The 140,905-nt window shown below is 49.4% G+C and overlaps 3 protein-coding genes across 10 annotated transcripts in view; 2 read left to right on the forward strand and 1 right to left on the reverse strand.

Moving 5' to 3' along the window:
- Positions 1 to 8,658: 8,658 nt before the first annotated feature.
- Positions 8,659 to 38,584, forward strand: CASKIN2 (CASK interacting protein 2). Of its 3 annotated transcripts, XM_086473593.1 has the most exons (20): positions 8,659 to 8,752; positions 27,771 to 27,822; positions 29,854 to 29,951; positions 30,060 to 30,205; positions 30,352 to 30,447; positions 31,336 to 31,466; positions 31,695 to 31,803; positions 31,946 to 32,054; positions 32,346 to 32,440; positions 32,522 to 32,639; positions 32,897 to 33,070; positions 33,511 to 33,632; positions 34,058 to 34,139; positions 34,249 to 34,343; positions 34,569 to 34,679; positions 34,797 to 34,898; positions 35,144 to 35,282; positions 35,624 to 37,795; positions 37,910 to 38,228; positions 38,488 to 38,584. In XM_086473593.1, the coding sequence occupies exons 1-20, from the start codon at positions 8,659 to 8,661 to the stop codon at positions 38,582 to 38,584; spliced, it is 4,461 nt and encodes a 1,486-aa protein (XP_086329719.1). The 3 variants fall into 3 exon arrangements, with proteins under 3 accessions (XP_086329719.1, XP_086329717.1, XP_086329718.1); XM_086473591.1 differs by having other exon boundaries at positions 33,508 to 33,632; positions 35,624 to 38,228; XM_086473592.1 differs by having other exon boundaries at positions 35,624 to 38,228.
- A 5,373-nt stretch (positions 38,585 to 43,957) lies between these two features.
- On the reverse strand, positions 43,958 to 86,336 carry TMEM94 (transmembrane protein 94). Of its 4 annotated transcripts, XM_086473869.1 has the most exons (32): positions 86,291 to 86,336; positions 84,270 to 84,391; positions 73,715 to 73,834; positions 72,908 to 73,035; positions 72,168 to 72,304; positions 71,296 to 71,492; positions 70,353 to 70,504; positions 69,630 to 69,732; positions 69,230 to 69,316; positions 68,585 to 68,701; positions 64,742 to 64,798; positions 62,770 to 62,874; positions 61,989 to 62,153; positions 61,531 to 61,740; positions 61,047 to 61,362; positions 60,125 to 60,298; positions 56,813 to 56,915; positions 55,498 to 55,715; positions 54,077 to 54,258; positions 53,738 to 53,876; positions 52,994 to 53,109; positions 52,018 to 52,117; positions 50,432 to 50,540; positions 49,696 to 49,885; positions 49,050 to 49,127; positions 48,559 to 48,644; positions 47,920 to 48,001; positions 47,444 to 47,598; positions 47,032 to 47,126; positions 45,775 to 45,868; positions 45,353 to 45,523; positions 43,958 to 44,550 (listed from the first exon to the last, which is right to left on the reverse strand). In XM_086473869.1, exons 1-32 carry the CDS (start codon positions 86,334 to 86,336, stop codon positions 44,478 to 44,480), a joined length of 4,227 nt encoding a protein of 1,408 aa, XP_086329995.1. In that variant the 3' UTR covers positions 43,958 to 44,477. The 4 variants fall into 4 exon arrangements, with proteins under 4 accessions (XP_086329995.1, XP_086329998.1, XP_086329997.1 ...); XM_086473872.1 differs by lacking the exons at positions 84,270 to 84,391; positions 86,291 to 86,336 and adding an exon at positions 81,103 to 81,156 and having other exon boundaries at positions 61,579 to 61,740; XM_086473871.1 differs by lacking the exons at positions 84,270 to 84,391; positions 86,291 to 86,336 and adding an exon at positions 81,103 to 81,156 and having other exon boundaries at positions 54,077 to 54,255.
- Positions 86,337 to 109,769: 23,433 nt separating this feature from the next.
- GRB2 (growth factor receptor bound protein 2) overlaps positions 109,770 to 140,905 on the forward strand; it is a 48,411-nt gene continuing 17,275 nt past the window's right edge. For all 3 annotated transcript variants that reach the window (XM_086473430.1, XM_086473431.1, XM_086473432.1), the window contains exon 1: positions 109,770 to 109,909. In XM_086473430.1, coding sequence (XP_086329556.1) covers positions 109,832 to 109,909 — 78 coding nt within the window. In that variant the 5' untranslated portion in view covers positions 109,770 to 109,831. The remainder of the gene's footprint in view (positions 109,910 to 140,905) is intronic.

Genomic DNA, 140,905 nt, shown 5'->3' on the forward strand with positions numbered 1-140,905 from the left:
GCTGGGACAAAGGTTGGACTCGATGATCTTGAAGGCCTCTTCCCACCGAAACTGTTCAATGATTCTATGATTCTGCCTCCAGTTCCACAGCCCCCAGGTCTGCTTGTTACCCAGAGCATCAGGCAGCAGAAAACACTTGCGAGACCCTGGAGACTCTGGGAAAGGACTGTCCTGGATGAGCAGGAACAGGACCCACCATCAGATCCCAGCCCTGGTCGCAGCTCTGCAAAATCCCATGTAAAAGGCCTTTTTCTTCTGGTGTGAGATCAGTGCAGGGCAGAGAAGAGGGAGATCATGCCCCAGCTCCAAACTCTGCTCGGGGCTACCTTGGACATCTTGGACTCAAGCAGCAGTGTCTTGGAGGCAAAGCAAGGCTTTTGCAGATATCATGAGAAAAATGCTCTTTGTCTGCTTCAGACTGGCCTTGGAGGTACCAGACAGTGAAAATAACCCCAAGTCCTGGTCCTCCGAAAGGAGCTGCTCAGGCCTCGAGGAAGCAGAGGGAAATGCCCCATTCATGGACTGTGCTGTAGCACAAGTGTCACACCACATGGAGCAGGGTCCAGATTTCCATCTTAGCCATCCCACAGCACCTGCTTCTCCCTTAGAAATGAGCGGCTCGGGGTATTCCCGGTGGGGAGCCCCGAGCCCTGGTCTCTATTGAAGCAATGCCGGTGGCCTGCATTCTCCCTGCTGCGCAGCAGCTGGAGGTTACAATATTCACTGACAGCCAACAAGTTGTGGTTTTCTGATGATTAATGACACTTCCCTCCTCACGGGAGCTGTTCAGCCTCCATACTGCTGGATGATAATAGGGCCAGGGTGAAAACTGGGCGTTTCCAGAGAATAATGCCCAGCACAGGGACTGTGGTGCTTGGGATTGGGGGTTGGTCTATTCCCCCTGGGTTGATCCTGGAAGGGACCCAGTTTCTGCAGGTAAATGTGCCTGACCTCCATTTTCAGGATGGATGCAAGTGGATGGGCAGAACCCAAGAGGTTTGTTAACAGACATTCTCTTTTTTCCCCTCTGCCTTAAGTGCAAAGCCCAACTGACATCAAAGCAACGGAAAGTCTAATCCCATTTTGAATCAGTGCAAGCGCACGCAGCGAATGTTAAACAGGGAATCCAGCAGCAAAAAAAAAAGGAGGATTATCTTTAATTTCCTGAGCGAGAGACTAAGCAAGGGAGATGGAGAGAAAAGAAAGGCACAAGAGCAGAAAGAAGTGGCTGTCAGCACAGGGAGGCTCGTGGAGGAGGAAAGCGAGCGGACAGGGAGGATAGTGCAAGCAGCAGCACACGTGTGCCCGGAGAGGTGAGTCCGGTGGGAGCTGAGTGCTGGCACGTGGGAAGGCTGCTCCTGCCGGGAGCCCCATGCTGGCGCCTGCCTGAGTTCCCACGCGGATGCAGGGGAAGGAATTGTGCATAGGGTTTGCTGTGCCAGGGCAGAGACTGGTGCGGGCTGTAACCCCCAGCTCACACGTGTTCGAGCTGAGGCTGCGGAGCTGCTTTTTGAGGGAGCTCAGAGCTGGAATCCAGTGGAATGGTGTAACCGAGGGCTGGTTACCTGAGGTCGTACGTGTGCAGGGAACTTCTTTGCTGTAAAAGACTGTAGCTGAGCAGAGCTTCCTAAATCACCTCCAAAGCACTGTTACCTGCTGGAGAGCTGACTCAGGTGCAGTTTGTGTTGCTCTCTGCCACCAGCAGGAACTGCCAGCTCTGCTAAGGGCGGTCACTGCTGCTTTTCATACTACGGTTAATGTCCAGCTTTGTGGGGCACATGCACTTGGAGCTGTTGTGTCCCCAGGTTCTGGCCTGGGGCTGGGATGTGTCCTGGCACTGAAGACCACCTAGCAGTGGTGGTCAGCCAGAGGCTGGAGGCAGTGGTTCTGTGCATGTGGTGTGGGGGTAGGAGGTGTCTGAGGCCAAACCGGCCCAAATATTTCTCTGCCAGAGCCTGGTTGCTGGGAGCACAGCATCTTCATCCTCCTCCTCCTCATCGGCAGTGCATCTCCCTCTCGATCAAACCCCCCGATTTTTCTCTTCGGACTTCATCCAGTAGCAGCTGTTGCCAGGAGCGTTTATAAAAGGTGATGGAGTAAATGCAGACATAAGCACTTTGTGTGTCCAGATCCCCCGTCCTTCTCTAGCTTTGTTCTTGACATTGTGGGCAGCGAGGTGGAGTGCTGAGCCAGGTGGGAAATGCCTGTCCTGGATGTAACATGGGAGGGGACAAATGCCTGCACAGGGAGAGGGTCCCTGGGAAAGGGATGTGACTTTTGAGCACTGGGAATGAGACCAACACTTGCTGGGCTGCCTACAGCCAGGACCAAAGGGCAGCAGCGGGGTACCCGCTGCCTTTCAGTGCTCAGTGAGCCAGGAGCGGTGGGAATGAACGTCAGGAGCTGCAGGAAGGACACCTGGGGGTGGCTTTAAATCTGGGCGATCATCTGCTTTCTGCCATGGCCTGATTCAGTACAGGAGAGGCTCTTCATCCTCAGCCTGCACCTTCCTCCCTGCAGGACAGATACCGTGGTGTCCGTGTGGGGTGCCACAGCCTCTGCCGCGGTGGTGTTGCCCTTGTGGGTGTGCAGGTACCAGCCTCCAGCCCCGCTCTGACCTGAACTAGAAGCGTCCGGCCAGCGGTGTCTGCACACCCACCCGATCCTGCGGGAATCTGTCTATGGGAATCTGCCTATGGGAATCCTCCTCCGCCTGCACGGCTGCCTTCGCTCCCACGTTAGTCTGAGCCTCCCCCTGCGCAAGTGTGAGAGGCAGTCTTGGGGTTGCAGCAGCAAGTTTTTGGGCTGAGCTGGGCATGTTCCCTGCGGTTTTAAACAGCAGTGAAAGGAGGAGCTTGAGCCACAGCTGAGAGGGGAGAAGTATATTTCTATCCAGCTGGTTCATAGCATACTTAAAACATTTTGGATGTCTGGTACGGGCCTCTGCAGACCTCCTGAGGTGGCCGTGACTTTCCAAGTTTGGCTTTCATGGGTGAGATTAAGAAGTGGGAGACTTGCACTTTCCGATCTTGGAGCTGTGTCTGTCACAGCCTCACCTCTAGCCAGCACTGGCAGCAGAGCTGCGGTGGATGCTGCTGTGTGCGTTGCTCCTGCCAGTGGGGCTGCTTCCCTTCCTGGCAGCAAACGCACCCCTTTGAGTTTTTGTTACTCCAGCCTCAAAATAATCTCAGAGTAGAAAGGAGGGGTTTGCACAGCTGCTGGGGCTGCGAGATGAGCCAGGATGAGCTGTGGCCATCAATCAGCCATCCGAGACAGGGGTTGGGGAGAGCTGGTAAAGCATTGCGCAGTGACATTTTGAATCAAAACCACATCATCTGTGGGAGCAACTAATCTGCTTCTCCCCCTCAGCTCCTGACCCAAAAAAACTGCTTTGAAATGTTACATCGAATTCAAAAAACCCCACAAACTCCTTCCCCACACTTTACAAGGAGACGATCGTTGTAGCGGGGGCCTCTAGATGGCAACCTCGACCTGAAGAGCTGCAAGCAGGAGCAGGGGCCCCGCCGGACCCGAGGAGCCCGGCCCGGGTGGGAGACCCCAAGCCCCGCACTCAAAGTGGGGGACACGAATGGGTGCTGCCTTGGGCACCTTTCTGCAGGGGATGAGGACAGGGTCGGCCACCCAAGGGTGCCTGTACCCCGAAAACCCCGTAGACTGCAAATGTCTCACCCTGGTGCAGAGGTAGTGAAATGTCCAAGGGGTTTCTCTGCAGCAGGAACTGTCGATGCTCTTGGCCCCTGCTCTGCCGACACAAGGGGATAAAGGTCGTGGTGGGTCTGCTGGCTCTGCAAGGTGGACGTGGCTGGAGCTGCGGGCAGATCTTTGTCCTGGGATCACCCACCAGCCGTTGAACCTCCGAGAGTCGGTGGAAAGCTGAGATACGCAATAGGAACTGGGGGCCGCTGCCTGCTCATCCCTGCTCTGCTGCCTGCCTGCGGGCAGGGCCATAAAGAGGTGCTGGGCTTCGATGAGGAGTTGGGAGCGACAATACGTGGTTTAATGTTCAAAGGTTGCGCTAGAAATTGTGGATTTCTAATAAATCAGGGTAAACCCTCCAGTGGCTTGTGTGACAGTAGAGATTAAAGCTTAAATTACCCAGCTTTAACCACACGAGTGTAACCGAAGCAGCATAACCTTTGGGTGGGAATATCGGTGCAACATGCCCTTACGGCGGTGTAACGGTGTGCTGCCGGAGGTTGTTGGGGTGGAAAAGTCCTACCCCTGCTGAAACAGGATGCACATTTTGTACAAAGCAGGGCCCGGGCTTCTCTTCTGCAAAGTGGGTTTAGTCTGTGCTCAGGGAGCTGCGAAGCTTAATTAAGATCCTTAAAAGGACAAAAGGTGCTACATAAATTCAGAGGATTATTATAAATGTCACTGCGCTTTACAAGCTCTGGCAAAACTCAGAAGAGGAATAACAAGACCTTTCACTTCACAGCCCTTCCTAGCAGGGCTACTTGCAGTTTCATGCTTCAACATAGCAGCCGTAAAATGTTGACATTTATAATTAGATGTGCATAATAATCTCTTTATTCCCGAACTGAAAAGATAGGGTGTGTCTTGAAACGTCAGTTCCTCCTCCTTGCTGAGGATCCCCCTTACTGGGATTGCTTACAAAACCATCATTTAGTGAAATGTCTCAGAGCCTGGTTCGAAGAGGTACCGGATCATTGCAACTCCCCCAGGGAGCTGTGGGCTGGGCATTTAGTGAATAAAATCAAAGTCTCCGTGTGTTTTTAATCTGATTAGTTGACGATAATCCAGTAGTATCATGCAGCAAAAGCTGTCCAGCTTTATTAGGCAATCTCTTGTTTTAAAAGAACTGTGCTCGGGGGAGCACTCAGCTCTGGTGTTTCTGTTGAGGACTGGCAGAACCTGGTGATTTTTTTGGGTGGTTTTAGTGCTTTGTGAGAGTGGGATTAACTTGGGGCTTGGACAGCTGGGGATCGGTGGATTTTGGTCCCGTGGGTGCCAGCAGCAGCTTTGTAGAGCCCGTCTGCCAGGGGGGTTGGTGGTGGAGGGGGCAAAGGGCTGACCGGGTCTGTCCTGAGGCGGGGGTGGCGGACCTCCCACCGGGTCGGTCCCGGGTCGAGGGTGGGGGATTGCCCGCTGGGGCCGGTCGCGGAGCACCGGGACGATCCCGGATCGAGGGTGGCGGACCTCCTGCTGGGGCCGGTCCCGGAGCACCGGGTCGATCCCGGGTCGAGGATGGGGCACCTCCCACCGGGGCCGGTCCCGTACCATGTCCGTCCCGCCCCCGGGAGCCGGAGCGGGTCCCAGACCTCGCTTGCTCTCCAGCCGGGCCCCGTTCAAAGCGAGCCGCTTGCCCGGGAGCCCCAGGGGCAGCCCCCGGTCCGGTGCGGGGCGGGAGCGGTGCCGGTGCGGCGGCCCTGCCCCTGCCCAAATCTGCCGGCGCATCACGGTGAGTGACAGCAGCCCCGGCCCTGCCCAGCCCGCACAACCCGCCGGGCTTTTCCAATCAGGCCGGGCCGGGGAGGGATTTCCTGCCGGGACGGGGCCGGCCCGAGCGGGACTTTGCCGACCGCCGCGCCGCCCTGCGAGCCGGGCAGCCGGGACCGCGCCGCTGGCTCCGGTCCGCGCCCGGTACCGGTACCGCTCCGCACGGCTCGGCAACTTGCTGCTCAGCTCGGCTCGGTACTTCTCGGCGTGGCTCGGTCCGGAGCGGTCCCGCACGGCGCGGTTCGGCTCGGTTCGCCCCGGTGCGGCGGGGCTGGGAGTGCCGCCGGGTGAGTGGGGCCGCCGGGGCCGCCCGGCTCGGGCCGTTCGCAGGGAGCAGCGGAGCGACTCGGCTCGGGTGCGGGGGGGTGGCGGTGGTGGTGGTGCAAAAAAATCCCCCCCCCCCCCCCCCCCCCCCCGAATCTTTCCCCGAAGGAGGGAGCGGCCCAGCCCGGGTCCCAGGGGTCTCTCTCGGGAGACGAGACGGGTGCCCCCACCGCTGCCTGCCCGCCCGGCCTCGCCCCGGCGGCGGGGGGCGCGGGGCTTCCCGGGGGCCTCCCGGTGGAGGTGAGCTTCCCCCGCCCGCCCCTTCGGGACCCAGCCTTGGTGCCTACTGCTCTTTCGCATCTTTCCTTCTCTACTTACGTAATTGGTTCGGGTTTGTTTTTGTTTTTGTTTTGTTTTTCTCCTCTCCCTCCTTTTTCCTGGCACTGCCGTTGGCTGCGGGGATGTTTGGGATACTTTGGTTCTCCAGGTGGATTCCTGGGCTGGAGGCTCAGCTCTGCTCGGGTGGGAGGGATGTTTGCTGTTGCTTTTCCAGCTTTGTGCGTTTCTCGACTTTTACCTTCGCTGTTGCTTCTCTCTCAAGAGGCTGAAGAGGTGGAGATCGGTATTTGGAGCTCTCGGTACTTCTGAGTTACTCGCTGAGCCTCGTGTGTTCTGGGAGAGGTAGGCAGCACACGGGGCTGTTTTCTAAGTGAGGCCACGCAGACTTTTTAAATAAATGAGTAAATATTCTCAGCACCCTCACGCTTAACTTTTTGCTCATGCTTTTGAAGAGCAGCGTGAATTTGGATGCAGTGCAGAGGGTTAAACGAAATAGTTTTGAAGACAGTGCAACGCAGGAGGTTTCGGGAGGGGGGTTGTTTGTGGCAAGAGGTTAGTCTGAGTCAAGTGGCTGAAACTTTGTTGTGACGTGGATAAGCTGGTGTGGGTGCCCCAGGACACGGGGAGGTGACACCTCAGTGCCTGGTACCAAGCCCCCAAGTAGCCCCAGTGCCAAGGGGCTCATCAGCTGAACAAGCCGTGGGCCTCAGGGGAGTGACGATGGCGGGGAGGAGAACCTCCTAGACCGGTGTGGGAATCTCAGCATCCCCTCGTCCCAGAAGCTAAGCCAGCACCGGAGCATCGCCTTCCTGGCTGCCCTGAATGCCACTGCACCCTGGGGAGGGCTGGAGCACAGGGAGCCCATGGGGGGTCCGTGCTCACGGGCAGCTGCAGCTTCCAGCTTTACCGTGGGTGGGCTGAGCGATGCTGTGCCATGGGCCGCCCCTTCTGTTTTTGCCACCCCCTGCCCCGACCCAAGCAGGATCTCGTTTTCCCGCCGTTGCCTTCTCTCCCCTGTGGTTTCAATCCTCAAAACAGTGACCTCGATTGCTCGGAAGAAGCAACACCCGCTATTATATAAATGTCTGAGGGCGAGCGCTCTGGGAAGGGAGATGGCGGCGTGCCTGAGCTGTGGCTGGAGGAACTGGAGCTGGTTCCGACCCAGCCTGGGTCAGGACAGGGGAGTTGCGGGATGATCTGGCAACGGCCTTGCAGCTGGCACGGCGCTTGCTCCCTGCCCTCCTGCACGCACGCTCCTCCCTGGGTGTCAGAGCAGCTTACCAGATGCATGGCCCTGAACCAGGAGGGATTTTTGTGCCACCCAGTTTGAGGAGCATGGGCTGGGAGGTGTGAACCGCTCTGCCTCGGGATTCCGTGCCCTCTTCAGGGTACCCCAGCTGGCTAGGAAGTGGGCTTGATCCGTTTCTGAGCGTGGTTGTGCTGCTGGATTATACCCAGCTTCTCACTTGGGCCAGAGAGCGCTCATGTACTGGTTAAAGAGTGTCTTGAGTCTCAGGGCACTGAGCTTCACGGGTAGTTCGGGGGGTGAGGGTTTATCTCTGCACAGGAGGGGAAGGACGCTGGGCAGACTGACCCACAGGCTGCAGAGGACTTTGGCTGAACCTCCCTAGCTCCATCCCTTGGGTGCTGCCACCAGGAGAGGAGAAGGGGAGATGCCATTGTGCCCTGAGCCCCGTGTGCTGCCTTTAGGGCAGGGGACGGCGTGTTTGGCCCTGCGGGGACGGGGAAGGAGCTGTGCCCCTGACCTCCTTGGCTGCCCCTCAGGAGGTTTCCTCTGCAGGTTCTTCCCTCTCTGTTTAACGTGAGGATGAGCCAGGTCCCACCAGGACTAAATATAGTCAAAGTATTCGTTCTTCGGCGCGGATACAAAAGCTGTCGCGACGGAGACGGGAGGTAAATGGCCTTTGAGGGCTGACTCTGCTCTTCCCCTCTGCAGGTCCCGGGCTGCCGTGTCGGGGCTCGGCTGTGCGTGGGGCTCCCCAGCGTGGCTGCAGCACCGTCGCCAAGAGGAATGCTGAAACGAAGGGGCTAATGAGCACCAGAGAGGGAGGATCTATAACTTCCAGATGGCGACAAGCCCGTAATCCCTTTGGGAAGAATCGGGGACTCGTCAGCGTAGCAGAGCCTGGTGAGGGGAGCAAAGCACAACACCTCCAGCTCCAGGAGTGCTGCAAGAGGCCGAGGGCATCCCGATGCTGACTGTGCCGGCCACCCTGCCCCAAGCAGCCTGGCTTTGTCTCGTGGAGCCCTGGTGCTGCCAGGAGCCCATCCCCGAACGCTGAACTATTTCTTGTTTTAATTGATCGCATGTTCTCCAACCAAACCCCATCCGGGTCCTGTTCCTCCCGACGTGGAAAAGGACTTCTGCCCTCAACAGAAAGATTTCTTCCTTCTGTTTTTTATGTCCCGTGGGATTGTAAAGCATCTTTCTTGCTGGATTTCATCTCCCATCAAAGTGTGTTTTGAGGAATTAGGGGCTTATTCCCATGGCTTTATAAACCGGGATCCGAGGGTCTCTGCCTTCCGTGCTGCCACTGCTCCCACCTGTCTGCGATGGGGCGAGAGCAGGAGCTGATCCAGGCCGTGAAGAATGGGGACATACCTGGTGTGCAGAAACTGGTGGCCAAGATCAAGGCATCCAAGAGCAGTGAGTACCCAGGCGCAGAGCTGTGGGCTCCCTCTCCCCTGCCAGGCACCGCTGCCTGTCCTGGGGTGCGAGTCCCGGCAGCGGGCTCGGTGCCATCCAAACCAGGGTGCAAGCGCTGGCTCTGAACCCTGGCACACAAGTTATGCCATGGCCAGAGGCGGGAGTGCAAGCGCAGCCTGTGCGGATGAATGACCGGGCTGTAAGCAATCCTCCCAGCAGGGCTGGGGTTCCCCTTGGGATCAGGGCCAGGGGCCACTGAGCGGGGATGGGCAGAGGGAAGCGGCAGTGGTGGGGAGGAAGCGAAGCCACTTACGGGGGGGATGTTGCCACAAAGGGTCTTTAGCAATGAATGCTCGCTCTCGGTGTATTTATCTTGTGAAAAATTATCGTCCCAGCCAGTCGACTGGAACCAATCGTCAAGCTTTGAATTTCAGTCTGGTAATGTTTAACCCTTCAGCAGGGCTGTTTTCTTGTATGTGCTTTCGGAAAGGTTAGCAGCAAGCATGGCTCGGAACGAATGTCGGGTTCGCAGGGGTCCTCAAAGGCACCGAGGTCCTGCAGGCACCGCACGGCATCTGGAGGAGATGGGGAGGGTGGAAAGGTGGAGGAGCAGATCACGGCCAGTACCACGGTGCCCTTGTAGAGAGCTGAACTCCTGGTCACTTCTTGTGACCTACCGAGAGAAGGAAACTGGGAAAAGTAAATAAAAGGGCTCTCGGCGTGGTGTACAGCCAGGGGAAGGTGCAGGCGCCTGCCTGGGCTGTGTGAGCCGCTCTGGGCTGGGGGGTGTGGGACCCCCTGCCAGGGCTGCTCATCGTGGGGAGTCTTGTGGGTGTGTGCAGGAAAGCTGGAGGGGGGAAAAAAATGTCCTGGGGAGGGAGAGGGGAAACTTGGCCAGGAGAAGAAGCTTTAGGGCTTCTTAGGAGCGGCTCAGGGTGGAGAGGCTAGTACTGAGAAACGTGAGTTAGGCTGAGGGTTATAAACGTGAGAAGATCATCAGTTCCCCTGGGTCAGCTACTGGAAGGCTTTGATTTGGGCCAAAACTTTGCAAATCCTGACTGCTGGGCCTGCAGGAGAGCTGGGGACCATCTCGTCCCCAGAACAGGGGGTGCCTGGCGCCCCCTCCTTGGGTGATGGGACTGGGTGCCATTGCCGCTGCTTGCAGCTCAGGGACTGCACCTGTGCGGGTCCCTGAGCTGGAGGGAGGGAGGTTTGCCGGCGCAGGCGGGTTGAAGGACACCCCCAAGGCAATGAATAACATGAGCGTCCTGCAGGCTGACGCAGCCCTGTTCCCCCAAGCTGGTGTTCCATGGCTGGGTGGTGTGGGCAGACTGGGGTGCCTGTGGTTCTCCTCCTCCTGTGCACCCGGAGGGGTGAAGTTACACTTGTTTCCTCTGCTCCCCTCCAGTGACTCTCTCCCAGTTAAGCCCCGTCTGCGTCTTCTCTCTGGCGTCTTCTCCTCCCTCCAGCTGTGGGGCACCCACGTGAATGTGTTTAACTCCCCCGCTGCAGCAGCGTCAGCAGCTCCCACTGCTTATTTTCATTTTATTCCTCTATAACAAGGAGGTGCAAAAAGCCCAGACGCCTGTAAGGCCACTGCTGCAAGCCCTTGGTGGGGCTCCCATGCTGGTGGGGGCTTGTCTGGTCCCAGGGGCTCGTTCCCGGCGTGGAGGGCATCACCGCTCCCCATCCCATATGGTTCCTCTCCCTCCTCTCACCGATGCTGTGTGAGCTGAGCTTTTGCTGTATTTGCCGCTCATTAAAGCGCCTTTTCCATATGACAGGCTGAGATGCTGATCTTTTTTTTTTTTTTTTTTTCAAAAATCCCTCTAAGAGTCCTTCTCCTGTCTCTGTGGATTGGGAGCTCGGTCGCTGTGATCAGCCCTCTGGGGCTTCCTGTGCCTAAAAAAGTCACTGCACGTAAGCAAAAATCAAGCGCCAGTCCCAGCAGCGGGAACTTCAGGGACACGTCGTTTAATATTCACCGTGCGCAGCCCTCCTCCCCGCGCAAGCGCTGCCGTACAAGTGGGTCACAGCACCTATTATTATAAGGCGGTGGGGCGGGCAGGGAGAAAGTTTTGGGGGCAGGAGTAGGAGGGGAAGGGCAGGTGAGGGCAGGCGTCCTGCCTGCGGGAAAGGGATGTCGGGACGATGCCCTGGTCACTTCTGCAGCCAGGGAGGGGTTCTCCTCTGGGAGAGCCGCGCTGCTCCTGCCGAGCCGGCCACGCTTTGCTGAGGTTCCCTGGCGCAGCGATAGAAACGTCCTGCTTTTTAATTTCCTTCTCTCTCTCCCCTCCCCTCTGCGTCGGAGCGCTGCAGAGTTTAATTGAAATTGTTAAACGACCCGTCACGGCTTTGGCCTTTCTCCCTGGCGATCAATCACGTCCCTGGGCCGGCCGCGCTCGCCAACAATGCGCCAGTTGGCCGGGCCAGGGCGGCTGCTGCAGCACCAAAGGGCTGGGGCTCCCTGGGGAGCTGAGAGGCAGAGCCCCCCTGGTCCTTCCCCCCCCCCCCCCCCCCCCTCCCCTTCCCCGGCCAGGGCTCTTGTCCCTGGGAAGGGGTGATGGTTCCTGGAGCTGGAGAGTGCCCCACAAGGTCTGGGTGCCCCCATCCCTGGACATGCAGGGCTAAGGGGCAGGGGATGGGGTGATGCTGGGGGGGGGGGGGGGGTGTGTGCAATGCCCCTGTGATTGCTGGGGTCTGGAGGAGCCGTGGAAGGCGAGGGGACCTGGAGTGACTGTTTGCCTTCCTTGAGGGAGTGGTGAAGGTTTTTGTTTGAACGTGTGCGAAGTGCAAAGAAAGGGCGGCAGCTGAGCAAACTGGTGTTAAACTCTCAAGGACAGGGAGCAAAGCACTGCTGGGCTTCAACCTCTGCCTCGGGGAGGTTCGGCAGCCTTCGAAACTTGCCCCATTTCACCCATTTCTATTTCCATTGTTGGGGCTTTCCAGATCCTGGATATATCAAGGACAGGAGTGGGCACCTGGGACTCGGCTGGGTCTGGGCTGTGACCTAGCATGATGTTAAATGCTAGCGAAGCTTGCAGGGGGTCTTGGCTTTATCCCCACCCCTGGGTTTGTGCCCCTCATTGCTGTGTCCCAGCAGCACGAAGCACAGCAAGGTTTTCCCAAGAGGGGTGCCGGCCCTCAGGCTCTGGTGTCACCAGTCCAGCTGGGCAGGAGAAGGACTGCTGCTCCGCGTGCTGTGAGACTGCAGCAGGCAGATGTGGGATAACTCGCTCCCTCCCTCCACCTTAAATTTCCTCCTAATCCCTAGTAGCTGTATCAGCTTAAGCTCCGAAGCGTGAGGTTTAATATCTATCCTGTGATTTGTTAGGCTTTGCCACCGGTGTTCTGCATCCTAGTCCTCTGCAGAAACACCCGCCCTCCCTTTGCATCCTGCTGGGCTTTTTCCTTCTCTCAGCAGTAGCTGGTCCGTAGTTGTTTGGGGAGGAAGTTGCTCCTTTTTGCATTTTGGGCGTTATTTTGCAATGGTGTTGGATGCGCGTTTTTGCCAGCTGGCAAGCATAGCATGCTGTGCCTCCTCACCGAGAAGGACTGTCTTCTCTTTGCTGCTGCTCCTGAGGGAGGTTTGTCCCAAGCCCTGGGTGTTCTTGCTTCCCTGCGTGGTCTGGCTGCGGGGAAGAGCCAGGACTGGCCTTGGGCGAGATCCTTATCGTTTCGGGCTCTGTTACACCCGATGGCTTTCCCGGCTGGCAGTGGTGCAGGGATGTCTGGGCACCCTGCCCGCTCCAGTCCTACCCCAGGCGGTACAGGCGGCTGGACCTGGCTCTGCCACCGAGCCCCAGTGTGGCTCTGGCCACGTCCCTTGAAGCCAAAGTTTCGAGGACGAGCTCCCAAGCGTCCTCGGCTGTGTCCTCGCCTCCTCTCCCCACGCGCTGTAGGTCTGACGGGCTGGACCGGCTCCGCAGCCGCACGCCGCCTTGGAAAGGCCGTGGGCACGCCTGCGGAGAGACGCCGAGAAACTCTGCCGAAACGGGCAAAACTCCCTCTTCCGTCGAGACCGAGCCGGGAGCGGGGCGAGGCACTGTGCCCAGGGGAGCCCGGCTGGCGGCAGCCCCGTGCCGGGGACCCCACCGCCCCGCAGCCTGCCGAAACCTGCTTTTGAACCAGCCCGTGGTGGGTGGGAGGGGAAGAAAAGAGACTTCAAAGGCTCCGGCAAACGCGGCGGCTCCGGTGAACGTGGTGGCTGCGGGGATGGATGGTGGCGGGGCTGCAGCTCCACAGCATGGGGGGGGTCCATCCTTCCTTCCTCCTCCTCCCACAGCCCCCAGTCTCCCCAGGAAGGGGGTCTCCTCCAGTAGCCTGGTATTTGCTTGGTGGGTTTTCCCATCCAAGGGTTTAGCCCCGTTTTTTCCGCCTCTGTCCCCAGGAAGGAAGAGCCCCACACGGGCAGTGGCGGCAAAAGGAGTGAACGGGCGGTTGCTTTTCAAAGCGGGCCTCTAACGGGTGTTGTGTTTGGAAAGGGGCCCGGCTGCTGCCGGTGCGCCCGGAGCCAGGGGAAGCGTCGCTGTGCCGAGCATGGGAGATAAGGCCCAGGCAAACAGCGTCGCATGGGGAGATGGAGGAGGCCGTGCTGGGCATTGCCCGGCCCGACGGGCACGGCCTTCTCGGGGCACCCAACCCTGCGCCCATCTGCGCCCCATCTCCTATGTTCATAGGTCCACATCTCCCTCTGTCCCTGATCTGTCTCTCTGTCCCTAGCCTTTGAAAACCCGTTGGCAGGGCGGCCTGTGGCCGCTTGCTGTCAGCCTGGGCCACCTGCAGCTGTCTCTTTCCCTGCCTGGGTAAAAGAGTGGGGGCAAAAAAGGAGTGAATTCTGGGGAACGGGATGAGTGTGGGGTCTGTCAGTGCTTGCTGGTCTCTTAGGGGCGTGTAGAGGTCCCTTGGGGCTGTGGACAGAGCCAGGGTGGCAGCCATCCCTGGTGTTGCAGGCAGGAGGCTGAGGTTTGGGGCAGGAGGGGGATTTCCATTTTTCAGGCGCTTCCCAGTGACTCAGCCCAGAATAGGGGGCTCAGCTCCCCCTTCCCAAGGGCTGCAGAGGCTGTTTTGGCTGCCTGACCCAGAAACCTGGGACGATTTGGATGATGACAGCTCAAAGGCAGGCAGGGAGGGCAGCCCCGAGCCACGGGATGGTGTGTGCCTGGCTGGTGGCGGGACACAGATGCCGTAACAGGGACGGTGCTCCCCAGGGCTGCACTCAGGCAGGGGAGGAGGGGACGTGGCAAGGACATCACCGCTGTGGGTGTCCTGTCCTCCGATGGGGGCTGGGGCCATGCTGGAGGCATGGGGCTGGTTGCAGGCAGGAGGGAGCTGGTGGATAAAGACTTTCCAAGTGGCAACGACCTGTGCGAAAAGTCAGTCGGCCCCACGGCTTTGGGGATATGCTGTGTGCACGCCGACGGCACTCCCCGGCTTTCCACCATGTGGGAGAGGAACTGCTGGTAGGTGAAAACATTATCGTGCTCTTCCTCCTCCTCATTCCCCCGCAGGGCTGCTGGGTCCGAAGATCTGGGCTGTGACCTAGAAAGGGATTGCAGCATTGTCCCTGTTTAGGACAAATGGGTCCCCCTGGACCATCACCAGCATCGCTCCTACCACCTCTCCATCAGAATCCTGATGCCACAAGGTTTCCCTGGGGAGATGGAGAGTGAATTATTGGATCCCAGTGGTGATGGAAAGCATCCCCCGCAGAAGATGGGTTTCCAGCCGGCTGGCTGGAAACCGTCTTCTATGCGGCATTGCCCCAGCAAGAGTTAAAAGAGGGGCTGGATGCTGTGCGTGTGTGTGTGCATGCACGCGCCCTGCTTTGTTTTTAAAAGCGCCTCGGCTGGCCTGGCTTCCCGCCAGACCCGGGGCCCGCCGCTGGCAAAAACTCCGGCAAAGGAGTACGAAAGGGGCAGAAACTAAATAACAATAAACCACCTTTTTCTGGCTGCTCTAGCAGTCGAGGGGGTGGGGAGGAGCTGAGGGCACTCCAGCTCCCCCATATCCCATCCTGGCTTCCCCCAAAAATTGTGCCTGGGCTGGAGAGGGAGGGACTTGCGTGAACCTTGGGGCTGCAATATCATCCGAGCCTCGCTGAGGTGTCCCGGTGAGTCATGGACCTGTCTGGAGATGCCTGAACTGCTTAGAAATGGCTCTGCCAGGATGATCTTTACTCTCCCAGGGAAGGGCTGGACACTCTGGCCCATCCCTCGCTCCTGCAGGATGCCCGGGGCTGCGGCGGCCTGTGCCTGGGGTGGGTGTGCACGCAGACACCCCGAGCCGTTTGCGACCCCGGGGAGAAAGGCCGGAGCTGCAGCTGAGCAGAGCTTCGATGGCGAGATAAGGGAGCAGGGAGAACCTGCGCGCGCGGCAGGTATGCGGCTCCCGCAGCATCCCAGGCCTGGTGTAACACGTCCGGCTGCGCTTCCACCAAGCCCTGCCAGCGCCGGCACGCCGCTCCCCCGCCGGGCCCCAGCCAAGGCTGCGCGGAGAGCACGTGGCCCCCGGCACTGCCACCGTGCCTGGACCCCCGCCCCGGCCTCCCCCCGGGTGCCACCTCAGGAGCCAGAGCCTGTATCGGCCGATCCCGGTGGGCGGCTGTGCCACGAGGGGTGAAAACTCCTGGGGTTTCGTAACACCGCCCTCGGCCACGGGCACAGCCGGTTGTGTAAGGCGCCCTGTCTGCTTGCGAAGGGAGTCGGCGAGCGTGGCGTGGGCATCAGGTGCCTGGCACGGAGGTGCCACCGGTGGCGGGGCTAGCTCGGGCTCGCCTACCTGCTTTGCAGGTGCCTCTTGCCCCCTTGGAGCATCAGTCCCAGGGTCTGGCTGGCTCTCGGCCCTCGCTCCTGCTCCTTGAGCAGCTCACCTTGGGGCATCATCTTGTTTCTTTGCCAGGATGGGCCCGGCTAAGCCTGAAGGGGGTTTTCCGGGTGCAAACAGCAGTAGAGACACTGTGGATTGTGAGCCCCATGGACCTTCCCCTCCCCTAGGTGTCCTCCCTCCCTGGGCAGGACACGCAACTTGCAGCCTTTGGCTCCTTGGGGACCTCCCCGGATGTGTCCCCACCACAGCGAGGCCACGTGAGCACCGCTCGCCTTATTGGCCTCCAAAAAGGGCCAGAGTCCTCCCCCGGTGGCTAATCATTGCCTACACGGGGGATGCAGGTGCACAGCAAGCCCAGCCATCAGCCCTGGGGCTGGCACAGCCACGGCAGTCGGGATTGCTCTGGTTGGCCTGGAGCACCTCGGGTTTGGTGTTGTTGGGCTGACATGGATGGGAAGGGCTGCATGAGCCCTCCTGGCTTCCCTCAGTGAGCACCTGCTAATCCTGCTGGGTTAAAAAGAAGGGAAACGCTCCTCTTTGCAGGGGAAGAGGCTCCTGCATGGATAGAGGAGCTGCCTCTGACCCTGCTCTGTGTCCCCAAACCCCAAGAGCTGCTCAAGCCTTGGGGGAGCTTTCAGCTTCTTCCTCGGCAGTGCTGGGGCACAGGCAGCTCCCTGTCTCAGAGCATCTGTCCCACTCGTTATATTTAGCAGCACGTGCTGGGCTGCACATGGATGTCCCGGAGCTGCTTCTTCATTCCCTCCACCCCAAACCTGGTGTGGATGTGGCAAGGTCCAGCTCTGAGCTCCCAAAGTCATGGCTACGCTCTGTCCCACTTGCAGCCCGCTCCGAACGCCTGCAGCTTTGCAGGGCTGAATTCACACCAGGTGCTGGTGTCACCCATGAGTTCTTGTCCTGGATAAACATCTCCCAGGAGCGGTGCAGGTGGGTGCCTCTGCTCAGCCCCACCTGGGGACAACCCAGGCACCGGGACGGAGTCTGGCATGTGGCCATCAGCCCCCTGAACCCCCCAACATGGCTGGCCACGTGCTTGCAAAGTCAGCGCCTGGTCGACCGGGAAGGGATGTGCAGCTTCCAGGGCTGGTTGGCTCTCCCAGCGCTTTCCCAGGGGGGTTGGCCCAGCTCAGGAAGCCGTTTGCCAGCAGAGCCTGGGGATGAGGCAACCTGCTGTGATTCCCCGGCTGGGGTGGGGGGCACGGTGCAAGAAGGATGTGCTTTTTCCTACGAAAAGGAGCTGAGGGAGGTGGGGGGGACGCTTTTTCCCCCTATGCACCCCCCTCGTTCTCCTCGCCACCCCTTTGGGATGTTGCGAGGCGGCAGGCGGGGGTTTCTGTGCTCGACTCCCACGTCCTGCCTTCGCCGCCAACTCGGGCTTGCCGGGGCCATTCCCGACACGCACCCGCCGCTCTGGGAAGGCGTAAACAGATCGGGTTGCCGGCAGGGGTCCAGGGAGCGGGCAGGCCTTGGCTTGCGTCCCACCACCGCTCGGTCGGGCCGGGGTGTGGGGAGCACTGAGGCAGGGGGACGGGATGGAGGGGACTGACCTGGCGGTGGGGTCCCCGCAGGCGGCTGGGTCCCTGCGGGAAGCCAGGCATGACTTTGGTTTGATGAGGGGCCGGGGATGCTGCCCCTGCCTCGTCTTTACCTCTGGTGCTCAGGTGGGCCGTCGGTTCAGGGGTTCTGAGGTGTTGACGTGCTGCCCCGCGACCCCCTTCCCTGTGCCCGCATGGGAAGCTGCTGACCAGAGCTCAGCCCATGGACCAGGATTCGTCCGATCCACAACCCCCCCCCCCCTTATCCATTGCAGTTGTATTCTGATGCCTTTGACCTTGCTGTAAATCAGCCCTTGTCCCTCCTGCGGTACGTGGGGGGATGAGGCTGCTCCGTGTCGCCTTTGTCCCCAGCTGGTCCCCAAGCAGCTGCCGGTCGGCTCCGGCACCCAGGCTGGGCGACGGGAGGAACCCGCTGCCCTCCCTGCCGGCTCCAGAGCAGCTGGGCCAAAGGGAGGGGGACAGGAACGCGGTGCCCGGAATAACTTGGCAGCCACCGAGGCCCCTGTGGGGACGACGAGACAGGCGTGGGGTCCTGGTTCCTGCTTCCACCATGGGGACAGGGAGGTGCTTCTCCTGAGACGTACAGTGTCACCGGCTGTGTGATTGCTGCTTCCACCTGGGGACCCGCGGGGTGGTGCAGGGCACCGTGATGATACAGCTGTTGTGTCCCTCTCCTGTCCCCTGCAGATGGGGTCCCGCTGCAGACTGGGGTCCTGGGGGAACCCTTCACTGCCACACCTGGGTGAAAACATCCCGTTCTAGCCAAGGCACGAGAAAAGTGCCTCTGGCCAGACGCTCTGATGGATTTTGGTGATGGCTTCTCCCACTTTGCAGCATTGCCTGGCAAGCCAGAAACCTGGACGGGCAGCCAGAGGGTCTGACCTGGCTGGCAAAGAGCCCTTGCACTGCGCACAGGCAAAGCCGCGCTGCCCTCCCCAGCCTTGGCAGGGAAAGGCGAGAGCAGCGGCAGGCTCGTCTCCCTTGGGCTCATCCCTCTCCCCTTCCCTCTGGCAGCAGCACGGAGCGGCCGGGCGGTTCCCACTTGCTTTGGTAGGTGACGTTGCACAGGGGATGGGAACAGCGAGGAGAGATGGGTGCCCTCTGCACCCTTCCACCTCCAGAGGGGGGATTTGGAGAGGGATCCCTGCCATCCCTCATGGCTTGGGAGCACAGAGCTGCCTCTGCCAGGTGAGATCCTCTTGCTCTTTCCCAATGCAGACGCCACAAATGGCTGCAGCGCCATGGCATCTGCGGGAGCAGTCGCCTATCCAGCATCCCTTGGGACCAGCAGGAGCCGGAGGCTACATTTCAGCTCTGTCCGGGAGGGAAGGAAATGGTTTGCTCAAGCTACTCGGATCTGGGCTGCAATTCAGATGGAGCCGGACGGCCTGCGCACCGTTTGCTGGAAGGAAGCAAAGAGCCTCTCTTGTTTCGCTTTGGCAATAGCGGGTAGAGGCAGCAGCCCCCCAGGAGTGGAAATCCTTGGTTCATAGGGAGGAAAACCCGGTCCCCAGGCAGCGTCTGCCCCGTCCCTGCACAGATCGGGCTGTGTGTACCCGGGGGACCCCGCCAGCACATCCCTGAGTGGGGCTGGTGGCAGCGCCGGCTCGCAGGGTCAGAGTTGAGGAACGGCATCCGCAAGGTATTTTTAACCACGTATGACTCCAAACCCCGTCCGCGCAGCTGCCGGCAGCAGTCTGAGGTTAGTCCTCGGCTGCCGACAGTTGATCGCCCATGGGCTGGTGGCGGGTGGGGGAGGCTTTGGGGAAAATTTGGTTCCTAGTTGCTGGGGCCTCGGGAAGGCGTGCCGGCATTTGAACCGTCGACCTTCTGGGTGACCTCGAGCAAAAGGCTTCACCTCCCGGTGCCTCCCCTCGCATCCTGTGTGTGCCTTGCCTAGATTAGAGCGTCCAGGGTGGCGACAGCCGCTCCATCCGCCCCAGCAGCGTCTGCTCCGGGCACACGGCAGCTCCCCCGGGGCCAAAGGGGGAAGATGTCGCAGGATTTCCAGCCGCCGCGTCGTAGCGTGCTTCAAGTACCGGCTCCACCAGCCAGAGAGGCTCCCAGATGCCGGCTGCCACGTGTGGGTACCAAGCTGGCGGTGATGGGGACAGAGCGCTGTAGGGCCGTGGCAGCCCCATACCCCAGCCTCAGCCTTGCCCTGCTGCCCCTGGGAGCTGTGTGATTTGCTGCAGCCATCCAAGCTACAGCAGAGGGCTGGATCCTCGTTTCACTTCCTTGAGCTCACAGGGTTTTGGTGGCCGCTCTCAGCTGCTCTAGTTTTTATCTGGGGCTCATTGTTAGAACCATAAAATAAATAGCTACGTGCTCCTCTTGAGCGTCAGAACCCTCCAGGTGTAGGTGGGTTGCTGCGTCCCTGCCCGCCCTCCCTAATTAACTGTTGCTCAGCAAATCCAGACTCACTGACCTGCCCTAATCCTTCCGTGCAAGGCAAACCCTTCAGCTGCTGGCTCCTGCCGCTCGCCTCTCATGTCCCCCCCAAGCCTTTCGTGTCCCCCGTGAGCCCGTATCATGTTCACAGCCCTTGGGTTGCGATGGAAGGTGGGAGCCCGGGAAGCGGCATCCCCCCGCGCAGGGCTGCCGAGGTTGTTTTGCTCGCTGGCAGGTCCCTCTGTGCCCGCACTCGCGCTGCTCTCGCCGTCCCCCCGCATCCTGCTTCCCCTCTTTCTTCCTCCCATTGACTGTCTGCCGGTTGGATTATTTTTCCCCAGATGCTGCCGTCTGCAATTTTCCCAGGTTGAATCTGCCTGAGTTTGTTCTAATCTCTCTTAAGTCCCTTTTGTGTTATTTCTGCCCCGGTCGATCTGTGGAGCGTCCTCCACAGATTATATTAATGCACTATTTGCTTGGTATCACATTAATGAGAACGCTGAGGGTGTCTGTGGGTGCAGCCTCTTTGCCTGGGTACCTGGGGGGGCACTGGAGCCCCACAGCCCTTTCCCTGGCTCCCAAGGGAACCAGTTGGAACCAGTATGGAACCAGTTGAAGAGCAGCTAAGGTGTGTTGTTGATACTGGTCCCCATGTCCTGCAGCCCATGGGTGGATCTTGGCCCCGCGGCGTGCCCGGTGATGCACTGCGGGCGCGCTTGGCTGCCGGCCCCCGCCGCTATCGCCCCATCTCTTCCCGCTCGGGAGGCGTCCTGTCCTTTCGGAAGGATGGGGGAAATGGAAAAGGCTCCACCTCTTCCCTGGGCAAATACAGCTCCACTGAGTTCATATCCTGGAGAGCGGAATAGCCAGGTCCCAGCAGGGACGGTGACTTCACCTCCCGGTAACGCGTTTCCCCGGCCAGCTGGGAAAGGAGCCCTTGTATCTCTGAAGGAGCCGCCCGGCTTCCCCCACCCGAAGCCTTTCCCAGCTGTTTCCATCCTGGCTGGGGCTGGGGGATGCGATTTCAGCTCTGTGGGGAAGGGGTGTTACTGGTCCCACTTGCCAGGGGAGCCAGGCTGGGGTGCATCGCTTTGGGGTAGGCAACCGGTGCAAATCCCCAAATTATTGCAGGGAAGGGGAGCAAGTGCTGTTCATCCCACCACACAGCTGAGATCCTTCTGGGGGCCTGAAATTCAAAGCAGGAGCACATTTGGCTTTTGCAAGGGTGAATCCAGCCCCAAAGGATTCCTGTGATGCTGTTTCCCCCCTTCCCTTGGTGTTTGCTCCCTCCATCCCTGCTGTGGCTACCAAACCTTGGGGGCAAGAGGTGAGAGCTGCACCTTCTTCCCAGCTGTGTGGTTGGGGACAGGGTTTCCGACTCTGCTTTTCCTTTCATTGTTCTGGGAACCTTTGCTTTGAACAAGCTGCCTGTTTTTTCCTGCTTCATTTGTGGGGGGAAGCAGCGCGGGGAAATTGGGGGTCTGACTGGGGGTCCTGGGACAGCTTGGCTGGGGCTGAGCAATCGATGTCTGTGCTGTGTGGGGGTGCTGCCCCTGCTCCCTCCTGCCGACCTCTTCAAAAAACTTAGTTGTTGGATTTTCCTGGAGAGGAAGGCTCCTAGCCTTTCCCAAAGAAGGAAAAAGGCTCCCAGTTGACTCCATGGTTCTGCTGCCATGTCCCAAACCCTCCCTTTCGCCTGTCGTGGGTCCCCAGCCCAGGGAGGAAGGGTCTCTCAAACTCCTCTGCCTTTGCCATCGCCTGCCTTCACCGTCACCCGCCATCATATCTGAATGCGTTGCAGGACGGGAGGGCTTAGAGAAGGAGAAAGGACAGATAAGGAGAGATGCAGAGCTGCCAGCGGAGACTCAGACACGTCATCGGCACAGGCAGTTTGGTGGCGGGGACAGCTCGGGCTCTGCGTGGCTGTAAGCCCTAAGATTGGGGGCTCAAGCCAGGGGTAAATGGTGGAGGCTGTTGAGGCGAGAGACAAGCAGCCTGTGTTTTGGTGTGGGGATGCTCACAGCACAGGGATGCTGTGTCCAGCCCTCGGGATGCTGTGAGGAGCTGCCGGGAGTTCAGCTCCCGGCAGGTTGCTGCACCTGCTGGGCTTGTTCCAGCTGGACCCAGGCTGCCGAAAGCAGGAGTGGGGCTGGAGTGTGACAGCCGTTGAGCAGCCTGTGCGGCGGCAAAGCAGGCAGGGCCCTCGCCAGGTCTGGTGTGTCTCCCACCTGGGTTTGGTGGGTTTCTCCAAAGGGTGAAGACACCCATTTTTCTCAAGGAGTTGCCAGACACTGGTGTAGGAAAAGATAAGGGGTTCCCTGCCGTGTCGCGCTCTGCCGTTGCTGCCATTTGCTCTGTGTTGACGGAAATCTGCCTCCCTGCCTGCAGCCTCCCCGTCCCTGCCAGTTAACCCAGTGGCTTTGTCACAGTCGGACCCACCCCGCAGTGCCTGGCTTGGTGGAGGACCTGTTTGTCAGCGTTGGTGGGGAGCCCATTCGCAGGGATGCTGCAAAGCCTCAAACCCCGGCACGGGCCGTTTGTGGGCGGGAAAGCACCCGTGGCATTTGGACACTCGTGGCATTTGGATGCAGGGATGGGTGCTTGGCCGGGTCTCCCAGGTGGCAGTGCCCTGGCAGCCAAATTCACCCACCGTAACCACAATGGGAAGTAGGGGGGCCTCTGCCTGCCTGGGGAGCTGGACACAGTGCTGGGCTCGGTGTTTTGGGGTGAGGGCTGGTGGCTGCAGCAGGCAGCCGGGGTCAGGAGCCCTTGGCTCTCACCCAGCCTCTGTCCCAAGCTTGCTGGGCAACTTTGGTTGAGTTTCTTAACGTGTCTGTGGCTGAGCTCCTTCCCTATCGAAGTGGGCAAATCTCTTCTGAACCTATTGGGAAACTGCACCTGAAGCAGCCGGTTTGCCAGGAGGCTGCGCCGGGAGGAGTCAGGTGTGGGTGGCTGCAGCAGACGTGCCTGTGGTTGGAGAGGTGACAGGGACGGGTGATGCTTGCAGAAGAGGGATGGACATCACCTCTTTGGGTCTTCATTTTGGGTGAGACATCAAGTCTCTCCTGAGCCCGGGTATGAACCCACTGCATGCCGAGGCCGGGCCACCCCAGGCCGTCGGTGCAGGTCAAGGCCAGGCAGGGCAGGTCGGGTGAAGCTGCCACCTCCTGCCACCTCCAGCCCCAGGAGGTTGCCACAGCCACCGGAGACAGCTGGTGCTCTGCGGGATCGCAGCTGATTAGCTCCTCCAGCTGGCTTGTTTGCTTTGTGGTGACAGTCCCCAGGTAGATTTTATTTTCCAAGAGGGTATGTGCGTATATTTGGTGTCCAGAACACACAGTCCTTCTCCCACCGCCCGAGGCAGCAGGATGGTGTTCCTGCAGTGCCCAGACAGAGCATCCCTGCATGCAGGGTACTTGTGGCTGGCAATGTAGGGATGCTTGTGGCTGGATGTTCAGGGATCCTCGTGGTGCAGTGATGCTCAGGCTGGATGTTGAGGGATGCTCATGATACAGGGATGCTCAGACCTGCAGTGCGGGAAGGCTCATGGCATGGGGATACTTGCAGCCAGCGGTGTGGGGATGCAGTTTCCCAGGGGAAGGGATGAGGGTCTGTGACACAGGACCAGCAGAAAGGTGTATTTTTTCAAGGTGTCTCTGGCAAGGAGGTGGGTCTCCCCCCGTGGCAGATCTGTCTGTCCTGCACAAAGGCTTGCAGTGGAGGAGCTCTGCTGGGGCCACGCTGGGTGGACAGAATTGAGGGGGTCCCAGCAAAAGCACTGCTTTCTAGAGCCTGACTGGAGAGCCAGGGCAGGAGTCTCCAAGGGGCACTTTGGGGGGAACACAGGATATCTGGGCATTTCCTTCGCCAGCTAAACTCAGGTGAGCCTCTGTCGCTCCTTCCCAGCAGGTGGTGAGCGGTTCAGTGCTTCGGCGGGATCATGTCTGTCTCCGAGACCTCAGGACGAAGCCCCAGGGATGTCCCCGTGGGGACAAGGTCTCTGGTGAAGGGCACAGGGTGACGCAGGGTGCCCTGCGTGTTGGCACAGGGAGGCCAGGCCGGGTGAGGGCACGCCTGGCTCCATGCAGCCGGCACAGCCGGTGCCGGGCAAGCACCCCGGGGGGGTAAATACAGGTTTGTGCTGGGATGGCTGCCAGCAGCGCGGGTGAGGTGCCCGCCCTGGCCGTCTGCTCCCCGGGTTCCCCCTGCACCCCACGGGGAGCTCAGCCCAGCTTGGTATCCCCACTGTGGGGGTGCAGGCCAGCCCTGTGGGGAAACTGAGGCACAAGGCGCAGCACAACAGAGGAGGCTGCTTTGGTCAGGGGAGCTGGTTGGAAACGTGCCGTGCGGGGCTGCACCATCTTGGCCCCTGCTGCCAGCGAGGATCCAAAAGGCCGAGGGCCGGCACTTTCCCCCTGGCCAGGGCTGGAGCCAGAGCGTGCCACGGACGCGGGTCTCGGCCCCATCTGGCGAGCAGGCGGCCGTGCTGCCTTTGCCGCGGCCGGCGGAGCGCGCGGGCCCTACATTTGTAAGCAATTTGCCGGAGCGCTCCGGAGGTGCTTCCCGCCTGCCGCTTGGCAGCCAGACGCCGCACAGAAGCTCACTGGCTCCCTCGAGGCCTCGCTCAGCCCCAGCCCTGCGCTGCCGAGCCTCGTCCTGCCCGGGCAGGCACCGGCAAACGTGCCGGAGTCGGGGGCAAAGTGGGGTGTAGGCCCGGTGGGACCCCTTGGAGGGATCATGTTGGGGTGCGGGGCCAAACAGGGGGAACCCATGACCGGAGTTAACCCTTGGGTTGTGCCAAGCCAGGTTTTCCCCTGGATATATATCCTTCAGGGCTTGTTGTATTTCAGCGCTGGCTCCATGTTTTTCTGGGTTCTTCTTCCCGGGATGTGAGTGTGCTCCTGGTGGGGAGCCGGGGTCGCGGATCAGGCGTGCAGTTGCTCCCACCCCTGTGCAAATGCAAAGGAGGTGATGATGTGGCTGGGAAGGGTCTGACCACCCCATCCCAGTGCCGTGGCTGGACCTCTGTGGTCTCCTGGCTGGAGCTGCCCCTCCAAACCAGCTGGTCTGGGAGGGCTGTGGGGTTGGTACGGGGTTGCCAAGCCCCAAAACATCTGGGTGGGAAATGCCAGGGAGCCTGGAGCTGCCAGGGCACCAAGAGGGAGAGAAGGAGCTGAAGAAATGGGGAGAGAAACAGGGGAATTGGTCAAAAGGAGTGCACAGATGGAATGAGGAAGAAGGATGCAGGGAAGTATTCCGTCATCTGCCTTCCTGTCACCACATCCCCAGGAGCATGACAGGGGCTCATGGCACCCCCTTGGCACCCTCATGCTGCCCCGCTGCTTCACCCTGTCCCGGTGCTGGCTCCCCGCTGAGGCAGGGCTACCTTTGGTGTTGCTTTGCTGGCCCTGTGTGCCGTATGATGCAGAGGTGTGCAGCAGGATAGTGCTGGCAAAGGGTCCCAGCTGCCGGGCTGCGCTGTTTTCCCCCTCCATCCCTCTACTCGTCTTCTCTTTGCTCATGCCATTACGCCCGTGGTGCCAGGACTCCTGGTCCCTTTCCTACCTGCACTTTGCCTTCCAGCCTGGCTGCAAACCCTCCAGCTCTCTAAGCAGCGATTTACCCAGCTACAGATCGGGGACGAACTCTCTCTTCCTGCCCAAGGTGGATACAAGCATTATTGCATTCACATTCGGGAAGAGCCCCAAAGGAGATGCTGCTCCCGACTCTGCTCTTTGGGACCTGCTGCTTTCCCAGCCGCCCACGCTATGTCTGCGTGGTCCTGCACCGTGTCCTGACCTTGCTGGGCTGCGGAGCAGGGAACTAATTTGAGGAATGTTGCTCTGGGAGAGGAGCAAAGACACAGGCATTTGGCCATGCAGATGCTGACAGCTGCCTCCTGGGGCCGGGGAGCGGGCAGGGACACCCACCGTGTCCTGGGACACCCACTGCATCCCAGCCCTGCTTACTGGACCCCATGGGCCAGCCCGGTCCCCTTGTAGGAGCGGGTCAGGGATGGGATTTTGGGATGAGCTCTCCCTCTTCAAATAGTGGGCACTGCTCAACTCCAGGACCGGCCTCCTCGGGCTGCGGGATGTTTCTGCCTCTTTCGGATGTGCTTGTGCTCAATGGGCATCTCCATCTAGCCCTGCTGCCACCTGGCTCGCGTGGTTCAGGCTCTGCCCCTCCTGCTATGGGTAAGGACTCCTCCTCCTCCTCCTTTTCTTCCTCCTCCTTCTCCTCCTCCTCCCCACCCTTTCTCAGCAGCAAAACCCCGTGGCCATTTCCAGCTGCAGCTGATGGGAGCCAACTCGCATTGGCCTTCGGTTCCCACCACACAGAGCATCCTTTAAAAAGACCTATTTATAAACCCCAGTTAAGAGGCAGGAGGGCTGGGGGAGCATGAGGTGATGGCTTCATGGGCATTGCCTACGGCTTAGTGGAATCCTTTGTTTATTTTTAATTTTATCTCAATTGCGTCCTTTGGAAATCCCCCAGCAGCAAAAGCTTCCAAGTCCTTCCTGCTCCCTGCTTGCAGGATCCATCCCAAGACTTTTGGAGGGGCAGGATGAGGCCTTTGCTGACCACAGCCGGCACCGTTCCCGGCTCTGCCGTGTGCCCCAAGTACGAGCCTGAAAGTGGCACCGTGGGGCTTGGTGGTTGTGGTCGCTCTATGGCTTGGATCAGAAGTGGCCAATTTATATGTGAAATATTATTCTTTCCTAGCTGGTGGGGCCGAGGGAAGCAGCTTGTCCTTGACGGAGACCCCAGACCCTGGACTGTCGGGCAATAAGGGGCTGGGAGGGAAAAGTGAGAGCTCTGCCGAGCGATGGCTTTGGGAGCCAGTTCCTTCGGGAAGGGCTTTTGGGTTGGCAGAGCTGCTTGCTGCTGCTCTGAAGATGAACAGCCTCTGGAAGAGGTAATTAGGGTGATCCCGTCCTGATCCCCTCAGCTGTGGTGAGAGTCACGAGTCCTTCCCCAGCAGCCACTCCAAGCCCATTTTGCATTAATTAGGCTGTTTACAAAACACTGTAAATTACAGTAATGAACACACCGTTCCTTGGTTTCCTTTAATTATCCATTTGCATGATGAATGAGCCGGCCCCTCTTCAGCTCTCCTTTCCGGCAGAGGCGCCGTGCAGCAGAGTATGGCTTTGTATGGGGTCTGCCATGCGGGGTGGGCAGAGACCCTGGGAGAGGAGGAAAAGAGAAGGCAATGGAGGAGGAGGAGGGGGGAGAAGTAGAAGGAGGAGAGGGAGCTGCAGCCCTGGAGGTCTGCCTGGCTGTGAGGAAGGGGGCTCCTTCCCCAGGACCCCACGTCTCAGTGGGGTTTGAGCAGCTGGTTTACCCCAGGCTCCGAGCCCGGCTCTCGGACTTTGATTTTCTGTAGAAAACAGCACAGAAACCTTTCAAAGCATTTAATCCTCGCCGGCTCAGCAACGGGGCTGCCTGGAAAGGCAGAGGAGGAGCGGCGGCATTTCTTGCCCCCTGCATACCTTCCCCTTTCTTTTGCTTTTGACTTGGCAGATGAATTCCAGAGATGTTAATCCGCTCTCAACCCCTCGGTGAAGAATAAAATGTCCTCTCTGTGTGGGAGGAAGGAATTCATTCAAATTAATAGCGGGAAGGAGTGGGGAGCTGGGGTGCGTGTGAGGCTGTCCCGAGGGTGGGGTGAGCATCCTCTGCTGCTCAGTGGTCCCCAAAGGGGAGGGAGGGACGGGCGGGGGGACGGGCATATCCAAAGTGGCACAGTCCTCGCATTCACAGCAGGAGGCTTCAGCCTCTGCCCCAGCCATAAAAATGCCAACCATGTGGTCTGTGGGCCAGGCCTCAGCGGCAGTGGCAGCCACAGAGAGCGAGTGGGGGGCAAAATGGCCCGGCTCAGCAGTTTTGGGGTGTTGCTGCCTATAAAGGGGAGGGAAGCACCGTCTCACCGAGCCGGGGTGACAGGAGCTGCGGGGTCTGACCCATCCCGGCGGCAGGCAGAGATGGGGCAGGAGGGACAAAGGGAAGAAAGGGTCTGAGCTTGAGCTGGGTGAGCACACTGAGGGTTCGTGGAGGTGAACGTGGAGGGAGAGGAGAGGCCGCCGGGATGGGCCAGGTGCTGTTCTGCGCGCTGAGAGGTTGGTGTAGCTGCAGGACAGGGCTCGTGCAGGGTCCTGGGGGCCATGCGGGACAGCTCAGGCTCTGCCTCCTGCCCTGACCTTCTCCTCTTCTCTCTGCAGAGCTCCTGGGATCTGCCAAGCGCCTGAACGTGAACTACCAGGATGCGGATGGGTGAGTGCTCCCCTGGCAGGGTGCTGGGTGCTGCCACCAGCATGGGTGGGCTTGATGTCCCCCATATCCAGTTGGTTCTGCAGCTCTGGGTATCGTAAAGCTTTCGAGGGTAGCTCCTGAGCCCCGGGGAGCACAGCAGCATCCCGAAGCCAGGGCAGACCCTGCAGAGGCAGACCCAATGCCTGCCTGGATCCGAGCTGAGGGCTGTGCTCAATCCAGTCTGCCAAATCCTTCATGAAGCTCTTCTACGTCCCCCCGCTGTAGGGCTGGGGATGAAAAGGGATCACAGCCTGTCCAGCCAGTGCCGTGTGTCCTGAGTGCTGGTTGAAGCACGGAGGAGCACCCGGCTGGCCCCAGCGCCTGCACGTGCTTGTGCCTGTGTTTAATATCCCAAGAGCAAGAACACTTCTGTTGAGGGGCGGGGGGGAGGCTTAGAGAAAGAAAAGGTGAGGTTGCTAAGTGACCACAGCATATTTGTGTAGCTCATCACTTCCAAAATCCAAGCACTTAATAAGCTGGGTACTGAGAGTTAAAGAAACCACAAAGGCCCATAAAATAAATAAGCGTGTTATTCTTATTGAATTAGCTCTGACCTGTGAGTTATTAGCATTGTTTTATGTATTGTTGTTGTACCTAATTTCTACATGTTTTCTTTTCGAGGACTCTGTAGGAGGAGGTGTCTGTGATGAGTCCTAACAGGCCAGCGGGGGGTTGAAAATGTGCAGGATGGCTCTGTCTTAAAATAATACTGTGCAGATGGAGCTTAATAGAAAAAAAATTTAATAATAGAAGCAACGATCTGATTCTGATAAGGCACATAGCTTGTGCTTGGGCAGCTCCAGGAGGGCTGCTGATGGGAACGAGGGTAAACGGCCCGTTCCCTGTCAGAGGGCCGCATGGGGGGTATCCACAGCGCAGGCAGCACGTGGAGTTTCGCTGGGGCACGGGAAGGGGACGGCGGGGATGTGAGACCCGTGCACGGGGACGGCAGCGTGCACCCTCCTGGGAGAGCCGTGCCGCTGGCGGTGTCCTCGGCAGCGCCTCGCTCGTGACTTGGAGAAGATGGGGCGGGTGAGCATGGGCTTGTGCAGCCGCCTCCGGGGCAGAGCTGGCCCCGCAGGGATCCCCGCAGGGTTGGCTGGGGGAGACTTTGTATCCCCCACGTTCTTGCTTTGGGGTAGAGGTTTTGGTGTGGGCTCAGGGACATGGTGGCTGCACTGAAGGAGGGAGCAGCCCTCTCTGCTGGGGTTAGCATCCTCCTGCAACACCTGGACACTCTGCACGGGGATTTGGGGGTGCTGTGGGACCACAGATTGGAAGGAGAGCCGTGCTGGCCAAGCTGCATCCCCAGCACGGGGCTGGGACACTGCCGAGCCCATTGGAGCCCCGGGCCAGCACCGTCTGGAGCCCCCCATGCCCATTGGAGCGGCACACGGGCTAATCCCCGGCAGCACGGGGACCCCTCGCTCGGCTGTGGCCCTTCACGTGACAGCACGGGGGGAGCGCCAGGCAGACAGGCCCTTTCACAGGGCTGAGACACAGGGCTCTTTCATTACCGGCGGCCTCCCACGCCGTGCCGTGGGCTCCCAGCGTCCCTGCTGGCATGGGGAGGGGGCGGCTGGCAGAGGGGCCAGGAGTAGCCGCTGGGCCAGTGGGTTTGCAGGATGCCGTGAGCAGCGCAGCTTTTGGGCTGCCTGGCTGCACCGTGCGGAGGGGAGATGCATCCCTCGCCATCCTGCCCGCCTGCCCTGCACCGGGCAAGGGGGTGAGGGACCCCTCTCGCTGGGGTCTCAGGGGGTACACAGGGTCCCTGCATCTCTCGTTGAGCCCTGAGGCATGGACAACATGTAGGGATTTATCTCTGCTTTGCTATGGGGAAACTGAGGCACTGGGAGCAGGGAATCAGGAGGGTTGTAGCCATGAACAGCCGGTGACCGTCCTGGCCCTCGGCCCGTGTCCCCATGCAGGTGGGGGCTGTAGGGACAGCGCGGCGGGCACGGGGGCTGAGCTGAGCCCTACCTTGTGTCGCAGGTTCTCGGCGCTGCACCACGCAGCCCTGGGCGGCAGCCTGGACCTCATCTCGCTTCTGCTGGAGGCACAAGCCACCGTCGACATCAAGGACAGCAACGGTAAGGGGCGACAACCTGGCATGGCCCCGTGCCTCCGGCAGCCAGGTCAGCCCTCCGAGCGAGGCCGGAGGCCGTGTCCAGCCCTGCTGAGCCCCGTTCCCCCCGCAGGGATGCGCCCCCTGCACTACGCGGCCTGGCAGGGGCGCGTGGAGCCGGTGCGGGTGCTGCTGCGCGCCGCCGCCTCCGTCAACATGGCCTCGCTGGACGGGCAGATCCCGCTGCACCTCTCGGCGCAGTACGGCCACTACGAGGTGGTAAGTGAGGGCCCAGCGCCACCCACGCAGCCACGCCGTGTCTCTCTGGGGGTGTGCGGGTGGGGGCGAACCCCGTCATGCCGGGCAGGAGGGAGGCAAGGGCGCGGGATGGTGCTGAGCCCCTGTACCACGTTGCTCGCCCGCAGTCGGAGATGCTGCTGCAGCACCAGTCCAACCCCTGCCTCATCAACAAGGCGAAGAAAACCCCCCTGGACCTGGCCTGTGAGTTTGGGCGGCTGAAGGTGAGTGCTGCGGGGCTCTGCCCTGCGCCGGGCGCTTCTCCGGGGGTGGCTCTGGAGCTGGGCGGCTCCTCCGGGAGCAAAGCACCGGGTCCGGCTGTGAGCGCTCTCCCTCCACCATGAGCCTCGGAGCCCAGCAGGCAGCGCCTGCCTCCTCCTGCGGCCGGGCAAGGCCAGATCCTGAACCTGGGAGCTGCAGGTTTTGCTCCTGACCTCACAGCAGGGCAGCGTCAGGCTGGGAGGGAAGCCAAGAGTCCTCACTCCCAGTTCCCCGCAGCCTCCCCCTGTCCACCCCAGCTTTGCTCCTGTTTAAGCACAGATAGGCTGAGCTGGCTAATCCCCACAAGCCCTGTGTGTCCGGCCCCGCTTGGCGGCTCGAGGTCCCTGGCACGGCTCATGGGGACGGGGCCACGCCATACTCTGGGAGACCCCAGTCCAGCCAGCACTGCACCGCCAGGCTGGGCTGGAGCACGGCCAGCCAGACCGTGCCGTGCCCCACCGGGGAGGGGACCAGGGGGATATTTCCATTTTTGGAGTGTCTATAATGTCTGCAGCTATAAACAGGGCAATAAAAATAACTCCTCTGTGCCTCTGGGCTGCCCTGAGACACGGAGAGTCGCTCTGGGCTTGGAGAGACTGGAGCTTTTTAGGGCTTGGTCTGAAAAGCCCGATTACAGGAAGACTATTTCTGGCTGTTGTGACCTTTTACGGCCCCTCGCGACAGCGTGGCCCTGCCAAGCACTAGCCGGCTCCGGCCGAGCCCTGGAGCTGCAGATGGAGGGGAGCGGCAGGATGAGGAGCAGAGGACCGGCCCTGAGGGCAAGCCTCTTGCTGAGAGGGTGCAGGGGGGGGTTACCTGCACCCCACTGCTCACCCCTGTGCCCCGTACAGGTGGCCCAGCTGCTGCTGAACAGCCATCTGTGCGTCGCCCTCCTGGAGGGACAGTCCAAGGACGCCACCGACCCCAACTACACCACCCCGCTGCACCTGGCAGCCAAGAACGGGCACAAGGAGATCATCAGGTAACGGGTAACCCCCTGCCAGCCCAGGGCACTGTCCTATCCTGGAATAATCCATCATGGCTTCAGTCCTACTTCCTCCCAAACTCACCTCCCTGCTGTGGGATTCGGTCCCTTGTCCCCAAAGCCTCAGCTGTGCAAGGGTTTGTCCCTTTCCCATCGCAAAGCCGCCAGTCACCTGGCCCTGATGTCTGCGTCCTGCCGTTCATGCCTTTCCCTCCTTCCTACCAGGCAGCTGCTGAAGGCTGGGATCGAGATCAACAAGCAGACGAAGACAGGCACAGCCCTGCACGAGGCTGCGCTCTACGGCAAGACGGAGGTGGTGCGGTTGCTGCTGGAGGTGAGCATGGTGGGGACAGGGCTGCCTGCGGGGACAAGCCCCTGGGGGTCAGCCGTCACCCCCTTCCCCACGCTCCTTCCATCCCCCGCGGGTCTGGCGGCAGCTACGGGTTCTGGCCTTGACCACATCCCCTCCCGGGCAGGGCGGTGTCGATGTGAACATCAGGAACACCTACAACCAGACAGCGCTGGACATCGTGAACCAGTTCACCACCTCGCACGCCAGCAAGGACATCAAGCAGCTACTGAGAGGTGAGGTGGGGCCGGCGCACGGCCGGGTGCTGCCTGGCACTGAGAGGGGCTTCGTCCCCCAGGGACCTGCCTCAGGCTCCTGAACAGCCTAAACCAGCCTGGCTGTGAGCGTCAGCACCCCCGTCCTCTGTGTGGGCAACGTCCAGGAGGCGAGTCCTTCCCTTCCTGCAGTATTAAAGGTTTTTTCTCCTCTCTCCTTGCTCTTGTTTTCTCCCTCTGCCTTCCCTGAACCGCTCTCTTTCCTCCCTGCGCTCTGGCACCTTCCTTCTTCCCTCTGTCCCTTGTCTTCAGAGGCATCAGGAATCCTGAAGGTCCGAGCTTTGAAGGATTTTTGGAACCTCCACGACCCAACTGCTCTCAATGTCCGGGCAGGAGACGTCATCACGGTGAGGCTGCTCCCCGCTCCTCGTTCCCTTGCCCTGCCATGGCCCCAGGTACCAACCCTGTCCCTCTCGTTCCCACGGCAGGTCCTGGAGCAGCATCCGGACGGGCGATGGAAGGGGCATATCCACGATGCTCAGAAAGGCACCGATCGGGTCGGGTACTTCCCCCCCTCTATCGCCGAAGTCATCAGCAAACGAACAGGTCAGTGGCCATCCTGGTCGTGCTGGGGACAGTGTCCTGTGTGAAACCATCCCGGCCTTCCCAGCACCTCCTGTAGGACAGGTCCCCGCAGCCCTGGCTAGCTAGAGAGGAAGAGAAGGACTTGGGTGGGCACAGGGGGTTGTGCCATCGGTGGGGTGGCGATTTGAGGGTTGAGGCTCAGCTATCCCCGCCCCCCGCCCCGCCCCCGCTGCCTCCCACACGAGCTCTGACCACGCGTGTTTTGTCTTTGAATGCAGGCATGGTTGTCCCCCGCGTGGCACCCACCCACCAGCGCCAGGGTCCCCCTGGGGCGCTCCCGGCCCCCCCAGGCGGGCTGCAGCACCTCCCCGACGACCAGGCAGCCCCGAGCGTCCCAGCAGCCTATGGCCACCTCACCCTAACCCGGACGGCCCCGGGCCCTGACAGCTCAGGTCAGGGGTGCAGCTGGGGAGGGAGAGGGACTGGGGACCTTCCCCTGTTCCCAGCCCTGCCTGTGCAGGGGGACACAGGGGGAGACTCTCCTCCTGCCTCCCGTTGGGGAAACAGCCAGACGAGAGGGAGCAGGCGCAGGGAAAGGGACTTTAGGGGAGCCCGTAGAGCAGCCCCTTCCTTCCTCGTGTCCTCGGCCAGGCTGCGTCCCCACGTCCCCTTCGTGCATCCCTTGTCAGCCGAGGTCACCCTGTCTGTTTTGTGTGTGCTGGGAGGCGGGAGGGACCGATGTATCGTCTGTGGCCAGAGGGATCTCGTGGGAGGCTGGTTTTTACTGGCATCACTGTGTTGGCACATGGGTCCCTGCTGGGGACCTCCGTGCCCTGTGTCAGCCCTGATCCCGGGGCGCTGCTGATGACCTCCCCCGCCTTGCCCCGAGCAGCAGGAGACAGAAACAGCGTGGGCAGCGAGGGCAGCATCGGCAGCATCCGCAGTGCCGGCAGCGGCCAGAGCACCGAGGGCACCAACGGGCAGAGCACCAGCATCCTCATCGAGAACGCCAGGGTAGGCACCAGCCCTCGCTTCCTCCGTGCTGTTCCCCCAGGCTGGAGATGGAGCCCCAGCACCTTCCCTGTCACCCCCTGCACCTCCTAGCAAAGGAGGGGCTGCAGAGGCTGAGCACCCTCCACCAAACACCTATTTGCTGCCAGGACTCAGCAGGGAGATGCTCCTGGGGGGTCCCCAGTTGGCCCCCATAGCACAGCTGGCCTCTCTGAGTGGAGCTGGAGGCCGTGGTTGGTACCACACAGCATCTCCAGCGTGTCCTGTGTCATCTGGGAGGAGAAGAAGGGCCTTGGTCCAAATCCTGCCCAGATCTCTCGCTAGGGGCCAGCCCTTCACTGGGTGAAGCTGTGCCCAGCAGCCCAGCACAGGGACCCCGACTCTGCTCCTGGGGGTGTGACAGGGGTTGTCTCACTCCTCTCCCCCAGCCACTGCCCTCCGCCAGTGATGACCTCCAGCAACACCTTTTGGGATCGGAGCCACGCAATGGGCAGCTGACCTCCATGGCAGGTGAGGGATGTCTCAAATCCACGGGGCGCTGGGGACAGCCGTCCCCCCAGCCCTAGGGGCTGCTCGCTGCTCAGGTGCCCCCATGACAGTTCTCTCTCCCCTCTGCTAGGGCCACAGAGCCACCAGACCCCAGGCACCGGCCCCCCTGGAGACAGGGTCTTCTCCCACCAGTTCTTGCGGCCTGAGCAGCTCCTCGAGGGGAAGGTAACTGGGCTAACTGGGGACCTGGTGTGCTGAGTGAGAGGGCCACATTTGGGGCTCTCAGCCCAGCTCTCACTGCACTGGGGACACAGGAGACTGGGTCTTGAGGACACTGGGGACAGATAGGTCTTGCCCAAGGAGATCCCGTCATCTTGCCTGGAGCAGCCAGGTTCTTCCAGCCCCTGCAGCCACCGTCACAGGCTGCTCTTTGCTCCGTCCTTTCCCCAGGACGCAGAAGCCATTTACAACTGGCTGAGTGAGTTCCAGCTGGAGTCGTACACTGCCAACTTCCTCAACGCCGGCTACGACGTCCCCACTATCAGCCGCATGACCCCGGAGGTAAGGGAGGTCCTTCCCCACCCCAGCCAGCACCCCCCCAAGCTGCCAGCAGTGGGTACCCACTGCCCCACGCTCCCTGTGCCATTGCTGACCACAGCCCCACTCTGCTCGCGTTAGGATCTCACAGCCATCGGCGTGACCAAGCCAGGCCACAGGAAAAAGATCTCCACTGAGATCGGGCAGCTCAGCATCGCCGAGTGGCTGCCCAACTACATCCCGGTAAGTCCCTGGCACCAGGGCTTTGGTCCAGCACCTTCTTTTCTCCAGGTCTTTTCTCAGAGCTGTCTTACCCCAGAACAGCACAGGAGTGGGGTCTGTAAGTAAATATATGCTCCAATGGCCTGTGTTCCAGGCAGTCAGAGAGACCCCAAAAATGCAGTCTCCTGGCTAGGGGCAGGGAGGGGGTGGATGAAGATGTTTCCTGTGCCTCGATGCTCATGGCAGTGTCTCCGTGCTCTTTGCAGGCTGACCTGATGGACTGGCTTAGTGCCATCGGGTTGCCCCAGTACCACAAAAAGCTGGTGAACAATGGCTACGACTCCATCACCATCGTGACGGACCTGACGTGGGAGGATCTGCAAGAGATTGGCATCAACAAGCTGGGTGAGTCCCTGCCGCCATGCTGGGGTGGCCCAAGGCAGCCAAGTTTCCCACCCAGGTCCCCCCACCCAGTTCTCGCTCAGGCTGGGAGGTGCAGGCATGTCCTGAGCACTCGGAAAGGGCAGTTCATGGCTGTCCCTAAGGACTCCCCTTGTCAGGCTGGAGCTGGGCTGAGCCAGGTGGACACCAGCCATAGATTGTCTCCTCCAATAGGCAGGGTTTGGATGACCTGGAGGCCTTTGCCCCGGTTGGTGAAATGACCATGACTCTTCTTGGCCGGGAAACAAAGTCCTTGGGGGCGGGAGCCAACCTAACACCCCTTTCCTACTGCAACCTTCCCACAGGCCACCAGAAGAAGATCATGTTGGCCGTCAAGAAGCTCAGAGACCTCCGCAAAAGCCTCAACCAAGCAGAAGCAACTCTGACAAGACGCAAAGTCCCTGGTGCCCTGGACATTGTCACCATCGAGTCGCTGGAGAATGGAGAGTGCCAGTCCCCACACACCCCCAAAATGACGACCTTCCAGGACAGCGAGCTCAGCTACGAGCTCCAGACGGCCATGTCCAACAGCTGCCATGAGACACTTGGCATCAAGAGCAGCCAGGGGATGTCGCGGAGCCAGGAGAGCATTGGGGTGCGGTCCCGGGGCTCGGGGCACTCGCAGGACAACGTGCTGTCCCGGCACCTCTCCAGCCCCTCGCAGGAGAGCCTGGGCAGCGGGGAGAGCAGCAGCAGCAGCGGGCAGTCCTGTGCACCACCCCGCAGCAAGGAGGGCCTGGCCAGCCTGCCGGGACGGCCCAGTCCTGAGCCCTACGGGAAACTCATCTCCCCCGAGGGGCTGAATGGCTATGCCAACGGCGGCGGGGGCAGCCCTCTCAAGGAGAGGAACCTGCCTGAAGGCACAGATCAGTACGCCCGGCCAGTGGCTCAGAAAGGTGCTGGGACACCAGCGGTCACCCCCTGTACTCCTCCCCAGACCCCCAGCAAGGCAACGGCCCCCTACGTCTTCATGTACCCACATGTCTCCTTGAAATCCCCGACGGTCCCTTCTCTCCTGGGAGCGGAGCAGCCCAAGACCCTGGTGCACCCGTATCCCTCCATCTCCTCCGAACAGAAGAGCAGCCTGCAGACGTCAGCCCAAAAAGCCTTCTCCTACCTGCACAGCCAGTGTGGCCCCGCAGAGCCGCCCACCGTGCCGCCCACGGCTGGGGTGGCCCCGGGCGCTTGGCAGGCTGGGGAGCAGCACAACGGGGGCGAAGGCTTCAAGTACAAGAAGCGTTCGCACAGCCTGAACCGCTACGCGCTGTCGGATGGGGAGCATGAGGAAGAGGAGGGGGCACCCACTAGCACCCTGGGCTCCTATGCCACCCTGACGCGGCGGCCGGGCCGCAGCCAGATGCCACGGGCCTGTCTGCAGGCGGATGCCAAGGTGACCCGCAGCCAGTCCTTCGCCATCCGGGCCAAGCGCAAGGGTCCTCCGCCGCCGCCTCCCAAGCGCCTCAGCTCTGTCTCCAGCGCCCTCGCTGCCGAGGCAGATGGCGAGCAGCCCCCCGACCCCGAGCGGCAGCCCGCAGCCCCCCAGGATGTGGCTGATGCAGGTGCCAGCGCCGGTGACGCCGGCCGTGGCAGGACAGTGAAGAGTCTGGCAGCTGCGCTGGAGGGGACACCGGGGGTGAGTCCACCCAAGCCCCTCCTGGCGCCAAAACCACTGCACGTGGCTCAGGACTGTCTCCCCGGGGCAGATGTGGACCATGAGTCCTACAATGGCGGTGACACCAGCAGCGCCACGCTTTCCGATGCCAGCAGGGACCCCTTTGAGAGCAGCAAGCCACGGAGACGGACATTCAGCGAGCCCAGCGCTCCCATGACGGAGGTGGCTGCACAGGGCGGGCAGGAGGACGCCTGCTCAGACACGGAGGAGGAGGCCAAGCCGGGGGTCTCCTCCTCATCCTCCCAGAACAGCTCCAGTGAGTGCATCCCCTTCGCAGAAGAAGGCAACTTAACCATCAAACAGCGGCCAAAGCCCACCGGGCACCCCAAGGCTGATGTGGCCGTGCCGGACACAGAGCCCAGTTCCCAGCCAGCAGAGCCCCCCTGCTCTGCTGGGAAGGAGCCGGCAGCGCCCGCTGTCACCAAGGAGCCGCCCGTGCTGGAGTTCAACCTCACCGAGTCGGACACGGTGAAGCGCCGGCCCCGCTTCAGGGAGCGGGAGCCGCTGCAGGCAGTGCTGAAGGCGTTCAGCATGGCGGGGCAGGCTGAGGCGGGGGCCAGCCCTGCGCCCCAGTATGCCCAGGCCCAAGCAGTGAGCATCGCCGGCCCTGCCGTGCCGGCACCGGTGCCACGGGCTGGGCTGGCCGGGGATGCCTTTGATGACGACAGTGTGGAGTTCAGGATTGCTGAGATAGAGAAAAGCATCTTGTCATTGGAAAAGGGGATCAAGAAGGCTCCGAGCCCCACCAAAGCCCTCAGCCCCGCGGAGCTGCTCGGCACCACCGTGGTGAGGACGCCCACTCCAGGTACGTGGGCTTATGGGGGTGTCTCCAAAGCGGTGGTGAAGCTCCCTCCTGGGTTAGCACGGGAGGTGAGGAGGACGTGTGCCACCACGTGCCATGAGTCCCCTTCCTTTGCAGACGTCCCGGCCAAGCACACCTCCGTGGCATCCACCAAGCTAGTCTTCTCCGGGCCCAAGACCATCTACCAGCAGGTCCTGCAGCCCTCCCGCCACACCGTCGCTCCCTGGGCGGCCACCGAGGCTGTGCCAGACGTGATCGGGTCCCTGGCCGGTCCCGGCTCGCTGACGCTGGAGGCGGGCAGCAAGGTTTCGGCAAAGCCTTTGGCAGCTGCCCCGGGGGCCGCCCAGGCCCAGCAGCGGCTGGAGCAGACCAACTCCACCCTGGCTGCCGCGCTGCAGGCGGCCGAGAAGAAGATCACGGTGGAGGAGGGGGAGAGGTGAGACAGCACTGGGGGCGAGGGAAACGCTGAGACTGGGCCCTCGGGGTGCAATTGGGAAGGCCCCAGCGAGGGCAGGTGAAGGGCTGTGCACGGGGACGTGCCTGCGCCACACCAGGTCACGCACACTCGAGCCCGGGTGCGTGCTGAGTTCTGGCTGCCGCCGGGAGGGTCGGGTCCAGCCTGGCCAACCCTACCCTACCCCATGAGCACCTCAAGCTTTCCGGCAGCGTTTTGACTCTCTCCCTTTCCTCCCCAGCCACGCCGGGGCCATGCACTCCACCAAGAACATCCTGGAAGACATCAGCAACATGTTCGACGACCTGGCTGACCAGCTAGACGCGATGCTGGACTAAGGCTTGCTCCCTCCTTCCCCTCCCTTCGTCCGCCAGTGCCCCTCGTGATGGGGGGGGGGGGGGGGGGAGAGCGGATCTGGCACCGAGCCGTGCCTCCAGGTCTCTTCAGCCACCTCCCTCCCTGCACTTTGCACTGCGGCTGGGAACACAGCTGCCCCTCCTCGCTCACCCCTGGCGCCGTATCACACGTGCCAGCGCGGCCGCGGGCTGGTTTCTCAGGGGGTCAGGCATTTCCCACCAGACTGGCAGCAGGAGGAGAGCCCAGAGGAGCTGCACACGCGGTCCTGGAGGCCACGGCGAAGCCCTCGCTCCCTTGCACAGAGCCAAGGAGCCTCCACAAGGGACCTTTCTCTTTCCCCGCTGCATTGCCGAGTCCTGCCTCTTATTATTTATCCCCTGCCAACAATGTGTCAAAGGAGAGACCTCCCCGGGCAGCCGCCACCGAGCTGGCTATTTACTGAGCAGATCCCAGCCCCGGCAAGGCCTGACAGCAGCTAAAAGAAGACAGGGCTTGTCACGGTTTGGCAGCTTGCGGAGCGAGAAGGAACCTTTCTGCTTTATTCGTTGCTTTTCCAAACGCATCAGCGTCAGGCAGCGTGTAATCCAAGTGGACCGAAATCCCTCTGGTGGGACCCACAAACCCCGAGATGGGGCTGGCAGAGCCTGCGAAGCAGCGGATGCTCTGCCACGGCCCTGCCGGACGTGGGGCTCTACCTGCCCCTTTCCCAGAGCGGTGAGGATGGTGATGGCAGCGCCGAAGGCCTGTGCGTTCGTGCCAGACTGGCGGGATCGTGCTGCTAAAAGGAGGCTGCCCTCTGCCGACACGGTGCCTACGCGAACCGCCACCCTGGTGCTTCCAGGGTGAGGTAGCAGTGTGGCGCTTTTTTTTGCCCCCTTTTTTTTCCCCCCCCTCCTCCCCTGTCCCTTTTTTGGGGAGAAAACGGCCCCTTTTCCCACTCCCCCTCCCTGCAGGGAGCTGTTGGCACAAGCTCCGCTGGGAGCGTTGTGAAACAGTAGCAGGACTCTGCGAGACGCTGCCTTGCCGCACCGAAGCCCCGCGGGAGAGGTGACCCCGCGTGCCCTGGGCGAGCTCCGCTCGGCAGCAGCTCCCGCGCGTCCAGGCTGGCTGCGGTCGCAGCCCCGTGGCTGCAGCAGGGGAGCAGCAGCGAGAGCTCGTGGCATCCAAGCGGTAGGAGCGGCTGCATCGCTTGAAGACAGATTTCTCTAGCAGGATCTGTTTAGTAGTGCATGTCTAAATATGTCCAAGAGCCCCGAACTTGGCTTGCGCTCGGCATGCCAAGCAAATGAAAGCATCAGAGCACCAGAAGGGATCCGAAGATTGTACTGAAGTGCCATTTGCTACAAAAAATCCAAACAAAGGGAAAAAAAAAAACAAAAAACAAACCCACATATCCCTGCTTTTTAAAAAAAATCATCAATGCAAAACCGAACTGGAAAGGGAGGAAGTTGCTGGAGAGGCTGTTGCTTCCCAATCCTTTTGGGAGTTACGACCGAAGGGGGCTGTTGGCAGCCCCTCGTCGCCTCGCACGGAAAGCGGAGCAGCCCCTGCGAGCAGAGCCCGCCTGGCCGTTCCCCAGGGCCTCCGCTCACGAGCGGCAGTCGTGCCGCGGGCCGGGCAGGGCCAGCCTGGCTTCTGGGCTGGAAAGCAAAGACGATAAAACCCAGAAAAACAAAAAAGGATCATATCGTTGGCTGGGACTCGAGGTCCGTTTGAGGCGGTTAACAGACTTTTCTCCTGGCTAGTTGGTTGCTCTGATTTATGTATCACATCGAGTGTATTTAACGGACCGTGTCTGACAGGCAAGTGCTACGTCATGGACCCGATTGCTTTTAAATAGCTACAACCAGTGGCACTTTATAGAAAGGTTTGCAGAAACCTTTTAAAACTGATTTTTACTCGTCACAAGTCAACCTGGGACAAGCCCAGCTATTTTTTTTTCCAATGTTGATAAACTGTAAATGTTTTTTAAAGGCCAATGTATATATTTTAAATGTGATTTATTATATATATTTACTAACCAGAACTGCAAGTCTTGTACTCTAGGGTCAGGGATACGAGGACACTGGCGTGGAGCTGTCGCTGTCTGAGCCACCTGAGGGCAGCACCACGCTGCTCTCATTGTCAATAAGGGAATTAAACATTTGATTTTGCAGAAGAATGCCTATTTTTTAAGCTCTAGATCTCTATTTTGAAGCTACTGTATGGTGTGTAAGTTAATGTACACTGCAACTGGGACTAACTGACCCCAGCTGCACCTGCTCCGTGCAGCAAGACAGTGAGGGGAAAAAATAGCCCGTGTAATCACCAGACTGACAACAGATTTTAAACCATCTGCTCTGTTTGTGTTAATCATGTGTTTTGTTTTCCACTAACATCCATTAAGAGTAAATTCTATTAAACAGTGGGGCATATTTTACCCTTTTGATAGTTTTGCCTACTTGTGTCCTTCGTGTCGAATCACACAAGCTTGTCTCCTACTCTGAAGTTCATCGAGGATCAGCATTATCCTGCGCCTTCAGTGCTTAAGATCTGGGTTTCCTCAGATAATCTCCCTGGTAAGAGTCCTGCTGTCGCCTCCAGTGAAGTTAATGTTCAGTTTGAGTCTTATCACCATGGCAGTAACGTGGTGAGAGCGCTGGGGACCAACACCACCTCCCAGGGCCCCGCTGCCCAGCTTTGGGCACGTCTGAAGCCTCAGCTCCCCCTGCCCGCCAGGCAAAGCGCTCCCCCGTCCTCCCTGGCGAGCGGAGAGCGGCCACAGCGACACCAGGTCCTGCTTTGCTCAGAACAAGAAGCCAAGGCCGCCTCGTCTCACCACACTGCTTTTCTCCAGGGCTCACAGTGCCTGTTCCAGCTCGCCCCGACCCTTCAGCCAGAGGGCTTCAAACCGCGCCACCAGCCACGACCAAAGCGGTGCCTGGGATCCAGGAGACCATGAGGTAAGCGGACGGTTATTCCGTAGGAAGAGGCATTCAGAGCTGGACAGATACACCCAAAGCTGAGCAGAAAGTGGGGAAAAGTGCCAGGATCAGGTCCCAGGAGCATCAAGCTCTCGGGCTGTGTCCCTGCGACAGGTGAGCCAGGTAACTCAGGCCCTGTGACATGAGCAGCCACACGCAGGTTTGCCTCCTCGCTTTGCTGGGTGAAAACTCCCTCCCACTCTCACTGGGTGTGTTATATCCAAGACAAGCATTTATTGCCGTTCGTACACTGGATGCGTGTGGGTCCGGGTTTGTTTTAGTTCCTTTTTTTTTATACAATTTACAAGTTTTAATACAAATCAAGTATTTTTACATACATCCCAAAAAAATTAATATAAAATATACACCATTTAAAAACATCTGGATGTAGGAAATTTCTTTCCGAAGCCCTGCACCCTGACCCTCGGATGCCTCAATGGCCAAGGGAAGGGTGGCATTGGTGAGACCATCCAAAAGGCTCCATGGGTACGCCTCGGCTCCCTCCAAGTCTAGCAGGGGAAGGAGGGTGCAGGAAAATAAACATTTGTGATCACCCGGAGAAGGAAACCTTGGAGGTGCCTCCTCTAGAGGAAGGTGTGGCCAGCAGGAAGCCCCGGTATCTGCTGCCTTTTATCACCTACCCCAGTTAGTGGCACAGGGCAAGAGCTAAGGTCTGGGAGGGGGGAAGGCTGCTCTGCAGGAACAGCAGGGAGCAGTTTGGTGCTGCCCCTGACTCCAGGTCAGCTCGGCCCCAGAGGAGACCGCGCCCCACCCTAGCCAACCCTGGCATCAGAAAGAAAAGCTGATTTCTCAGGTGCCAGGGGTAACACGTGGAGCTGGCATTTAGTGAATTAAGTGAGGCTTAGAACGCTGGAGCTTGTTCTCCCTGAGCCAGGCAGCTCTCCAGGCCCGAGAGGGGTGCAGGGCGAGTCCAGCCCAGCTGGCAAAGGTGAGCAGACCCACTCTGCAGGCAGGAGCGGCCCGTACTGCTGCGTTGCAGGAGAGCAGCCCTACATTTCCCCAGCGAGCTGCTGGCTCCCTGTCCCATGTAACCCTGCCAGCAGCCTGGACTCTAGACATCCACTCTCCAGCCGTAGAACAAGGTCCAAGCCTCTGAAGACCCCCAGCTGCTCCCCGTCCTCCAGCATCCCCCATCTGTCCCCAGAGCTCAGAGGCTGGCTGTACCCCTGCTCTGCGCTCCTGTCAGGCCCACAGCAGGGAGGAGGGTATTGCTTAGAGACATGCAGTAGTGTGCACGCTCTCTGGTTATGCTGAAAGGGAAGGAAGACAAGGTGGAGTGGCAGGGCAGAGCTTGGGGGTTCCCAGCCAGCCCCCCGCCTGCCAGCGAAGGACCAGCAGCCACTTGTTGGTCTCGGGTACCAAGAGGGAAGTAACAGCCGTGTATTGTAGTGTTAATATTGGGAGCAAGACCAGTGCCAGGATCTACCAGCTTTAGCCAGCTTTTAGAACTAGGGAGGGAAGCAACATCTCCATGAGCTGCAAATATTCCGGTAGCCAAGCCCGTGCGCTCCTGTGTGGCCCTCGACTGTCAGCCCCAAACGGCACCAGTGTTCCCAGTACAGCTGGGGTCTGTTCAGAGCTCAAGAGCATGTGTGCCGCATCGGGGCAAATCACAGTTTGCAGCAGCCCTCAGGGGAAGGTTTCCCCAAGTCAAACGAAGACCAGACCTCCAGGAAAACAGGGAACAGATGTGAGGGCAGCAGCATGGAGGGGAAACTTCCAACCACTAGCACAGAAAGACACGACGAGGGGGGTTTCCCTGTACCTTGGAGAGCAAGTACTGGATGCAGCACAATCCCAGGACTGGGAAAGGAGCCGTCCACCAGCTCCACGTTAGTCACAAGTGCAAGATGCAGATATGCTCCCTGGAAGGATGTCCCCCTCCCTCCACGGCAGGATAGGAAGGTCTCGGGTTTTATCTCTAGCTATGGCCCTCTCAAGCAGACATTTTACTGAAGCAGAAAAGCAATTTGCATCACAAAAATGAGGACAGTTATAAACCTCTCTGGGGGTTGTTAAAGCAGATAAGAGCCGGTTCAACAGGGCTGGAGGAAGCTGAGCCTTGCTGACTCCCTGCAAGCAGGCAGAGCTGCCCTCCTGACTCCCCCTGCACCAGATCACTAGGGTCAAATGCAGACAGCTTTTCTTAAAGCCCTGTCTTATCCCTCTCCTCTTGAAGCACTCAACAGCCGGCATGTGGCTACAGCATCAACGCTAGAGGGCAGGCCTGGCACAGCCTGGCCATCGCGGGGGCTTTCCCAGCACCCTGCCACAGACCCTTCCCAGCGTCCCCTTGGGAATGTGAGCTCCAGTCCTCACCTGGCACCCAGCGCTCCTAGAGCTGCAAGAGAGATGTCTCCTTTGCTCCAGGAGCCAGGGGCAGGGAGGTGGGTGAGGGCATGCACAGGCACGCGTGCACACATCATCCAGGAGAGCAGGCAGAGATGGAAAACCAAAATGGGTTCCAATAGCGACCTCTTGCTTCAGTAGCCCTGTGTCTCCCCTGCTGGCCCTAGATTCTCCTGCCAGTTCCAGGAAACCCATCTGCTCACACAGAGGGAAGGAGTCACTTCATTTCAGCATCACCATGATACTAACAAAAACCTCTAGTAATAAATAAATAAAGGAAGAGCGGCCTGAACAGCCACCAGAGCTTGCAGGCTCCCTTGAGAGTACCCTAGCAGGCTGGGGAGGGGCTGCATACCTGCTGGGGGATCCTGATAGCAGTACCCTGCCTGGGGCCCCCTGGAAGGTGCTGATGTCGTTTTGCAAGGAGGCTGTCCGGTTTGCATGTGCGAGGGAAAGCTCCCTGAGCCTTTGGTGCAGCCACTCTCCCAGTGCAGGATGCAGCTGTGTGGCCCTGGCTCCAGGGAACTTGAGCTGGGAGTATTTAAAATGGCGAATTCATCCCCAGCTTTGTTTCAAACTGCAACTTCTGCCTCTTTTGGTAACGGACCCGGACCCTGGAGAGGGCAGAAGAAAGAAGAGAGTCAATGTGTGGTTAGGGGTGAAAGGCAAGCAAGGCTGTCCTACTGCAATTCCTGAGCTGCACAGCCCCAAGAAGCAAGGAAGCCCCTGGCCTGGGCCCTGTGGTACCTGGGAAGGGAATCTAATCCAGAGAGCAACCCATGGTCTCAGTCCTACCCCCCATCTCCAGGGCCACCACAGAGAAAGGTCCCGAAATCCTTCCCAGGGACAATGACAGTGGCTCTGGCCATCAGGGTTCCCTGTAATCCCCGCTGCTTTTCCTCACCAACCCATTTCCTGAATCAATGCTCGTTAGCGTTAACTCCCAGCTCTGGCTGCTCCCTGTGCTCCAGTCGCTTTGCCTGCTTCTAATTCTTGGCTTCAGCCACTTCCCGTGAAAACGAGTCCCACAGTCCAGGCACTGTGTGAAGACGTATTTCCTCTGCTGTGATTCAATGCCTCTCTGTCCTCATGGGACGAGATGGAGAGAACAGCCCTCTCCCATTCCATACTGGTATTTGATAGAGCTTGGCTGTCTCCCTCTCATTGGTTTGAGATAAGGAAATTTTGGTCTCCCTTCCTGATCCCAATCACTGCCACTGCCCTTCCATGACCCTCTTTCCTCCTAGAGAGGTGGGACATGAGCTTGCACACAATAGCCAGGTAATTTACACAATGCAATCATCTTTTCCTTTTTATTCCCCACCCTGTTCCCTCTGCTTCGTTTTTCTGCAGCTCAAGGGCAGGCTGGAGTGAGGCTCCAGCTCCTTCTCCCCATCTCCCCTACTACCCCCATACCTGATTTCATGCAGCTTGACAATCTCATTGATGATAACCACAAGGACCAAGGAAAGAAAACCCAGGAGCCATGAGACCGGGGAGATGGAAACGTGGTTAAAGGTCAATGAAGAATTGAGGTTTTTCCAGAGTTTCAGGTCCAGCACAGTCTGTGCCACTTGCCCCAGCAATCTAAGATCAGAAACAGACACAGCAAATTGTCAGCAGAGCTAACAATCTTCCCTGGATCTGCAGATCAGTGTTCGGGCCCACAGTTAACGTTCCCGAGTTCCCCACAAAGACCCTTCCCCAATTCAGCAGTGGAGAACAAGTGTCATGTACTATCATTTTCCTCAGCACCAGCAAACTGGTGCTGGAGCAGGTCTAGAGCCCTCCTTCCTCCAGCGTTCTGGAATGCCTCATCAGGGCCTGGGGATACTCACACAACAGCCACAGTGAGCGTCCACCACCGGTTGGAGAGGGGGCTCTTCTTCCACAACGGCTTGGTGCGATGGACGTGGGTGATGGATATGAACACTGTGGGGGCAGATGGAAGAGGGGGTTATGTAGCATCGCACTCAGACACACCACTTTACAATACACACCAACAGCTACTGCTCCAAAGGGATATGGGGTTCATGTCCCTGAAACCAACCTTTCATTCAAGCTCCTTTCAGACCAGACTCCCCACAGCAATCCCAAGTCCCCAAATACGTGGGGCAGGGGGGGGAGTGCAGCAGTAGTACTGCACAGGATTACTTGCTGTGGGGATGGCAAGGTTGGTTTGCAGCCTGGTATGCCAAAACAGATCAGGCAAAGGACCAGAATTAGGGAGCGGGGAGGGGGTGTGCCCTTGTCTCTGAGTCACTGCAGGCCTGCACCAGTGGAAAGCTCCAGCCCAGAGAAAAATATTTAGCCAGAGACCCAGAGCCGTTCTGTACAGGACAGAGCATTTGTTCAGCTTTTGCGTGGGCTCTTCAAAACAGCATTTCCCACCTGCCAGGCAGAGCATCCCTGCCTGGGGATAAAACAGTAACGCACGCTATCTGTCCCCAAAGCAGGGCTGGCTCTGAAATCTGGAAGCATTTCTGTTGGCCCAGACACCCTGCACACCTCAACATGCAACGCACCAAGGCCCAGCACCACAGGACATGGTGGGAAGGAAGCAGAGACCCTTTAAGGGTGGCAGAGAGCAGCTGGACCTACTTTGCCAGGCAACCATGTGCAGGCAATGAGGGTCAGCCAGACGCTGGCTTCCCGCCCCTCCGGAGGGTTTAAAAAAGGTTCGAGCTCCCAGGTAGCCATAGCTGCACCAGCAGTGTTTGGGGGAAGGAAGTGGGGTGCTTTGCAAAATGGCAGTGGGCATAGAAGGGCTTTTGAGGCAGGGAATGTTTTTGGAGAGCTGCAGGATGCTGCTAACTGAATTGCAAGAAGGCAAAGAGGGATGCCGCTCTTCTGGCAAGACTGGAAAGGAATCACTGCTTCATCAGGCTGGTAGGAAGCAAAATCAGCTCTGAAGATGCTGCCTTTAACCTGTTAGGGCAGTGTTTAGTAAGATAACGGGTCTGTGCTGAGAGGCCACTGCAGTGTCTGCTTCTACTAGGGAGTTTGTGCTCTGGCATAGGGGGCAAAGAAAGAGGCAAAAGAGGCAAGTTTTCCCCCAGAATGGGGAATGGGGGTGCCTGGGAACAGGGACTTACCTGTGTGTAAAACGATCAGGCCAGCTGAGAGCTTCTGGGCTACAAGAAGAGCATTGGAAAATGTCCCAAACCAGTCAGGAGCACCATCAGCATTGCTAGTAAGTGAGAGGAAAGAAGTCAATAGTTGGGATTTACTGTCTGACCTGCTCCCACCAGGACTATGTCCTTGTCTTATAGCTCAGAGAATTAAGTGTGAGCTTGGAGTCAGGCTTTCCTAGTACCAGGAGGCAACACTGAGCAAAGATGCAATTGTCAAGGCTACAAGGAGAGCACCCAGCCCTCTGTATAGCCATTATAGCTGGATCATACAAGAGTCTGAAGCTTGTTAGAACAGAATCAGTTCTACCTGGGCAAGGCAAGAGCAACAGGCCCTGCAGGGTGAGCGGGGTGTGTGCCAGGCTCGGTTCCTCACCTGTGCAGCATGATGGAGGAGCAGGCGGTGAGATTGAGGCTGGTAGTGTTCACCTCTTTGCAGGACTCGTGCAGTGTAAACCCGAAGCAGATGATGCAGGAGCAGATGGTCAGGCTGAATTTCAGCAAGAAGCAGAAGAGGAAGTAGTGCTGAGTCTGTGAAGGAGGGAGAGGCAGGAGGATGACACGGGCATGTCACCGGCCCAACCTCCCCCACGTGAACCATCAGGGAATCAGTGGCTGCAAAAGACAAGCTGTAGTACAGGTGAGATGCTGCACTGTGGATCTGCCCTGTGGGCATGCTGGCACTCAGGGATCCCCTTCCTGTCCGTGCCAGGCTTTTGGACAGCACGGCTCATGCCATGGATCAATTTACGAAGCGAGCTGGGAAGGCACAGGGTGTCTGCTATGCATCAACGCTGGGACAAAGTAGAAGAGAAAAATATGCGGACAACTTTAATCTGATGGGCCACCTACCTTCTTAGGAATGGAAGTCAAGTTTTTTCCTGTTGCCATGGTCATGATGGAGCTGTGGGGAGGCTTGCCCAGGAGGGAGATGCTGGAGAAAGGTAAGTTAGCCTCTCAGTAACAAGTTCAGGCACCAGAACTATTACTCTTTTTTTGTCTATGTCTAACATTTGAACCCAAATAACCTCCTCAGACTGCTTGGAGCATTGGCGCTCACCTGGCCACTGCCTTGAGCATATGCTTTAAAAGGTGTCATTTATGACAGGTGCAGACAGGGAGAGAGGTCACCTCCAAATGTGTGATGGGGGAAAACCCACCCATGCTACCTTGGCCTCTGCCTGACACCCTAGGCTCTCCATCACACTCCAGCCAGTGCAATAGTATTAGGATTAGAAGATGATTTTTGCAGGAAGTTCAAGCTGCAAGATAACAGCAGCTCCCAGAAAACAGGCAGGGCTAACACAGCAGTACACAAATGCCTCTATCTGTGTTTCCAAGCACCTTGTCAAAGCAGGAGCTTGGAAGAATCTTTGCAGCCTTCTTAGCATGCTGTGGGTGATGTCAGCTTTCTTTTAACACGGACCCAGTGAGGTGGGGGACTGGTCTGGGCAGGGAGGCAGGAAATTCCACCCTGTCTGACAGACTCACCTGAGCAGTGGGTAGCAGAAACAGGAGAGCCACACGATGTCTGTGGTACTGAGGATGGGGGGCAGCTGCACCAGGCAGGAGAGGAACTGGACAGGAACAATCCAGAGTGAAGAGTGTGAGCAGTGCTAGGACAGTCTTGTCACCCAAGATGCCACTGTCCTCCCTCAAAACACTGGGATGAGCTGGTAACTAGGGTGCCACTGCACAGCCCCTCCACATGTTCCAGGCTGCTGGGGCAGGTGCTGCAGGGGATGTTTTTCACCAGTGAAAAAGCCTTTTTAAAAGAAACTCCTGCAGGAGGGTCGGGGAGAAGGGGCAATGCAGGCTGAGATCACACAGTCTCCATCTGTAACTTCCCCAAATACACTGTGTAAACCTGACTGAAGGCCACCTTCCTCTCTTGCAAGGCTGCCCCACTGCAGTCACCCGTATCTGTGCTAGCACTCCTGTCCTCTGAGTTAAATGCTGTCCCCAGCCAGGCCAGGACTCACCTGAATGACAACCAAGGTCAGCTGGCACTGCAGCAGGAAGAGGAAACACTTGCGGATCCCATACGTTGCATGCCTGGCCTGGAAGGAAGCACAAGCCCTCAGAGCCCTCGCTGTGATGGGAGCAGTTATCAGCCAAGAGCAATTATTGGCAGGCAGGGGCAGAACATGTGGCCTGCAGGGGAAGTGGGAGGGGAGAGGATCTGGACATATTGTAAGCAAAAGGGCTTGCAAAAGGGCTATAGTCTCTTGCCTAGATGCAGAGGTTGGCGAAGAAAGGCAGAATTCAGGCAAGGGTAAGTTTGTTTAATCCCCGTCGCTTTTCTGGGGTAACGCTTCTCCCCAGCACTGCATTGTTGTCTGGCTAGGGATGCCTGCAAGCTTCTACTTTATCCAGTTGAGCAATATTCATGGTCTGGTGCCACAAGGCACCATTCCCAAACTATCCCCTATACCTTGGGCAGGTACGGCCAGGCAGGAAGAGGATCTCTTTTGTGCTTCCTGAACAAAGGACGGGAGACACGAGCAAAGCTCGTGCTGGCAGCTTGTTGTGGGCACCTCAGCAAGAGTGCTCACGAGCTCCTGGCTTTGCTCTTCATGAGCTGCAGGCAGATGGGCAAGTGCTAGAGAGGGGAAATGCCTGACTTACCTGCTCTATAAGCCTGATGATGCTGGTACTCTCTTCTTGGCGGAAGGACATGGAGCAAGGCAGGCTGTTGAGCTGCCCTGAGAGCTGCAGTGGGGTGAGCTCATCAGAGACATGAGTCATGGTGGTGCTGGTGGCATAGCCAAAAGTCTCCCAGGAGCAGCGAGATGGGTAGAGAGGGTCCAGTGCTATGCTGCAAGGACAGCACAGGGGCATTAGCAAAAGTCCTCATCCCAGAGGAGAAACTATGTCTCACTGCAGTCTTCAGCTTGTAAAGTCATGCTGCGCTGCGCCATGCCCCCTCTATCTACCTCGCTGGTAGAGAAGTCCTGAGCTGGGACATGAATTTAGGATTAATCTCCCCAGACTTTCAGTTATTCCCAGAAAAATAAGCCACAAACCCAAATACATTCATTAAAGTCAACAAATCAGCTGATCCACAGGGGCATTTCCACTCTTTCACCCAAAGAGAAGCACCTGTAATGCCAGTTGGTGCACAATAGTTCATCATGGAAGAGCAACATCTCCCTTTCGAAGATGGAGAGAAAGATCTCTGTGTCAAGGTAGCCAGCCCATCCAATACCACCCAAATCTCCCTTATGGAGACAAACACAGCTAATAACCGACAGAGCAACTGCGAGCTTCCCCCTGCACAACCCCCAGGCCTGGTACGGCCCATGGCTGGGCACTTGCTAAGCTCAAGGCAAAGGCAGCTGGAGGAGTCTGGATCCTGCCCCACCTGATATCGCTTTGCAGGAAGAGGCAGCTGTTCCGCAGGTTGGCAGAGCTTCCCAGACAGCAAGTCACCTCCCCGTACTCCTGCATGATCTTGATCATCTCGCACATGGCTGCGAAGGGACAGGAGGAGAAACACAGCGCGTCATCGCGCGATGCACACGCAGGAGCAGTGTTTCACACACCCTTTCCAGTCTGGATGACGAGCAGTTAGATCTTTTAAAATTACCCCAACTGATAGTCATTGGTCATGTACAGTGAGATCCAAAGTCAAAGTACACAATTAGATACCTAATTAATTGCAGTCCAAGGGCCTTGTACACCTGCCTCCTGCAGGAACTGAGCTGCAGTTCACGGAACTGTGGCCCAGAGATTTGCATCTCTAGCACATCTCTTTCAGACCACAGCTGTAGGTATAGCCTGGGTATATAACCCACATGGCTTCGGCATCAAATAGTCTTGTTAGAAAACGGCAGAAATTAAACAAACCTAAAATAAATGCACAATTTTAAATTCTGCTCAGCAGCACATCACTACTGTTCCAAGTCTAAAGGAACAGAGGGAATATAACAAACCACTCCAAAAGCCGTGCCATGCTTAGCCACTCTCAGAGCCAGCCCCTGTTCCTGCACTCCCACCACTACCTCTAGCCTTCATCAATTTTTTTATCAACACCTTCCCAGGGCCTCTAAATCAAAGCTGCTGTTTGATCTGATTTTTCTTCTGTAGCTCTGTGCACAGTGCTCTGAGTGTATGAATTTTCTAGAATGCTCCAGGCAAAAAAAAAAAAAAAACAAACCAAAACCCACCCTCTGCAAATTCCTGTGTAAACAACTTAGCTAAATGACTGGTGCACACAGATCTGCAGCACAGCGAGGGGTTAGATGAAGAGGGTAACTGCCACTGCTGTCAAAAAAAGAGAGGAAATCTACTGGGCACTGACTGCTTAGGCAGACTGGGCTGCAACTGGGTCTCGCTGGCACACTGTAAACTGTGCCCAGAGGCACCTAAAATGCCAAATCATAATGATGCTTAGCACTTTTACTGGAGACTGGACAGGTTATCAGCCTGCTGAGCACTCAGACCCTTTCTTAGATAAAATAGTATCTCTTGGAGAGATAAAAGGAATTTTGACCATTCTGGTCTCCGCAATCAAATCTCTGCAAAGCAGCAGAAGGTGTTAACAGCCACTTGCCAGAGGAAAATTCTTCTGGGAAATGATTTCCGAGTTACATAAGGCAGCGAGGGTTGTGAGCAGAGATCAAAGTCTCCCAGCACACTGATAATGCTTATTTAATAAAAGGCAGTATCATTTTGGATGTTTGCTTTTGTGTCTCTTAGGAATGCAAATTGGAAGGAGTGGTTCTTAGCCCAATTTTGTAGCTAGGGAACAGCTGCATTAAAATGAAGTTAACACCTGGCTTCCCACAGGGAGCAATAGAGCATCACTAATATCAAAATGCCCTTCTAGATTTCTAGACTGTACCCCCTTCCCTTCACCCATGTCCACACCCAGATGAGCCAGGGCAAGTGGATGGGGAAGGTATCCCTGGGCAGTAGTAGGACAGACCCAGGCTCTGTGCCACTTACTCTCTGGGGTGCAGTCTGTGAAGAGTGGCACCAGCAAAGGCACATTGTCTATGTTCTGCAGGTGAGGTCTCACCTGGTGGATCCCCCGTGGGAGTTTGGCCTGAAAAAGAGAAAGAAGAGACTAAGCAGGGGAGCACATGTGTGAGGGAGAGGCATTTCAGAGGGAACTGCTGAAATGAGAACTACGATTCCCAGAATTATTCAACTTCAAGATCAGATACAAACTGATGTCCCTGCAGACAGAAGCTGGCTTTCCCAAGCCCCTGTAAAAAGTCTTCTGCTAAAGTTCTACACTGCCATGCCAAGCTGTCTGTGCTTGCCCTCAGGGTTTGTAAGATCAGCATGAGAAACTTGTGCTCAAGGATTTCTAAAGACTTTTTACCTGTGTGGAGAATCTAGTCAGAGACTATGTGCTGTCTCCCAGCAATTAGATCTATTTCAATTGCAGCCACATCAACATATAGCAAGGGAAGGGCTCTCGCTTTCTAAAACCAGGCCTAATAATAACAATAATTTTAAATTTGTATCTATCTCTGATATTCCTGTAACCTCTGCTGAGCCTGTCTGGGTTCTCTGAGGCAGGAAGAGCTTGTCCTGCACTCTGGCTACTGGGCAGTGCCAGCCATGGCTCACAGCTGGAAGACAGGCAAGTTTCTTCTGTCTGCATGGAATGTGGGGATGTTCCCACTCCCTGCCCAGCACGTGGGAAGGGAACCCAGATGGACTGAGAGGTGACCCCTGTGTGGTCATCTCCATTCCCGAACTCCAAAGAAAAGACCTGTTCAGCAAAAGTGGTTAACTGAGAGAATCCCAAACTTCCCAGCCTGGGATATCAAGCTGGAAGAGAGCAGGGGAAATGAGGAGTCTCAAGGCAAACCAGTCAACCTGCTTCGAAGAGGAATGCCCTCTGGCAGTACTGAGGTGATACCGCTGACCATGACAACAGCACGAGGTGTGTAGGGAAATGGGGCCTCACCCTGTTACAGTCCTCCAGGAAGCTGGGGATATCGCTGTCTGTTGGCTGAAAGCTGATGAGATCTGAGTGCCCTTCCTCTTCCATCAGCAGAAGCCCCTCCACATCATCTCGAGAAACTGCAGCAGAGAGAAGCAGCATAAACAGTAAGCACAAACCTGCCTCTGCCACCCCTTTGCCACCCACGTGGTATATTCACGTGGCGCTGCAGAACCCAGGAAACGTGAGGCCTGATTTTTCTAGGTTAGCAACACTTAGATCCCACTCAGTCATCTAAAATGCAGTATTTTTAGATGACTAATCTGCTCAGAGGTAGATATGTGAGCCTAGTCTGTGCTCTTTTGAGACATGATAGTTTATCTGTTCTGCTCTCTTTCTTCTTCTAGGGGAAGAAGAGAGTAATGAAATCCCACCTGAAATAAGAAAAGAGAGTAATGCACAGGCAAGAGACCCTCAGTGGCTTGACCAGGGCCCCAGCAAGAACCAAAAGCACTAATAAGCAGTTGTAAAATCATGGCAGCTGGTGCACAGAAGGATGTTTGTTTCCAACAGCTGTGGCAGAAAAGCTATAAATGTAAGGCGCTCTCGCTCACACGCACACACACCTCAGGCCCATCCAGTTTCGTGCTCAAAGCTCTGAAGGATCGGGTATCTGATGAGGACACAGGAACCTACAAACGGCTTTAAAAGAACCATCCCGGAAAACCCTTTGTGGCATTCAAAGTGGCTTAGGTGCAGTTCTCTCACCCTGATGTAGGTCATCGTGCAGAGAGCCAGCATGGCTGGGGCTAGAGGGAGGGATCTCTGAGCCAGGCACATCACCATTAGGCGTTAAAGATATGTGGCAATTCCAGCCAGTCTCAAGACCCATCTTCTCGGCAAACACCTGTAGGTGAGCAGACAAAAGATTTTAGTGTCACTGTCCAGGCCAGAGTATTGCAGACCAATGCCATATTGGAGCGTAGGTACCTTCTGGACCCATTAGCTAGCTGAATCAGATTAACCTTAGATTGCACCGGAGCTAAAATCTCCAGCCAGACAACCAGGGGACATGCAAGTTCAGGGGGTTTGGCAAAGACAGCTTACCTTGCTTTTGAGCTCATCTTCCAGGGAGAAGTAGACAAAACGAATGCAGGCATTGACCAATCCATCAATGAGGCGGACAATGTCAAGGCGGGCCTGATACTGAGATGAGACCATTCCCATGAAGATCTGTCCGCTCAGAGCCTGGATACAGTCTTCCTTCTCCATCACTTCCCCAATCCCTTCTTCAGGCATGCAAACAACACGCAATCACATTGAGACACAAGGGGCCACATGTGTATCAGGCAAAGTACACACGGTGGGAGAGGCCACCAACACAGTAACACCCAAGGACACAGTACCGATACACAGCATCGTGCAGATACACACACAGCCAGGAGGAAAGATGAAGAGATACCCATTTGTCCCAGCGTACCCAATCACAGAAGTGGTTTCAGGACATCCCCACGCATGCGACCGAGAATACAAGTGTGAAACAGCGAGCGTGGAAAGGAAAAAGACAAAACAGAAGACAGGGATCAGTCACGAGGAACCGGGGCAGAAAGGTAAAGGACATATGCTGCATAATGTTCACATGTGCATTTTAAACACATCATACTGTGCTTAAACAACATGGCGAGTCTAGTTGAGGCAGAGTGGCATCAGACTAGGAGGGGCTGATGCAAAGGAACTGGACTGTGTTCCCTCCAGTGACACTGCAGACACTCCCAAAGAGCCTGCAAAGGCTCTTTGACAGGGTTCCTTCACCATCAACAGATCAGCCTGTGGTGAATGGGAGCTGGATGCAGCATGAGGAAGAAAATAATAAAACACTTCACACAGTTGCAAGCTTGCCACAGGGAGGGACTGAAGAGTGTTTTGAAAACACTCAGTCACAACTGTCTCCCAGCTGTTGGAAACCCCATTATTCACATTTTACAGAAAGGGAGACTAAGGCAGAAGGAGATTGAGACTGGTTTTCCAAAAGAGCCTCCTGGAGTTATGTATTGGTTTGTGCTTATCTCTCAGTTTCCATTGCTGTTCTGGAGGAGATGTACAGTTCATCCAGTGGGAATCAGTTCCTTCAGCACAGCAACAAAATCCATCAAGGGAGAATAATTGCATACCACCATACATTTAATTCCTTTGAAAAGCCCAACATATGTGATTTCCATAAAATTAGACAAACAGCAAATCAAGTATTGAAATACCCAGAAGCCTTGACTCTCAGTTGCCTGCCTTAAGAAACAGACTTCCCATAAGGAGAAGACTTTCTTTGCAAGCTTCAATAACTTAACTAGAAACATACCTACCAGCTGCTTCATCATTACTTCCTCTGGAAATCCATCTACTTCAGAAACCCTTAGTTCTCAATTTCCATCTGGTACTCTGAACAACAATGTTCTCACAGCTCTAGACTGATCAGAAAGCAAGCACCTGGCCCAGCAGCAGACCTTATCATAGGCAGCGCAGAAGACACGTACCATCTGAGCTCCAGCTATTCCTCCGACTGCTCTGTTTGATGGGGGTGGTCCCAGGCAGATCGCAGCAGGCGAAGATAGCACTCTGCCCAGGGACCTGCACTAGCTCTATGCACTTGCCGTTCAGCTGAGAGGACAAGGCACAATGCATTGGCTTGTATGCAAAGGCAGAACAGTATCCTGAGAGGCAGGCTCGCTGGTAGAAATCTAACACCTTCTTCCTACGTGGAAGAGACAAAAACCAGACAAAGTGAGCAGAAATGCGCCGCGTTTCTGACAATGCACGCTGTAGTTCAATGTAGAAATCACCAGCTGGGTATTTGGAAAAATGTATTCCGTGAGGAGTGGGCAGAGACTGAAAAAGCTTTTCCTTACTGTTTCTGCATTCTCTAAGCTGCAGGCACTACAGGGCAAAAACCCCACATATTCCAACAGGGGCAGTGGTGAACCTGTCTGTTTGCTCATCAGACAGACTGATGAGTATAAACACACTTATTAATAATAAGTGTGTTCGCAATACACATATCTATGGCAGAGCTAGTTCAGTAACAGACTTTTCTCCTATCCCCTTTCAGAGTTTGGGTCCTGGGAGCTGTACATGAAGTCTTCACTTAGTCAATATTGAGTCAATGCAATACTGTAAAGTTCCTTCTCTATGTTGAGCTCGCAAAGGTGACAAATTAGACTCTACACGGGATTCTTCATTGGCTTCTAAAATGTTAAATATTCCAAAAAGGACCAGTGGGAGTTTTCTTACACCTGATGACAAACAGACTTAGAAGAACAATGTGCTGCTAGCCAACGAAACTACACATTGCTGGTTTGCTCTGCCAGCCGCAACAGAAATTCAGCCTATAGATGAAAATGCAACAGACGCTGCCAGATATCGCAGCAGGACTAAAAGGGTGCGATGCATTGTGGTGGGCTGGTTTGCAGCTGTCAGCAGCAGGCAGAATTGATCACTTTGCACTTATCTTGAACAACAACAAAATCTCTGCCACCAGCATATGATTTGACTACAATTCACAGTCCTACTACAGTCAGAGTCCGCTTATTAGAGGCTAATATCTTAAAGGATACAGGAAGAAGTGGCTCAGTCTTACAGTCCAACAGGTCGCTTGTTGCTACCTAACCTCCTATGTGGCTATAACTATAGCCATTAATTATAAGCAGAGACAGCTCGTGTTCATAACCTACTTGAAGCTTCTATTAAACAGCTTAATAAGCATCAGTAAAGGGAATTTTAACAAAGAGTGACCAGGTTCCCTCTGCAATTTATCTGCAGCTCCTGAATGCGCCAAATGACAAAGCTGCCCACCTGTCAGAGCCAGAGAGGGGGTAGATATCGGTACCGTCCCAAAAGTCTGTGCAGGCCTCGAGGATGATGTCAGCTGTCCCATGAGAAAACATCTGCTCAGTGCCTGAGGTGTAGGAGAACAATGAGTCAGCATCACACACACAGGCTCCTAGGAAGGGGATATCAAACCAACTGCTCCCTTATTTGTTAAAAGTGAGTGTTCCCGCAAACTGCCTCGATGCACTCCAGATACCCCATTTCCTCTGTTGAAAGTCTCCAGTTTCCATCAAGAAATTATTCAAGACTGGATGACATATATTCAGCTGCTGTTTGTCTAACTGAGTTCAAACAAGGCTGTGATAAAATGGGAGCCACATAGTCAGTGCCTATTCTCCCCTTACACTGTGTAACAATCCTGCTCCTACAAAAGGCGGGATAATATCTTACTTCTGTATCCAACAGAGCAGAAGAAAAGATGTTCCTGTGTGCCTCTTATGAGAGTACAAGGTCCACTGATGAGCCTATGAGGATCAAAGTCTGCCTACGCTGGAAAATGCATTCAATTTTAGGCCGAGCGTGGATCTAAGAGTAAGAGCTATTCCTGAATACCTTCCATTCAAGCAGCAGAAGATAATTTAACAGTGTGACCCATTAGGTAGCAGCCTGTTTCACAAAGCATCCTGAAAACGTGTTAAATCAGGATGGGTCAAAAGTTCAACGTTACAGACTCTAAAAATGTAACTCATGTTGTGATCGGGGAAGAATTGAAAATCAATGAACACCACAGCTTGGCCTGGTTTTTTTCTTCCACTACTTTACTCTTTAATACAGACTTAAAATCTTTTATTCCCTCTTGTAGACACAGGTGTTAAGTGTTTCTCAAAGGTGTGTGATATGACTCGTCTGATGCAGGTCCCAGGCACAGGACACCAGCTGAAGGATGCAGGGCTGCCTCCCCCTCCACACTTCCTGCTCCCTTTCATTTGCACTGATACATTAACATTGCCTGCACGTAGACTTCTCTGTCTAGGTTCCCTCCTTCCAGCTGCTCTGTGACTTTGCCCCCAACAGCTTCAAAGCTGATCTAATGAAAAAAACATCACTGCCAAGAAAAATGAGCCCAAAGGCTTCTTGCAGGCATTGTTGCTGACTGCAAATGCTCGCATTAGCTGGCAAAATCAAGAGCCAAGAATAACCACTCGCACAAACCAGGCAGGGACCTTCAGGAACACCGGACGAATTTCCAAAACATAGCAGCTCTCTGCTTTCTGCTATAAATAGTCATCACACGCCAAGTTTATCAGCATAACAAACCTCCAAGACAAATAGGAGCTCTGTGTGAAAGAAGGAGCCTGTCTCAGGGACACAAAGGAGGGCTTGTGCAGGGCTCTGGTTAACTTTATTGTATAAACACCTAATCCTTCCCACCTTGCTCCTAGGGTCAGATAGTCTTTGCTAGGGAACAAGAGATGTTTATTGATTCATGCCAAAATCCATGCCCTGGACACAAAGCAAGAGCTTGCAGATGACCACACGCACAGACATACCAATGTTTATGCCTGACAGCAACTGCAATCCATTTCCCATTCAGTACCATCAGCATCCCCCACAATGGTCCTTCTAAGGGGTAAACGACAGTGACAGCACATACTATAAACTGGAAGGAGTTCATTCAGCTGTCATTGCCAGTAAAGTGAGCTCAGCCTCTTCCCTTCCTTAATGATGAACTTGAAGGCCAGGATTTCTCTGGCACAAGGGAGAAAACTAATGAATAGGACAGGGAGAATGACTAGCCATTCATGACTGCTGGGGCTCGTTAGGAAGAACCAAGCTGCTACAGCTGAGCCAGTGAGAGAGAGCAAAAGCAAGCGAAGAGTGCAGCTAGAGCAAAGGAAGGCAGAGATGGTATCAAGCCATTTTACTCCACTGAAGATGCTGGTGAGCCCCTCATTTCCATGTGGTTACTATGGATTTGGGATGAACACTGCCAGCTGGTGAGTCACATATTTTAATGGAATAGCAAGGGAACATACAGATAAGCTATCTTCTATTTCTGCTACCGCTTTAGAATTTATTATGTATCTCCCTTTGACTTCAGCATGTCATGGGAGTGGGTGGATTCAAAGATTTATTCACAACTAATGTATCAAGAGAGGTTAGTTACTATCAGCTGGTCTGACTCTTCTGCATAAACAGAGCCATTTGATTTTACTCAATATTACCTGCACAATCCATTATTTCTGGTTGTACATATTTTAGAAAGTTTCAAGGGACAATCATGTGAGAGGTGTTCCAATGGTTAACTAACCCCCCTGGCAAAATTCCTCTTAGAATTTACTCTAGACAGCATAATCCAGGTCACACACGTATTCGTCTGAGCTCCAGCCTCTAAACTAAATCGTTTAAAAATGAGGATAAGGAGTTGAAATGAGGCAACATTAAAGGTTTTTCCCTATGCTAAGAACCTCAGCATCAGAGCAATTCTTGCTCACAAAGGCAAGATAGCAGCGATCAGGACAAGTGAAAAAGCACCTCCTCACATTAAGATACAAATTTAAGAAGAACTGGGCAAGAGAAGACAGTTTACCCGGTAAATCTCTGGCCAGCATAATAATCATACTTCAGATTCAATACTGAACATATGTCAACTCCAGACAGCCAAGTTCAGTTAATTTAAAGTATTATGAAGAGACTAAGAGCTCTGACAGGCAAGCTGTTAAATCTTGCTGAGGTGCTTTAAGACCTCACGGTGCCCAGCTGCATGTCCTTTCATCCTAGCCCATTCCTATTAGAATAGGAAGGAGTGGAGAAGTCAGCATTGCTTCAGGTGTGGGATTCACAGCCACCCTGAGGTTGCACAGGATTTCTGTGATTTCTTATTAGTATGCAATATAATACATTAGACAACTCATGAGGACAATGATTTATGATTTGGGTTATCAGAAGGATGAGCATCACTAGCTAAACCCTGAGTAATATTCAACCCTGTGTAGAATCAGTTTCACTACCATAATGAAGTCTGTTCAAAACCCAATAAAACCCCCACCTCGCTGCCACTTGGTTCCAGAAAACAGGTTTGCTATGTGCTATCTAAGATAATTTTAAAATACTATTCATGATCCTGGAGTGAGCCAGAACTGGGAAGAATTTCCCCCCCCCATACTATGCCATAGCACTGAGCACTAAAGTTTGAGCGTATCTGTACTGGCCATGGGCAGAGCAAGGCTACCACCCCATAGGGAAACCAGACTATTCCAGTCTGACATCTTCTAGGCTCTCTGTGAAAAGATCCTCCCGTACCCCATCGATGCCCAAAGAAAGGGGCAGCCTTACTGGTAGTGGTGTCCTTCACAAAAAGGTTGATCATGTGGCTCAGGGGTGGTCTCCTCTTGGTGATCGATGAAAGCTTCCCCAGGATTGTTTCCTTAACCATCTCATCACTTGGCAAGCGGTACAAGGCCAAATAGTTCTCCTGCTTGAAAAGATCTTTAGCGCCTGGTGTGAAACCTGAAATGTGAACACAAGGAGCAGAAAAATTAGGTTCTAATCAAAGCAAAAGAAAGGTCCTCTCTCCTGCTTCTGTGCCACCCACTTTGCCTGTGCTCATTCTGACGTCTCTCCAGCAAGAGGTAGGTGAGCTGTGCTCACCGTGCATCTACACCAAGGTGGCTCAAGATCTATGATGGAAAACATTTAGAAGGACTAGATGTTATTTGTAATTACAGCTTTCATGCTTCTGGCTTATCGAAGGGAAGAACTGTGACACTGAAGTACAGGCACAGAACTGAGTTCAAAAACTTCCAGATTTTAATCCTAGTGTTGCCTCTAACCTCTCATCTCCCCTGTGCCTTGGTTTTCCCATCTACAAAACAAGCTGAGGTACCTAATCATTTATGTCCAAACTCTTGGTAAAGCATTACTGTAAAGACAGGGCAGCTATCTGTCCATTAGCAGGTATTCTCTGTCTCCTGATTAGATTGCCAGACTTGAGCCAGAAGAAAACCAAGCCTAGCCAGGGCTGGCTGGAAATACCCTTGATGACATTTGTTCCTTTGATAGCGTCTACAATGTCAGAACTTGCCAAAAGCAATCTCTTTAACTGACTCTTTTGGCAACCAAACAACAACAGTCAGCTCTGTAATTCCACCTTCTCAGCAACCAGGACTGGGGAATTATCTTTCTTGTGCTCTCTAAGGATTAAGTGTCTATTGACAGCTCTGATTTCTCCGTGTCTGCTCATCCAATTTCTCCTTACCTATTAGCCGGGCAAGCTCACAAAGGCCCCAGGGCACGTGGACAGGCAGCACGGCGTTGTGAGTTTCCTGGAGGGCAATGTTGCAGAGGTGGTCAGAGAAGCGGCACAGGCGCTCTGTCACACTGGCATTGCAGAGATTGAGCAGCACGTTCAGGCCCAGAGGTTTGAGGGAATTCAAGTGCATGTGCCAGTTAGAGTCATCAAACTGGATGCAGGAGGGGTTCTGCTGGTCTTGGGACAGGCTAAGCATCTCAAGGTGGTAGTCACACACAAAGTCTTCAGCCTCACAAGCCAACACCTCACTGTCACCAACAACCTGGTCCAACAGACAGGAAAATTCTAGTTAGCTACAATGAACACAGCTGAAGCGTAGAATCCCGCGGGGACTTCCCAGTTAAATTCCCAAAAGGGGAGACTCTATGGGTTTAAGTCTGTCTCATAGCTCCACAAAAGACTACTTGTGTGCCCCTTCAGTATGTCTTACCTGAGTATGTTCCTCCTCTCCACCCTCTGTGTCCTTGCTAAAACTCACATTGGACCCAGAGGGATGCTTGCTTCTGCTGTTTGGCTTTCGGTGGGCATGGGCATCGGGAGCCTTTGGAGGGTCACTAGACCAGTTGTTCCTCTCCTGCTCATTGGTCATGTGGACTGTGTCTGCCAGGGGGCCAGAGAGCAAAGCATCTCTTTCATGGGGCTGCAAGAGACCAACAAAATGAGCAGTGCTGATTTAGTGACTGAACATGAGCCACTACTGATTCACCTGCTGCTTCAGGACTCCTGTAGAAGAGGATCTCATCCTCACTGCTTCTTTACCTTTTAAGCAAAGAATTATGGCACAGCACTTCTCTACAAGCAAAGGGCCCCCTCTATAATACCATGTCGGGCGTGTCAGTCAAACTGACTAAAGCCAACATACCGCATTATGGATTACATGTCACTCACCTCGTCTTCCATCTCAGGATGGCAGAAGGACCGTGTAGAGAGCTCATCAGTCAGATCTTCATGGCTATCATGAGGTGGTTCCACCTTCCCACTGAAGAACAGAACAGTCTCTGGGCTGGGGTTTGGCCAGGAAAGAATCCCCTGCTTGTCTACACAGCAGAGCACCTAGGACATCCCACAACACCCCCAAGAAAGCAAAATCTCAGTGAAAATGTGTCTCAGTGTTCATCCATAGTTGTAAACAGCACAAGTTTAATAAACACATGGGACGATAAACAAGTCTCTCTTTTGCCAACCTTCTGTCTTAAGAAACTGCACCTAGTAACCCTCCAAGAAATCCAAGAATTCCTTGGTCTAGCAGGATTGATGGGTTGTTTAACACCAATTTTATCTCAGGATATTGCTAAACAAGGCATGAAGACCACGGGAAGGACACAACTATTCAATCTGTTCCACCAGCTAGTACTTTACGAGGACCCAAACCAGCTGGTTCTTGAACAGGAGTCAAGAGGGTTATGGAACCAGAACCAGAGCCAGAAAATACCAACATCCTGTTAGATGCCACAGAGTATCTGTAACCATTGTTTTAGCCTGTAAATATGCTGCCTGGACAAGACAAGACAGTTATAAACTCTTCTACAAAGACAGGAGCCTGACAGGTTTCTAATTCCAGCACAGTGAGCTGATTGCTAACAGCCTATGCTCAAGGAAGGACAACATGAACGATGCCAATGAAGCATCCACATAGGGCTCCTCCTTCTGACAACCCAGCAATACTCACAGTGACAGATCCCAGACTATGGAGCAAGCTGGAAGTGAAGCTCAGAGTTGGGGATTTGCCTTTCAAAACACAGAGGAAGTGGCTCCAGATACAGCGTATCATTTCCTGACGAGGGAAGCAGAGGACATCAGCCAATTAAACACTCGTTCAGTGAAAGATGAGGGGAGAGAAGGAAAGAAGGGAGTGTGACATTACCTGCTTTCAGGTTCAACACAGTGATACACTGTAAGATAAACATCGGACTCCGTGGGAACCTGTTAACTGATACGGTGCTGATGTTCTCAAGTGAAAGGCATTTCTTCCCCCTTGCAGAGGATGCTAACAGACAGTGTGACTGTTGAATTGAGAATTCTGAAACTACCTTTGTCTATCCAAAAAACCCAGGAAGGAATTCTGAAGTGATTTCATTTGGGGTGAATCAGTTGTTACCTCTTAGCATTTTTTCCTAAAGTAACTCTCATCCCCTCGGATTATAGAGTTTGAGGCCTTAAGCTTACGATCACCGTGCTGCAAACCGGGTAAATGGAGTCACTACGGTGAGGCGACTCGCCCAAGTCTGGCCAAGCTCTACTTACTGAGGCAGTGACAATGTTGGAAATAAAGCCAAGGTGCCCTGATTACTCCATCATTACAAATGAATTGTAATCAACGTGGTAATAAACTGAAAGAAGGGGATATTTTGCAAAATTAAAATGTCAAGTTGGCACGCGTCATCTTCCACAGGAAAATGTTTCAGAGGGAGTCTGCATGGCAGCAATCAATCCGAGCACCAGAGCTGTATGTTTTTCTCTGTGCAATTCTAAAGCCAGCAAAACCAGGTTTGTATTACAGTGCTATTTTCCTGCTTTTTAGCTGTTGTTCTGGAATGCTGTCACTGCAGAGCACTTCCTCTAAAGCTCCTTAGATCAAGTTCCTTAGATCCTAAGGGTTAGTACAGCCATAAGCTCAAATGCAAAACAATCATGAGCTATCACTGGGAAGGAAAAAACCTCTTACTTAAACCAGTTTCTCATGAGCAAAAATGTTACATAGGTACAAAAGGAAAGAAGCAGACCTTTCCAAGGAGGAAGGTCAGCTCAAATCACTCCCATGTAACACCTGAAAAACATCTCAGCTGAATGATGAACTAGCACAGAAAGGCAACAAAACATTCAGCCAAGGAAGCACGTGTGTCTGCATCCACGTGCATTCCTCTGCGTGGCTGGGAGCAAGGAGATACAAATTGATTCTGATAATATCTAGGGATTTTGAATCACTCCTGGAGTCCATCTGCCTCCTTATGGAAAGGGCAATCTTAATGCCAGATTAGACAGAAAAGTGTCTTTCCTCTACCCACCTGTTTAACCTGGATGATGCAATTTGTACAGTGGCCAGATGCAGTTCCTCCCCCAGAAAAACCTCTTCTGAATGTTTATTTGCCCTGGCTTTGGAAGCACTAGTAATGTGCTTAAGCTTGTTAAGGAGCCTATGAAACAGGATCAGACTTTTAAAAAGCCTGAACTTCCCATGGTTCCCTCTTCACATTCGGTCTTGGTGCTGACTGCCATTCCCTCTGTTCTTTAGGTTTGGCTTGAAGGAGGTTTTTCTGGTACAAGCAAAATACTTCCCTTCTTTCTGACACACACTATAAAAAGTTTATTTTACTCCTAGAACAGGAGGACTTGAAAGAGGTATTTTCTTCAGAACAGAAAAAGTTGATTTCAAACCATTTGCAATATTCAGAAAAGCACAACTGGACTCAGTACCAAAGTCACCTCAATCTCTGGTCAGCAGAGCAGCATTTACATGGGAAGGTGTAGGGGAAAGACATGCAACCTGCATGCATAGCTAATTAAAGCAGCAAATGAGTGACAACGGACAACTGACACAAGTAAAAAGGGTCTAGGAACAAGCAGGAGATCAGAGAGGAAGGGAAAGGATATCATGAAGTTCTGCAGTGAAGATGGAAGAAAACAATTCATAATAATAGTACCTGAGAAGATACCATCTCTGTGTAGCTGCTGAGAGTGTCCTCTGAAAACTTAGCAAGCTGCAGCAAGAGAAGAGACCAGTTACTATAATCGTGCTCAGAAATGTGTCGTGAGGAACATCCTTCCCTAAATATGATGCCTTCAGAGAGAAGAAAGCAGGAGTCCTGCTCCGTGGGAATCGCTATACCAAGGCAGACCAATAATTCATCAAAGCAATTAAGTCTATAATGGCCTATGTCTTTATCTACTTGTGAAGCACAGTCAAAGTGCCTGGTGCTGCACACCACCGAAGAACACACAGTCATTACCTAAATGTCTCAGGGAAAATAACAGCAATTAGACCCAGAGAAGGCTCTTTCTGGATGGTTATTTTTAGACAGAAAGAGCCAGGATTGACCGATCTGGTTTTAAGCTATACGGGTCAGTGAAAAGAAGGGAGCTAGAAGAGTGGTTGTAAAAGCAGGTGCCTGGAACACAATGGACACAGAGGAATGAGGTGATAGGAATGGGATGTGGGTAGGAAACGAAAAGAAATTATAGCAGGGCGACCACCATGGGGCTCTCGGATTTACACCGAGAAATTCACTAACTCAAAATGTGTGCATCCAGCACAAAGGAATTTGACAGTGGAGGTAATTTTAAAAAACAGTTTAAATTTAAGTATATTCATAAGCATTAGTGAATATGGCAATTACATTTGTATGTAAACAAAACAACACCCCAAATAATAATGCATGTATCTGGCAGTTTAAAAAGGATCAGTTTAACAAAGCTGAAAAAATCCAAGACAAATTTGTCAGAAATAACTTAAACTGAGAACTATGAAGGACAATTAGGAACTGTTTAACAATATTTTAATAAAATTTTAAAAAGCAACAATCCCATAGTAAAAATAAAAAAGTCCAGTTTTGGGTGGAAGTGAAAACAGAAGTAAAAATTAACATAAAAATAAGAAAAAGTATACCAATTAAAACCAGTCCACTGCTTGTTGAAGACAGTGAAACTGCAAATGATATTGCAGGCAAGGCAGACGTGTTAAATAAATATTGCTGTTCCTTATTCAGTGATATAATCATACCATATGATAACTATGAAATATTTTCCATTCTAACACTAGCTACTGAAAGTCAATATGTTTAAATTAGCAGGTCTGGACAACTTTGTTACTGCTGATTTTGCACAAGGCTTGACGCATGGATTAAGTCCCAGTGCAATGGAAGAAAGCTAACGCAGTGCCAATGCCTAAAAAGGGTACGGAGAACAAACCAAGTTACCGCAGGACCCCAGACAGACTTTGATTTCCGACAGAATAACAGAGCAGCTAATATGAGACCCAATTAAAAGAGAAGAAGTGGAATAATACAATCAGTGCCAAACACCACAAGTACACGAGTACTAAATCTCATCAGACTATTGTGATACCTTTTTTTGACAAAATTACAAATTTGACTGATAAAAGTAATGCTTTTGACACAGACCACTTGGTATTTGGACTTGATACAAAATGCTTTACTGGTTTTCTAACAAAAACTAGAGTAATACTGGAGAAATAGGGTCCATATTAAATATATTAGAAATAGACTATCTCCAAATGGAACAGAAGCTGAGGAATTATTTGCAATAGGATGTGTTACCAGCACAAGCAGGGACAAATTCTGAGTATTTTGTTAACAGCCTGAAAGAAAACTAAAAAAACATTACTGATAGAGACTGTAAACGATACAAAGTTTGGGGCAGGGTCCAACAATAAAAAGAACAGACCACTGTTACAGAACAATATGGATTGCTTGGTAAATCAGCAAAAACATGCATACCAACAGGCACAAAAGGAAGGCTGTGTACCTACAAGCAAAAATGCAGGTTGGACTCACAGGATGAGGACTCTATCTCAGAAAGCAGTAACTCTGTAGATTTTCAGCTGGACAAAGCCTAGCCGTTTAAAGCAGTGGCTAAAAGATCTAGTATCATCCTTTGTTGCACTAACAAGGGAACATAAAGAGTAGGAAGTCCAAATTGTTCTGAAATTTAGCACAAGTACACCTGTTACTGGAGTATTTTGTGGGTTTCAGAGTTTATAGTTCTACAGCGATCCTGAAGCACTGGAGAAAGCTAAGAGGAAAGCCAAGAGAAAGATTAGAGAGTTGGAAAATATGCTTATAGTGACTCAAGGTGCTTAAACTGTTTACTTAAGCAAAGAGATGGTAAAAGGGAATGTGAGTAGCTACAACAGACCGGAAAAGTGATTGACATGCTCTTAAATCTAGGAGACAAAAGATGTAAATGTTCCAAGGGCTGGAAATCACACACTAAAAAAATTCCCTCTAACGTAGAATGCCCATTTTTAGCAGTGAAGGTAAATAATTACTGAAACAACCTGTCAAAGGCAGTACAAACCAACACCGAACTCCTTCCTAAAAGGACTGCTGCTGTAGTCCAACTGTAGTAATGCAACTTGAGACAGGGGCTCGTTTGGGGGGGCACTGGTTTGTATCCCGCAGGATGTCTGACTAACCAGCCACAGGGGTCACCTGTGGCCCTGAAAAACTGGGAATCAAACAGCTTGAACACGACGGGAGGGGGCAGAAGGTGGAGAATAGCGTCACACAGGCCAAGTGACTGGAGAGGACGAGGGTCTTACCTGTGACATTTTGAACAGAGTAGAGAGAAGGAAGGAGTAAAACAGAGAGGCCAAGAGAAGACTGCCCTAGTCAAGGGGGAGAATGACCAAGGCACATCACAACAGTTGTTCTGCAGCGGCAAGGATGAAGGATCATGTTTGAGATGTCACAGAAAGAGCTGGCTGGACAGACTGAGTTGCCTGGACGAGAAAAAGGAGAAGACAGGAAAGAACACAAGGAAGGTGCAAGTATGAGGCACAGGGCAAATGGTAATGTTGAGAATCATGAAGCAGGGAAGCCAAGGAGCTCTGGCTTTTCCCAGCCAAACAGAAAGGTGCAAAGGGGAAGAGGAAGGTTGCAAAGACAGAAACCAAGTGATGCTGAGAATAGGCGGGAAGGGTAAAGTGGAGAAAACACTGAAAAAAGATAGTAAAGGTGCAAACGCCACTGAGGGAGGTAACGTGTCCTCCCTCCCACGCCAGGGGCAGCTCAGTCATGTACAACCTATAGTGAAAAGAACAGAAAATACAGATCCAGGGCCACAGAGGCCAAGGAAGGACAAGGAGGAGAGAGAAACTGTCCAACTACAGGCGTAACAGAAGTCAGCATAGAAGACAAACACAGCACAATGCATCTCGCCAACACTGCCACCAGGAGAGAACAAGAGACACCTGTCAGCGCCACCAGTTCAGGGTCACACACCCACCAGACTACCAAATTCCATTCCCCAAACCAGCACAACCACCAGAAACTCCTCTTGCTCCCTGATCCACTGCAAAGGCCGTGACTCAGGAAAGGGCCGTTCAGCCCACACATTAGAACAGGGGATTGCAGAAGATCTCATGTATCCCGTTCCTTCTCAGTGGCTAAATGTTCCGTAGCTATAGCCACCACAGGGCATTTATCTCCATGTTGACCCCTCTGACGGATTATATTTAGCTGATAGAAAGCACATGCCTTGAAGACATTTACAGAATCACTAGAGCTTCCTATCACCTTGGGACATCTGTAGACAGGTTGAAAAAATTAAAACGTCTGTTCAAGAAGCAGCCACACTGTGCTCCAGGGAGAGGGCATAGCTGGGACAACCAAAGAGCCAAAGCCTGTACAATTATGTGGACACATCTGCTGAATTCATCGTGCGCTGAATTCATCGTGCTCACTTCAAGAGCCCTTCTCATGTCCTGCCCTTTTCTCCGCAATGGTTTGATGTGGAGAGATACCTACCAGTGAGGTGGATGAGGCCTTGCTCATCTGGGCCAAGACTCTGGCTTCTCCAAAGGCCGTAGCAAGAATCCACAGGACAGGAAAGAGTAACGGAAGGATGGGTAGGACACCATTCACCTGAAAAAAAATTGTAATTACCAGCAAGCACGGAGACAACCAGCAGTCAGACCTCTCACATGGCATCTTTTCCACCACAGAGAGAGGATGGGTAAAAGGCAATGGCAGAAAGGAAGGAGACTGCTTGCACTGGAAACAGGAAGCACAGGAGGGGAGACACACATACCCTTAGGGGTTTGTAATGAAGGAGACCATGAATAAATCACACCAACTTGCAGCTGGCTTTCCTGCTGAATTTGGCATAAACCCTCACAAGTTTAAAGGCAAAGGATACCATATATAGATATACACACACACTTATATATATATATATACACGGGAAATGAGAGAGCAAACAACATAAAGGGCAGTCTAGGAGGAATGGCCAGGGTAGAGCTGTTGTTCTGCTCCACTGAGAGCTCCCGGATCCAGCACGCACAAGGCGTGCACAGGATGCTGTCACAGGATGAAGCAAGTCGCTGAGGGAGGGAATCGGTCTCAGTGGTGCTCTAGGGAGGAGGTGTAGTGGACCTCAAAGCTCTTCTTTACCTGTAGCTGAAGAAGAGTGTACTGCCAAGAAGCAATTCCAGGAGCTTTGAAAATGAAGCGCACAGCATTGGTGATCAGGAAGCCAGCCTGCAATTGAAACAGAGGTGACACTGTCAGCTAACCACTAGTACTTGTAGGGAAGGAGTTTTCCCTGCCTTCGGACATTCTCAGCCCTGGGTAAGTCTGGAAGATTTACAGGGTCTGATGCTGCAGTTCTTCCCTCCACTCTCACAGCTAGATGGCTCAGCATCTTTGCTTCTCTGAACCACCCAAGGTACACACAGAGTCAGCTGCATGAGTTAGGACCTGGCCACAATTTCCTGTCGATGGCTGCAAATTCTTCACCTTTATTGACAAAACATGGCTATATTCAACAACAAAGGCTTGAAATGAGACCTACCAGTACAATGGGGACAGCGTATTTCAGCATCACTGACTGTACAGTGAATCTCTCATTATCCAAGGCTGTCACAGGACGTGACAAAGCCATTTCCAGACACCACCTAGAAAACAGAAAACAGCTTGAGATTTCAGCAACCAAGACCCTGACCTTGCACTTTCCTCAGATAAAAACCTCCTAGCAGACCTGATTAGAACGCCATGTTCGCCCTACGCTATGAGGGATGACCTTCAAAAGAGAAGACAAGTTCTACGTCAACAGCGCTGCACTTGCCATGGTAAGTTTGCAGTGCTGTTGAGCAAACTCCCCAGGTCTCCTCACCCGCTTAACAGGAAGGGTCCATCGCCCCAATGTGTACTGAAACTCCAACAGGACATTCAGATACCTGTATCTCCAGTTGACCAAAGGGTGTCATTTCACTGGTTACATGAAATGCATGAAATCTGTGACATCCCTGCATTGTTTCAATTCAGTTGGAAAGTAATAAGCTGAACACTAATACTTGTCATACGTGGGTTTATATATTAGCCTAACCTACCAGTGAAGGAGGACAATTGCAGACAGACAGTAACAGACTTATAGCATTCCCAGGCAATAAAAAACACAGCACAGCATATTTGAAAATTCCTGTCCTGGACTGGTAAGTCTCATTCTTTGTCAACACAAGGCAGCAACAAGGACATAGACAAGCTATGCAGGCATTGTGCCCTGTATTTAACCCACCTGACATTATCAATTATTGGGGTCTTCAAGACACGGAAGAGACGATACAGCTGAGGGTTCTGAGGTCCCTTCTTCACTTCCCCCCTTGGGGAGGGCGGAGGTGAGAACGGTGGAAACAGATCTCCTGGCTCCAGAACTATGTGCTCATCATCCTAGAAAAAAAAAAGTCAGAAAGCCCAAAGGCTGCACAGTCAGGCCTCGGTGGAATCCTGCTGCAAGGGACTGCAGGTTTAGTACAGCAGGATCCTTCCCACTGCAAGTGACACAATACGTGTTTGTCACAGTTCCCCTTCTGAGCTCTCAAAAATCCATTAGCTAAATTATTGCTTCAAACCTGAAGCAAAATGAAATGCTTGTGTTCAAGCATGTCTGGTTATTTCAAGAAAATTGGCATTTGGAGTGAAAGCTACAATAAAAACCAACAAAGGTAAATTTGAAGCTTTAAACCTTTTCCAATCTTCAAGCAGCAAAATCTTTGCATAGATCTTGTAATTTATTTGTTAATTTACTTCTACCCCAGGTATTTTCTATTATCTTCTTTTATAATAAATCAGTAGTAAGGAGAAGGTCAAAGCAGACAATCTTTATTTCTCCACATAAAAAACCAGGATAAAGTAGGGAGGTTTTATGTCCTATCATCCTACTGGATAGATTCACTCCACTTATATTTAGCAGCACATTACACTTTCCCCGTGATCTGGAAGAGATGGAAATATGGTGCTTTGGTATCACAATAGTATCTCCTGTCCACTGGGTTTGGGAGTTCATAGAGAAGGTGCAATCTGTCTAACAAAGCACCGTCCTTGACTGAACTGGAATTTGAAACTATTTTCAAGGTCAGAAGAAACACTCCAATAATCTGTACACTGGGAATTAGAGTATTAGCAAGAAAATCCTGTGAAATATATTGTTACAGGCCAGGGAAATACGACAAGCAAGTTACCTTAATCCCTCTCAGAGAAGCAAATGACTCCTGGCCTGGCCTCAAAGCAATGACATCTCCTTCCACTAACAAGCTCACAGGCAGGTTGACAAGATGACCATCCCTGTAGGCCCAATGAAGGGACCAGGATGGGGCATAAGGCATGTGAAGGTCAGGGTACATGGAGTCCGGCCATTTCACCTCTTTGTCAAGCGTATCTGAAAGCACAAAGTGTGAAAGAATTAAGTGATAATAATTCTGGAGGGGCCAATCATCCATCGCTTTACATCCTGTAGTGGCTATAGGTCCTCCAGTGCTAAACTCAGTCCATTTCCATGATCTTTTATCATCTCTCTCTGTCTTTCTCCTTGATGGCTTTCCCCCTCTCTTTCCACCCACTATTAACAACTAAACATAGTCATTTTATAACCTGAAATACATACTTGTACAATGGAAAAGCTAAAGGCTGTCCTTAAAACTGCCGCACCGAAATGAACTGCCTCCTCAGGTTCAAAAGCCCCCGTTGAGACAATGCTCACGTACAGCAATTTATTTCCTTCTGTTCTACGTCGTGGTACAACCCCATGTATTCTTCTCTCATCATCTGCTGCAAGGCAGATATTTTTGTAAGATACCGAGGATTCGAATTACTCCAAAGCACAGACATAACAGACACCCACCTGATAACACACAGATTGGAAGCACATGGCCACATGACAGCTCAAAATAACTATTCTACAGGACAGGCATGAGTAGGACACAACTCTCACAGCTTGTTTCTGTGTTACATAGGGGAAGGCTAGTAAGCTCAACTAGTAACATATGTGATCAGGTTTGGAGAAAAATCCAATGGGAGGAAAACAAATGCAAATGAGAGATGAATGAAACCTCACCATTTATCTTATCAATGATTGTCTGAAGTCTCCTCTCCACCTCTCTGCACTTCAGCCTCTCTTGACGCCCGATCATGAAGAGATCCAAGAGGAGAAGGAGGAAGAGTGCCAGTGCATTAACTATCTCAGCCCCTTGGCTTTGCACAGCAAAACAGAAGAAAGCAGAAAGCAGATGAGGTTTGAGTAAATGAGCAGAATACACTGCCAGCCACCCACAGAGACAAATGCACACCTGCTTGGCGGTTTATTCCTACATCCCACAGACTTACGGCTAAAAAAGAAAACCAGGGGAGCTATGATCACACTTCTTCCTTAGAATAATGCCACCAGAGAAGTCTGAAAGGCCCCGTCTCAATTAAAAAATACCCTTGCAAATACGGTCAAGGCTATGGCACATGTGACAGCACAGTAACTTCTCCTATGAGCCACTAACTTCTCCGGTTTCAAAATCCTTCCTAACTACGCTAACGCCTTAGGATTTTTCAAGATCTACGAATGCTGTAGAAAAAAAATCTCAGTCTCTCCACAGGACACTCCATGGGTCTATTAGAAGTAGAATTAAGTTGGCTGAAGTTTTGTGAAAGGGACTGATAGGGACAGAATTACCAGTGTGAGTATGCTAATGTCTAGATGTCTAGACAGAATGAGGACCAACACTGTTATGTCAGCCACACACAGTGTCGAGACTATATAAAACTACCAACTTGCTTCAGTTAACCAGCACAGGACGTTTTGCTCACCTCCCCTGTGGCTGGCTCCCATAGCAGCACAGCAGCAACAGCACTGCTAGAAGCATCAGAGATGCACCAGGCCAGTGGAAACAGGAGCAACGGTTACCATGGTACAGAAAACTGCTCCTCCACACCTCCTACAAAAGGAGAGCAGCAGACAGTCAGCATTCATGAAATAAAGAGCCAGACATTTGAAAAAGCAGAGTGAGAAAGGCTGAAGGCTGCAGCTGACACTCCAGGGGGAACACAACTTTGTAAAACCCCTGAAAATGATACAGAGCATCCCAGGTCAGTTATGGGAATGGCACAGCACTAACCATTGCTCAGTTGGCGAGTCTGGGTAGAATGCTCTGCTCTACTCTTGCTTGGAAGAATGAAAAGGCTTCCGTGCCAGGCTGACCCGTTGTCACTAACCAAGCGAGGAACACTTTTAAGTGCTGTGCATAAACACTAGCACTTTGTATTCAACACACACACCAGACAAACATGGTGACAAGGGGAGACTGTTGAGTTTCACAGCTCTTTCTCTCCACCTGGTAGGGACCCCCTAGGCACCCTGCCATCAGTGGCTCTTGAAGCCCCCTAGGTCCTTCACAGGTGAAGCTAAGCTTCTGTAGAGCTCCAGCATACAGGAGAGAAGTGCTGAGAGAAACATACCCTTAGGTAGATTCCTTGCTTTGCTCCCAAGGACTTTAGCAGTCCAGACACTCTGCATCAGCAGTCTGGGAGGGAATGCAGCAAACTTTCGTTTCATCTTCAGCTTTACTTTGAGAAGGGGAAACCGAGTGCCCAACCTGGTGCTGTTTGGTGCCTCACCTTCCATGAAGTCACTTTTTTCCGCTCCTTCTGATGCCCCTCCAGCAGTGCTGACAACTGGTCTCTCAGGATTGTGAGTGCTTTCTTTGTGCTAAGGCCCAAACTTGAGGTCATCTCATCCTGAGGTGCCACAAAAACAAAATGGTTAGTGCTTTCCTATTTTCTTTTTAGGCTTTTTCCTGGTGGCTGACTGAGCATCCTACTGTGAATGCCCTGCCCTCATCATCACCAGTCTGATCTCCTTTTTCCTGACATCATCTTCCCTCCTGTGAACTTTAGACTGCTAGCTGGAATTAGAGCACTTAGATACTATCAAGTAAACAAACCAGCCCTGATTGTGCCGAATAAATACTTTATCAAAGCATAACACCAAGTCATTTCTGCAGAACAAGATTCTAATCAGCAGAGGCTGAGGACAATACAAAGGGAGGCTGCTCAGCTCCAAGGTTACGAAGACTTGAACAGGTATCAGCTTGTACAGTCACAGAACACAGTTATGGTAGAATTTTAACGATACAGGATGGATTTTGCTAACAGTAGTAACAACTAAGTAGTAGAGTATCTGCAACTCTAAACAAGAGGGGTCTGATTTCCACAGCCGCTCATTACAAATTTTTGGTTATGAATCCTGCCTCCGTGACTACTTTGACACAGAAATCCCCAGATTTAAGTGCTAGGCCAAGGATCAGTTCAGGGGGAGACACGTATTCAGCATCAACTCTCCCTTTTATAAGCGAAAGCACTAGAGGTTTAAGTGTTGAACTGTACAAACATGCAAGGGAGGCGTTTGGACTTGAATGAAGCACACAGTGGCCAGAGCACTGCTCCCTCACTGGTCAGCAAAGAGGCAGCAGCATGAAAGACACAACCCAAGAGAGTGCCATCTGGAAAACACTGCTGTAAGATGCTGCTAACAAGGAAGTGGGGCAAACGGTTGCGTTTCTGGGGCAAGAACGCAAGCACTTTCCTTTCTTTCCAATCACAGAGACTGCTGCGAGGTAGTGGGGGTACCAGATCACTGAAAGTGAATCAACAAGGAAAAGCAGGCAGGTTGTCCATGACGGGGCTACAGCAGACATCAAGCAACTGGTCAATAAAAGTTCATATTTGCATTTCATGTTTAAATACAAACACCCTGAGCACGTAGGATATCCTGATAAGAAATGCTCAGGTGTATCATGCTGTTCACAGAGCACTGAATTACTGAACAAAAAGCAGGCAGGAAGCCTCCCCCTCCAGTCCCCACCGGTGTCACACACAGCCCAGTAAATACAGCGCAGGCAGGAGCTGCACCTCTTCCTGCTATTGCAGTCACCGGCTCTTCCCAGCCCCGCCAAATCCATCGAGGTCTCAAAGTGCAGCTCTTCAGGAGCTGTATGCACGCACCCAGCTCTGCAAGTGCAGCTCAGCTATGATCTGCACTTTTCTTCCTGTTCCTTAACTGAGGGTTTTGTGATGAACACTCACCAGAAACTAATCTTGGACTTCAGACTCATTTGCATTGACAGTCCAATCCAAAACTGTAACATAAACCTCAAGGAATAGCAGATAAGATGCTCTTCAAACTACCATCTACCACGCACACACTCCCCACCTATCAGGGACAATTTGAAACAGCAAATTCTGGCCAGGCAGAGTAGCAATGCTGCCTCAGCTGCACTTTTACAGAACTAAAAATAATCCTGCTGTAGTTTTCATTCTCTGTGTCAGTTTTAGGAATAGAGGAAGCAGTTCTTTGTTGTTCTTGGAAGCAGCCCAGGTAACATCAGCCCAGGACTAAACATAGGAGTCTCTCAAAGACTCACAGAGAAGATGGCAGGCAGAGTAGCTGGCGACAGGCATGCTGCTGCACCACGGGGGTGCTGCAAGCAGGAGTGCCCGAGAGCAACGTGGAGCAAGCGACAGTAAGGTTTCTCTCTCTGTTAACTGCTGGCTGTTTGGTGCATAGCGAAGCACCCACAAAAACACTGATCCTCTCTAATACAGGAAATGCTCACAGATAAATAAAAGACACAGAATGAAAGGTGGCAATAATAAGAGGGACCTTAACTGGGAAAGTCTGCTTAGACACTGAGCTGGTTCCAATGGATACATCAAGAAGAGCTCCAGAAGAAATGAGAGGAAAGCTGCACTAAATGCCGACATCTAGTACAGTCACACGCTGCCTGGGAAGAGAAACATCCACATCACAGTGAGAAGAAAAAAGCAGCAAATCCAGAGGTAATCAAAAAGGTTCCTGAAATAATTGCACATCTGCTCCAGCCTTTACACAGGAGTTACTGTTTTGCCATAGTATCAGTCAAGGTAAGGGCAGCCACAAAGGAAGGTGGCTGTAGCAGGTGAGAAAGGACAAGTGCAGAGTATGGCAGGGCTGGGGAAGAACGGCAGGAAGGGCAGGGATTGTTAAACACCCATCGTGACACTTAAAACACGGAGTATTCAGCAAAGCAGGCAGAGCCAGCCTGGTAAACAAACACTGTGATAATGTGAGTGAGAGGCTGCCTGCGATGACTCGGATAACCTACTGCCAGGGAGCAGCAAGGGAAAGTGCTTGGGACCACGGAATGAAAGGGACAGGCGAGAGAGCCACCCTGAGCTCCCAGCAAGGGGCAGCTCTAGGTTTTCACACCAAGAGCTGCCCTGCTAAGTCATCAGCTGCTAATGAGACATTTTTCAAATGCCCCAAAGTAAACCTTTGTATATGGCAAACCGAGGCGCTCTTAAGCACTTTAGTCCCAGAGGGTTCTCTACAGCCTTTCATCAGCTGCAAGTGCTCTTCCTGCCACAGAGCAGGAGGCGAGCACCCCAGGGTGAAGAAGCCATTCACAGGAGGTGTCAGTTTATTAATAAAAACCTCAACATTCACATCTTTGCTTCAGAAAGTTGCATTCAAAGAGTAATCCGCTAATTTACAGCTCAAAACAAAAACAGCAAGACACCTTCCCACCCAGTTGCCTTAGCATAGGGTTTCCTCTGAAGAACAAAAACCAAAAAAAAAACCCAGTACATTCAGGTTACAGTGAAAGCAAACCCCTGATGGGTACCAGAAGATATCTTAAAAGGCTATATTTTCCTTTTGCCCATGCCTAAGGGAAAAAGACCTGAGAAGAAAATGAGCGGTTGTTTCTTCCTTCGCCCCGAGAGGCTGGAGAGCACACGAGCCTCTAAGTGCACTTACGGCTCCTCTGGAGCTGACCCCTGCCCTGGCTATCACTGCCTTAGTCCAAGAGGCGTGACTGAAGCCAGATGAACACGGGATGATTGCAACCCTCTGCCTTGCAGATGATGGATGATAACCATGGCTCTCAAGAGCTGGAATCTGCAGGGTGGCTGTTAAGGAAAAACACACAGCGCAGGAGGTTTTTTTTTGTGCACGTGATTTTATTTTCTAGAGGGAGTGAATGTGCTGAGGTCTACTGGATGGGAAGATGAAGAGACGCATAAAATTCTCCACTTTCACTCAATACCCTACATGTTAAATTACTGCTTAGCCCGCCTGCAAACATTAGGGAAAGAGAACCTATCCTGGTCTGGCGGGGATAGAAACACAGCCCAGCCATGTCAGGCAGGCCATTAGCAGTTAGAGTCAGCCAGGGCAGCTGACCTGAGTTAGTTACAGGGGTAGTCCATCCCATAATGTCATGGTCATTATAAAGGGGGGAAGGCCCAATAAGGAACAGGGAGTTCCTGCTGGAGGTCCTCCTTGTGTTCCTCCTAAGGACTGTGATGGCCACATATTCTAGGTTGAGTATAGCTTTTATATACTTATGTGTTTTGTTGTTTTATTAAATCTGTCTTTGCTTCAACCTCCAGATTTTCTCTCCTTTCTCTGACTCCCCTTCTCAAGTGGGGAGGGGTCATTAGGTGATAGAACAACTGCTATAGTTTAGCCCCAGGTATGGGCTAAATGAATTATGATAACCTGACCTAGATCTAGTAAATGCCCAGGTTTAGGAGCTGGTTTGGCTCTTCAGGAAGGAGACAAGCAGCAGCTCAGAGCTAGAAGACAGGGAGCCACAGAATCTGCAAACTCCTCTTTGCCTTCTCCTCTTAGTTGGCCTTCCATAGTTTGACAGGGGGAAATGAGCCGGCAAATACCCAATGATCCAGGAGCTGGTTTAAATCTGTAGACTTGCCTGGCTCACAGCAAAAAGGCTTCCTTTGCCTTCCTCATGGGTTGCAGGAGTGTTTTCAGACTGATAGGTAGGAAAAGAGTGGTTATGTTGTGATTTTTCCTCCTACAATGTGAAGTTGTTTCTGAGTATTGCCACCTACTCGTGTCTGCTTCCCACAGCCCAACTTCATCCTCACACAAAATTGCCACTGGTTCCTGATCTCTCCTCCTAAAATTCCTCTCATGTTCTTTTACATGTAGAACCATTCAAGAATATCTTAAAATTTTATCAGCTGCTCTTGCACTATTTGATGAAAGACAGAGGTCTTGCTCCTCCTTCAAGAGGTGCAAACAAGCTGAGGTCAAGATGTATACAGGTGAGAAATGAACACAAAATATCAGTATAATTAAGTCCTCTTACTTTTTTTCCATACAGCCATTATGCATCCATGGTAGCATATTTATTTGTTGTACAAGTAAATGTTGATATAACATGTGGTGTTGTATCACGTACGAAATTTCTTTTTTAAATAATACTGGAGCACAAATATGTCTGCTTTATAGAGTGAAGTGGGTTGAATCATCCTTGGTCCTCTGTGGATCCAGTCTCTTGCAGAATAAGGGCTTCTCACCCAGACTGCTGTACACTCAAATGTAACTGCCTTTACAAAGATTGCTTAAACAATAAGAGACTAGAAAACAGAAGATTTCCTAGAAGCTTCAATTTTCCCAGGCTGCAGATCCACCCCTCCGCTTCGGAGCGGTATGGAAAACCCCTACGAGGCAGCTGTCAGATTGTTTCCCTCTTTCCAGGCTGCACACACTAGGCCCCTTTTAACACTTCTACTCTGAAATTGCTTTTCAGATTTAAGCAGTTGGAGGCGGGAAACTGGGCAGCAGAATGTTCTTCCTTTTTCTGAGAGCTATTTAGCATTCCTTAGCAGAAAAAGAAGGCAGTTTTTAATTTAACAATGACATTTTGCAGGCTATTAATCTGCTTCAGGGATTACACCTCCTGAAATGTAAGCATTATTCACAGTTTCAAAAACACACGAGAGTAACTCCACCAAATATATTTGCATTTAGTACTGGCAGTCGGATTCTTGCTTAGGATAAGGCACAATATGACACATAGTGGGGTTTTCTGGGTCTCATCAGAGAGGATGGCAGACATCGTACACATGGCAGCACGCAATTTCTTGGGGCATCGTTTCTTACAGCAAGCTAGGGCTAGAGAGGGATTTTTTTCGTCTTCTAAAGCAAATCGTACATCTGTGTGCTACAGCTCTGTCCAACTGTGCCTGCTGAGTTAGTGCTCACGCTGCCTGAAATGGCGTATCTGTGCTACAGACTGCTACAGAGGCAGCCAGCAAAGCACATGTATGGGCCACTCTGGGCAAAAGTTTCCATTTACTGCCTACATCCTTGGTCCTGATTACGCGTTTTGTCTTTCTTAGTGCTCACCTTGTTACTTTTTGAGAAGAGGTCTAATCCCTGACTCCTAGTGAGAGCACTTCTCTAGTGACCCAGGCTACAGGAAGCTTCCACCCTGACACATTTCTACTTCACATCCTTTTGATCTTTTGATTAAGACTCTGGACTGTCAGGACAGCTGGATTCTGTTTGTTCTTCTGCCCCAGATTTCTGCATAACATTGTGAAAATTGGATGCTCCTCTTGGCTTCTCATCTCTATAATGGGACTACCAACTCCCTACCAACCACTCAGTTGTTGTGAAGATTATAATATTCACTAACCCACCTCAATGCTACTGGAAAGCACAGAAAAAAGAAATGTGTTGATACCTGCACGATTCAGGTGGCTCTATCAAGCTGATCATGGCTTTGTGGGGACCACTACCTCTAAAACTGGACATGCTGGGAAAGGTACCAAAAGGCACAATGAACACAGCTATTAAACTGGGTTTAAATGCCACCTGACGTGAATTTGGCAGCCACAGCTTAGCTATTGGTGGTCTCAAATCAAACGGAACAAGCAAAGACTTCAGCACAGCAGTGCCCAAATTAATGGACAGAGCAATAGTCAACAACTGTCGTCTCCTTCCATCTGCAGCAACAGCATGAAAGGCAGCCCAGGCCTTCCCCTGCCCCCGGACAAAAGAGCCCCCACAGTTTGGTAACTGGGTGCCTGTGGGGGCTCCAGTGTGGATGTTGGATTTGAGGCTCCCCGCGTCGCTAACAGGGCCTGCAGACTTACACTGCAAAGAGACACAGCTGCAGGAGCACGGATCTGAGATCCAGCCAAAGCGATGCTAATCAGTCATCTGAATCACCACTGCATCTTGGTGTGAACAGAGTCCATTTTAATCCAGACAATGACATTCACATTTTATGCCCTCCATAATGCCCAGAGGAAGATGGCAACAGGCAAGATCAACCCTTCTACATGGGTAATGCGAAGCCCAGCGTTTTGCTTCTCCCTCAGCTAGAAGCAGTTCAACAGCAGAGAGAGAGGCGACTGCTCCCCAGGTAACAGCTCAGTTTTGAATTGTACATTCCTCAGTCTGTCTCTTCGGTCCTGTTTCCAGCAGCAAAGCCCCAACCATAGTTACCTGCCCCACCAGGCTGCTGGCAGGATGAGGCAGTGTTTGTGCAGTGCTTTGAAGCTCACCTGTACTACGCAATTATTAAGCTTTAATCACTGCAATTTATCCAGTTACATTATTCCTGCAATTTCAGAAAGCAGTTAGGGGGTCTGTATTTATTCTGGCTTCAACACACAGCATATTGCTTTATGCCAATGCAGAGCTTACTCCAGAGAATACCAGTCCCCTCCCAGAGGCCAGCAATGCTCAGAAACCCACAGAACTTCAGCACATCTTTCATCTCCTGATAGCTTCCTTCTCATCCCCACTTCTTTACCCAGCTGTGGGGACTAAAACTATGATACAGCCTAGCAAGTACATTGTGAAACATGTTTCAAAGGGATAAGGAGGTTCAACAGCTACAGATTAAAGCCCATAGAAGAAAAAGACAATTTTAAGTCATGAGGCAGGAGTCAGCAGCTAAAATGTTTGGCCCCTCCTGTTGGTTCTAGGGTTAAATCTGCAGTTTAAAACAGAACTTCTTTCCCCATCGCCTCCAACACCAAGCCATTCCCTAGCTAAAACCATCATTCACTGCTTCATGTCCTGCCATAACCTCTTTCCCCGAAACCTCAAAGCTCTTCACGCACCGTCACATCAGGCAGGATGCAGGTTGGGGAGGAAGACAGGAAAAGCCATTTTGAATTTAAATGTTGAGAGAGAAACTTACTTTGCGGCATTTGCCTTGGTGGGGGATCCAGAGATCGGCCTGCTTGAAGAGCATCTGGGCTAAATTCCTGCGCCACTTCCCCAGCAACTTGCGCTGCTGCCCTCCGAAAAATGAGAGAGCAAAGAGGGAGAGAGAGCAAGACTGTGCAGAGCCCAGCGCTGCAGAGAATGAGACAGAAGCAGCAGAGTGAAGCACCAGTCTGCTGATTAATTCAGCCTGTTTCCAGTCACGCTGCAGATCCAGCAAGGAGGCGGTGGATGGGGGTGGGGGATGAGGGAGAGAAAGGGGAAAAAAAAGGCAGAGAGAGAAGAAAGTTTGCCCAGGATAGCACCAGATGTCTGTAAGAATGGTTCATTCATCACATGGAGCCGACACAGCCAGAATCCCTGGGTTCCCTGCCTGTAGAGATGCATATGCATGCACAGTAAAGGTTGATGCTGACAGACGGGGGGGGTCTGTGGAAAAGCAGATGGCAAATTAGACAGGACAAAGTGCTATAAAATATACTACAGGGGAAGGAACACCTGAGCAGGCAAGGAAAAAGACTAGATTGAGACAGAGACCCAGGAATACTGCCTCCCCTACATAAATCTAGGAGAGTTTTCCAGATGTCTCCACAGCTTTGGAGTCAAGCTCAATTTCAAAATATAAGCATTTGCTATTTAAACAAGTTGAGACGGCTACAGGTCCAGTCTGAAGTGTTCCCTCCCTCTTCTCTTGTTGACAGAGAAACAGCAAAAGCCCCTCTCAGCATCCAATATTCATACATCCTGAGCCACAGCACCTAACCCAAAAGGCGCACATGAATTCTTCATAGCCACGCCTGGGGCTCCCTGTTAATGACACCTGGGCAGTGGCACAGAGAAGGCAAAGGATTAGTGTAGACAGGGAAGGGCTGCGTAGAACAACAGGTAATGGGATAAAAAGGCCTTTGGAAAGCCCTCATTCTCATCTTTTACAGGAATGCTTCCTTTTCCTTGTTGGAGGGAAGCACCTTTATAAGTGGGGTTTTATATAGCTACTACTTCCGTGCTGTCCTAATTCTGTCTGGGGCTTCCCAGTTCTGCAGAGCAATCACTAAACCAATTACTTTCATTCCAGATAGAAAGGGGTAAAGAACTGGCCCAGCCAAGAACCATGTCAATAGCTTGCCAAGGATTACAGCTGGCTGATACAGAATGGAAGAGACAGGCACTGCAAAGGCTTCCAGTCTCAACATATCATGTAGCTTTCGAGACCACGTACGGGTGTCAGGACTTGCCTGCCTTCCCTGGCCAAGCTCTTCACTTCCTTTCCTTCCCTGAGATTCAGATGCCTAAATAGGCACTGCTCATGTTCTATGTTTAAAGCCAGAAGTGCAGAGACTTAAGAGGTGTTGCTACTTACAATAAACCCAACACAGGGTCTAGTTATCACCTCTTTGTTGGCACTGAGTTACACACTGGTATGTAATCTCACAAAGCTCTTAAAGCTAAAGTTGAAGGAAAGCAGACACTCCATTTAACGTAACTTCAGGAGAAAGCAGGTGGAGACAGAGGCAAGACATCCTTCATCCTTGTGTAGGGCATTTTGTTTCCTAGACAACAATTTTAAACCGCAGAAAGGAACAAAATGTCCTAATGGCACAATTTTTCCTTCCTTCCTCTTTTCCTGCTAAGAAACCACTCACCTACTCACTTCAACACAAAGAGAAAAGGAGAAAAAAGAAAGGCACAACAACAACATGGGCTAAAAATGGACAAACCCTCACACAACATACATGTAACACCCACCGCTTATCACCGTGCTTGTTGATCTGTTTCCCGTGGCTCTGCGCCTTCTGGAGACTGGAATGAATGTGAATTAAACAACTTGCTGGTGACAGTGCAATGCTAGGAATAATCCTTGTGCTTCATGCAGTTAAGAGGTCCCAACACAACTTGTTTCCAGCTCAAAAACCCCAGCTTTGGTTGTGAACACAAATGGAAATGGACCAAATTGCCGCCTCTTGTTTACCCCACTGTTGAGAGACCTTATTCTAAAGTGTTATGTGTAGGGCAGTAATTTGTACTATGTAACTTCCTTCTGATATCAGCTGGTATCATAAATTGCATCTGGACGTGCATTTGTGCATTAAATAACAGAATGAAAGAGCAGAAGCTGTAAACTTGAGATCTGAAGATAGAACTGTGGCTTGAAATAAAAGGCTGAGCATAAAGGCAGGAACTGACACCCGTACAAAAACTGCAGCATAGATGAGACGCCTGTGGAAAAGGATCAGGTTGTGAAAAAGCCCTTGGAAAAAGAGCTGAGGTTTTAGGGAATAAAAAACAGAGATATGGTTACGGGCAAGACGAGAAGAGGCAAAGGACTTTGGCTACTTTTCAGTCCAAAGGTAGGACTGCAGCTCTTGTTAGGCATCCTGGAACAAGACAGCTCATGACCAACAGTGCTGTGCCTGCAGCAATGTGGGGTACAGCACAGGCTGCCTGAACACAATTCCGGGCTCTGGCCAGGAGGCATGGGGCTGTATCCAGGCTGCAGCAATTACACGGGGGTAATACAGCTCAGCTGTTCTTGGTAACTGTGGAATGGATGATGTCAATAATTTTTAATAGTTGTGTTGCTGCAAATACAGCCTACATCTAAAGTAACTCAAACTCGTGAGCCTCACACTGTCCTGTGGCAATTAATGCTGCTGTCTGTCTTGGCATGTGCTGAGTGGGTCTTGGAGCAGAGATTCTGGCACCTTTCACAAGTATTAAATTCACTTCAGAAATACACAGAAAATTAAAAAGTCAGGAGAAGAGGGGAAAGAACAAGATATCAGCACATATAATTTAAGAAGGTTTTTGGCACTGCTCCTAAAATACTCTCTGCCTTTCTCTGCAGTGTCTGGCTTCTGGCAGAAACTGGAAGACAGCCTACATTACACCTGAGAAACTGATTCTCAGCCGTTTCTGACAACACAACTTCATTAGCTGACTGGAGCCAGAGGACAAGACTCTCATCTTCTGAGTGACAGATGTCTGTGCTGCAGCAGTGCTCTGAGAATGTCTTCTGTTCCAGGAGTGCTAACTCCTCATCACACATGTATTACAGCAAAGAGATTGCTTGCAACTAGATTGGGGACTGATGTTTTCACTTGGGTGCATTTTATTTTTAGCATTTTAAAATAAACCTAGCACATCAAATTTGCTACTGAGGTTACACAGCAGGTTAATTTGTTCCCTTATCAGCATAGAGGTGTCCAAGTTCTTCACTTTGGAAAGGAAAAGGGATTCTGCCTTAAAGAGGATGAAACAAGGATCTGCAGTATTGAAAAAAAAATAGGAGCAAACTCCTCACATCAAGTAATATACTGCTAACAACAATAAAACCATGGTCTTTCCTCAGAATCCCAACAAAGTAAGTTGTAAAATGCAGCTGTATATATAATTTTTTTTTTTTTTAATTCCTGTTGAAAAGAGTGTGATGATCTCTTGCCTTCACTTTTAATCCCCACTCAAAAAGGAGGGAGAAAAAACTTCACTAAGTCAGGAGAGGAGACTAGGACTTCACCACACCGTGATTCCCCCCATCGCCTCCTGCTGCAGGACACTTTCCTAATAGGCCCCTTCAAGGCCTATTACAATACTGTCCACTCTGCTGCCTGTCCAGCAATTTGATAGGCTCCTCCTGTGCTGTTCAGTGAAGAATGTCAGATGAGAGATGAACCGAAGATAGTGACCTACAGTGGAAGTGTCCCCGCTGTGCTCTGCCATGGCTGCAGCAATGCCAGCAGTGGCGCTCTCAGATCCTGCCCAGAACACCCCCCTGTACAGAACGGCAACTGCGTCATCTCTTAAAATGATCAATCCCAGATTAGCCCATGATGTCATTAACAAGAGAATAAATAGATAATTATCCTCATTGGACTGTTACCTCCCTGCTAATACAGCAATCTGATACAAAACAAACACAGTCCAAACACATCCTCCAAGCATACCAACAGCAAGAAGTTCAGGCATGAGTAAGCCCAGGCCTTCCTGGTCCAGCACACTACAGAACAGAAAACCCAGTAGACAAGAAGTCTAGTAGGCAAGTGCAAGAGCTGATGTGAAAAACTGAGTACCTTTTAAGTCACTTACACTGCTGTAGTAATCTTTTAGAGCAGATCTGAGCCTAGGTGATTATCTAACAGCTACTCTGCACTAACGAACAAAGCCAATTCTTGATGCTGGAAGCGCTGTAAACAAACCAGCAAGAAAGGGATGCACGCAGGATAACAAAGAGACAGAAAACATCATCTGGCAGACAAAGCTTACAGTGTGGTTGAGAGAGGGACACCAAAAAGGAAAGCCAAGAATGTTCTCTTAGCAGAGCCAGCTGAGAGCTTGGTGTATACAATGTTCTCCACTGGTCTCAAACCACCCGTCCCATTTCTGACTGGGATCCAGAATAAGGACCAGTTCACTTTTTTGAGTGAGAGATGGTGGCTGCTGAAACATGGCTAAAACGTAAGTGACCAGCAAGACTACTCACTAAAGTGATCAAAATAATTTTTGCTTTTTGGAAGTAGTAACATGTGCCAAGTTTACAGTCTCCTGTCAGCCACAGCAGATAAGTCTTTTTAGCTTCTATAGCAGCTATTCATGAAGATATCCCTCTCTTCTTTTTCCTCTGAAGCTCAAAGCATGGCAAGATATCAGGAGACAGACTGCCCCTCCATACATTATCTAGACTTATCTGACACTTTCTAAACCAGCTCTAGAAATACCATCCTGCAGCACTCCCTAGTAAGACATGCAATTGCCCAAGAAATACACACACGTATCATCAGAAAAACTGGACTCGGTTGATTTCATTACCTTAGCTTATTTTAAAAAATCTTCTCAGTGAATTCAGCCTCTCAAATAAAGCCAAGCAAAGTGTTCAGGGGACTGAAGCCCTACCTTAAACCTCAAGAAAGACATAGCATACGTGACAGCATATACTTCACCTACGTTGTTCCACCATGGTGCCTCAGACCTAGTCTGCAAAGGACTTACTGATAGAAGCACATACATCCCTCAGAACATGAAGGTGACAGAACTCTCAACTTTAATGCTAATCATGGATTATACCATCACATAATAATGCTAAATGGTGAGTCTTGACCCAAAATAATGAAAGACAATTAAAAGGACTCAACATTTAAGTTGGGCATGACCTTTACCAGGAAACCTACCTGACACTTCTCCTTGAGGTCCATGGCTATGTGGTTCTGTAAGCATGTCCAGCAAAAGGGGACTGCTCCTCAGGGGAGAATGTCTCCTAGGCAGAGATGAGCTTGGCTACACTTATCACATCACCATCTGTGGAAACAGAAGGGGAAGCAGTCACTCTCCCCTTTAGGACAAAAAAGTGATGAAATTCACAAAATTCAAATTATAGGATTGGTCTTTAAAAGAAGGAGAACTGGGGAGCCGCAAGTGCTTCTAACAGTACATCAACCCTCCCCTTAATCAGATCCCATTAGCTTAAGTCCCCCCAAAGACTGGCAACAGTAGATGAATTAAGTTCCCTGCAGCTCCAAGTAAGAGTATTATTGCAGGCCTGACACACTTTTGGGCAAGGCTCCAAAATAAGCTGACAAAGCGCTGGATTCCACCAGGTGTTGGAGCATGTTGTCACCCATGGCTATTTGTCTTGCTATTCTTATCTAATAGGAGCTTTGTCCAGCTAATCTCTAATGGACCCTGCCGTAATGATTCTTCCATTTGCTGAACAACACATCCAGTCTTTGACAAGGCTATGCTGCTGGGCTGAGCATGTATCTGACCACCATTAAGAAGGCCAGAAGTCATAAAAACAATTCCAGATTACCAGGGAACAAGGCTTTTTTTTCTTCCTCCTTCTTTTTTTTTTTTTTTTCTTTTTAGCAAAACCGAGGCTCTAACAGAATTGAGGTAGGAAGCAGGTCTGGAACTCACATCCTTCTTCTAGCCCATCTCCCCCTTGATCTCCCATGGGACAAATTTGTTCTCCCTCCACATATGCAAAATGTCTTCTCGTCAAAACAAAGGATCTGTGTACATTGCTCCAGAGGATTCTCTTATATATAAACATGAGATTCTGTAAGATTATGCTATGATTGGTCTTGGGGAAAGTAATTTTGTTGGTTAGTAACTCTTGGTTTGATCTTCTAATATCACACACAAACCCATGGCTTGGACATACACTTCTCATAAATCCAAACAAACAAGGAAGCAGCTAGATCTGCAAATCAATCCAAACCACCCACACATTTCCTAGATACAACAGGACTGGCTTTTGCCAGCTGGGATTTACTACCCTGGTCTATACCATACTGCCTTCTTCAAAGAAGGATTCTGGAGATCTCATCCTTGTGGCAGTCACCTACAGCACTACTGTCCACGACGCCACACCATTTCAAGGAAAACAAAAGGCATCCAAAGTTTATGGCTGCCCCGTGCTGAAGAGTTAGATGTCAGTATGTCCTCTCGTGCAGGCAAGTCCTGCACCTGCATTCCGGGAAGCAGCAAGCAGTCAGTATTCAGACTGTTGGTTATCAAAGAACTGCTTGCAGTACAGCAACCAGCACCTGCAAGTGCCATTTTTCAGCTGCCGACTGGCTGGCATGAGCCACAAGTCTGGACTCTGCCCTACTTTTCTGTTCTGTGACCCCTGTCAATGTGCACGCACCACGGGAATGAAGCTATTTTCAGTCACTTCGTATCCCTGCCAGGCCAATTAGCAACTGCAAAGAGAGGATCAGACAAAGTTACTGAAGCGAAGCTGACAAAGAGGGCTGGGAGTGGGAAGGAGGAAAGAGCACTTTCCTACGCTTGCACACAGCAGCTTAGAGCCTCAGTATCTTGCCTTTAACTTGAGAATGACTTCAATATCAGGGAAGGCAAGAGAAGGTGATTTTAAGGAGAAAATGGTCACTAACAATAAATGGGCTAAGAAATAAATCCATGATTCTTCTTTTTATCCTCCTCTGACAGAAGACTTGGTAGATCTACTGAAGGATTTATGCACCATGTTCTCACTCGTTCAAATAGAAGTTAAGTGCCTGAATTTCTCTCTGGGTCTAGACTTCAAAAGCATCATTATCCATGACACAACTGGATAACTGGGAAGCTGAAGTCACAAAAGCAGAACAAGAAAAAACATCCTGGACTGTTTGTGCTAATCCCATGGAGCCCGTATCGTTAGCAGCAGTGGGTGGCTCTGGACGGAGGGCCGGGGGCCATGCAGGGAGGCAGCCGGGCAGGAGGCAGGATTTGATGCTCTGTCACGAGTGACAGTCTGGTTTAGGCAGCAAACTGAAATGTGATCCTGAACGCAAAACACACCATTCCTCAAAGTTCAAGGCACATCATCCACACGCTTAGGAACTCCACCCTGAAGTCCTTCAGTGCTAGGAAGCAGGATACACAACAAGGGTGTTACGAAGACAAAATATTGGTTGGAAAGAGTGCATATTCTGTATCTAGAAAAATTCAAAAGCTGTTATAATGAACAATATAACAAGAGCTTGCAAAAGTAATCAGTGGTGCATGCAGCACTGCTTCGTCATCACACATGCTCAGCACTTCTCCAAAATTTGAAAAACTGACCTGAAACCCGCAGTTTCTGTCACACCCCCAATTTAAGGTGCCAACAATGGTCAAATGGTAAACATTTCAAACTGAGAAAGCAAAGAAGCCAATTCTTTCCTGTGCCAATCTGGATATATAAATCAAGCAGAATGTTTCATTTTTCAAAGTTTAAAAAGGATTTTCATTTAGAACCAAGAATTCTAAACACAGCTAATCCTAGATAGGTTGGGATGACTCAGTATTATGATAACTGAAGCCAGAAGCAAAGAAAGGCTACAATGACAAACCATCCTCCCTCAATTTCTGCACCAGGATTGGCACTGGAGCCACATAAATAGTGATTTGTGTGCTTTCTTTCAAATGTGTAATTTATCAAAATCTAAAGTCTGCAAGAATATTGCAGGAATTATGTCATACCAACTAAAAACCTCACGTGCATTACAAAGGTCTTGCAAACACTCAGAGAACTTCACACAACGAAGCTGAAGCAGTTCATGAGTTCTGTAGGCAACGCGCAGATCTGCAGAGATACGCATTCATCCGCTCCATCCCCCACAAGGTCCTTGTGTGCTCCCCTCCCAGACTCTTTTGTTCCAGGGACTCCTGTAATTCCCACCACCAGATGTGTCCCTCCATCACCCCTACCCAACAGCAGGGACTCGCCACACTCTGGACCCATCCTAGGAGTTTTATGCACTACTATTTCTTCCACACTAGAGTATCTGCCTTCCTCTGTCCTCCCTGTTCTTATCTCTCTTCTGTCTGCCCAGGCAATTAGTCACTCATGCTGTCGACAGGTTAAACTCTGCCAGACAGCAGGACAGAAATGAAGTGGGGCTGCTTTGCTGGAACATGTTACTGGGCGTCAAGTATTCAGCCGCAGACAATCAGAGATGCCTGAAGCTGTGGTTGCTTTAATCAGACACCAGAGGTTCCAAGTGCAGCCAATTTATCCCTTTCACTTTCCCAGCATACCCCATCCTCCTCAGGATTCTCCTGCCTATGAAACTTGGAAATGGCTGGATGTGGCATTCAAGTGTTATCATGCTGCATTCAGCTTGAGAAATACTTCCAAATCATTAGGTAGAATGAAACCCAAGATTGGGTCCACCAAACAATTCAATCCAATGCACATACCACTAACAGCAAGCTAACTTTATGGAAGAACTTGGCTCATAGTTAGCCCATCGCTATGTGAAGAGGATTGCATGCACATTAGAATATCTTTTATTTTATATTTTTCAGTGCTGGGGTTGCCATGTCATCAGACAACCAGACCTTTTCAAATTTGAAAAATACATTCCCATCGCCCCAAACTCATTTCTGTTTGGAAGTGTCCTAAGTGAAAAGTAAGTCTTGTAGCTTGATTGAGTATCAACAAGCGTTTGAAACGCCCTTCTGAACAGCAGAAGCCAAGCTGCTTCTTTTGTCATTCAAACTTTTGTCTACCTAATCATCTTTTGAATAACACTGTCTTTTGCAGTCAGCGTATTTATATAGCTCATAACCACTGTGCTTTCAGATCCTCCTTTGAAATCCAAAGATTTCAAAGCACGACAACTTAACCAAACCTCAAAACATCAGTATGAGGTATCAGTGTTGAAATTTAATAAGAAACTATACACCATGATGCATTACGTACAGAACTTATAAAACAACTATCAAACAAAAAGATCAGATAACTATACAACCTACAGACACTTGGGAAAAAAAAAATGTGTTTCAGAAGCTGCAAGTCTTTAGGGAGAAAAATAAATCAACCTAATGATACTGTTTTCCCTAAAGTGTTCAATCACTGATGCTTTCATGTTATTTACTGAAAATTCCCAACATAGATTAGTCTATGCAAAATGATGGGGAGTCTGAACATTTCTTGCTGCCAAAAGTGAATTCCTCAAGAACAGAAGCCTGATTTGTCACCGAGAATAGAAACACGGGGGAACAGATAACCAAAAAAGCAGCTGCCTTGGAGAAAATGGCTTAGATTAGAGCTGATTGTTTTGATATCAGCAGAACCATATGGTCTTCTACTCATGAGTAGCTGATGTCTGCCTGATAATTTGCAACACGGGCACACTTGCTGATATATGGGCTTCCAAAGGTGCATCAAGTGATACTGTCAACTGCTTTGAGACCCATTGAGAGCACAGAATAATTACAGCAAGGGAGCTGGCAGCCACACTTCTTGGCTTCAGTATCTGCTTGTGAAAAAACTTGTCAAAATTTGGGCCAGCTAAACATTCTCTGCCTCAATAACCCTAGATTAAGATAGGGATATGCATATCTGCTTCAGAAAGAAACTGTGAAGTAAATTTATTAGTATCTGTAAAGTGAGATCTTCTGAACTAATGTTGTATATGTGCTCAGTATTATCAAGCCGGCAGTGGTCAGATATCTCATTTGTGTATGGCTGTGAAGAAACAGGAGTGTATTTCACGCAGGCTTCCTCCCTTGCCAAATGACAGGAATTGGAGAGAGAGATCTATTCTACCTTGAATCAGGAACAGAATTAAACTTGAAATGGACTTAAAATTTGACTTCCAACTGACAAGTGTGTCTTCTGGGGTGAAATTAGTTTTTGTTTAAATCTTATATGCTGAGAGTTTTCCAATCAGAAATATCTCTGATTCCTTCCTTCTTTCTTCAGCACAGGACTTGCACATTAGACTGATTTCAAAGGACAGTGGTGGCTTAAAATGAAAGCTGAACAACAAGGAGTGAGAAGGGGAGCAGGAAATAGCTTTGGTATACTTGTAAGTCAGACTGTTGTCATTGATATTAAAAAAAAAAAGTAAAATGTGATTGAAGCAACTGGGAAGCTGCTAAGAGTCCTTTGTATGGTCCTGATCCAATTTTGGTGAAACAGTAACTAGACATGAGTCAAGAACTATGAGATAATGTGGCTCTGTCACAAAAGGGTGATGGATTGTGGTTTGGCCAGCAAACCATGAAGAACTGCTTGGGACTGCCACGATTAGAGAAGTAGGCAAACGGTAATTCTGGCAAGGAGAGATCGCAACCACCGACCCACTGACCACCTACCCAAATTATACCACCTCCTCGAAATGGACCACAGAAGAAGATGACAGAGACTGCGCACTAATCTGCATTAGAAGCTAGGAAGACAAACCAATCATCGAAGGGAATAATGATGAATATGTATTAGTTAAGTGTATAATTATGGGAAACTGAGGCCAGGGGCGCTGTCCTGAGACAGACAACCATTGATACGCATCAATGAAATAAAATACCTCGACTCTGTGCGTATATTGGCATTTTGCACACCGGGTACTGGACCTCACTTGTGGGACAAGACCATTGGTTTACTTGCAAGATGAAGATTGGTAAAACAAGATGGTACACAATTGAAAGAACATTTATTTTCGATTTAATTTTGTTCTGATGAGTGGAGAAGTAATTGATGGACATGATCAAAAGAATCATCAAACTACTTTAGTCTACCTTACTGTTTCCACAGGAGCTGACACTGTTTCAAATTAAGATATAGTAAATCTGAAAGATCTTTGCTGTGTTCATTTTTCCTTACTTGGCTGGAAAAAAAAAAAAGTGTTTGGGAATTGCTTTATCTTTTCTGCTTCAGGTACTCTAAGCCTGCCACAGAAAGACACAGCATGTATACGGTGTGGATCAAAGCGAAAAATGCAACAAAAGGCACAATTCTGAAAGTTGCAAGGGCCCCTCCAGCTTCTGCAGAGCGATGAGACATCATCTGCTTTGCGGCACGATGCCCTGAATGACAACTAAAACATTTTTCAGCAAATGTATGGAAGAACTCACTGCAAAAGTGACAGCTGTCATTCCTCATCATGATATTGGTTATTATAGGAACCAGGATTGTATAACTACCTCCATTAAAAAAAAAAATAATCTGAAATGCTATGAAATGCTAGAAAACCACAAAAAGGCATCAGCCCAAAATAAAATAAAAAAGCCCATGCTGTATTTATAGGATCTTCTAGCAAATTTTTGCTGATGTACACTGACTCATAGATAAAAGTGCAGCTTTTTCTCTTAATTCCAGTTTATAACTAAGGGGGTTACATCCATAGTTTATAGTAAATCTAGGCAAAACCACTCTTAACAGCAGGGTTTGCCATTTGGAGATATTTAACAAATAATCATGCTTATGGGAAGGTGTTTTCCCCAAGGCAGGCCCAGCAGCTGAAGGCCATTGACAAGATCAAGCTCACCCATGCATTCAAAGCACAGCCCAGCCCTTCTGTACAAAAGACACTGATCAGTTCAGCAGATTGTGTATTTTGCTATTCTCACAACAAGCTCCATGAAAGTTTTATGATGAACTTTTGTATGATGAACTGTGTCTAGAAACAGGGCAGTGAGCTGACTCACTCTACTGTGACAGGAGAACAGAGGAGCTCTCTGCAGCTCCCTAAGAACTTCTCTCCGCTATTGATTCAAGAGTATTCCAGACAGAGATCCAAAGTACCCTATTTAGCGTACAAACGGTCCTATTCATTATCACAATGTTAACCCAACCAACGCAAAGCAAACCCTGCTCCATCAGGCCTGGGGGCAGGACAATGCTGACCAAGCCCTGGCAGGACTCTCCTCTTGGCTGACTCTACAGAAGGACTTGCCTTTGGCCAATCCCCGAAGCCCCTGGCCCTGCTCCTGGCCAGTCCCACCCAGCCACAGGGCTATATAAGCCCTCACAGCCCCCCCCTTGCTTCAGGGCTGTCTTTCTGCCTGGAGCAGCTTGCTGGCTGGAGTGCTTCCTGTGGCTTCTAGCAGCTAGTTTGGGGTGGGACTCTTAACAGAAGCAAAGGTGGCCTCAAAGATAGAGAGACTTAAACAGTTAGAGCTGCAGTGTGAAGATTAAAGAGGTTTGTTTTCTTGATTCCACTTAAGAGTAGCAATATTGATTTGTTTTGTGACCTAGGCTGAAAGAACTAATATCTTAATCCTCTCATTAGATAGAAAATGTTGGCAATGTGTTTATTTAAAAGGTCACGGTTAAGAATATTATGTAAAGTGTTTTGATGTGCTTGAATAGAAGACAAAAAAGAAACATAAGGCACTATTCTGAAGAACAAGAGAGCTCGCATAAAACCAGCACAGTGTAGGTATTTATATGCGTGCCTGTAATTAAGCAGGCTTCTTGGAAAGTAAATCTTGCTAGGTTCTTCACGTTTTGCTGTATGTGAGCAAGCCCTGTAGTTTAATGCAGTACAGCAGCTGTTAAGTAACTGTTTACATAGAAACCTGCATTTCTGTGGAACCTGAAGTATTTCATAGAGATCGTGCGCTACTATACCATTGTATCTCATTGTGTGTGAGAGGTCTGTTCAACTAGGAACTTTAGTCTCTAATTGCTGGGGGAAATAATAGGCTGTTAGATGAGCATGCCACAGCAGCTTCCTTTTCTCAGAAAGTGTGAAAATATGTACTAATTGGTAGCTGCCTCAGGAAGATGGATGGGTGCTTATGCTCATCTGCTGTTATCTTGGTAACTTTTAAGACTGATAAGACTAACTTAAAGAAACTCTTCCGTGGCACAAGCTGTCCTGTGAAAACTCAGTGTAACTAAACCACTATCTGCTCCCGTCTGTGGGTTTTCCCTTACTCTCTAGCTATCTTTTGGGTAGATAGTATCATCTAAGACAAACTTCTTGTGCTTTATGTAATGGGATTTTTAACTGGGATTTTTAGGCCTTTCCTTATCAATAATGGCCTCTGTTATCCTGATAGGAGAAAGCTCCTGAACAATGGACAAGCAGCGGTAACGTAATCGAAGAACTACATGGATCACAGCTTTTGGAAATAAAACAGGTGGACGTCTGAAGCAAAACGAAGTGTGCCCTGAACTTCTGCTGATCAAAAGACTGCGACAAGGTAGGAGCAGGCATGAAGCAAAACGAAAGAACTGGCCGAGCCGAGGCTGCTGTCCGAGCTTGTAAGGGATGTCGGCAAACTTGTGAAGGCGTTTTAGTCAGAAGTTGGGGCCATCCCGAAAAGCCTCACGCCGAGCACAAAGCTGCCGCTGCACAAGCGCACCCGCAGCCGCTGCAGCGCCCTGTTTTGGTCCGCGCTGCCGGGGGCTCGGCCTGGGACCCCCCGCCTCGCCCGGCGCTGCGGGATCCACCGCGGCCGCTGCCCGGCGGGGGATGCGCTGCGGCGCTGCGAGGCGGAGTCTGTCCCTCAGCGGTGGGAGAGGCCCCGCCGGCTGCGCTGAGCCGCCAACACGTGTGGGAGCGCCTTTTTTGGGTCTTTATTTATTTATTTATTTCCTCTCCCTCATAAGCCGCTAGGTAACGCTCCGGCGAGGTGCCAAGGGAGGGTGTGTGAGGGGGGAATGGTGCTGCGCGGGAGTCCCGGCCCTAGGGAGGGAGGGCAGCGCGGCGGGACCGCCACCGGCTCTGCCTCGGGCCTCCCCCGCCATGGCGGGCAGCCTCTAGCCGAGCTGGGGACCCCGCTGAGGGAGCGGCGGGCCCTCCCGGCCCCGCTCCCCGATGGGACGGAGCCCGGCCGCGCCCCGCCGCCGCTCGGCCCGTACTCACCAGCCGCGCCGGGCAGTCTCGGCGGGGGAGCCGCTCGCCCACCGGGCCTCCCCCCGCGCCGCCGGGGCCGCCATCAGGGTCACTGGCAAGCGGGACGCCACGGCGCTGGGGACCCGCGGTGGCGCTTCGGGGCGGCCTCAAGAAGCCGGTGTCTGGTTGGTGAGATCCCGCGCGGCCACCCGTACGCCGCGCAGTGATTGGCTTGGCCAGGGTGGCGCGCGAAGCCGAGCATCCGCCCTGGCGGCAGGTCGGGGCTAGCCCTGGGGGGAGCCCGAGCGGGCAGCGCGCCCTGAGGAGCGGCAGCGCTGAGGGGGCGGCCGGCAGATCGGCGACCCCCGGGCCCCGCAGCTGCCGAGGTGCGTCGGAGGGACGGTGCTGAGGGGCACTGAAGTGACTCGGGGGTGAAGGGAATGTGTGAGGGGGTGGCGAGAGCCCAGGAGCGGCCCGTGGCCTAAGGCTCCAGCCCCTTGTCAGAGGCAGGCCGTGGTGAGTGCCCCAGTCAAGGGGGGATGACGGAGAAGGGGTGTCCCTTTGCCAGGGCTGTGCCTCTGCAAGGGGAGGGTGACACCTGCAGATCTCCCTCTGAAAAGCCGCTTTTGCCGTAGAGTAGCCAGAGGCTCAAAGCAGCCGTGAGGGGAATGCACACGCTGGGTGCCAGATGCTCAGGAATCGTGCAGGACCGAGTACACAAATGTGCTAAGCAGGTAATCCAACGGGAAATACAAGCCACTGCCGAATCTGGAAAGGAAATCAGAAGTGTGAGGCAGAGATGGCCCACTGATGTGCCTGTGTGTACAGAGACAGGGTTTTGTCTTTTGGGTTCATAGTGGACTGGCCAAATTGAAAAGATGCATGTCCCTTAGTTTTAATTCCTTTCCTGTTCCTGCAATTCACTGCAGAGCTTGTATTATCCCAGGTGATGTGACAGTTCCCACGTGAGTGTTTGGGGTTTTTTTACAAAACGGATGTTCATTAGTGTGCGAAGCTACAGATGCCAAAGCCTGGTGCATTTGTTTGCAATTTTATGGCAATAAATTGTACAAAGAACTGAAGCTCTGCACTGTTTTCCCTGCAGATGCAGTTTTGGATGAGTATGTAGTTTTGGGAGTGTACTCAATGCTCCTTTGAGACCATCTACTTTCACAGTGTCTGGATACATACAGAGTGCAGGGGTTCTACAAGTGTGATTGCAGCTCTTTTAAATGCAATCTGAATTTTAGCGAGGAGAACGAAGGCCACAAAACTCTTGGTTTTCCTGAGCTGCTTGTTACCCAGAACAATCCCCCTAGAATCAGTTAATTAAAAAAAAAACCCAACAAAACAAACCCAGAACTCTAGTACACTTGAGTGACACTGCGTTTTTGACAGAAGGAAATAAAATGGCAGGTCTGGGGAATTTTGTTTGTAATTTAGAGACAGTACAAGGAAGGGGAAGAGGGTAAATGTGTTACTGGAATTGTAATAACATAAGATCATGAGTTGTGCTTAGTGCAGCACGGGCACCTTGTTAGTTCCTCTTTAGATTGTTCCACCCCCCAATAAAATCTACTGAATTAGTAGAAGGTTTTAAATAAAAGGTGAGAGTAAGGATAAATCTTGAACAGAGATTTGGAGTCTGGATTATTTTGTCTCTGACGCTGATTCCCTGTGGGTTTTGAAAAGGCACTAATAAAACCTGTTTTCACTCACAGGTGTGCTGTGTACAGCATTTCTGTCAATGAGATGTGCAGTTGTAGGGGCCTTTAACCTATTTGTGCCTTTGTTTCCTCCTTGGTAAATCTGATCTAACTGTTCACCTCAAAGTGATTTAGGGACCTAGTGCTTATAGAGTGTGTTGAGATTAAGTGAAAAACATTACCAAAATGCATTATTACAAGGATGGTTGGATGATCAGAAACGCCCTTGAATTGGACAATGTTGCTATAGATTTGGGAGTAGGACAGGTATTCAGAGCGCCCTTTTCCTGTGTATTATAGTACTAGATGACAAAGGGGAAACTCGAAAGGCGAATGCTGTGGAGTGCTCAAGAGGCACTAAACTGGTATGATTTTTGTGTCTGAGAACTTTGGTGTAAAGATCTGTTCTACAAGAAAGTGCTGTCTTCCCTTAAGTTGTCATCCTCTCTGTTTTTTAATATTACAGAATTGTGAATGAATGGTCTAAAGGTAAACAAGATAATGTTACTTCTGGATGTTTATAGTAATGTAATATTCTGGTATGGAAAGCTCGGATCAGTCAATTTTGCCTGCAAGTTAAGATCACTTCCCATACTTACTTCAAAATAGCTATTGAAACTATTCCTTGGGTGCTTTTTTTCCACATCCTTGTACTTCTTGGAATTGTTTCACTGTGTAAAGGCCTTCTGTATAATTTTTGTAAGAAGAGAGTTTGCAGAAATGAAACAGCTACTGTGAACCTGTGTGTATAGTCTGAAAATGCTTAATTTCATGCTCACTGTGTCTTCAGCGCAGGGATATACTGTCTCCTCTTGGGACCACAACATATGGGCAGAGACATGGCGCAGTTTGCAGTAAGCTTCCGCCTCTGAATGCCTTGCAGTGCCTGACAGATCCAAAGGAACTATTTGACCTCCCCGCATGTGCCTTTCAGTCAGTCCTCATCAGTGTGCTGCTGCGGGTAGAGCAGACATGAAAATTTGAGTAGGACCACTTTAAAGCAGGTATTGTATGCAAAAAAATCTTTCTTTGCCTTTTTTTTTTTAATTAAGCTCTCTGGAAAGATGTTGAAGTTGCATTTTAATCAATATTTGATGAGTAGCATTTCTGAGCAGTAGTGCAAAATAATTTAAAAATTAAATTGGTGAAAAAGATTTTGTGTTGTTTAGAAAAGGGAATTGCTGTATATCTGATTCCCTCCCCCCTTTGCACATTTCATGACAGATGCTAGGAATTGACCATATTTCTAATGTGTGTAGTGATAAGAGGGATTAAAAGGGAAAGATTGATACAAAAGCTGTCTGAGTCTTAAAAATTAAAAGCAGTAGTTGACCAACACCTCTACCAAAGCTGAAAGGAAGATAGTGTTTCATTTCAGCTGAAGAATATTACTTCCCAGCTCCTGTGTATTGTTTAATAAATAAGGGAGATGCACATAATTCAATGTCTAATTATAAAAAAATGAGATGATATATTCCTCAAAAGAGAGAGATTCTGCCTTTTAGTAATAAACAGCATCTGCTTTGTTTTTCTCCAAACTGAAAGGTAATTGAACTGACAATTCCAAGCTGTCTTGAAAATGACAGATGACTGGATTGGGAGTAGGAAGAAAGCAGAAGCCCTTTTGTACTAAAGAAAGGGAGACTGCACACTACAGTTGGATCTGGTTCCCTTTTACAGATTTCTTTCAGAGCGTAAGCGGCTCTGGGTGACCCCGGCCAGCTCATTTCATTGTTTAATTTCTTAATGGCAGCAATGGCTATTACAGTTCCCAGGTAGAGCAGCATTTCCTACATAGTCATTTTTATAACAATCTTGTCCTTTCCTCTCTTTGCGACCATAGAAACACATGTGGTACAGAAGAGAATCTGCTTTTATTGCATTCTTCCTAGCTCACTCAGCTTTACTAGTAAGACTCAGAGTGGTTTTGTTTCGGACATTTTTTTCTGCTAGTTTGGAGTCCAAGCTAACTTTCCTTGTCTTACAGTCTATAAAAGTCAGAACAGTCCCTGTTTGTCTCACATGGTGATTAAGCTGCTTCATGAGTGCTCTTGAGATCTGTAATGACTAAAATTGTGAAGCTGTTTTGGCAGATCAGCTGTTCTGTCTGGGTCACAAGCACCAACACTTACTTACTGCACTTGGACAGATTCACAGAAACAGTTATGATGACATCTCAGTATGTATGTGAGGAAGCCAGAGCAGAGCATTAGGAGGGTTTCTGAACAGGGAGAGCTGGCTGATGGTTACAGCACGGCTCAGAAGTCAGGAACTATGAATTCTGTTCCTAATCCTGTTGAACATTGTGGCATTAGTTTACGTATGGCTTTGGGCAAGCGCTCTCTGCCTCTGTTTCCCCGTTTGCAGAATATGGATATGTATATTGTGTGTACCTCTGTTATATCCCTGTGATAGTGTTGCCTTCATCACTAGCACAAAGCTGCAAACTAAAATGAAACAAAGTAGTCAAGGTACAGCAAAGAGTTATCCAATCCATTCACTATCCTGCTCTCTAAAGAACAGACACAGAAAACACATTTGGACAGTTTTGGGGTTTTTTCCTTAGCTTTGCTGTCTGGTTCTCTGGTTAGTACTGTCACACAGCATCCCAGACATAGGCATGTGGGGAAATCCTGTATCTAGACTGGAAACCTAGATCTTGAATTGAGGTTTAGAGACACTCTGGTAATACCGGGTAAGTCTTGTAGACGCCATCAATGGGCCAAGTTTGTTTGGTGACCACTTCAATACTTAATTATGAAGAAAAGGATTTGTTGCCTTTTCTATCTGTAAGTAGTATCTGCAGGTCTGTTGCATGTGGCCTGACTTTAAGACTAGCATCCAGACGCTGGGCTTTCTCAAGGTAGTTAGCATCTTCCTAGGGCAGGTCATATTCATTGCTCTTCTGTCGCGTCAGGCATGTTTGGTGAAGGAACTTCTGCTCCAAGACAGACTCAAATATCTAGTAAATGGAATAGTTTGGGATTTTATGGCTAATGTCCCTGGCTTGGTTGTTATCCTGAGGCAAACATGGGTTGATGCGAGAAGAAAAAAGCCAGAAGGAAATGTTCACCCAACACATGTCAACAGCCCCATTCCCAGCATTCCCCCCTTGTTGTGCCTACATTCCTGGCATTCCCGTTTGCCGCACCCACTTTATTCCTGCGCATCTCAGACAGAGGTATATAGCAAGTCAGTTCCCCTACAGCTGTCAGAACCGTCTTATGGCATTAAATTTTCAGCTTGCGAGAAAATTGATCGGGGCTATCTCAAGTTATCTACATCTATTCTACATTCCCCATAGCAGATTCTCTGAATTGTTTTCTGTGGGAGGAAGCTTTCTGTCTAGCTTCAGACATCAGGCTGCTTAGGTCCTACTCAGATAACACGTGCAGTGTTATGCTGCATGAACTGCAGCAATATAGTGCAGAATCCCAGTGTGGAATTTTGAATATCTTCAGATGTGTTGAGCCAGTCAGGGTTTTGCTTTAAAAAAAAAATTAAAAAAAAAAAAAGATCACTACAATTCTTTGAAATCAGGAAATGCATCAGAGGAAGAAAGGTACGTGTTAGCAATGTCTTTTATTACGGTTATTGTGCCAGATGCCATTACAAAAAAATCATTGCAACGGACACAAAGTTCCTTAAATTGGCAATTGCGTATTGCAGTTTGTGATGATTGCAGATTCTTATGTCTGAGGAGAATGGGCTTAGGAACAGATTTGAAGACTACAGAAAGGATCAAGTGAGACACCTTGGAGAGCTCTGGCAGGAAAGCTTCCTCTGCCTGCGGTTGAGCAGACACAGAGGCCGAAGCACAGGGGATGTAGGGTTACACCACATCATTGTAAAGGAGTTGCTTACACTGCAGAAGTGTGTCAAGAAGGCAATCTGCCTGTGAAACAGCGGTGCTGATGAGGCAAGGACTTAAACTTAAGGCCAGAGGTCCCTTCTGTTAGAGCTGGGATGTGATGTCAGATTCCAGCAACCACCAAGCAGTTCCTATTCCCGTTTAAGGGAATTACACCCACCCCATTTTGATACTGATGAGATCTCAAGTACTTGAATGCTAGATTTTTTTTTTCCTCTTGATTGATTAGAAGCCTTAAAGAATTTGGCCTTGTACACCTTTGCATCGAGTTAACATCTACAAATTAAGGATCACTTTTGTTCTCCACTCAAGCTTGGATTTTTCTTGTTGCGGCCTCTGTTCCACCTGAGAGAGGTGGTCGCTTTCTGGGCTCTTTCTGTGTCTTGCACCATCACCAGAGAGATTCTGCTGTAGCTGAATTTGCTCACAATGCACGCAGAATAGAGGGACCATTGCTAGCTCATTCTTTCACTACTGTGTCAGTTCACAAGCTTTTAACTTATGTTTGCCAATAGAGAAAACAGATATGAATCAAAGCTAGAGCAAATATTTTCTGACTATGAACCCTCTCTAAGTTCAATAGCTCTCCCCATAGTTCCTAGTTGCTCTTTTGTTTAAGGCAGAGGCCCCTGGGCTCCCATTTAAGCTCTGACGCTTAGTTCTCAAAACCACCTTTGAAGCCGCAAGTGTTGATGCTCTCAGCAAGTGGGAGTGAGAGGTCACTGCTTTATTCCTTCGAATGAAAAGAAACAGTCTGGAATATCTTCCTGGTTAGCATTTACGTTTACTGCATGCATTAGCACTAAGATGGTGACAAAACCGAGGCAGGTGTACCCAGTATCTCTTGCTGTGTGCCAGTGTGGCTCACCCGGAGCAGCAGTATGTTAGGGCGATGTACGCCAAGTTCCTGCATTTGCTGAGACAACACTAGAAAACGTTACTCTTTAGATGACATACAGTGGGAATTCTGAGTCCTAGTCATGTAGAAGTTTCCACAGTAATTAAATGCCATTGCAAGGACACAGACATTAATGGTGCGTAATTTAGAGACCGTGTCAAGCTAAGGCAGGAGTTAACACTACGGTGTGTCTTCAGGAATGTTCGCACTACGTACCTGCTGTCACTGAGGTTAAACTTCATCTCATCAGTAACTATTGTCTCTAGTCAGTAACACTGTATTAATATGGATATCCCAAGCAGCAATTTTAAACCTTGACTGGCTGCTTACGCAAAAATACATTTTTTAACAAATACTGCTCGGATCTATTCATAGCAAAAAAACCACAGACTGCTTATTTCCCCAGACTGCTCTGAAAAGTTTAACAAGGTATCCAAAAGAAATGTCAGGCAGCAAGATTTTTTCTTACCCTTCTTAAAATACTCAGAGCTAATCTTAGATTATATTTTATCACCACAAACTGTCGTAGAAAATTCAAGCTATTCCTAGAATACAAAAAACATCTGAAATTGATCCTCTGGCAAAACAACGTCTCTGCCTCTTTCACCCTTGCTTACAGCTATCCCAGGATTTCAGCTTTTGCTGTCGTGAAGCTGTGCTGTATTTGCACAGTAAGTTGTATATTTTTCTAAAGCATTAACTTGTTTGCAAGCTGGGGGAACATTCCACTTTAATTGGTTTGCAAGCAAGTATATCTCAGCAACTCCTTTATCGGGAATATCTTCTATAACACTTTGATCTGTGCTATTTCTAAAATTTGTTGCTTGTTTGATTTTCTAGGTCTGTCCTTTTAAAGTCGGGCAGCTGCAGCCTCTTAAAGTAGCTGTCATTCAACTGGCAGCTGTTAGCCATGTCTGGCTCTTAAAGTCCGGCTAAAAGTAGCTGCTCCTACTTTTCTGAGCTGTTATTTAGAAGTTCATATATAAAGTTAAATCCTCGTTTTGATGTCATACGTGAAACCAGAGATTCTGTAAGTCTGTTCGAGGAACAAGTACTGGGCACTTGAGGGACCTTAGAAGCTAGCTCTGATTTCATCCATCTTTGTGTCATCCTAGATGATCCACTTCTGCATCCTCAGAACGAACGGCTGAAATATTTGTAACATCCTCAACTCCTATCGCTTGTCTTCTCCACCCTTTCCCATTTTTGAATGAAGTATTGGGAGAATTCACACCTTTTCCCCCAACACCCAAATCTGTCAATAAGTTAAAACCCCTTAAATACAATGCTATCAGGATAAGAAAATGATCTTGCTAAGGGTTTAAACCACAAATTTCATCCAAAAATAACCTCTCGGGAAGCTTTATCAAGCTGCTTAAGCATCTAGAATGAGAATGTGAGCGAGCAATGTTTGCAGAACATGGTTTGTGAGCCACCTTGTCTGAGGTAGCAGTATGTATTCTTCTCATCTTGGTATGGATGAAACCATGCACCCCCCTGCAGAGCACAGCTGGGGAGATCAACCAGCATGGTGGTTTATTTAAAAAAAGAAAGTAGGTTTAGTTGGAGGCTGAAAATACGCATCTCTGTCATGAAACAAAATACCAATTATCTATGCCTAAATTAGATGTAGTCTTGATCCAGAATAATCCTCAATTTACATGAGCCCAGCTGTGAACTCTGCAGCTCATGTCTCGATGCTGCGGGACGTGCTGTGCTCAGACTCCCCACTACCAGTCTCAGCAGCTTTTTGTGGTGGGGGAGTGGGGAGCAACATCTCGAGGGGGGGAAAAAACCCCCAAAACCAATCCCCTATAGTTGGTTCATCCTTTCAGAGGAGCAGGAGTACAGGTGTAGAAACCCTGTAGCTCTGAAACCAGCTTTCCTCTCCAGAGCCAGAGGAAAGCTTTTGTATTTTTTTTTTTTTTATTCTGTGGCTTTATCAAGGAATCGAGGCCTGCTGTTTACCTAAGCAACTGTTTTACTGCGTGTTGTAATTAGAGTCCTTTCAAGCTAAGGGGTGTTAGGAGGGTCACATAGCGAAACCCTGGAGTGAGCCGCCTGTGCAATCTGAATTTTGCCCTCCGTGCGTATTTTAATTGCAACGTGTGATCGCGCTGCTGTGTTTTCTCCTACAGCACCGTGCCTTAATCACTGCTCCGAGGGACGGCAGGTGTCGAGTAACGGCTCTGCCAGGCGCTCTCTCCTCTCTCGCAGTTCGGTGAGCGGTTCCGCACCCCTCGGGGCCCGCTCAGACCAACTCGGCTTTAACGCTGCCGCGGTTTCCCCCGGTAGTTAAGAGGCAGCTTCTAAATTCACTTCTCCTGGCTCCGGGGCGCGGCGGGTGAGGCAGAGGTGAATTAGGCGAACGCTCTGCACAACCCCGAGTGGTTTCACCTCCGGGTACTCACGGCCCCCTCCCCGGGGACCCCCAGCGTTGCGGGGCTCGGTACCCGGTACCGCCGCTGCTGCCGCACGGGCCGGCCGTGGGGCGGTGCCCGGGGCGGGCCGGCTTCGGGGCAGCTGCGCACGCGCGGGGGAGTGCCCGCCCCCCCCCGCGGTGGGCGGGGCGCGATCGCGAAGGGCGGCTGACAGAGCCGCTCTCGCGAGAGTTGCTGCGGGAACGGCCGCGGCGGCGGAGCAGGCGGCGGGCGGGGGGGGGAGGAGGAGGAGGAGGAGGAGGGCGGCCGCGGGACGGGGCCGTAGCGGCAGCCGAGGCGGCGCTGGAGGGGCGGCCGGGCCGCGTGGGGCCGGGCAGGCGGCGAGGACCCTCGGGCGGGGCGGCGCCCCCCAGCGCTGCGCGGTGAGTCAAGGGGGTGTGTATGGAGGGCGGCCGGCCGGCCGGCCGGTCGCCGACCCCCCCCCCCCCCCCCCCCCCCCCCCAGCCCCCGTCGCGGCGCGGGGAAGGCTCTTCCCGGCGCGGCCCCGGCCCCTCTGCCCACCGCAGGCCTTGTCGGGGCGGGGGGGGACACGCTGGGCCCTGGCGGGAGCGTCCCGCGGTGCCGCGGCCTGCGCCCCTGGGGTGTTGCGCCTTTCCCCGCCGTGCTCCGCGGGAGTCGCCTCAGCGCTGTCCCTGCGCCCCGGGGCTGTGGGCCTGCGCCCCGCCGGGCCCCGACCTTCCCGGGGCGCCGGGCGCTTCTCGGGGGCGCGGGCTGTGCGGAGCAGGGCGGGCTGGCCGCGGGGCGAGGGGTGGGGGTTGGAATAAGGTCCTGGGCTGTAAAGGCGTTATCTGCTAGGCGAGGTTCCCTGGCGGTCCGTGCAGCTCTCCGTGCTCGGGTCCGCCCGACGGGTTTTAGTCTTGGGTCACTTTCCTCTTTGCCTTGCGTCTGTGGGGTGTTGGCTGGTGGTAGTTCTTGGGGCTTATTTTTAATATTCCCTAGAAGGGTTCCGTAACTTCAGGCTGCTTCCAAAGGTTAAAAGGTTGTGAATACCCTGTAGGCAGGTTAACATCGATACCTTTCTTTCTCTGAAGACCTTTTAGGTCATGCTTCAAACGTGAGTTTCTATGACAAAGACATTTTTCTCTTAGCTTCTTCTTTCTCTTCTGAACTTCCTGCTTGACATTCAGTGTTGGTTTTGTGGGATAAGATTTAACTTGCCAATATAGATTCAAATAATCTGTAGAAGGCAAGGATGTAGTCTTGTTAACTCCCACAACGTCTGACTCAGACATCTCTTTTATAACCTAAAGAGAAAAATACTCTGTAGCACAGCTAATAACTGGGAGAGCAATTCATAGATAAGTATAGTGTTAGGGAAGTTCATTCCTTGTCTTAGAAATGTTTAAATGCCTGTAGTCATGGGCCAAAACTTGAAGGGTTACAGATTGTTAATCTTCAAGTGTTGTTTGTAATCCATTTATGTGCAAACTTTGGCTATTGAGAATTTGTGCTAAAAATAGACCTTTTCAGTTATTGTCACCTCTTATGGTGATTAAGTCATGTAGTGTTTTAAGTGTTTCATAATGCTAGGCAAGCTTGTAACATTTAAAGCTGCTTTATACAGTTTAAAAAAAGAAAAAAAAGCGACAATAAATAAATTTTGGCAGAAGCAAAGTTTTCTATTACCTGATAAAATGATTTGATCTGATAAATATTATCTGTGGTTTGTGCCATAGCTTAGTTTTGTAAGTGATCTCTTGAGTTGTCCTCTGACAAGACGTGCTTAAGGAAGTTGAAACATATTAAGCTAGCAGATCACGAGTGTCATTTATGACCCTGAATCTTCTGGGGTTTATATGTTGATAATTTAATTTATATTTTACCTCATTTGTTTATTATGTTTATACTTCCTTATTTGGTTAATTTGAATTACTGCTCTGCCCTTACAATTTTTTTTCTATTCTTTTGTCTACAGCCTGACACTTAACATTTCTACATGTCTTCCAGATGATGTATCCACACATTCCTCTTGCTACCACCCTCAGTAATGTTTTGTCCTATAACAGCCGATGAAGTGTCGGATCTGATTCTTTGCAGAATCTTCCACTGAATGTCTCTTCTTTCTTTCCTTGCTATGCCTTTTCTAAACTGTTTTTCTATTCCTGCTCATATCACTTTTCAGAAGAACAGTAAAACAGCGTAAAGAGAACCAGAAAGCTCTTGCTTGCTAGAAAAAATGCTCTTTGTAAAAGCAGTATAAAAAGCCTACCTTTGCCTGTGTCTTTTTTGAAATATCTGTTGAAAAGAATGTGAGAGTTGTTTCCTATTGGCTACAATAGGGAGGTTTGTATTTGTAATTACTTATCTTTCATCTTGAGCTGCAGCACTGTATTGCTAATAGGAATTTACTGTTAGCTGTATCTGCTGCCTTGTCTTCCTCTCCCCCTCCCAGGTTTTTTAAGAGCAAGGGAAGTATCTTGCCCCAAATCACAGTAAGGTGAGAGGTAAAAAACATACTAGTATTCTGAGAAATCTTAGTAATTTCTCTAGTAAGATCATCTGCTAATTCTTGTAATGTGTATTCATATTTTGACTCAGTCATACCCTTCTTCTTCCACTGGAAGTCTGTGGAGCTGGGGTGTGCTGTGGTATTTGCAGTGTGTCCTGTTACGGTGCTGTCTGCCTAAAGCAAATACCTACAGCCGTGCTCCCAGTGGGCAGAGACCTAGCACAAGCTACTTCCTCAGTAGGCTTATTTTTTCCCCCTTGTGCAGTTGATTTGTTTGTCTTTTAATAATTATGTGGCTGACTAGAGTCTGTAAGAACTTACTAAATAAGATTAGCGAACAGCAAATGCTTTCTAAGTGACCTTAAGGGATTTGATGTTCCGAGTTTACCTTTTCTGACATTTGCTGTGTAAGTATCTTGGTCTAATATTTTCAGAGCTTTTCCCTAATTGATGTGTAACTTTCGTGCCTAAACTTCAGCTACACTTTTGCCTAGAGTCACGATGGCTAAAGTTTTGTTCTACGCTGCAGCTGTTGTTAGTATCGTTACCTAGAAACATCCTTTATATGCTGACGATATATATGATGGTGGTAGTAATATGAATGCATGTTTAAAGACAATTGCATGATGAATCCCTTTCATCTTGAATTGTGCTGGAAAATTTCCCAACATTGTACTACTGCTAAGCTCAGGGAAATGCCAGTATAGTTCTTGGAAATGCTGCATCAGTTTCTCTAAGTTGTGCATTAACTCCTTCAGTTAAAAAAAAATGTCTCGGATGCCAGTGTGGTACTAGGTAGCAATCCTTTTACACCCCAAAGAAAGGAGCATTTACCAGTTGGCAGTAACTGCTTTCTTTAAATGTGTCTTGAGCGTGTAATGTATGCCTTAAGTTGTGCAACTTGCTGTTACGTTCTTAGGTTTGGAGCTTAGGGTTTTTAAGCAGCGTTCCCTTAGCTGGTGGTGCTTGCCTGCCCGTATAGTGGTGTGCATCTTCAAATGCAGTGTTCTGCCGTTTGAAACACCAAAACTTTGCTGCCAGTGATTTATCCTTCAAGAAGGAATAGAAACCGACGCATATGAAGCATACAGAACATGTAGACAGTATGCTCGAACAAATGTTTGCATTTTCCATTGCCTCATGTGCAACCATTCGTGTTGCTCCTTAATAGTGCTGTAATAGCAGAAAATTATAAATACCACCAGTTAAAAAAACCAAAGAGCCCAGGTTAGAAAGCTGAGGAGATGGTGAACTGAGCACTATAGAGGCTGGCAAGGGGAAAGTGTTCTCAGCGAAGGTAGTTGTTGCTGTTTACATGAGTGCGCTAGTACCGTGTGGAAGACTGACATCAGAAAGATATTTTTTCATCACCATTGAAACAAAAATTAAGTATTTTAGAATCATCAAAATGTAGCAAGGATGATATGCTCTTTGGTTCTAATTACACGTGCTGGTCAAAGGTTGGTATACTTACTGCCAAGAGCTGCAGTGGCACAGGCAGATGGTTCAGTTGCGATCTTGGTGGCTGTTGACGGCTTTGTCAGCCTTGCTGACCTTTCGGTAATGCTGAGTAGGAGTACCAGAGAAAACCCCGAGCCCTGCCCACGTGGGGACTTCACTAAGCTGGTCTTTTCTTGATCGAGGTAAATCCTATAAGTTCCTCTTCTCATTCTGCCAGTTTCCTGTGAGAGAAGTCTCAGTTCTGGCTTTTGCCTCAAGCTTCGTTATTCTTTATGGGGAGCTGAAGGTTGGGGAAACGTGGGACTCACGAAATGTAAGCATGTTAATTACTGAACTGCATTTATGTAAGGCAGGTTTTTCTCCGAAATGAGAAAATACTATTGCCATCTGCTGTGTTTGCATATAGCAGGGCTCTTTCTGGGCCATAACCACAGAGACTGAATTAGCAGGTGCGTGGGTTCGCTGGTGTTTGTCAGATCTCTCCTGTCTAGAATTTTCATTGGCAAGTACAGTGTTCTTCAGAGGGGTATTCATCACGGGTTTTAACTTACAGACTGTCTTGACTTTTTTCTGATGCCTTGCCTTCTCTGCTATCAAATGTAGCTGGAGTTAGATTAAATCCTTCCTATGCTAACCAGAGATCAAACTCTTAAGCCTTTTTGATGGTTTCAGTGTGTCTGTATATGCCTTGCCAGGTTTGATGTCATTTCTTCTCTGGGCCCATAGGAGATAGGCAAACTTGCTGATTTTCATGCTGTGCTTATGAAGATTTTTTAACATGTTCTGCTACTCAAGATGCTGGAATTTCAGGATGGTTGCTTTTATGTTAGAGTGAGCCCAAACTTTTCCCTCTATGTAATACTATTTTAGGGCACTTTTTGATAGGCATTTGAATTCCAAGAAAGTCCTGTTATAGAGCACCCACAGGAGTATTCGCTGCTTTGTCGAACTTGCCGTGTTTAATTTGATAGGAACTGTATGAAAGAAACCAAACGGTCGGTGTAAGCTGCATCTCCAGACCAGCCTTTCCCAGTGCGGCATGTGGGGGAGAGGAGCGCATCGCCCAGCACAGCCGCCTGTCTCCATCCTGGCGCTGAGGGGGCCCAGTGTCGTGTCCCGTCGGCGGAGGGGCCCGGCCCGGCCCCGCCGCTCCCCGCCGCTGCCCGGCGGCAGGGCTGGCCGGCCGTGGCCTCCCTCCCGCCCGCCCGCCCGTTAGGTCTCGCTGCAATTAAAGCCGCGAGGAGCGGGCGGCTTCCCGCAGAGGCGGTCCCGCTGCCCGCGGGAGCGGGGAGGACCTGCCCTCCCGGGGCCACGCGGGCTGCGCGGCCGCTGAGGCGGCGCCGGCGGCGGGCCCTGCCCGGCCGGCTCCCCGAGGCGCTGCCGCCGCCCCGGGGCGAGGGCCGGCGCCTGCCGCGGGGCGGGCAGCTCCTCCCGGCGGGCCGGTGCCGGTCGCGGTGCCGCCTCCCGCCCCCGGGGCTGTCGGGGCGGCCATTGGCCGCGGGACGTGTCACTCGGGCGAGCCGGGCCTGGGCGAGCGGCGGCGGGAGGAAGCGGCGGCCGCGCCGCGCCGGGCGGAGGGAGCGGCCCTGGGCGCGGCCCCGGCCATCGATCCGTGCCACTTCCCCTAATGGCCCGTCTCTTCCTCCTCCTCCCCCTCCCCTAGGGCGGATCGTCCCCCGGCCTCCCTGCATGTGAGAGACGGGGCCGGCGTCTCGGACGGAGCCGGGCCGCGGGAGGGCTGAGCCGGGAGCCGCCGCGGGAGGAGCGGAGGCTTCGGGGAGCGCTTCCTTCCCACCGCCCGCACCGCCGTGCGCGGCAGCCCCAGCATGGAAGCCATCGCCAAATACGACTTCAAAGCCACCGCGGATGACGAGCTGAGCTTCAAACGGGGGGATATCCTTAAGGTAAGTGGGGGGGTAAGGGCTCGGGAGTTCCCTCTTTCGCCCTGGGCTGTTCAGCCTCTCTCCCGAGGCTCTTCCTGTCCGTCAGACCTGACCCTCTTGAGTCCCCAGAGAACGCCATCTCCTTTTAGCAGGGTGCCTCAAGATTTCCTCAATCCCAGTCTGACCTCTTGAAGAGTAGGAGAGGCTGTTTCGTTTCTGTGTTAAGCATGCATCCCAAGGGCTCATTTCTTTCTTCTGAGATTGGAATATTGGAAAACTTAGTTGTAAACGTGGTCGCAAATAAGCAGAAGTACGAGATAATCTCTGCACTGAATTCCCTTCTAGGAGAGGAAAGCCCCTAAAGTAATCAAGATCATTTTGGTATTCCTTTCCTTTGCCTCTTGCAAGGATTCCAATATCAAAGAACAGTGATTAGATGATATCTCAGTAGATAGTCTTTTAGCATCAGGCTGTCAAATATTGGTGCTGAGTTTTATCTTCCGTCGTGATGAACTTGAGTGATAAGCTTGTGGCTGAATATTTAATGGATCTGTGCAGATGTAAGTGGATGTTGGAGTGCATTAGAGGAATTTTGGTCTATAGTTCTTTCAATATATCAAAGGCTTTTTAGGCTTCACCTTGGCCATACTGAAGGAATTTGAAAAATATTTGAATTTCTAAAACTTTATTTAAAAAAACCCACAGAACAAGCCCAAAATTTTATTTTGGGCGGGGAGTAAAATTTAAAAATCCATAGTGAATCCTCAGTGAGGATTCTGAGCTTTGTTGCTTCCAAGTAGTAAGAGCCGTATTGTGGAATGTTCTAATGGAGTTTAATTCACAGTCAGTATTTTCTCCATAAACTTATAAGATGGGCTTTACCTTCCTACTGTGATGTATTTAGTATTAAAGTGTTTCAAGCTGCTGCTTTCTAAAATGCTTTGAGTAGAATCTGTTTTAAGAGGTGCCTATCCTGGAGATGTAAGGCTGTAACTTTGTGTGCGCCAACAAATCAAGTCCTGCAGACCTCAGTGGGATTACTCATCTGCTCAAAAGTTTTGCCAGGGAAGGGCTTGATTTTTAACTACTATTTTAAGATAAGTTGGAAAAAGCAACATCTACATGTAATGTTAATATGAGTCTCTTATAGCTGATATTTCAATAACGTAACTGTGGCTTTGTTAAAAGTGCAGTGCTGGTATGTGGCTATCAAATGATAAAGGTTGCAAAAAATGTATCCTGCTTTGAGATGGTTAACTTTTAAAATAATTGCATCTGTATTTATCCTGCACATCCCTGGCCCATAATTGGTCTAAAAAGGCCTGTTTGACCTGTACACCTCAATTCCAGTGTTTATGTAAATTACAGAATATTTCCTTTTGCTGTTCTTAAACATTTGAAAGTCAGAATTTTATAAGTCTTCTGCGATAACCTTGCATTTATTTTGCTTAACCTGAGTTGTATTATTCTACTTTAGGTTACTACTAGGTACCCTCAGATTTTATAGTGTATTTGAAGTAAAGCACAGCTGAAGTCAGCTTGTAGAAAGTGCTGAACAGGAAGGAAAAATGAAGTATGATGAAATACAGTTTGTTTTAAAGTGTATTCTTAATTATTTTGATCTAGTCTGGTATGGAAGTTTGCTGAAGTACATGAAAAAATGTCTTGTAAAAGTTGCGTTCATTTAAAAATATTTTCTTCTCTAAGAATTAAAGTAAAAGTAACTCTTTTTTTTAGGCTTTTTAAAACTTAGTCTGTGCTAAAATGCTTAGAACTGCACACAGTGGCTGATAGCAAGGTGTTTTTGAGTCTTAGGCACTTGATGTCATCCCATAGATAACAAATTTTGTCACAATAATAGAAACATGGTGGTATGTATGCTGTTAGACTACGGTAATCATTGTATTTTTCCTAGAATACTGAGAGGGATTTTCCTACTCTACACAAAACCTAGGCTGAACACTTCCTCAAAGCGTTGATAAACAGTTCTTCAAACTGTATTTCCTTTCATATCATATTCTGAAAATGCTTGCCATTTTTACATATTTACTTCATAGATGAGTAACCTGAGTCACACAAATGGTAAATTGCTCAAGATTATTGCTAAAGTTAGTGGAAACTCGCAAGAGTTTCAGCAGTCCTTCCTCAGCACATGAGTTCTGTGCAGCATGGTAAGGTTCACTGTCTAAAGCTGGCAAATTTCAGACAAATAAGCAAAAGACAGTTAGAATTGTTGCAGTTCGCTTTGCTCAAACTGGTAAACTGTGGCACTTGGTCATTTTGAAAATCAGGTTCACTTCAAATGTGTTTCAGGGTGTGGAAATTAATTTCGGTCAGACATGCCAGGTATGTTTTATTAGTACTTTGCTGATGACTGAGAAATCTCAGGGTATCCCATTCGTGTGCCTCATGTGATCTGTCTTATTAATCAGGTCAATCCTGCTGCCTTGAAATTAATTGGGAGGAGAAATAAACTTGTAACATATTGAATGCCCCTGCATGCTTCACTCTTTAGATATCCCTTGCTGAGGCGCACATGTACCTTGACGTGAAGACTTCTATGAATCTACCTGTTAGACACCTGTCTTGATGCACCTCCAGAAAGTCGAGGTAGTTTGATGACATATGTGATGATGGCAAAGGGTTGTTTTCGTAGTGAAATGTTAAGCCTTGACTGCGCTAAGGAAAGAACAAAATCTCTAATGCTTTAATTCCCACTCCTTGGAAGTTCGTGTTTCTCTTTGCGGGGAGGGAAGGCAGAGATGCACACTGTCTGACTTCAGCAGATAACTTGCCTATGATGTCATGGTGCCATTACTGCTGCATACCCACATATTCGGGACTTGATTGAGTAGCATTTGAACTGTAGCCATTAAGCTGGTTGTTAGTAATCTTGTGGCTGGTTTCCAAAAGTGAGTGAAGATAGTTGACCTTTGGCTTGCAATTGTAAAACAGCTGAGTGAAGAGGAAAAGTGCTTGGCCTTTTCTTTTGTGGGCACTATATGGTAAAAACTGCTTCTATGATTTTTTTGTAACCCTGGCAGTACACTGGCGTCCCTCACCCTTTTGTCTAGTGGTTCTGTAGCTGTGCTTGGCGTTGCCATTCAGGAGATGCGAACGGACGGCTTGCTTTAAAGTTTTTAAATACGCTAAATACTACTTGCAAAACCTTTTCCAGAGAAAAGAAAGGTTGCTGCTTCCTTCTGTGTCTTCTGATTACAGTACAGTGCTGCAGCTCTCAAGATCACCGTTCTTTTCATGTGCCAGTGGTTGCTTCACAAAAACTTGTTGGTGACTGGCGTCCTATTGGGGGTGTGAAGATAGCCTGTCCTGTTATTTAAAAAAGTTAAAGGAAACTGAGGGTTTCCTACATGAAATTTTGACTTAGTGTTTTTCACTTTGAATAGTTGATGGCTGCCATGATGCTTTTTCAGTCTTTTTCCCCTTTCGCTTGCTGTATTTGTTGAAGTTGGGAGTACTTAACTTCAGTCTCTCTCTATATTTGTTACTCAGGTTTTATGTCCCCAAAAACGATTGTATTTCTAGCAGCTTCTGGTTTTGTTGGCCTTTGTGCTAACTGGCAAGTATCCAGACCTAAAGTGTGCTAATACTTGCTGGTGGTTTGGCAGGAGCTGGGACGGAGGGGAGGAGAGAAGAAAAACCATCATTCTTTCTCTCGTCTTGTCATCGTTTCTTTTCTCTATTTCTCCTGCACCTAATCTGATGTGTACAGTTAATCCCATGGTGCTCTGATAACAGTTTCTGCATGGTTAATACAGGAGCACTAAACATGTTCACGAATATCTGGAATGTTAGAATTGTGGCTGTTTTAAAAAACTGAAGGCCACTGCTCCATTTCCTCTTTCTCCTCCTTCTGTTGTAGGGTTGGGGCATAGCTGGACAGTGATCTTCAGAAGAACTGAGTAAGTTCCTGTTCCCAGTAGTTGTCAGCATTCAGGGGCACTTACAGATTGTTTTTATGAGTGTTTTTATTCAGGTGGTGTTTTAAATAGAAGGCCATCCTCTTTAATTTTGGGGTTTTCACTTCTGTGTGACACACAAACTAGTTTCCCTGTATGCTGAAAGAAGGAATTCCTTGATAGGATTTTGATCGCTTGACAGTTTCATTCAGCAAAGTCAAGATTATTTTTTTCCTACTCTGCTCACACGCTTGAGAGTCACCGCAGGTTCTGTTCACATGATCGTTTGCCACCAGACTTAGTTTCTTTCTGTCAGCCTTTAAGAGGATCGAGTGTTTGCAAACCGTTGATGCTGAGATGGCATTTTCAGTTCCTGCGTGAAAACTATTTTTCTGTATCTGGTTACAGTGAAATAGATTTGAATAGAGGCAGGAGTATAAGGGGAGCATGGTCTCCTTTCTCTTCTTCCTCATCCCTTGTCTTTGACCTCATTGCATTGACTGTTATGTCATGGTGTCTGTGCTAGCCAACAGAAATTCAGGGCTTGCTGGAGTAGTGCAAAGACTTTTCCTCTGTTTTGGGTGCAATTGTCTTCATTCTCATCCTTCCCCTCCCTTCCGTACACACCTCCTTCATCTTTCCCTATTTTTTGTAAGGGGACAGACTCAGTGCAGTCTTGATGATTTTAATATGTGAGAAAGTTTTCTGAATTAATGATTTGGACAGATTGCAAGCACTGTGTGCTTTGTAGTGAAGTAAGTCGAATAACAGAACAGGTTGCCCAGAGAAGCTGTGGAATCCCCGTTCTTAGAGACACCCAGACAAGTCCCTAAGCACTCTGATCTAATTAGACTTGTTTTGAGCAGGAGGGTGGATTGGGTGACTTCCAGAGGCCCTTCCAACCTACGTTATTCTGTGACTTAGCTGTGAGTGGCAACTCTGTTGAATGAGATGGTTGATAAAGGTACGCTTAGGTCATGTTCCTGTGTATCCATCAATGTGCGGTTGATATTGCCGTCTAAGAAGACAAAACTGTCAGAAAATTACAGAGACTCACAAAGACAAGCACAGTTAGCTTAAATGTAGTTGATTTGGCATCCTGGCAATTGGAGCTCTGTGTTACAAAGAGACGCTGCTATGAGAGGTTGCATTCTTCTGGTCTACCCAACTATTCAGTTTTTGTGTTTTTAGCACAAACTTCTCAAATACTGTTCCTCTCATGTATGATAGTAATCTGAAGGTAGGATGTGTTGTATTAGCCAACTTCTCTAGGCATTGGGGGGAAAGGATTGTGAGAAGGAACTACCTAACCTCCATGAGGTGTGTGTGCCCAAAAAAGAAAACACTCTTGTTCCGTATATGTAAAAGAGCTTGGACCTGCTTAGAGCAAGATTGCATTTCTGAAGGTCTCTTCTGTGCAGAAGACACAGATATTGATTATTCCAGACTAACGGTGTAAAGCCCTCTTTGCAAGCACACAGTAAACACATTCCTCCTTAAAAATGGCATCGTCATTTTTATTTAGTAGCTATTTGTGATGATTATTTAAACTTGTCACTGTAAGTGGAGAAAAGTATAGCTCTTGTGAGCTGCGTGCTACCTGAAGCTTACAGGAGTTTTGAATGTCAAACAAGACATTGATTAAAGCTAGTGGTCAGCTCAGCCGATTTTTATTGTATTGACTTAACATGTATTGCGTTCTGTTGCAACCAGGGGAAGCGATGCTAATTTGAAGCTCCAGCTGCCTTTTGCCAGTCTAATGGAAGTGCTATTGTTACAGCTTCTCTGCGAGGTCCAGCTTCTGATAGGAGTGGTGTGACAGGCTTCTGAAAAGTGTTAGCCTAGACATATTGGGAAATAAAATTTTGGCTTGCTAAGTTATTTATGCTCTTTGAACAACGTTGTGTCAAACTGCAACCAATGTGATGTGCTTTTGTTTTTATTTCCTGGCAACACAAAAATGTCACATTTCCTCTTTGGTTCAGTGACATTTCTCTCGTGATAACTATATGATGAGGGAGTGTCTTGAGAATTTCAGGTCAATAGAATGTGTTATCCTGAGGGACATCCCAGGTGTCTTACAGGACTAAGATTATTAATGGACTAGCTTTGATTTATTTTTTAAGATGTATTTGTTTTTAAAATGAAAATGGTAAAACCTTGATCACAGTTTGAGGAAGAAAAGAGGGATTGTGACTTGTAATGGCATGTATAAAGGATTGAGAGTGTCATAAATGTAGTAGTCATAGTTTTCCAGGTTCTGTGCAGAGCCTTGCTAATTGGGGGAGGAGGAGGGATCCTGTTTGTAGTAAAATTCAGACTTTTCTGATTTCTCCCTATAATCAATAAGAATCCAACCAAGTGAGGGGAGATAAGGAATCCAATTCGTCTGTTGGTCAAACTAGCATAAGCAGTGACCTATATGACCCGTTGATACAATCCCTTGTGCTTTACAGTTGCCAGTAGCTGTATACCAGAAATGAGTAATGAAAGCCTAAACCTGACAAAAAATGCACTGGGCAAATCTAATTCTATTTCTTTGAAAATGAAAGAAAATTAAGCATTAGCCCCCTAACAACACTGGAGCCAAAAATTTCATAATCTCACCTTGAGCAGAAAGGGAATGTAATTTACCAAACCTGATGAATTTTACAATATAAATCTAAGCCAGAACTACTAAAGATAACATTAGGAGATTTTCACAGTTAATCTGAGGCTATTACACCTGGGCTGCAGCGATCACGCGCTGGTGGAGTTCACAGTCCTGAGGGATACAGGTCAGGCAAAGAGTAAAGTCAAGATCCTGAATTTTAGGAAAGCAAACTTCCAGCTCTTCAAGGAGTTAGTCAACAGGACCCCCTGGGAAACTGCCCTCAGAGACAAGGGCACGGAACAGAGCTGGCAGGCCTTTAAGGACGCTTTCAGTAGAGTGTAAGAGCTCTCTATCCCCAGGTGTGAGAAATCAGGAAAGCAAGGCAAGAGACCGGCATGGCTGAGTTGAGACCTGCTGGGCAACCTAAAGGGCAAGAAGGAAATGCACAGTGTAGCGACAGGGTTGGGAAGGCAGCTGGAGCTAAACTTGGCGAGGTATGTAAAGAATAACAAGAAGGGCTTCAACAGGTGTGTCAACCAGAAAAGGAAAGTTAAAGAAAGCTACACACCCCCCCCCTCCCGATGAGCAAGACTGACAAGCTGGTAACAACAGACGAGGAGAAGGCTGAGGTATTCAACAACTTCTTTGCCTCAGTCTTCACTGGCAACCTCTCTTCCCACACCTCTTGTGAGGATGGGCCTCAAGACAGGTACTGGGGGAGCAAAGTCCCTCCCACTGCAAAGAAGATCAGGTTCGTGACCACCTGAGGAACCTGAACATACATTAAGTCTGTGGGACCTGATGAGATGCATCCCAGAGGCCTGAGGGAAGTGGCTAATGTAGTTGCCAAGCCACTCTCCATGATACTTGAAAAGTTGACTGGAAAAAGGGAAACACGGCACCCATTTTTAAAAAGGGTAGAAAGGAGGACCCTGGGAACTACCGACCTGTCAGCCTCACCTCTGTGCCTAGGAAGATCATGGAACAAATCTTCCTAGAAGCTATGCTAAGGCACATGGAGGACAGGGAGGTGAGATGTTTGGCATGGCTTTGCTAAGGGCAAGTCCTGCCTGATCAACGTAGTGGCCTTCTATGATGGAGTGACTACATCAGTAGACAAGGGAAGACACTGATGCCGTGTATCTGGACTTCTCTAAGGCCTTTGACACGGTCCCCCACAACATCCTTCTTCCTAAATTGGAGAGATACGGATTTAATGGGTGGACTGTTTGGTGGTTGAGGAATTGGTTGGTTGGTCGCATCCGGAGGGTAGTGGTCAATGGCTCGATGTCTGGATGGAGATTGCTGACAAGGGGTGTTCCTCAGGAGTCCGTACTGGGACCAGTGCTGTTTAATATCTTTGTCAGCAACATAGACAGTGGGATCGAGAGCACCCTCAGCAAGTTTGCAAATGATGTCAAGCTGAACGGTGCGGTTGACGTGCCTGAGGGACGGGATGCTATCCAGAGGGACCTGGACAAGCTTGAGAAATGGGCCTTGTGAACCTCATGAGGTTCAACAAGGCCCAAGTGCAAGATCCTGCACCTGGGTGGTGGCAATCCCTGGTCTCAGTACAGGCTGGTGCATGAAGGGATTGAGAGCAGCCCTGTGGAGAAGGACTTGGGGGTGCTGGTGGATGAAAAGCTGAACATGAGCCAGCAATGTGCACTCACAGCCCAGAAAGCCAACCATATCCTGGGCTGCATCAAGAGAAGTGTGGCCAGCAGGTCAAGAGAGGTGGTTTCCCCCCTTCTGCTCTGGTGAGACCCCACTTGCAGTGCTGCATCCAGCTCTGGAGTCCTCGGTACAAGACAGACATGGATCTGTTGGAATGAGTCCAGAGGAGGACACAAAAATGATCTGGGGGCTGAAGCACCTCCCCTGTGAGGACAGGCTGAGAGAGTTGGGGTTGTTCAGCCTGGAGAAGGGAAGGCTCTGAGGAGACCTTGTTGCGGCCTTCCAGTACTTAAACGGGGCCTGTAAGAAAGATGGGGGCAATCTTTTTAGCGGGGCCTGTTGCATTAGGACAAGGAGTAATGGTTTTAAACTAAAAGAGGGTAGATTCAGTGTAGATAGAAGGAAGAAAAGTTGTATGATGAGAGTGGTGAAACACTGGCACAGGCTGCCCAGAGAGGTGGTAGAAGACTCATCCCTGGGAACATTATGTAGGTCTTGAAAGGTTTGAAAAATCAAAGCTAGTTCTAGGACCGTAACAATAAACAACTTTTAAAAATCCAGACAAACACCCCCACCCCCCAAAAAAAAGTCACATTTAAAGCCATCCATGAAATGGGCATCAGCAAAGAATTGGGCAACATACGTGTACTAGTTGAGATGAGTTTTGTTCGAGTTTTTCCTGCATGAGTGCGTACGTAGCACCACATTTCTTCTGGTCTGTGGTGTTGAACTGCAGAATGTCCTTCCCAGGTTTGACAGCAGAGTTGTTAAAGCAATAAGCAGAACTGAGAGGAGTAGTCACAGGCCTCTGCACAGAGGTTTATGGGTATGTCTGCGTCATGTAGTCAAGAGATGGGACTTTTATCTTCTGTAGCTGTGTCCAAACTAACTTTCAGGTAGCTGGAGTAATGATAACTGCATCATGGGATTCAAGATGATTTACAAAAGTTACACGGGACTCTGGATGAAGAGCCTGTGCTTAGTGCTGTGTTACAGGGTGTGTGATGCATTAATGTCTGAGCTAGCTGCTCTGGAGGTCTTAACTAGCAATGGATAAGCCTATTTGTCTGCTTCCTCCCTGCCCTCACTCTCTTCATTTCAGTGCTGGTGAGATAGGTGCTAGCCAGAGAGATAATGCTGTAGCATGTAATGTTTGGGTAGAAAAGTGACCAAGGAAATGCATTTGTTCCTCCTCTTCCTCTGCGTAATCTTACTGACTTAGAAATGGAGCTTTTGTGTAGTAATCCATTTCACTGGGGCACTAGTGAAGAGAGGCACTAAGTCTCAATGTTTTGTTATTTTTTACTTGCTTTATTTAGCATTTTGTTAAGAAAGCTGCCTTTGATCTATCATTTCTAGTTTTCTCTGAAAATTCTGTTAAATTGAAAATGCAAATGACTTGTATGCGTTCTGCATTTCTGTGCAGATCAGCAAACTGATACTGCAGTAGTTTGATACACAAGTTCTTATCTACAGCTTTATCCTGCAGCAGTTTTTGCTCTTTCATTTCGTTGTGGGCCCTGCAGTGGCAGTTAATGTTATCTCCCAAGCTGGGCAAACATCAGTGACTAGCGTATACACAAGGGAGTAAAAACAAGGGGTTTGGATGCTTTGGGCCTTGGGAGAGAATACTGGATAGGAGAATACTTTATGTGATTTTAGGGGGATTTTTTTGCGTTATCTCCAGCATGGGGAATGCTGTATAAAATCGTTCCTTTCTCTCAAATAGCCATATCCTTTCAGATGGAAGAGCAGCATTGTTGATCTCAATCTGTCAAGCTTCGAGCTGCGCTTTGTTTGTCATGTTCTAGGCTCATGCCCTGTTGCTGAGTATTTAAAGCACTGCTCACGAGTGGCACATGCCTTAAACTTTGAAGTCATCTTGTAACACCTCATAAGAGTAGGTGTTCAAATGGAATAGAAAAACGGTTGTGAAGCAGACTGTCTGTGGTGGAGCCTGAACTTGTTCCCATGTCTTATATGCATGATTGGTGCCACCATCTGACAACTCAAGTGAGAATTGGTTTAACAAACTTAAGAATGTGTTTTTTTCGTGGTGACATGTGCTAAACACATGGGGTTGTACAGCTGAGCTCTAATAGAGCAAAAAGTGAACTGACAGTCTCCAAAACTGCTCATGATAATTATTTTTAGGATATTTATTATATTCCTGAAACCCAGATGCCACGCTACAATACTTCCTGATTAGTTACTAGATGCATCGGAAATTTGCATTTTAAATGGTTGTGTTCATAATTTTCCTCAGCCTGTATTTCTCTCCTCACTAAAAGACTAGTGGTTTTCTATAGATAGGAAATAAAAAACAATTTAAAAAAAAGTCTTCAATGTTTTAAAGACCCTAAGAGGCTTTTTTTTTCCCCTTAAGGAATGATTGCTCACTTGAGTTTCTGTACCTGATCTCAGATCCTTTTGTCTCAGAGTGTTTGAGGCTGTGAAAACAAATACACAGTGCTGTTACTGAAGATTCATCAAATTGGTTGGTTGTTTGATCCGTGGGGGCAGGTCAGGATGGTGGCTGGAATAAGGCAAAAGTTAGGACAGCTATTTTTGTCTAGGAAGTAGACTGTCAGCCTCTGTGGAGTAATTAATATATAATTGTGATGTTCAAACATTACTGACCTTTATAAATAAAACATAGAAAGAGAATACTTAACAGAGTAGATTTATTCTGTTTGTACCTGCTGAATTCAGCTTCTTTGCATGCGTTCATGTCAGCATGCACGCTTTGTTGTGAACTGAGTGTTGGCTCCACTGCAGCTGGACCTCATGCAGAGAGCAGAAAGCATTTTTTTTTTTCAGTTTAGCTGAACTGTAATTAGACTGTTAGTCTTTAAAACCTCTTATTTAAATAATTTGTCTCTGGAATTCATGCTTTCTGCATTGAGCCAACCTACTTCTTGCTCTAACTTGTACTGAAACTCTACAGGTTTACATGTGGACGAAAAAAAAAGCGCTGCTGTTATGCAAAATTGTTTCCCTTGGGAGGAAAGGGGGGAATTCTTCATGAGTTATGTATGAGCCAGCAGGTTCCACTAATCATAGCAGCCCTGCTAGTGCAGAAGACTTGTGGTCTAAGCTAGTCAGCCCTCTGGTTTGTGAGAAATTGGCACAAAATTTTAAACTCTTGTAACTCTTGCTGAGCTTGAGTAGGTTTTTCCATTATAAATCCTTATGCGCAGTCAAATTTTGAGTATTCTTTTGTTACCTACGCTTCTTTAGCATAAATATGAAAATGATATTTTAACTATTTGATCTGGCTTTTACTTTCTGCTGTAAACAGTAGATTCTGGTCTGCTTGGAAAGACCTATGCCTAGATTCCGGGTTTAAATGAATTTATTTCAGAGTACTAGGAAGGATTTTGATCTGCAGAAGTGTGCATCTTTCGCTAGTTCCTCTGGAAAATCTGCCGCTTAAGAGGTATTTCCTTGAGCTCCTGTGTAGTTCAGGTCTTGTGCTCTAATCTTTACTACTACTGGGGGCATAACTAATCAGAGAAAACTCCCAAATTCTTTGGGGTGGGGAGAGGGAAGGCAGACAAGTGCTCAAAGTGTGTCCTACAGTTTCGGAGGAAGGGAAGAAAGAAATGCAAGGAGGAAAATGAGGAGGAAGTGGCAGCCATAATGGAGACAAGTACAATGAAAACTTTTAAAGATTAAATTTGGCGTTGAAAATGTTAGTTTTCCCAACCTTGCCTTCAAACAGGACTTGAATTTTGGTGAGGTGAACATCAGCTTGACAAACATGCCTTGTTGAGGCAACATCAGGAAAACCTGTTGTGCGTATATTCCACAGCTAAATTTTGTGTTTCTGTAATGTTTTGCATGTGCTTGAAGAATACTCTGTCAAGACTTATCCTGAGCCCTGGAAGTGATAAAGCGTGGGGTAGCAGTTCAGGTTCTCTTCTGACTGCTGGAAGGGAGGAAGCAGAAGTTGCTTCTGCTTCCTCCTTGCCTTCACTTCTGTCCTTATTTCTTAAAATACATTTTGCACCAACGCCTCAGCCTTACCTCTCGTTTTGTCAAAAACTAACGTGTGGATTTGCCCGTTTTAACCACTTGTATCAGGGTGCTTAAACTTTCTTGAGCATCAGGCTGTCTTGACGCTTCCTTACTCCTTAGCAGGAAGTGATACATTCCTCGGTTTTTTCCTGAAAATTGCCTTTTAGGTTAAGAGTGTATCTTGGTCTCTGCCAAGATTCATAGATGAAGACTGTTGTGACTCTACCTAGGAAGACTCAGATTGAAACTAACAGATCTCTTTACAGGGTTACAAAAAATAGAGATAACCAAAGTGGTTATAGTTGACCCAGCTTTCCTGGCTTCCACCCCTTCCTTTACAACTTGTAAGCTTGCAAGCTGTCACCTTCACTCAGTTTATTTAGGTAAAAAGGAAGAGCACAGGTAAAAAGAGGCTTCTGATGTTTCTATAAACTTTCTTGAGCTTGTTTTTCCTTGAAAAGCTTGTGTTTCATTCCACCTGTCTCTGTTTGGATTACAAACATGTGCATGGTGCTGCCACAAGATTAGAGACACTGATGCTATTTGCATTATGAGGAACAAGTTCCCCCTAAAGCTTATTTGTTTAGAAGAAAAATTATTTTTAATTTTCAAAAAAAGCTCAAGTTGTTAAACATAAGGCAATATGTTGATAAAAAAGCTGCTTTAGTCTGGTCAGCTACTGAAATCTACCCCTGGGGGGACTTCAGGGAGTTGCAGATTAGCATTCTGTGGAAGTGTCTGAGTTACCCCATGAGGGTATAGTTCTAGACCCTTTTGGGCTCCCTAGTTTAAAGTCCTCACAAAGCAAATATGGTTATACCATTTTCTTAGTTTGCTTTGAGTCTAACTGGATTTAGCTGGTTTTGTTAAAGACTGCAGTCCAAAATGAGAATTCTGGCCATACCTAATCAAACTGTTGTAAACCCACATGTTTTCCCTCAGTCTTGGTCCCCAAAACTCCTAATTTACAAATTGGGGGTGGGAAAGGGCATCATCCAAGTGAGTGGAGATAGTTCTCACGTCCTAATGCAGGGAGCAAGTAACGCTGCTGGAGTTTGCTTGGGGTTGGCAAGGTTTTTCAGCACCGTCGTAGACTGATTTGAGATGGCCTTTTACATGGCCCTTGTACCATGTTGCCAACTACTTGTATTGGCTTTCTCCTACTCACTGTTCGTTACCACAGATAATATTAAGTTTATTATTCCTTTATAATGGATTATGCTTGAGAATTTCTCCTGTAAATAGCATGGCCAGCAGGAGCAGGGAGGTGATCGTGCCCCTGTACTTGGCACTGGTAAGGCCACACCTCGAATCCTGGGTGCAGTTTTGGGCCCCTCACTGCAAGAAAGACATTGAGGTGCTGGAGCGTGTCCAGAGAAGGGCAGCGAAGCTGATGAAGGGTCTAGAGAACAAACCTTATGGGGAGCAGCTGGGGGAACTGGGGTTGTTTAGCCTGGGGAAGAGGAGGCTGAGGGGAGACCTTATCACTCTCTACAGCTACCTGAAAGGAGGCTGTAGTGGGGTGGGTGTTGGTCTCTTCTCTCAAATAACCAGCGATAGGACAAGAGGAAGTGGCCTCTAGTTGCACCAGGGGAGGTTTAAATTGGAAAAATTCCGTCACTGAAAGGTTTGCCAAGCACTGGAACAGGCTGCCCAGGGAAGTGATGGAGTCACCGTCCCTGGAGGCATTTAAAAGATGTAGAGGTGGTGCTTAGGGACATGGTTTAGTGGTGGACTTGGCAGTGCTGGGTTAACAGTTGGACTTGATTATCTTAAAGGTCTTTTCCAACCTAAACAGTTCTATGATTCTAAATTGTGCCCTTCATAATGTTAAAATACTGTCCTATATCATTCTGGGAGCAGTTCCCATCTGAAGTGAATTACATGCAATTTTCATGATTAAAAGTAATAGAAAACTCATCACACATACAGTGTTCCTCTATTCTTCTCTGAATATCTGTACCATTTGCTATTAGAGACTGGGCTAGATGGACCGCTTGAGTGCTGGCTGTATTGGGTGAGACATTTAGCACTGGACATAATCTTCTTCCTTGTATAGTCTCGACTTCCTGTAGTCAAGCTTTAGTGACTTCTGCAGCTGGAGGCTGTATCTGGACTATTGTGTGTTAGCAGCCACTGATGGCCACACTTTCTGTGCATCTTTCTAAACTCAGTTTGAGTCCATCTGTACATTATAGCATTAAATTATAATGTAAACATGTACTGTGTGGAAAAAAGCTATTCCCTTTGTTGGTTTAAAACATGCTACCTGGGAATTTTATTGACTTTTTTCCTTTTCTGTCCCCCTCCCCTTGCAAGAGATAGTAGGAACCCCTTGCAAGAGATAGTAGGAAAACATCTCTCCTGTACTTCTCATGGGGAGAACAAATTTGCCAATGTCCTCTTGTCTTTGTCACTTTTTTTTCTGAGAAAGAAGTTAGTGGAGTCTGATCTCCTGTAGTACAAAAACCATTCCATACTCGATTTATCCTTGTTCCTTTCTCAACTTTTTTCGTTCATTTTAGTATTTTTTGAGATGAGTGTAGGTGCTCAGAGTATTCAGGGGCTGGCACAGAACAGATTTACAATCTTAACAGAATATTAGGTAATCTTTCTAATTTGTTTTCAGATTATTACCCCCGTGATTCCAGGATATTTGCTGAGGAGTAGTAGTTCGTTTAAAACCTAAAGCTTCATATAGTTACGGTTCTTTGGGGATTTTGGTTGTATTTTTCCTCATGTGTGTTATTTTGCATATTGTATTTAATCTGACTTGGTCTTTTAGTATTAAAAGTTAAATGTGCAATCACCAGTTTTAAGGTTTGAGTGTGTTTAGTGACTGTCTTGGCAGACTTTGCCATTTCACCCCTCTTTCGCCTTCTCAGCTCACTCGTGAAGCTGTTGGAGCATGCAGCCCCTCGGGGGGAGCCCTGTGGTACAGCCTCCCTCCGCTGTGGACACTGACTCTGGTGTCCGTGTTAACCTTACATTAAGCCACTGGGGAGGGATGGGGGACAGGTTGTCCTGTGTTGTTAATGAGTATGTTTGTTGAGATGAGTAGTTGAAAACATGATTTTTTAATTTTTTTTTAATGAAGCAACCTGCATAAAACCTAGAAGAAAAGCCTGAGTCTTGCAACTGTTCTAGTTTATCTCAGTTAGTGATTCATCCGTCTTCTATATGGAGTTGTATTTTTGTTCTCTCTTACCACTGATTAAATGGAGGTCTGAAGTGAAGACTGCTTTTGCTTTTATAGCTTTGCCAGAAGAGCCCAGCTTCCAAACAGCTGCTTGAAAGTCAACTTAATTGGATAGCTGTATTTCCAGGGAGATTTTATGGCTGCATACTAGCAATATTGCTGCAAACCAGCTGGGACCAACTGGCATCTGTCATGGTGCAAGATACGTATTTAATATCTTTTGATAAGGCCTGATCCTGGTTTGTGAGTGTATGAATGAGGTGGCTTCCACATACTGAGGTCTTCCCAGAACTCCACTTTTGGGAGAGTTTGAATGCATCCAAGCTAACACATGGTCTAAAATTCCCGTTTTGTTGTGTAGGAACAATTGACCCCTTGTCAGGGCCCTGGGGGGAGGTTTTTTGTGGCTGAGGCATTGATCTTCTGATTGGAATCTCCCAGTGAGGAGGGAGAGTTTTAGTGCCTGAGTTTTTAGTGAGTCTTACAATAGAGATATTGTGCTACTATGATGTACTTCGGAGTTTAAAATTAGTCTGTGGTCAAATAATATACCCTAGGGTGTCAGTGACCTGCATTATGATATCCCTTCCAGGTTATTGCAATGGAGCCATAACGAGTTCTATTCTTGTTTTAATTTGTTCTTGACCTGGAACAGCTCTTCTAATTTGAGACACTAATTAGGAGATGGTTTTAGTTATCTCTGATCTGTTCTGTAAAGAATTTGGTGCCTCAGCTGTCTTGACTTTAGGATTCTGGAGCAAGTTACTGCTTTTGGCATTTAGTATCTGCATTTCTGCATTATTCATGTAAGGAGACTCTTTGATTTTCTTTTTTGCCCATAAGCCAAGAAAGCAGCAATAGACTTTCCTTGTAGAGATTGATGGCGTTTCTAATGGTATGTTACATAAAACCAAACCAAAACAAAAAAACCCAACACAACAAAAAAACCCCACACCAACAAAAACAAACCCACCCATGTATGAGGACTTACTGGTTTTATATTTCTCTGGCACTCTGAGATACTGTAGGTATCTTGAAATTTAAAAAATTATTCCTGTATTAGTATACTGGTTTTCTTCCTAACCTTGAGTGACTTTGGACGAGTGTTTCTTTTGCCAATCCTTGTGATAGTGAGCTAAAATGTCTGTTGTAGGCTTAGTCTCTTAAATATACAAAGTTCTCCTGCTCTAACTTGGAGTGAGCAAATTCCATTTAAATGTTTTGTTTTCCTTTTATGGAGAGAATTGGACATGAACTAATGCTATTTTATTAGCTCTGAAGTGAAAGAGGAACTTCATAACGTAAGGGGAATTTTTTAAAGCGTTGCTTTGACGTTCAAATGTTGCCCCGCCTTTTTTTTATGCTGCTTGTTTTCCCTTCCCCTCCCCAACAGTGTGTAATTCAGAAGTTTACTTTCAGTAAGCCCCCACAACTGTGAGTTTGGACTTTTTCTGGGGTAGAATGCAAGTTAAACTTGATTTGGAGTTCTTAAGCCTTCTACTTTCCCAGTTTAAGTCAGAGTAGGAACACTGTTTTGATAGGGGAATGAGTACGTCTTGCAGACCATCAGGCAGCTCTCTGGCATGTGTGTAGTCCTTACTGTATGGTGGTCATCTTTCCTCCTTCTTTTTCAAAAGAGATTGTTATCTTTCCACGTTTTCCGTTCCTAATAACTTCTGGCATTCCATATGGGCTGCTTTTTGGAGGCCATTTATTTCTGATAGCTTTCCTTGTTTTAAAGGAATGGTTCTTATTCTTCAACATCTAATTCCTTGTTTATGGTTTAGACGTCCTGCTCTCCAACTCCTCAGTCTATCATTAGTTATCGAGGCATGTTCTTTTTTCAGTCTGCCGAGGAGTGTGTATTTTTACAGGCTCTGGTGGAGTGTGTGTTTTGCTTTTCTTTTTGAAAGGCTAATCTTTCCTGATTTGCCAGAAATTATTGGGCTTTTTATGGTTAAATTGAGGCCATTGTAATTCTGTATTTTGTTATTCCAGCTTTGTGAGTACAGAAACATGGGTCTTTCATTCTGTATAGTATTGGTTCTCCAGAAGTTGAACCATAATCTTATGATGAAGAAAGAAAAATGGATTAGTGTTGGAGTGAATCAACACTTTTAACTAAGGCCTGTTGTAACCCAAAAATAGGCTAAACTTAAATGTCATTAAAAGATTTCTGGGATATAATAGTTCATTATTCCGTAGCAGACTGAAGACAATCATGCATTTCTTCTTAAAGTTATCATGAATTAAAGATCAACATAAGATGTTAGTACACCAACCCTACTCTGTGGTTTTTACAGAATTTGGTGCGTTTGCCCTATTGAGGTTTGCATATGCTAAAGGCATGAGTTGCTGTGAAAGCACTGAAGAAGCTGTGTGCAGACAAGGCTGGCGTTTTTGGCAGTTGTGCAAAAGCTGGGGTTGATCGTGAATATGTGTATTGCAAAGTCTTCCTGATAAAATGACTGAAGATACGATGTTAAGAATATTACAAGTTGTTTCCCTCATGATCGAAGAGCTAAGGAAACAAGTTGTTTGGGGCGCTTTGTAGATTTAGAAAGATAACCAGTTGTGCAATTTGTTTTTACTGGCTTTTAAAATTGTTAGAAACATTTCTCAAAACAACCTGTTGTGATGAAATATATTTTCAGAAAGGTTATTTAGCTGCAAAATCCACTGATTTTTTTTTTTCTGGGTATTTTCTTTTTTGATCTAACATCTTTGCCTTGTTGACTGTTTTTTTGAAATCTTAAGTTTGCTTCCTGCGTGCCCAGAAGTTTGAATTTGGAGTGTGCCTGCTGTCTTTGGCTTACAAGGGGTTTCAGTACATCTGTTGTTTTAAATCCTTCTCTTAGCAGAACCTGACCAGGTGGAAATGACCAAAGTTGCTGGGTCAAAGCTCTGTACGTCTCTTAAAAACCTCAGTGGTGGCTGGAACGGCCTGCAAGAATGGACTGAACTGTCTTTGAACTTCAGGTTATTAGTGCAACACCAGCATAATCCTGGTTGTGTTTTTTTGTTTGCTTTGGGGTTTTGTTGTTTCTTTTAAAAAACCAACCAGCTTTTGTTTTTTGTTTGGTGGTTTTTGCTTTTTAAAGTGTGGCTGATGACCTGCTGGGAACTGCACCCGTCCCATTGAAGCATGAGTGCCAGAGAATTGCAATGTGCCATCTCAGGCCTTTAAAAGCAAGTTCCCTAAAAATGTTTTTCCACTAAAGGGCCTCTTGATCGTCCTCTCTTTCTCCCTCATTCAGTGTTATGTGGGCAGGAAAATCACTGGTGATAATGTAACGTTATACAGTAAAGCTGCATCTCTTTTCTTCTTGTTTTCGTTCTGTTTTATGAGATTGGAAACATTCTGTGAAGAGTTTTTACGTGGGTATAATGTGCTAGAGCCGATTGTGCAAACTGCCTTCCGTTTGCTTCGTTTGATACGTACACTGATGCTCTCATTAAGGTTTGCAAGGTCTCTCGGTGTGCTTTGCATTATGCAAATGTGACAGGAATGAGTCAGATGATATTCAGTGTTCCGATCAGAAACCATTTGCAAGTGTCTTCCTCTTGTGTGTGCATGTGCATGTCCCACTGGAGAGGAAGTCTGCACTGCTTTGCAGTTACTGGAAAACAAGCGGAGTTCCCGTCTCTTAAATATTCTCGCTCTGAAGATCAGCCAGCCCGAGTACCTGTACATTTCCTCTCCAATTTGAGATGTTGCTTGACATAAATCAGTAAAAACAGATTAAATAAACTATAACAATAAAAAATATGCTAATTAAAACAGTCACTCTGCAGCTAACAGATCTCTGATGAATACAGTTGTGGTTCCTTAAAGAGGTGCCTTAAGTGGTGGTTTTTTATACTGTGGAAAACTGAGCTCTCGTGTCATGCTAAGCCAAAATGATGTTAGTTGTGCGCACTGAAATCGCCTTGATTTGCACAGGGAAAGAGAAGCTTCATTGATTTCTCTTTTAGTCAATGCTAATTTATAACTGAGTTTATAATCTAGTTATGAAGGTGTCTTGTTTTAAGCAAGGGTTTATTTACATGCAGTAGGATTAAGATTCTGATAGGGAGCAAAAAATCATCCCTTCCAGGAGGCTAAAGTTACACCATTGTTGATTTTGCTGTTCTTACCCGAATGGGGTTGTCTGACCAGCTCTGTGGAACTGAGGTGATTTGGTCTCCTCTCCTAGCTTTCATCTGTGAACCGTCCTAAAATGAAATGGGTGGTAAGTGCTTTTTGCAGATCTGCAGGTCTTCCCCACAAAGGAGAGTTAAATTTAACATTTAAAATGCACGAATAAGAGGTGAAGCAGCAAGTTATGCATATGTACAAACAGGGTTGAGGCAATAGAAAGAGCCTTGTGTGGATACCAACCAAATTATTAATTGTGGCTATGTCTATATAATACATTACAAAATCATGAGGGCAGTGAGAGTGTGAACAGGCTTTTTGTGGGCTAAATTAAGACACGTTGTAAAATTATTGGCTAAGAGCAGATGCATGCAAACTGCTAATGTGCGCTAAGACTTATGAGAGTAATTAGCCTGAACTGACAGGTGAACCTGCTTGGTAAGAGATTGGATCTTGTGGTACTTTTTTCTTTTTTTTTTTTTTCTCCTTTCTCAGGTCTTTGCATAACTAGCTTACAATGCTGCTAAACTTCACATCGAACCTCCAAGGTCTCGTGTTGCAGGCTTTGATTTAGAGAGCCTGAGGCTTTTGCTGACCTACAGGGTAGGGGGGTTATTTCTGGAAAAAGTTAAGAGCCGTTGGCTGCTTGAAAAATAATTTCCCATTTATCTTGTAGCCACCAGCCTATTTTTAATTCCTTGGATGATTTTTTGGTTACCTCTGTTTTCTTTAACAGTGGTATTTAATCTCAAGGCATCTTCTTGGTCCTATTTAGTGCTAAATACAGCATGCTCTTCTTTCTTTTCTCTAAGTTTCCCTGTTGCTGATTCTTGGCCAGGTTCCACTGAGGTAGCTGGATAGTGGCCACCATAATCACTCTCAGCGATCTTGTATATCTGAGGCTATTTCATGCTTCCCCTCTCCCCCCGTCAATATTCGTATCCTGCAGAATAAGAGTTAAGGGGTCGTTCCATGCTGCATCTCTTTAACATGGTGTCTTAAACCAAGATTAAAACTGTCCCTTCCTGTTACTGCTTTGTGTCAAACTGGTCGCAGATACAAATCGGTATCTTAACAGTGTTTATCCACCTTGTAGTAAAAATCAGTAAGCAGTCCTAGTCGTGTGCAGTTTTGAGATCTTTGTTTTTTCAAACGATTGGCTTTTCACTCACTGTGTTTCCAGTTAAAGCATCTGGGAATGGTACTGCCTTGAGTCTCAGTAAATTAGTCTCTTCGTCTTTAATATTCTGCAACATATTAAAATTACATTGATGTATTACTTTTTCATATTGTTTATGTAGCATGGATTTGGAAATGCCTGATTCTGCCTTCCAATATGTTATGTCAGAATTGGTTAAATAGGTACAAATCTAGCAAAATATTGACTTACAGCTACAGTGAACCTTGAAAAGCTGCCTATTCTAGGAAATTGGCCTCCTGTTATCTCTGATTTCGTGCTTTTTCCATCTGTCTCAAAATGAAGAGATTAGGGCTGATCCTAGCTATGTGTGTGAGGCAGATTATGGTAATCTTATTATTCTGATCTCATTACACTTAGTCTCTAGATTTAAAAATGTCCTGGTTTTAACCCTTACTTCAACGACTACCAAAATTTAGTGAAAAGGTAGTTGAGGCGTGTTCTGCAAACTTCAGATTAAATGTTTATATAATCCTGAAATGATTCTCTTGGAAAACTTTCCTACTTAGAGTAATACACTTAGTTGTTGTTTTTTGAGGGTTTTTTGTGTTCTAAACAGGCTGTCTAAGATGTTGAGTAAATCAACTTATTTGAGTTACAAAGGATGAAATTCCCCCTATAAATATGACAACAAGTAAGTAATGGTTATTAAGAATTTCGCTTTCAGTTTAATACTTTGGGGAATCTAAGAGCACCGCTTGGAGATCCTTAGTTCATGTTAGGTCAGATTATTTTTTTTCCGTAACTTTTCTGAAAAGAAATGGGATTTTCCAGTTTTGTCCCAGTGTTTGAAACATGAAAATATAAAACTTAATGGAGTGTCTCCTGTTCTCATTGCAAGTACACAGAACGCAAGATGCTGAAAAATATGTGGCTGTATATTTTAAGTGAAGAAGGGACAACTGAATTGGAGCACAGAATTCCCTAGCTTTTCAGTATCTACAGCACAACTTCGCTGTTGTTATGGGAGGTCAACTTCAGTCGATTGCGAAGGGTTAACTTCCTAGTCTGTGGTGGAGAAAGGGACTCCTCTGCACTGGGCTAATATGTTTTACTGAGAACGCTAATGCAAATATTGTCAGGTGGACTTTGAGGGTTACAAGTCTTTGTCTTAAACTTGAGGAGGAAGCTCTGTCCTTTCTGCACAGTTTCAGGCACGAATTAGGAAACAAGTGTTATTGCTTCTTCAGGCCTGTAAATGAAAGGAAAGCAAAATGACAGCTGCTGACTGTGGGAGTTAAAAAGCAAATAGGATTCTCTGTCTTTAAGAGACTTGTATTTTATTGTAACAGATTCATAGGATATTTGAGATTTTATTCTGCTACACTGATGGACTTCTCGATTAGATACTGCAGGTAACTCTTTGTAAAGCATTTGAGTGTTGTTCTGACTGTTGCACTGGTCATTTTTGAACATCAAGGATATTTGCCGGTTCCCATACAGAAATTGCATTTGGAGGGCAGGAGAAAAGATTGGAAAGGAAAGGGAAAAGGTGTGTTAGTACGTCAAAGCTGGGATAGAAGGAAGCAAGTTCCTTCTCCTTTTGTATATGTTATGTCATTTTTAGAGCTGATCTAAATTGGACCTTTTGGTAGCATGGGGTATATATTGTTACACCTGGTTTTGCTCAGAGAGTAGTGTGCAGTGCAGGAACATCACCGAAGTTGCCCCAACTGCCTAGAGTGCATTTAGTGTATAACTCTTAATTAGGCTTCATTGTTTTGTAGTACAGGGACCACTTGAGCTTTTCCTCTAGTTGCTAATTCTGTGTTCTGTTGATACAAAATTCACGTAAGTGACCGAGCTCCATTGGGACTGAGCAAGTTGGCAAAAATGGAGTCCCTGCAAATTAAGGGTTTTTTTCTACACCCTGTTCAGTCTTGACTAACTTCTCAAATACTTGGGCCAGGACAGGGTGGGGATGGGCAGTGCAGAAGTGAGAAGGAATGGCTGGAGGGGAAGAAAGTACCCGAGAAGCTTAACATAGCTCTGTCACAGACTTCACTTGTGGAATCACTGCCTTCGGGACACGACTTTGCTTTACAAACAGAATATTCTGGTTTGTGTGTCACTTAGTTGTGGTAGTGCAGACATTTGTAGAGTTGCACTGTTAACTGGTCAGGGAAGAGAGCGAGTGGTGGAAAGGGGGTTGGGTTTTTTGTTTTGAGGTGGTTTTTGTATTTTAAACTAGGGTTGTCTTTGATTTAGTTTAAAGTAGTTGTGTTGGCTGCACTTGGGGGGAGACCAGCTTTGGCATGGGAGTTGGATCGTCGTACCCAAGCTGGCATTGCTGCTGAATGCTGCTGTCAAACGGCAGTCTTCATTCCTGCCCTCGGGCTATACATTTGGCTGAGTCTCATGATGGCGGAGCAGCATTCTCTTGGTGATTATAGAGCAGCCCTTTCTTTTTGTACCATGAATTATTTTTCTTGCTGTTCTTAAGAACTCCTTAAAAATTTGCCTTACCAAAAATGCCGCTTCTATTGTGCGTTCACACTGGGTGGTGATGGTTGTTTTGCTTTGAGTGCTGAGCTGCTGGCAATGTTTTAATATATTTTTAGATAACAGTGAAGTATTTGTTTTTCAAATGAGAGGTAGGAAATTGCAAAGAATAAAGAATTACATGAGCTGGCTTAGTGATAGCATGCCTGTTCCATTTGGGGTAGTGGAGGAGGAAGGGGGAGTAGATGGTGATGTAAGGGCTGTTGCTGTGACACTCCCCCAGTAATGACTTCTGTGAGGAGCTGTAAAGGGTTGACGGAGAAATAAAGATGTTGAAGATTCATTCACTTTGACTCTTGATATGAGTCACATCTTCTGTGTTGTAAGAGGAGGATAATTCAAATGAGCACAGTGAACCCTTACTGTAGCAAATGCAAAACTTTTCTTTTGCCTCCCCTGAACTTCATTCTTGGCAAAGCAGGGGACAGATTGCAGTTAGTCTGAGTGAAGGGTTGTCTCTATAAAAAAGAACCGTAAGACTTCTGCATAAAACGCTAGCAGAGTTGTGGAAGCTCTGTATCGATGAGGCAAGTCTTTAATTTGTGGTATCTGTTGGTTTAAGGCAACTGCGGTACGCCTTGCATCTGAAAGATTGACAGCCTTGATTGGAGGCACTGATTTTTCATAATATAGTAGAAAAGTAACAGTAGAAAAGGGGCTTTCTGCAGTGTGTTGAGTTCTGTTTTCTGGTCCAATTATCACTGGTTAGTCTTTACAATTTTGGTGGGATGTGAAGTCTGCTTCTTCTGTGTCTTCTGTCCCACAAGCATTTATATAATTTTGTTCTCCATCAGTGTGCCTGGTAAATTTTATGGCCAAAGCTGAATTGTGCTTTCCCAAAGGCACAGATGCCACTGCTGTTGCCCATCCTAACAACAATAGGGGATTCGGCTTCTTTGCGTGGCCTGACAGTTGTTTGTGGAGGGATTCTCAGATCCTGTGCAGAGCACTCATGTTGCTTTGCAGCGATTGCTCATAAAATCCTTTGTGGACCTTTTAAAAGTAATTTTCATTTTTCCGTCTCAAAATGAGATTTCAACACCATTTACTTCACTTTTTCGGTAGGATAGCATTGAAATGCATGGGTGAGGAGTTAAAGATGCATTTTGAAGTTGGGGAAAATGCAGTTCAAATAGATGTTATAATACTATTCTTAGATCAGTAAGGCTGTAAAACCTTTTTGGTGCTAACAGGAAATGGCAGACTTCAGCTTCATTGGCCAAAGTGATCAGCCTTTACAGCTGGGGTCTGAACTGAACAATGACAGACGTTTGGGGCAGCTGTCTCAAGGTAGTGAAACATGGGCTTTTCCTTCTTCTGTACTTTCAAATGCAAATTGCAGCGTGTGCTCTAGGGACTGGCAGAGAAGTACCTGTGTGTCTTAGGTGTGCAAGAAATTAATAAATATTGATTGTTCACTTGCCGCAGAAAGAATATTGTTGTTAACACTTGCTTGACATCCTGTGTCTAAAAGGTTTAAGTTTTGTGCACTGGTATTAAGACTTAATTTTTAAACATCTAGTCATAAAGCCCTGCTCTTTCTCATGTGTGCAGTTTCATAACGTGTGGTTGGATGGAAGGGATGACTTTTAGTGTGCATGTCAGTGATGTACCCAATAAAGAATTAAACTTGTCAGAAGGACCGACAGCTGTCATTGTTGAAAGATTGGAGCAGAAAAAGAGACTTGATCAGCCCACCAGATTTTGTTGTAGGTGTCCTTGAACTTAATAGCTGTTTCATGCATGAAGTCTGTGTTTTTTTCTGTCTATGCTGCAGAAATCTTCAAGTGTCTCTTGCCAGGATCAGTATGAGCTTAACCTGGTTGGCTGACCTGGTGGTAACTTTTCTTTCCATCATATCCATTAAAGGTCCCAGCTTCAAATTGTATACAGCTTGAAAAAAACCTGTATCAACACTTGCCCAAGTAAGCCTGTCATCAGAAGACACAAATACCTCCATAAGCCTCAGCTGGGTCCCTCACTCCTGCTTCCCCATTTCCCTTCCCCTCACTCACAGCTAGTTGAATCTTGGGCTTTTGCTGCCCCTTTTCAGGACTACTCACGTGCTCGTCCTTCAGCTCTTGTCCATGTATTCCCATAGTCTGCTCTGTTTAGCTCTGCCTAGGTAAAACTTCAAGCGAGTGGAACTATTAATTCTTGCACATACAAATTTTGGGGTGGTTTGTTGCAAGAATTGTAGAGCAGGCCTTTTTTGTGTCTTTTGAAACTGGAACAAAGGGTGTTTCCTTCATGGCAGTGCCTGCTCAAGCAGTCCTGCCCTATTCCTTTCCTTCCCATCTCATCAGTCGCTTGCTTCAGTTCCAGAGCTGTGCCCTACCTTGCTGGTATAGCTATCTGTGTAGCCAACCAGTCAACTGAGACAGGTGAAAAATACACCATCTCCCCTAAACTGTTGTGCAGATCAGTTCCCCAATCTGTTGATCTATGCAGGTGCCTGTTACCACTGCAGGGAGTGTGTGTGGGAGGGTGCAGCCACACGGCAGTGACTGCATAAACCAACTCAAACAGTCCTGCTGCCAGACATCCAGCCACTACAAACTGATAGTGTAGCCTCTGAGTTTGTAGCTGGGTAGGAATTCATGCTCAGAAGTATGAATTAAAAGTAAGATGGTTAATTCTGAGGTCAAGATGTGTACAATATCGGTATTCACAATTTCATTGCTGACTGTTCTGAGAGATGCCTGCAAATATCCTCATTCCTGGATGCAGGCTTAAGTCATAGGGATTTTGGCTTCTAGCTCTCTGTTTAGTTGTGTAAGTGTTCCCTCTTTCAAGGAGTAACTTAGCCACTGTGTTTTTTGAGGACCGTCAGTAAGAGTCTTGAAATGTACAAAAGTTCAGTAATACCAGAATAATTAAAGTGTTTTGAATATATGTAATTTTTTTTTAATGTGGCGTATCGGATGTGGTTAACCTAGGGAACCTTGTTCCTAGATATTTAGTTGTCAAATATTATTCCTGATACCTTTCTGGCAAAGAGCTGAATAAGACTGTTTCATGTTTTGTAAAATTTACAATGCTATAAAATACTAAGCAATCGATATTAAATGCAAGAATGTGTGCTAGTAGGATCTTAAAGCCTTTAAATTTTAAAACCAGATGAAGCAAAGTTAAGGTTTTTACTGTTCTGTTAACTTGTCTGCACTGTAAAATGCATGCATAATAAATATTGTAATAAAACAGTTTAAACAAACTCTTTTTTTAAAGAGAAAGATAAAATGAAGATTATCTGTCTTGTAAATATGTGCCAGTTGTACTGAAAGCCTTTCCCCCCTGCCCCTGTAATGCTGCTAATAGTCAGCAGGAATCTACCTCTTGTCTTGATCTTTGGAAGCATGTTGGACCTTCTGCTTGTGTGGTTGCGATAGCTTTTTCACTGGAAAAAAAACAGATGGAGCAGCTGCAGATCAAGTTAATTCCTTTAAAGGCAAAAAAAAAAAAAAAAAAAGAAGAAAGTCTGTGTTTTGAACACTTTCAGAATTTTTCTCTAAGGCCTTTACAGGTTGTGTCTTTTCTTAGTGTGCTTTAAAAGGTAGCAAATAATGTTTCTAGGTGTATTTCCCACTGAAATGTAGTTGGGTTTTGGTAGTGGTTTCAGACCACCTTTACACTTTTCTTTCTGGCTTGCTTTGTAGCAGGCAATTAACATTGGTATCTGTCTTGCTTCTCACCAAATAGCCTGGTTGTCAGTGCAAGACATGTGCGTTTTTTCTTTAACCTTTTCCAGGTTTCCAGAGAACAGGAGGACTGCCGTTTTCCTAATGTCTATGGACACGTCGTTAGTCACTTATACTTGCCAGTGCATGCTGGGGTGACAAACCTAGTAGTCCACTGGCATTGGCAGCCTGTTTTGTCAGCAACCAGGGAGACCTCATTTAGGTGAAACCTACTGTAGGAGGCATTGTGAAGATACTTAGAAAACCACAGTCAAGCTTAGGTAGCAGCGATTCACTGTTGTACGTGAAGCCTCGAGTGTCTTTCCACACTATAATCTTGGGTATGATAATATTGCATTACTGAACCGAGTGATGAAATAGAGCCTACTTATAGTATCTGTGGTGATTATTAGTTGAGTTGGGTTTATGCATGCTGAAGATACAATTTAAAACTGTCTTGATGGTTTGAAGAAATGTGTTATAAAAACAGGAAGGTGTTCAACAAGGGTTAATGTGCTGTCATTCACGCAGAAATGATCAACTGCACCGATACAGCATGGGGGAATCACTAGCTAGGTATCAGTTCCTCTGAAAATACCCTAGTGAAAAGCTGCTTGAAATCGAGGGGGTGTCATGCTCTTAAGACAATCAAAACTCATAATGAGATGTATAGACAGGGCTGTAATACCTGTACAACACCAAAGAAATTCATCCACTTAGTGCATGCAAGGTCTTGGCTATGGAGCACAGTAGTTGGAAGTTCACACGGCTACTATAAAACTGCCTTGTAGACACACACCCTGAACTTCTGATCATAGATGAAGTCCAGGTTGTTCTGCTAATAATCATCTTTCCTCCTGCCCAGCTTTTCCAGCACTGGGGCGTAGAGTTGCCTTACGTGATGTGGCGTTTTTGCAGGATGCCAAGTGAACTGAGCAATATTCAGCTTCAGTGGCTGCAGTCACCTTTGAAAGTTCGCATTGCGTGGCTGTTTGTGAGCAGTTTGTCTTCCTGAACACGTCCTTTTAGACTTTAACCTGCTATTACTTACATACATCATAGCAACTCTGTTGTGTACAAGGATTAGAATGGTTGTAATGGAGAACCTCTTACATGGAGCTTGATGTCACTCCACAAATAACTGTTCCTGTCTGGTTAAAAGTCATGGGTAAATTGCTTGAGTTTGTGTGCTAGGAAAAGCAGTAATTAAGAGTGAAAGTACAGGAGTGGAGTGTTGGACTTGGTGGTTTCTTGGGCAATGAGGTACAGCAGAGATAATGGTACACATCCTCCATTTGGAATAGCAAGCACAACTGGCTTAATTTTGGTATTTCTTACCTTTCATTCTTGTTAGAGGAGTTTTAGGGATTTTATAAGTGTGGAGGTTTGGGGTACCAAGCATGAGATAATTAAGGGCTGTTCATTACTGTTGCAATACCCTGTTCTTCAGTGAAAGGCAAGCCTTTCCTTGTCCTCTAGGGAGTGTTTTAGTAGTGTTGACCGCTGTCGGTGTGTTTAAAGGCAACCTGTGGGACAACTAGCAAGGAACTGTGTCTTCTGGTCCTCAAGAAATCGCAGAGGAATTACCCCCGTTTCTGAGAAACAGTTGTATCTCCTTCCACAGAGGTGGTGAGAAATGCGTTCTCTGGCAGTGCATTTCGGTAAGAGAGGTTAGGGCAAAATTGGACACATGCAAGTAGAAATAGGAACTATATGGTATTCAGCTAAAATTGTTATGCAAAGCTGATTAAGAATGGATTTCAGAAGCTATGAATCTAGTCTGATTTATGGACTGTCATGCATGTGTATTTCCCCAGAGTATTTTTCACTTTTGCTGTATGTGACCAGCTTCATTTGTATAGTAAAGCTCTGAAAGGACAACCACAGCTGGAATGACAAGCATGTGTTATTACGATTGCTTGTTCTTCATTACCTTTTTCAGTTTTTCTGTTTGATACACACCCCGAAGTAATGGTTTACAACAGAGCTGGCCTGATGAGAGAAGTCGCTTAAGTGAGACGTGCGTGACTTCGGTATGCTTGCAAACTGCCACGAGACTGCTGGTGTTTCTGCGGTGTTTCACTGTTAGGCTTGAACACAACTCTGAAACACTCTCGTTGGAATGCTTGATAGCTTTTTTATTATTTTCTAGTAGAGTGACTTTCGACCTTCATCCCTCAGAGCTTGTGCCAAGAGCTCTCACAAAAGCCTTATGATTTCATTAAAGGCCTGAAAAGTTGTAGTTGGTTGTACTTGGATAAATAGTCTAGAGTATATGAGAACAGATGTGTTTTATGCTTGGAATCCTTGCTGCTAAACTTGAAGGAGTAGCTAGAAACAGCCCCTCTTTTAAGAAGGCCTGGAATTTACAGCTTTTGCATTAGCAGCAGATACAGGAATAGAAACCAAGAGATGTTACTCTGACCACTTGGTGAAAGTAGTTCTTTCAGAATTTTTCTTAAAATTGAGGGTTTATTTAGATGCTTAAGGCAATGTGTACTCTGTTCTTTATGTTCAGATATGCATATATGCATTTGGGTTATTTTGGGGTGCGGTGTTGGATTTTGAACCTTTCCCAAATAGAGTAGGTTTTTACTCAGAATTCAAGGCTGCTTTCTTAGCTCAGTAAAAAAGAGGGGAGGATGGCATAGAGCGCTCTAGCCTTCAGAGCTTGACCTGTTCTTCAGTTTGTGTGCTTCACTGATGGTTCTTCTTTTGGGACCCTGCTTAAACCTAAATTAAACAGTGCTAATCTGTTTACTCTTTAAATAAAAATTCAATAAGGACAGACTCATTTGCAAGCAAATGGCCATCCCCACTAGTACCTGAGTCAATTAATCCACACTGCACAACAGAAAACTGACAAAACGTTGTGGTCTTCAATGCTTCCAAATTCGATGTGGATTGGGTTTGAGATTAAGGAAGGATGTTTTGTCTTCTGTTTCCTTAATAACATCCTGAGCACTACAGTTAGTTATAAGAGGCGGCCGGTCCTGGTCTTTAGTCAGTGTAAACTAAGCCTTGGTCTGTTAGGGAAAAACAACACTCCCCTTCCTCTTTTTAAGAAACTGTTCTTGTGAATCCCACAGCATTCTGCTGTCTATGTGAGCAAACCGAGCGACGGAGCTTAGGCTGTGATAACAATCTTTTTCCTTTTTTGCACTCCGTTTTGATCAAGCACTGAAATGAGATGGTGCATTCACTGCAGCGTGCAAATGTTGAACAGTCAGCCTTACTTTATGAAGTTCATCAGAATTAGCGTTCACTTAAGCACCATAAAAGTTGCTGAACATAAAACGAATGTCACTTCTGAGAGTCCCTGCTGTTACTGAAACACTTGGGGGTCTTTCAGATGAAGGAAGCCTAATTAGAACAGTAGCTGTAGCTACTTCTAGCTCTGTAAAGCTAATTTTGTTTGGCTTGTAAAATCACTGATACTGATTTTTACTGCAGACTACCATTCTTTCGATAATGGAGGTTTTGCATCAACCTTTTTGAAAATATGTAATTTGTGGTATCTATAGCTTAACCTTTGTACAAGTGGTAGTAGTGGGAGGGCTAATTTGAGGAGAATTCTGTAATTGCTCAGGCTCACATCTCACCATCCTTCACAAGCAACGTAAGCAAAACTGGTGAATTTGTTACTTTACGTCTGTGTTTGTGTTAGTGGAAACTTCCTACACAGAAGAAAACTTCAGTGAAGACGAGACCTGTGGCCAAGTTCCTTGAGCTTTACTGACTCTTTCCAGGATCTCCATTAGACATTTTGGAGGTCAATACTGGGGTTTCCCTCCCACCTCTTTGTCCCACATAAACCATAGGGAAACAGAGTTGTCTAGGTTGTTCTTTTTTTACTTCTCTCTCTCTCTTTCTCCTATTATAATAAATAAATAAATAAGTCTTCATAATTGAAGGCTTTTGCCAGAGGAGTAGTAGTACAAGACTTGCAAGGCCTGAGAGGCAGGTAAGTTAGTCTGTGCTGAGTTCTGCCCTTGTGGGTAGACTTCATTGTACCTCAGCTAACTTCAAGTTGCCTCAAGTGTTCTTGTGTTAACACAAAAATATCAAAGTAGCTTTGAAGTGAAAGCCTGAA

The sequence above is a fragment of the Leptosomus discolor genome, chromosome 15 (assembly GCF_034619465.1).
Source record: "Leptosomus discolor isolate bLepDis1 chromosome 15, bLepDis1.hap2, whole genome shotgun sequence".
Classification (NCBI taxonomy): domain Eukaryota; kingdom Metazoa; phylum Chordata; class Aves; order Leptosomiformes; family Leptosomidae; genus Leptosomus; species Leptosomus discolor.

What these genes read in the sequence shown, in the direction of transcription:
- TMEM94 (XM_086473869.1), bottom strand. Translation starts at nt 86,336, where the DNA reads ATGCTTACAGAACCACATAGCCATGGACCTCAAGGAGAAGTGTCAG. An exon ending in ACCTCAAGGAGAAGTGTCAG is followed by an intron (nt 84,392 to 86,290) that starts GTAGGTTTCCTG and finishes TCAATACTGCAG; the next exon opens with ATCCTTGTTTCATCCTCTTT. An exon ending in CACAGACTGCACCCCAGAGA is followed by an intron (nt 50,541 to 52,017) that starts GTAAGTGGCACA and finishes GTCCCTTCGCAG; the next exon opens with CCATGTGCGAGATGATCAAG.
- CASKIN2 (XM_086473591.1), top strand. Translation starts at nt 8,659, where the DNA reads ATGGGGCGAGAGCAGGAGCTGATCCAGGCCGTGAAGAATGGGGACATA. An exon ending in CGACATCAAGGACAGCAACG is followed by an intron (nt 29,952 to 30,059) that starts GTAAGGGGCGAC and finishes TTCCCCCCGCAG; the next exon opens with GGATGCGCCCCCTGCACTAC. An exon ending in CATCAAGCAGCTACTGAGAG is followed by an intron (nt 32,055 to 32,345) that starts GTGAGGTGGGGC and finishes CCTTGTCTTCAG; the next exon opens with AGGCATCAGGAATCCTGAAG.